At 42.2% G+C, this 144179-nt stretch overlaps 1 protein-coding gene across 3 annotated transcripts; it reads left to right on the top strand.

Annotated features, from left to right (window-relative positions):
• The first annotated feature begins 73633 nt into the window (after window positions 1–73633).
• LOC126175026 (brahma-associated protein of 60 kDa) lies at window positions 73634–140431 on the top strand. Of its 3 annotated transcripts, none has more exons than XM_049921527.1 (10): window positions 73634–73790; window positions 74874–75052; window positions 83154–83316; window positions 106967–107134; window positions 122840–122968; window positions 124764–124937; window positions 133605–133750; window positions 133928–134048; window positions 135723–135860; window positions 139594–140431. In XM_049921527.1, exons 1-10 carry the CDS (start codon window positions 73650–73652, stop codon window positions 139747–139749), a joined length of 1515 nt encoding a protein of 504 aa, XP_049777484.1. In that variant the 5' UTR covers window positions 73634–73649; the 3' UTR covers window positions 139750–140431. The 3 variants fall into 3 exon arrangements, with proteins under 3 accessions (XP_049777484.1, XP_049777485.1, XP_049777486.1); XM_049921528.1 differs by lacking the exon at window positions 73634–73790 and adding an exon at window positions 73799–73822; XM_049921529.1 differs by lacking the exon at window positions 73634–73790 and adding an exon at window positions 73898–74144.
• Window positions 140432–144179: the final 3748 nt, after the last annotated feature.

Here is a 144179-nt window from a genome sequence, read left to right as displayed (position 1 = left end):
TGCCGCGCCGGCTGCGTCTGCCTCTGGAGGCCTCGCACGAACAGGTGGAAGCGAGGACGGGCGTTAAGGCTTCAAAAGGAGGTCGTCGTAAGAGTCTACGTCTTCAGCTAGATGCGTACTCCGCAAGCCACTGTGTGGTGGACGGCGGAGGGTACCTTGTACCTCTACTAGTACTTCCGTTTCCTGTCCCACTCGCGAATGGAGCGACGGAAACGGAATATCTATGCGACTGCTTACGAGCCCTAATTTCTTTTATCTTGTCCTTTTTGTCCTTGTGCGAAATGTCCGTTGGTGACAATAGAATCGTGCTGAAGTCAGCCGCAAATGCCGATTCTTTAAGTTTTCTCAGTAGTGTTTCGCGAAAAGCGCACTGTCTTCCCTCCAGGTATCCTTCTCCAGTCAACGAGGAAAATTAGGAGAAATAATCGTGTAGTCGCAAGTTTTTGTTCAGTAGTGGGATTGAGTGCAATTTTTTACATACCAAAATTCCCTACTAGTAGGCTGTGAGACTGGGAGGGGGGGGGGGGGGGGGGGGTGGCGATAAATATATTTATCTTGAATCATTCGAAAACGTCAGCCTCTAGCGAAATTGTTTCCCAGTTAAAACTAAACTACATTAAATTTCCTACAAAGAAAGTGCTATTCTGTTCTTCTCTAGGGCTAATCGGAAATTATTAAAGGTAATTATATGAAATAAAAATTAATGTTCACTGGTAAATGAAATTCTTTAAGAACAAATGTTAAATGTACGTACCACATCTAAGTGCAATAGAGATTATTAAGGGGTAAATTGTGTAACAGGATGTAGTGGGTGGGGGGAGGCGGTAGGTGGCGGGGGATGGGGAGGGGGGAGGAAAAGATAATGGGATACAGACATCGGGGCAGAGTGCGATGAACTATGTCTTTCTGTGTTGCTTTACGGTTGTAACTGTTGTTTATACTACAGAGCCGATGTCGTAATGTAGTGCGAAAAAAATTAATGTTCAAACGTGAGTGAAATCTTATGGGACTTAACTGCTAAGGTCATCAGTCCCTTAGTGTACACACTACTTAACCTAAATTATCCTAAGGACAAACACACACACCCCTGCCCGAGGGAGAATTCGAGCCGGCCGTGGTGGCCAAGCGGTTAAAGGCGCTACAGTCTGGAACCGCGCGGCCGCTACGGTCGCAGGTTCGAATCCTGCCTTGGGCATGGATGTGTGTGATGTCCTTAGGTTAGTCAGGTTTAAGTAGTTTTAAGTTCTAGGGGACTGATGACCTTAGAAGTTAAGTCCCATAGTGCTCAGAGCCATTTGAACCATTTTTTGGAGAATTCGAACCTCCGCCGGGACCAGCTGCACAGTCCATGACTGCACCAAATTAGACCGAAATTAATGAATTGTTATATATTATGTTGGAATCACAGAGGTGTGAGTAGTAGTCGTCTGGATGCGAGTAATGGAATGATCTGTTGGCGGATTCTCAAAATTACAGGTTAATATACTAAATATTGGTTTGCTGCAGAAATCGTGAGCATATTCTAAGTTCGAACGCAACAAACTAGCTGCTGTATCCTGCTATAACACATTAAGTTCACCAATTCCTCAGACAAATGGGAAACTTCGTCTGCCCTACATTTTCGTAAACTCAAGTCTCAGTACGTCTCTGTATCTTTCATCTTGGAGAACCCTGACCTTCTAAAGCACCTCTGTCAACACGTCTCACCTTCTCTCCATTTATAAACACTCCACATTCTTTCCGAGGGTAATTTTAATCATATCCCAGACGTAAAATTGCCCGCAAGGTCAACCCTTCCGTCCCCTAATGATGACTCCAACTTGTCATTTACCTGCCTCACGAATACAGTCGTTAGCTGATCACCTAAATCAATCGAATAGAGGTTTTGGAGGTAAGCAAACAGCTACTGCCCACTTGTGTGTGAGCTACGCACATGTACAGCGTTGACATCAGCAGAAGAGCAAATGACGTGCCTGGCGCGATCTAAAGTAAGTGCGACCAACCATGTGTGTGATTAAAGCTCAGGTGACTCACTATAATCCCACTTGCTGCTCAGCAGAATATGGAACGCACGGCCTCTAAATGTATGTCACTATATACCTCCTAAACGTACGTGTCTGAATACTGCTGTAGTTATATGTACGGCTGTAATATTCAAATCTGATTCTTGTATACTGTTCTCCTGTTATGTCTAGATGGTATTTATAGATCTTCACAGATATTCAATTCTCTGTCCGCAAGTTTTTAAACGATTCTTGAAGGACACGTATAAGAACATTTTATTGCTAATTTAGTTATACAGACATAATATCGATAGACTTGAGAATATCCCAGATCTGTACCAACGGCGATTTACTATTTCTTATTGTGTTAGGATGTTTAAGCATGCTACCTCTTTGTACCCTGTGTTACATTTTCGCCTTATTTACTCCTTATTCTGTAATTTTAATACTTGCTTTATGTCGGAATCAATCTGTTGCTAAACTTATTTAACTTCGTACCAAGGTACGACTCGAACTAATGGTTACTTTGAATTGTCAGAACTAAATGTAATGCGTAATACAACATTTACAGAGTAGAGATGGCTGCATGAGCATTTTCCGAAAGCCAATAATAATCATAAACGAAAGCATGTGTGATTGATCAGTTAAGCATCCTGAGTGTGCGTCCCCTGACAACGAACCAAGTGCGGTTTCCCTCTACACAATACTGATACCGAATGTCAGGTTTGTGACGAGCCTGTCGCAAACGTATCCGGATCACAGAAGTGTGAGGTGCAGCTCCCGTCTGGCCACCTATATGTTCTTTTCACTTGAAGAAAATGTCAGTATGGATCCTTGTCCGGTTTAAGCTTGTCTGTTTTCTGTTGTTACCTCCACGACGCGTTAAACTTCATTACTGCTAACTTGCATCTTTACATATCTACGCCCATATTCCGCAAGACACCGCACAATTAGGCAGAGGAAGGATAGCCCGCACCACTACTATTTCCTCTCTTTCCTAGCCTTATCCTGTGTCTGCACAGGATCGCCATGTTAATCTGGATTTGCAATGCCAGTGGCAGAGGGTGGCCTGATCCCCTACCTACCAGCATCCCTTCCTCCTCCCTCTCCCTCCCCCCCACCACTACCACGACCAACCCCCAAGGACAGAATTTGTGTACCCTATCTGCCTGCGCCTACCTGTAGTGTTACCCAATAAGAAGGAGTGGGACATGTTAGCGAATAGTGTACCTGAGGTAGACATGGGTACCAGCCGGATGTTCTCATAGCCCAGTGATCGGCGAACCGCTGCACCGCGGCTCGCGAGCCATATGTGCCTCTTTGGTCCGTTGACTGTGGCTCTTCCACTTCGTAGCCGCTGCGCAGAACAGCACTTTCGGACTGGGCGAGTCTATTTTGAGGACGTCGCGATAGACGGGGGTACAGGTGAAGCTGCCATTCTTTCTCGGGACTCAGTGCAAGGTATATGTGTTCCGCAGAGTATGTGGAACTGTATCTCTTGAAGTGTGGAAAAACGCGCGCGATCGGGCGAAAGAAGAAGAAGATAAAACTAACGTTCGCTGTTCTTTCCTTATTTGGGACTACATATCCTTGCAAACCATCATTTTCAAGCACGAACCGTATCAAGAGTAAATTGAGAAGTCATTTTGTAGATGAGAACCTGAAATCGTGGCTAAAATTAAAAACAATAACATGAAAGCTTGAGTTACCCAAACTTTCCAAGGAGATGACGCTGTTCACGTTGGTGTTTCTCAGTCATTGTCATGTTTTAGTCATATGGATACTGCGTAATTTCATCAATAAATAATTTCGTTATTAAGTATGGTATCAAGTTTTATTCAACGTACCTACACTTAATTAAGACGTACGAGTGGAACTAAGTAAGGCACTGTCGTAGGAGCAAGTTGGTGATTGAAATTTCATGAAAAGATCTCGCCGCAGCAAGAAACTCCTTTGCTTTTATAAATAGAGATAATGGTTTTAATTTGGATAAGGCATGGAATCCAGTTCTTGGTGTAATTACACTTCAGAGAAGACGTCAAGGTGTTACCCTGAATGTTTTCACCAGAGGTGGGGTGTTTTTAAGTGTACCTCTTTGCCGCCGACCAGTATCTGTGACCCGAATGCGCAGTACCGCAGCGGTGCAGTACGTAAGTCCGCGGTAGTATTTGTGCGGCTGCATGCCCGAAAATTAATGGAATACTCTTTACGCCGGGAGAAATTAAAATGCACATTAATCAAAGTTTATTAAGTTAATTTTAGGGAGCTTTGTGGAATGAAAGAAGGTACAGTGTTGAGTATTGATATCGGTATGTTGAGATGGTTTGGACATATAGAGAGGACGAGCGAAAGGAGATAGACAAAATAAATTCCCAAGACGAGTGTGGGTGGAGGAGTTGGTAGTGGTCGACCTCAGCGAACTACCTCGATCGAATTGAGGTCTTTTTAGCAAAGGTCAGCTCAGGAGTGTAATTAAGTTGATAACAATTTACCTACCTATTTAGTTTAAGATTAAATATTTGACTCTCAAAGTAAAATTTCAAACGTTGTGCGGTTGATATTTGGCTCTGCTGACTAATGAGTTTGCCGGCTACCGTCCTAGTCCGATAGTCAGATGTGGAAAACCGTCCAAAACACGTCCAGGCTGGCCAGTACACCGGCCCTCGTCGTGAATCCGCCATCGATAAATATGGGTTCGCCTTTTTTTTTTTAAGTCTTCGAACAAGTTTGTTGTGGCTCACCGCGGATTCCTCTCCTGTGCTAATCTTTTCATCTCAAAGTAGCACTTGCAACCTACGTACTCAGAGGTAGCACTTGCAAACTACGTACTCAATTATTCCAGTCTGTCTCGCTCTGCTGTTTTTACCCTCTACAGCTGCCTTTAGTACCATGAAAGTTATTCAGTGATGTCTTAACAGCTGTCCTATCATCCTGTCCCTTCTTCTAGCCAGCCTTTCCCATACATCACTTTCCTCATTACTTAGCAATTCGCCTAACTTTAAACATTCTTATGTAGCACCACAACTCAAATGCTTCGATCCTCTTCTGTTCGGCTTTTCCCACAGTCCATATTCCATGCCATAAGGTACTGTACTCCAAACGTATTCAGAAATTTCTTCCTCAAATTAGGGCCTATGTTTGATGCTAGTAGACTTCTCTTGGCCAAGAACGCCCTTTTTGCCAGTGCTAGTCTGTTTTCTATGCCTCCTTGTTCAGCCCGTCACAGATTATTTTGCTGCTTAGGTAGCAGAATTCCTTAGCTTCATCTACTTCGTAACCTCAATCCTGATGCTAAGTTTCTCGCTGTTCTCATGTCGGCTACTTCTCATTACTTTCCCCTTTCTTCTATTTACTTTCAATCCATATTCTGTACTCATTAGACTGTTCATTCCGTTCAGCAGGTCATGTAATTCTTCTTCACTTTCAGTGAGGATAACAATCTCAGTAGCGAATCTTTTTACTGATATGATTTGACCTTGGATTTTATTCCCATTCTTGAACATTTTGTAATGTTGTTACTTTAATTTGGTATGCTGATAGCGTACTGATGGTCAATAAAAGCGGTTTAAAACTGTGAGCTGTCTGGGGACGTTAACCGTGGATTACTGGGCAACTGTTTCATCAGATATTTAGTCTAGGTTTACCAAGCAGACTAACATTAATGATAATCTTTTAATAGTCATACAAAACCGGTAATATATATAATATATATATATATAAAGGAGAATTTAAATAAAAAGAAAGAAATCAGTTTATATTTGGAAATTTATTTTAAGGTTGTTCCTTGAAATTTCAGCATATTATACGTGAGTTATAACTGAGCTGGTGCCTTATTTACGATTAAAAAAATGTGAGATTGTAATCTTACGGAACACATAAAATATGGAGCCAAGATTGGGAGACTGCACACAACACTGCATTCATAAAATAACACACAAAGAACATTGAAACATAAACAAGAAGAAATTAACCACAACCAACTGATTCAGTTTTTACCCAAAGAAATTACGTTCATACCACAATCCTGTCCGTCATGTAATTACCACACACTGGTATACTAAATTCATATTAACTCTTTGTGAAATCTTCGCAAAAAGAATAGCTGAGGGCTACTTTGATGATTACACCACATGCTTCACGTGGTCAACTTGGTTTACACAAAGCGTACAACTCCACAATAATTTTGATAATTAAAATAAATTAGATCGAAAAGCAATTGACAAAAGAAAAACCTTGAACTGGTTACTAACGTCTTACTATTAACCTGATGGGTCAAACAGTTATATAAGCACGTGGTAGTGGTCTCGCAAAGTACACCCCACGTGGGCTGAACATAAAGAAAAGTTGCTATATTGAAAATATAGTCAAGACGAGACGTTATAATCACACAAGCATTCGCATTTAAGATTGATCTTAGTTAGAGTTACTGATCAACACGTAGTTCCACTTTACTCACAAAGTAGTAACAAAGCAACTACCGGAAACTAATCTGAACTTCACACGAGAATTATACTGCGCTGCAATTTAAGATGACATCGGATATTTTAGACCTAAACCCGAAATAAAGGTGAATAAATTTTCAGTTAGGCTGAACTTAAGAAATCCATTGTCCTACGGACTTAACAGACACGCGCTTAGCCGGAGATCTTACCACTTCAGACGGTCGGCACGGCCACACCGCAACTGCCCTACTGCCGAGCGTGCTTCCTGAGGGTGGCTCACAAAGACCAACGGAAGTGGCCAGAGGGGCAGCTTCCTATACCAACATGACAACGGACGGACAGGACCATACTAAGGATGGAAACCTCTTTGCTTTTAGGAAGCGTAGCTACCTGTTCCGACGTTGGTCCTACTGTTCTCTAGCAGACAGCCTTGTCTGCTACCCTCAAGCATGCAACTAGAAATACATATGCTCATTCATCCTCTCACACAAAAGGGAAGGGGGATGACAGTATCTTATCATATACAGTATATAAAAGAAAGCGGATGTAGGTTCCGTATGAGACTGTGTGACATGAATTACATATAAGAATTACATATAAACTGTACTTTAAAGTGTAGTAGTGTGACAGATCGTTCTTGTTTATGTGTAAAAGTAACACGTTCCACTGCTCAGTCTCCTCCCAGATAGTCAGAAACGCCACAGTACATTTAGAAGAGGAATTTATTCCATAAATGGCAACAGATTTAAGAAATTAAACATGAAAGGAATCCAACAGAGACCTTTCAATTTCTTTTATTCCGTCATAGCTTCTTCTACGTACAGATTGAACAGTAGGGGCGAAAGACTATACACTCCTGCCGTGCACCCTTTTTTAATCAGAGCACTTGGTTCTGGTCTTCCACTTTTATTTTTCCGTCTTGGTTCATTCACATATTGTATATTACACGTCTTTCCCTAGAGCTTACCTGTATTTTTCTCAGAATTTCGAACATTTTACACTGTCGAACGCTTTTTCCAAGTCGACAAATACTGTGAACATGACGTGATTTTTCTTCAGCCTTGCTTCCATTATCAACCGCGACGTCAGAACAGAGTCTCTGGTGCCTTTCATTTCCTAAAGCCAAACTAGTCGTCATTTAACACAACCTCAATTTCCTATTCCATTCTTCCGCGTATTATTCGTGTCAGCAACTTGGCTGTATGAGCTGCTAACATGGTTGTGCGTTAATTATCGCTCTTATCGGCCCTTGCAATCTTCGGAATTGTGTGGATGATGTTTTTTCCGAAAGTCTTACTCTGTATCGCCAGTCTCAAAATTCTACACACCACCGTGAGTAATCGTTTTGTTGCCACTTCCCCCAATGATTTTATAAATTCCGATGGAGTGTTATCTACCACTTCCGCCTTATTTGATCTTAAGACCTCCAAAGCTCTTTTAAATTGTGATTCTAATACTGCATCCCTTATCTTTTCTCTTTTGACTCCAGTTTCTTCTTCTATCATATAATAAGACAAGTCTTGCCTCTCATGAAAGAAGCCCTCGATGTCCTGTTTCCACCTACCCGCTCTCTCCTCTGCATTTAACAGTGGAATTGCCATCGCACTCTTAATGTTACCAGCGTTGCTTTTAATTTCACCGAAGATTGTTCTGACTTTTCTGTACTGAATCAATCCTTCAGACAATAATTTCGTTCTCGATTTCTTCACATTTTTCATGCAGCCATTTTACCTTAGCTCCCCTTTGCTTCCTATTGATTTCATTCCTAAGAGTTTTGTAATTCTGTATTCCTGAATTTCCTTGAACATTTTTGTACTTCCTTCTTCTGAATTATTTCTTCTTTCACCCATGTTTTCTTCGCAGTTATCTTCCTTGTACCTGCCTACGTTATTCTTTCCAACATCTGTGACTGCCCTATTTAGAGATGTCAACTCCTCTTCAACTTAACTGCATCTAAAGTTGTTCATCATCGCAGTATCAATAGCCTCAGAAAACGTCAAGCGTATTTTTTCATCCCTTAGTACTTCCGTATCCCACTGCTTCGCACACTTATTCTTCTTAACTAACCTCATACACTTCAGCATACTATTCGTCATAACTGTGATCTGATTCCATGTCTGCTCCTGGGTACGCCTTACAATCTAGTATCTGATTTCAGAATTTCTGTCTGACAATGATGTAGTCTAAGTGAAATCTTCCCGTATCTGGCGGCCTGTTTCAGGTATACCTCCTCCCCTTGTGATTTTTTGAACAGAGTGTTCGCTATTACTAGCTGAAATTTATTGCAGAACTCAATTAGTCTTCCTCTTTCCTCATTCCTACTACAAGCTCGTCTTCTCCCGGAACCGTTTCTTCTACTCCTTCCCCTATAACCGCATTCCAATTCCCCATGACTATTTAATTTTCATCTCCCTTCGCGTGCCGGCCGGTGTGGCCGTGCTGTTCTAGGCGCTTCAGTCTGGAACCGCGTGACCGCTACGGTCGCAGGTTCGAATCCTGCCTCGGGCATGAAATGTGTGTGATGTCCTTAGGTTAGTTAGGTTTAAGTAGTTCTAAGTCTAGGGGACTGATGACCTCAGATTCAAGAAGTCCCCCAGATTCAAAAAGTTAGAGCTCATATTTCTCTAACTGTAACAGTAGACCTCTCCGTGATGTTCAACGACTCTCTCACACCGTTCAGTAAGGTGCAGCCAGAAATCGGAACAACTTTTCTTCCTGTGCGCACAATGACCCCTTCTCCGATGGTTTATAACAGCTATGTCTCATCTCAGGTGTATATGTTGAGTGTAGTGTGGAGTCATGTCTGTGTCGTTTGAAGAAGAAAGGAGAGGGTGAAACTCGATGCTGGGACACAGCCCACTCCTATCGAAAAGCAGCAAAGGGATCGCCCTACTTAGTTTCAACAAATGACGAACGGCTCCTCATTAGCAGTGTTACATGCCCCCACTCCGTGAGAACTTTCCACCATAATCTGTCTTCCCGTTAGCGGCTAAACGTTGGCCGTGAAAATTTCTTCCACCCAGAACTCAAATCGGCTGCCTACGGTTCGAGTGCCACCACGCAGATCTGCGTTAGCTATCTCGGCTACGGAGGCGAGTCTGGATCTTCTGCAGTTCCCCTGTCAGTCCCACCAGACCTATGCGATCGTTCCAATTTAGGTTATTTGTAATTATAATCCCTAAGCATTTAGCTGAATTTACAGCCTTCAGATTTGTGTCACTTATCGTGTAATCGAAATATAGCTGATTTATTTTAGTACTCATGTGAATAACTTCACACTTTTCTTTATTCAGGGTCAATTGCCACTTTTCGCACCATACAGATTCTTTATTTCTTTCTTTCGCTTACGCTATAGTCCCGCAGCGATCGCAGGGTCGGCGTGATTACAACGGATTTGGCAAGGTTTGTTTTAGGGGTGGCCGGTTGCCCTTCCTGCCGCCACCCCATACCCCCATGGATGGAATCAGTGTACCCCAGCTGTCTGCATCTAGTGTAAATCGTGAAATAGTGCGAACGTGTTTCAAATGTCTGCGACTCGTGTAACTGAGGCGGAACGGGGGGACCAGCCCGGTATTCACCTAGCGGTATGTGGAAAACCGCCTAAAAACCACATCCGCAGGGCGGATTCGATCCGGGGCTGGCGCGCCTCCCCGGGTCCAGGAAGCAGCGCGTTAGCGCTCTCGGTTACCCTGGCGTGTCATTTTTCGCACCATACATATATCTTATCTAAATCATTTTGCAAGCCATTTTCATCACCTGATGACTTTACAAGACGGTAAATGATAGCATCATCTGCAAACAATCTAAGACGGCAACTCAGATTGCCTCCTATGTCATTAATATAGATCACGAACAATAGAGGGCCTATAACACTTCCTTGGAGAGCGCCGGATATTACTTCTGTTTTACTCGATGACTTTCTGTCTATTACTACGAACTGTGATCTTTCTGACAGGAAATCACGAATCCAGACATACAACTGAGGCGATACTCCGTAGGCACGCAGTTTGGTTAGAAGACGCTTGTGAGGAACTGTGTCTAAAGCCTTCTGGAAATCTAAAAATATGGAATCAATTTAACATCCCCTTTCGATAACAGTTTCTACTTCATGAGTATAAAGTGCTAGTTGCGTTTCACAAGAACGATATTTTCTGAATCCGTGCTGACTGTGTGTCAATAAACCGTTTTCTTCGAGGTACTTCATAATGTCCGAATACAGTATATGTTCCAAAACCCTACTGCAAATCGACGTTAGTGAGATAGGCCTGTAATTCAGCGGATTACTCCTACTTCCCTTTTTGGGAAATACGGGAGATAGTGTCACAGACATAATAAGTGAACTGGAGTGACAATCATTAAAAAAAAGGGGGGTTTTTCGTTGCGACTGCTTCTGATGAAACTTAAATCACTAGTTTTCTCCTCCGATTGCGAAAACATTCTGTTGGCACTCACCTACTTAGGGGGAAATGATCATCACGATAAAATAAGAGAAATCAGGGCTCGCACAGAAAAATTTAAGTGCTCGTTTTTCCAGAGTGGAACGGTAGAGAGACAACTTGAAGGTGGTTCATTGAACCCTCTGCCAGGCAATTTATTGTGAATAGCAGAGTAATCACGTAGATGTAGATGTAGAGGATCTCAGACTCATGAGCAGTACGCTAGACTAGATCGAATTAAAGTTTTTTAAGCCAGTTCATAGTCTATAGCTTTATTTTCGTTTGTATTCTTCCAGTGAATCGGCCTGGCGTCTGCTGTTCTTACAACTGGTCGTTCCACTTTTGTTTGCTTCGGACGTACACTTCTAGATATTTTACTTTTTTTTAAGTGTTTCTAGCGGTTACTGTTATCGAACAGTAATGGATCTTTTCGCATATTCATGCATGACAAGTTACGTTTATCTACGTCTTGGGTGAATGGCCGTTTCCTGCACCAAGACTCAATCCTCTGGCTGTTGTCCTACGCCTCGCTATAATTTTCTGCCTTGCAAGTCTCCTAAATACAACATAACCTCGAAGACCCTTACGGAGCTGTCCATGTTATCCACCAAATCATTTGGCCGTATAATGAACAGTAATGGCCTACAAGACTCCCTTGGATACAGCTAATGTTACTTTTACATAAAATTATTGTACCCCATTATGATCGATGAGATGAGCTCTGTCTGCTAGATAGTCGTCGGTCCAATCACAAAACTCATCATGTACTATATTTTGTTACCAATCACAGTAGGACACTGCACCGAATACCTCCCGGTAGTCAAACAACACATCATCAACCTGGGCGTAGCCGTCTACGGCCCTGTGGATTTCATCGTCGAAAAAAGCGAGCAGAGTTCCACAAGGTTTTTCTTTTGCGGTGTCCGTATTGATTCCTGTCGAGGTGGTTTTTCAGTTAATAAAAAAGTGGTAATAACATACGATCATAAAACATATTCCACAACATACTGGATTCAGCGATATAGGTCTGTAATTGTTTACATCTGTCCCTTTTTAAAAACGGTTGTGATCTGTGTCTTTTACTAATCGCTCGCAAACCTCAATTGCTCTAGCGATCTGCGATGAACTGCAGCATGGTGGGGAGCGATTCTTTCGCATATCTGTTCAGAGCCCTGACTGAGATTTGCATTCTGCAGCGGAGTGTGCGCTGATATGAAACTTCCTGTCAGATTAAAACTGCGAACCCGCAGGAGAGCTTCTGTAAAATTTCGAAGGTAGGAGACGAGGTACTGGCGGAAGTAAAGCTGTGAGGACAGGGCGTGAGTTGTGCTTGGGTAGCTCAGTTGTGTCTGAGCGCACAGAGCACCCTCGCCCGAAAACCATCTTCCCGACAAACTTTTGCCGGTTATCTCCGCAGCGTCTTCCTTGACCCCCTCAAAGTTGGGGTATGCCATGCCTACCCGTCACATGAAGCAACGCCCTTATCCACGTTCTCATGCATCGACCAAAAAAAAAAAAAAATTGTTATATTTAATTTTTTTCAAATATTTTTGTTTAACTAACAATCATTTGTATATGTTTAAATGGTACCTTGAAGAACTGTTGCATTGTGTATATACCTGTACTGTTAGTTTGTTCAATAAATATTATTGAAAAAAAAGTCGGATAAAGCGTCTGCCACGTAAGGAAAAAAAAAGTTGTTAGAGCACTTGCCCGCGAAAGGCAAAGGTCCCGAGTTCGAGTCTCGGCCTGGCACACAGTTTTAATCTGCCAGGAAGTTTCATGTTCAGAGTCCTATTTGTATGTCATAAAGTCCCCTTGTCTTACCTTTACTGAGCGACTTTAATTGATTTTCTATTCCACAATCCCTTACCTCAACACCTGTAATTTCGTTGTTCGTGCGATGATTGAAGGGAGATGATTTTCGGCAGTGAAAAGATTTGAAAGACTGAACTCAGTGGTTTGGTCTTACCACACTGCAAACGAGTCCCGTTAGACGAGACAGTTTACCAGTCTGCGCGCCACTGCCAGTACGTCGAGCCTTTCGCTGCCGGGGACTTATTGGGATGGATGTCAGGCGACGAACTGTGGAGCAGACAATGGCTCTCGAACCTTGTGCCAGCAACCGACACACAGATCCCAGGATCGTGACTGCCATGCGGATGGCGTGTCTTATATGTCGGGCTGACTTCATATACTGAAGTCCGTCGCCAAGTTACCATTCGCACTTTTCACATCAGCTCACATCTTAGAAGACGAAAGACTGTGTTCAAATAATTTACAGGAATGCAGCCTAGTAAAGTCCTCGAAAACTGCCGATATTTCGAAATGTTGCCGGCCGGGGTGGCCGAGCGGTTCTAGGCGCTCCAGCCTGGAACCGCGCGACCGCTACGGTCGCAGGTTCGAATCCTGCCTCGGGCATGGATTTGTGTGATGTCCTTAGATTAGTTAAGTTTAATTAGTTCTAAGTTCTAGGGGACTGATGATCCCAGATGTTAAGTCCCATAGTGCTCAGAGCCATTTGAACCATTTTTTTTTTTCGAAATGTCGACAACCTGCCATTTTCAAGGCACAAATGAAATGGGAAATGGGTTTTCACGAAATTTAAACTTTCGGTGGGTGGTGTCGGACCAACCAGGAAACCAGAAGACAGCGCATGCAGGAAGACGACACACACCATAAACAATTAGCGCCACGACACAAGCAAATATGACGTTATCGACCGTGAAATATTAACCAACAACGGATGAGCAAATAGGACTAACTCTGTTTCCCTGTTATTTGACAAGGAAGAGATCAGAATTCCAGGCAGACCTTTAACTAAAACCTCCATCTCTATTTATAAGATCGCTTCCTAGCTTAATCTCAAGAGCTTCCTTAAGAGAGCTCTACGACATCGGCCACTTACCCAGCTTGCATTTATCTTGAATCCGTCGCCCAGCACAAAGTTTCAAGCGACTGGAAAGAAGCGCAGGTGACTCCAGTACATAAGAAAGGTAAAAGAACGGACCCGCAAAATTGTAGACCAATATTCCGACTTTCTGTTTGCTGTAGAATCCTTGAACACATTGTCAGTTCGGATATAATAAACTTTCTTGAGCCTAAGAAGCTTATGCCCACGAATCAGCATGGTTTTAGAAAGCATCGTTCGTGCGAAAACTCAGCTTGCCCTTTTCTCGCATGATATACTGAGAACTACGAATAATAGGCAACAGGCAGATTCCGTATTTCTAGATTTCCGGAAAGCATTTCACACGGTGCCACTTTGCAGGCTGTTAACGGAAGTACGAGCATATGGAATTGGTTCACAGATATATGAATGGTTCGAAGACTTCTTAAATAATAGAGCCCAGTACGTTGTCCTCGATGGCGGGTGTTCATTAGAGACAAGGGTATCATCAGTAGTGCCCCAGGGAAGTGTGATAGGACCGCTGTTGCTATCTACGTAAGTTGGAACTTAAATAGCAGCAACACTGCTGTGGAGACAGTAAGCAATGGAATCTACTGTTGTCGCTGAAATCACACTTTGTTGACATACCTCCGAGCAAATGCACTCGCCCGTCCCACGTCACCGGCGTGCGCGCAATCGAGGGAAACACAGTCACTTGTGGGCGAGCGGCCTAACGTAACGGTGTCGCTATGTTTTCGAAACAGGAACAACGGAACTGGATCAAGATTGAACGTGCCAGAGGTCGTACAGCACGACGGTGTCATCAAGGTCTTCAGCTTTGCAAATGAAGCGGCGACACTTACTGCGCAACCCACCCATCATTTTGCACGACTATGCGCGGGCGCATACAGCGCAAGCTGTGGCTGCTCTGTTCGGTCAGTGAGACTGGGAAGTACTGTACCATCCATCAAACTCCCCGGACTTAAGTTCTTGTGACTTTGATTTGATTCCGAAGATGAAGGAACCACTTCGTGGCATTCGCTTCAGAACTGTTCCAGAGATTCGACAGGCAGTAGACCGCTCCGTTCGCACCATTAACACAACAGGCTCTGCTAACGGTATACTACGCCTTCCACATCGCTGGCAACGGGTTCTACACAACGCCGATGACTACTTTGAAGGACAGTTATAGGTGCAAACATGTAACCCTTTTGTATCGGTTGTGAATAAATAGTTGCCACTATTTAAGTTCCAACCCTCGTATATAAATGATTTGGCGGACAGGGTAGGCAGCAGTTTGCCGTTGTCTGCTGATGATGCCATGGTAGATTGTAAGATGTCGAAGATGAGTGACTGTAGGAAGATACAAGACGACTTACACAAAATTCCCAGTTGGCGTGATGAATAGCAGCTAGCCCTTAAATGTGGAAAAATGTAAGTTAATCCGGGTAAACCTGTAATGTTCAGATACAGTATTACTAGTGTCGAGCTTGACACTGGCAAGTCGTTTAAATATCTGGGCGTAACGTTGCAAAGCGATGTGGGGTGGAACTAGCATGTGAAAACTGTGGTGGGGAAGGCAAATGGTCTACTGCGGTTTATTGGGAGAATTTTAGGAAAGAGTGGTTCACCCGTAAAGGAGATCGCATGTAGGACGCTGGTGCGATCTATTCTTATGTACTGCTCGAGTGTTTGGAATCCATAACAGGTCGAATAGAAGGAAAACATCGAAGCAATTCAGAGGACGGTTGCTAGATTTGTTACCGTTAGGTTCGAACAAAACATAAATGTTACAGAGATGCTTCAGGAACGCAAATGGGAATCCCGGGAGGGAAGGCAGCGTTCCTTTCGGGAAACACTACTGAAAAATTTTTAGAGAACCGGCATTTGAAGCTGACTGCCGAGCGATTCTACTGCCACCAACATACATTGCGCGTGAGGACCACGAAGATAAGATATGAAAAATTAGGGCTCATACGGAGGCGTACAGACAGTCGTTTTTCCCTCGCTCTATTTGCGAGTGGAACAGGGGAGGAAATGACTAGTGGTGGTACAGGGTACCCTCCGCCTCGCACAGTACGGTGGCTTGCGGGGTATTTATGTAGATGCAGATGAAAAAAACTGCCTCATTAACTGGAAGTGTAGCCAGAATCTCTGTTTTAGTGTTTGTCGAATGACCGGTAGCACAGCAGCTTCCTGCAGTTGGAGACTTGCCGCGTTGTAAGCATGTATGACGCTTATGCTCTAAAGGGTGAACCCAAATTTCACCGAGAACAGTTTGTAGATTGTTCAAGAATATTTTCCAAGTATTTTGGTGTAAGCGACGCGTGGCCTCCGGTGGTTCATTGCAGATTAATTGCGTTTCGTTTGGTTTATTTCTCCCCATTATATTTTTATCTGTGTTGCACTGAAGACATCTGTACAACTCTCAATGTCAGTGGTGTTCGCTGTGATTAATTTTGAAACAAAACACTAGCGGTACCTGCTGTTTACACTCATCGTCAATCTTACACTGAGTACTACTCGGTTTCTTTTGTTTTGATTTTCTGGCAGTACTACCTGTACATCAACAGCGATGAACAACAGTATGGATAAGTGTATGGGTTCAATGAATACGTTATGCTAAACTCTTCCAGCAGCGACGGCAACCACCACATCACAGTACTTCTGCATCTGTGTGAAGGTCGTAGCATTACTTAGATTTCTTACTGAACATTTTGTTGATTGCAAAAAAAAAAAAGGTTCAAACGGCTCTGAGCACTATGGGACTTAACTTCTGAGGTCATCAGTCCCCTAGAACTCAGAACTACTTAAACCTAACGAACCTAAGGGCATCACACACATCCATGCCCGAGGCAGGATTCGAACCTGTGACCGTAGCGGTCGCGCGGTTCCAGACTGTAGCGCCTAGAACCGCTAGGCCACCCTGGCCGGCTGTTGATTGCATATTAGTCTTTTCCACTGTTGTGATGGTATTTCCGGAAAAATATTCTCAATTGGGGTAACAAACAGAATAAACCTTAATTTCATTATTACTCCGTAACGCGCCACCGGACACGCCAAGTCCCTTATACTGCCGGTGTGCTCGCCTGTCGCAATATCGGAGGTTGTGTGAGCGTTACACGGCTGTATTCCCGCAAGTTATCTGAACTTTCGATATGCCGGGAGAAACTCTAAAATCACAACAGATTTTGGTTTAATGTCCAGTCAACTACAAGATTATTAGAGATGAAGCATGGGCAAGTATAGCGACATTGTCTTTTCCCATAGAAACATTATTACAATCGGCTTGAACAGTATATGGATACTGTAGTGTGTAATGTCACGTAGGAGTATACTCAGTTCCCACTGATAACATTTTTAAAATTCCCCGTTGACGGTGTACAATTAAGTGTGCATCATTACTTATTTATATTTATCAGTTATTTATTAGTTTGCTGGTTCCTCTCCTTCAGACACGTTAACGAATTAAGACTTCTTGTTAGAAATTTCTGTCATAATGCAGTTGTTGATTATTAAGTTGCTTAAGCAACCAGAGATTATGTTTAGCAGGGTGCTCTCCTCAGGGAGGTAAGGGGAGATGACGCAGATTTACATGCTACATATTTAACGCTGTACGTGCATTTATTTACATATACATTACGAGAGGTACTGTGGCTGTGCTCCTTTCAAAGACACACTTTGGCTGAAGCACCTGGTTAAGGCCATATTGAATTTCGTTAAGCTCATATTTTGGGTGTTTTGTGTTATAACCCCATCATAACTTATGTCCTATAAACAAATAAATAAATAAATGCAGTCCCAGTACACTAGCACGTTGAGTATCTTTCCAAAAGGTACAGTTTATTGATATTAAATGTCAGATAGTGAGTTATCGGCGTGTAGTGAACAAAGAGGTGGAATAGCAAAGGCGGTAGTTCTGATTCGCGCCATGGCATTAGCAAAAATTTTATTATTCACCATGACGTTTCTGAGAGCTTCTGGGACTCGTCATTGTTAACAATTTAAAATTAAGCATGAAACTCGGAAATGGGAGTAAATAATCAAAACATGTTGATTATCTGGTAAAAACACTGTAGGCGACTTGCCTACAACAAATAATTGCATAGCCGTCTGGTACAATGACTTAACGAAAAAATATTTATTCGCGAAAACTCACAGTGAGAAGAAACTAAAAAAAAAAAACAGAGAAGTAACAAAAAGTAGGAGACTCTATAGTCTTACGGCAAAGATAAAAAACAACACATGACAAAAAAAACTCGCGCACTTTTGATATCACTTTTCACCAGACTGCCACACAGCCCCCCCCCTCCCCCTTAAAGTGCGGAGTTCCAGGGATATCTTGATACTTGAATTTTATTTGACGTCCAGCTCTGGTATGCGTCGGGTGTCTCGGGGGCGGTGATGTTGTTTGTGGTGGTGATTCACCTGTCTCGGACGATGTACTGAGCGGTGTTTCGGTATGCTCTGCGTCCATCATGTGTTGATACACAGGCGTGGAGTCAGAGGTCGGAGAGGGTAAAACCCATGCTCGCTTGACACATTCAATCGATACCTTTGTCGGAACACCATTTTACATTATGTCCACGGTACGCTTATTTCTACTCAGCACAACTGAGTCTGTTCGCAACATTACGTGAGAGCAATTGTATAAGTCTCTGTGTACAAACACCTCACGGTTGTCATGGCGAGAAAGTGGCGGGCAACGTATATTTGTGCAGTGACGTTTTAGCTGCTGCACCCAGTGTGTGAGGCCCTCTGATCCAGGTAGTGAGGCTGGTACTAAATAATCTGCAGGAATCCGTAGCGGCTCGCCGTAAACCATCTCGGCAACTGATGCACCAATATCGGGTTTGTGAGCTGTCCGCAGGCCTAACAACACTAATGGTAATGCTTCTGTCCATCTCTCTTCATGACACATCAATGCTGCTTTGAGTGTTCTGTGCCATCGTTCGACCATACCATTACTGGGGTGATAGGTAGTCGTGTGGTGACGTTGGAAACTGCACATTTTGGATAGCATGAGGAACAACGTATATTCGAACTGACGTCCTTGGTCAGTTGTGACATGGAGGGGGCATCCAAAACGGGCAACCCACGTACACAGAAACGTCTTGGCAGTAGTTTGGGCTGAAATATCGACTATTGGAGTTGCTTCTGCCCATCTTGTGCACCTATCTATGGCTGTAAACAAATATCTGTAATCCTCTGACTGTGGGAGAGGTCCAACCAGGTCCACGTGAACGTGTGCGAATCTAGCAGAGGTACCTTGAAAATCTCCAATATCAGCACGCACATGTTGTCCTACTTTACTTTGTTGACAAGGAATGCAGGAACGTACCCAAAGGCGCGCGTCTTTTTTCATAGAAGGCCACACATAGCGGTCTGTCAGCAGCTTGATTGTAGCGTTGGCTCCTGGGTGCGATAGTGTGTGGACACTGTCGAGTGCCGTCTTGCGCAATATTTCTGAAATGAATGGTCTTGGTCTGCCTTGAGAAAAGTCGCACCACAGCTTCCGCTTGGAGTTAGGCACCAAAATTTGCTCGAACTTCAGACCTGTAGACGGGTCGTTTAACAGCTGTCGCAGCTCTGCATCCTTGGTCTGTTCCACTGCAAGTTTATCATTATAATTTTTGAAATCCCGCAAATACGTGAAAAATAGTCAGCCACTAAATTTTCTGCGCCTCTTAAATGGCGTATATCTGTTGTGAACTGACTTATGAACTCAATATAACGGAACTGTCTTGCTGAGCACTTATCACTGGTGTTTTTAAAAGCCGATGTTATGGGTTTGTGGTCTGTAAACACAGTCACTGGTCTAGCCTCTATTTGTGGGCGGAAGTATCGAATTGCTTCGTAGATCGCGAACAATTCTCTGTCGTACGCGCTCCACTTCTGTTGTGCAGTCTGTAACTTTTTAGAGGAAAACCGTAGTGGTTGCCATTGCCCTTCTACACGCTGGTGCAGCGCCGCCCCTATTGCTGACTGGCTCGCGTCAACAACAATAGCTAGCTGTGCGTAGTGAACTGGGTGAGCGAGCAACACTGCTTTGCTGAGGCTTGCTTGAAGATCATTAAATGCTTTGTCCATTTCTTGTGTCCACTTAATTATTCGTCGACCTTTGGCGTCGCGTCCCTTGAGTGCATCAGTGAGTGGTGCTTACACCGTAGCCGTTGCTGGCAGGTGACGTCTATAAAAATTTATTACTCCCATGAATCGTCGCAGCTCTTGGTAGTTCGTCGGTTTCGGAAGGGCCTGTATCGCCGCGATCTTCTCTGGCAGAGGCAATATACCTTCTGATGACACAGTATGGCCGAGGAAAGTGACTTGGTTCTTGTGCATGACGCATTTATTTTCGTTTAAAACGACTCCGTAGTCAGATAGACGCTTGCGAAGTTGACACAGATGCTGTTCATGTGTATGACTATCCGGAGAGAAAACCAAGATGTCATCAAGATAAGCAAAGCAAAATGTTAATCCCTTTATCACCTCGTCGATAAAACGCTGCCAAGTCAGTGCTGCGTTCTTAAGGCCAAAAGGCATGAATAAAAACTCGAATAATCCAAATGGTGTAATCACTGCTGTCTTCTGAACATCTCTTGGAGCCACCGGTATCTGATTGTATGCTTTCTTGCAATCGAGGACGCTAAAAATTTTCGCACCGGCCAAAGCACATGTGAAGTCCTGTATATTAGGTTCAAAATGGCTCTGAGCACTATGGGACTCAACTGCTGTGGTCATAAGTCCCCTAGATCTTAGAACTACTTAAACCTAACTAACCTAAGGACAGCACACAACACCCAGCCATCACGAGGCAGAGAAAATCCCTGACCCCGCCGGGAATCGAACCCGGGAACCCGGGCGTGGGAAGCGAGAACGCTACCGCACGACCACGAGATGCGGGCATGTATATTAGGTACTGGGTATCTAACTGGAATGGTTCTTGAGTTTAATGCTCGGTAATCACCACACGGTCCCCGTGATCCATCTTTCTTACGTACTAAGTGTAGGGGTGAAGACCACGGACTGTCTGACCGGCGAATTATTCCCGGCTGTAACATTTTCTCGAATATCGCCTTTGTTTCTGTCAATCTCTCTGGTGCGGTTCTACGTGTTCGTCGTGAAACTGGCTGTCCTGGCGTGGTACGAATATAGTGAACCGTACTATGTTTAACTTCTTTTGTCTGTCTGTCAGAACATCTCCGATTCTTCTCTTCGTCATGTAGCTCTTCGGCTACAGAGTTGTCAATCGCCTGTAGCTTCTCACAAGTTGTATGCCCTTTAGTGCTTGATACTGCACTGTTGTCTGTCAGATTTAACAAACGTTTTCCTTGTAAGTCGACCGCCAACTCGAAATGTGCCAGAAAATCAGCGCCCAAAATAGGTTCTGATATACCAGCTATCACAAAAGACCAGGTAAACTGTTTGGAAAAACCCACATCAATCTTGCACACTTTACATCTGTACGTGTTAATCACCGAGTTATTCACTGCCTTCAAACGTGGCTGTATGTCTTTTTCGTTGTGTGGCGCATGGCTGACAGGAAGCGAACTAATGTCTAACCCGGTATCCACCAAAAACCTTGTACCCGTAAGTACGTCTGAAACATACAATCTTTTCGAAGCAGGAGGCATATGTATTGACGATTTCTGTCGCTGACATGAAAACACTGCACTGTTTCTGTACATACCTTGGTTGTCTGAGTAGGCGCGTGGTGATATACGTCTTGTAGCATCTCTCCCAAAACGTTTATGGTACCAACACACCTTACGCTCGTCCTCTTGTTGACTTCGTGTTTCACGCCCAGCCTGGTCTCTCTTGCGCTTAAAGATAACTTTTGGTCGCTGTAGCGTGCGTAGCTGCGCTCGCAAATCCTTTATTGAAGTTTTTAAATCTCTAATTTCGTTTGAACTTTTTGTTGTTTGCCGCGTTGCGACCGCGGCACAGTTTACTGTTATATTGTCAGTTTGGTCTTGCTGGTAATGGTAGTTACCGTACGTGGCATATGTCGACGTCATTGCTACTGTCGCAGTAGGCTCGTGAGTCTCGTAGATTCTGTCTGCAGCGAGCAGCAGTTTGTCAACTGATATTTCGTCGTATATAGCTAGTGTAGTTCTTACTTGCGTTGGTAGCTGTTGTTGCCATACGTGGAGTAACAGTCTATCAGAGACTGTCGAACTATCTACCAGGCTGCGTAAATGACGCCAGTATTCTGACGGGGTCCTATCTCTCCGTTTCTCTTGGTACAGTACTTGTTTGACTCTGATGTCGACTGACTTCACACACCGAGAAATTAATTCTTCTTTCAGTCTACAGTATGCTCCTTCTGTAGGCGGGTTCACTATAATGTCAGATATCAAAGCCGAGATCTGATGGTCCAAATCACTTATCACCAAGGTGAACTTCTGTGATCACTGACTACTCTTTGTTGTAGAAATATATTTTTCATTACCGCGAACCATGTGTGTGGCTGAGAAGGCATGAATGGGGGCGCCCGTAATTGCAACCGTTGAGTTGGTGAAGCGTTGAAACCAGCGGGTACTTCCATTGCTGTTACTTGCTGTGGTTGTGCTGCAGTAGTCCCAGTTTCCGCTGATGTTGCCTTGCTGATGTGTGTCATGGTTGTTGAACCAACGTCATTCCTTTGGTCCGGTATATGCTTGAAGTTCATATCTTTCGAAAAATGCAACTGTAAAGTTTCTATCTCATTCTGAAGCCTATGAATTTCTTCCGTTATCGAACCGTATCGTTTGGCGTCGTCGTTCATTGCTTTTGCAGTTAATGTTCGACGTAGCTAACGAAAGATTTAAAGTTCCTTAATCGGAGGTCACCAATTATGTAGGCGACTTGCCTACAACAAATAATTGCATAGCCGTCCGGTATAATGAGTTAACGAAAAAATATTTTTTCGCGAAAACTCACAATGAGAAGAAACTAAAAAAAAAACAGAGAAGTAACAAAAAGTAGGAGACTCTATAGTCTTACGGCAAAGATAAAAAACAACATATGACAAAAAAACTCGCGCACTTTTGATATCACTTTTCACCAGACATGAAAAATATCACTGCCACAACACACTACCGCGAATTGTCAGAACAAAAATCACAAAACGGTATGACACATGTGAGAAAGAATTAAAAGCTGACTTAGTCTCACTGTCAGCCTATAAAATATCAAATAAAATTTACAAGCTAATTATTTTAGGAGACTTCTTTTCCAAACAAGAACGTCTTCAAATAAAGTATATACGTAGACGAAATACACTCCGGTACTGTTACAAGGATATTCCCACTGGTATTTTTCCTCGTTGTTTCAGTTACAAGAGCAAAGAATGGATTTGCTTTCCTGGATGTGAACTGTAATTTTTGGCACAAATTATAACATACTTCACATAACGAGCACATTTATTAGCAGTGGGGAGCTTCTTCAGTATTTTTCGTACTACATACCGCTACGTAAATAACGAGTATGGAGCGGCCAGCTTCTCGCTTTCAAAGAAAGAAAAGACAGCAATAGTTTCCAAATTTGCAGTGAACGAACCGGCTGAACATAGAACGGGCTTTTGCTTTAATTCGTCTGCTGGAATGGCTGTCCCAGCCACGACGATACCGCTATGACGATACCACAGTGAGACAATACTTTGACAATAGAGACATCTATCGATACCTTCGAGAAAGCCAACGTTTATCTTTGAAAGGAGAGAAGCCATAGTATCTCTCGTGACGTATACACACTGATCAGCCTAATCATTACGGCTACCTGCTTAATAGCTTTTTCTTCCATCTTTGGAACGAAAGAGTCACTGATTCTCAATATCAGGTACTCAACAGTTTTCTGGCAGATTTGTGGAGGTTTGTGGCATTAGATGTCTAAGTACAGGTCATGTAATTCGCGTAAATAACGGACTGCTGATTTGCGTACGCGGAGATGACGTCCTACAGCCACCCAGATGGTTTCCGGGTTTCCGTATGATTTACATCAAGTGAGTTGGTCACGTTTTTTTTTTTTTTTTTTTTTTTTCATCAGTCTACTGACTGGTTTGATGCGGCCCGCCACGAATTCCTTTCCTGTGCTAACCTCTTCATCTCAGAGTAGCACTTGCAACCTACGTCCTCAATTATTTGCTTGACGTACTCCAATCTCTGTCTTCCTCTACAGTTTTTGCCCTCTACAGCTCCATCTAGTACCATGGAAGTCATTCCCTCATGTCTTAGCAGATGTCCTATCATCCTGTCCCTTCTCCTTATCAGTGTTTTCCACATATTCCTTTCCTCTCCGATTCTGCGTAGCACCTCCTCATTCCTTACCTTATCAGTCCACCTAATTTTCAACATTCGTCTATAGCACCACATCTCAAATGCTTCGATTCTCTTCTGTTCCGGTTTTCCCACAGTCCATGTTTCACTACCATACAATGCTGCACTCCAGACGTACATCCTCAGAAATTTCTTCCTCAAATTAAGGCCGGTACTTGATATCAGTAGACTTCTCTTGGCCAGAAATGCCTTTTTTGCCATAGCGAGTCTGCTTTTGATGTCCTCCTTGCTCCGTCCGTCATTGGTTATTTTGCTGCCTAGGTAGCAGAATTCCTTAACTTTATTGACTTCGTGACCATCAATCCTGATGTTAAGTTTCTCGCTGTTCTCATTTCTACTACTTCTCATTACCTTCGTCTTTCTCCGATTTACTCTCAAACCATACTGTGTACTCATTAGACTGTTCATTCCGTTCAGCAGATCATTTAATTCTTCTTCACTTTCACTCAGGATAGCAATGTCATCAGCGAATCGTATCATTTCACCTTGTATTTTAATTCCACTCGCCGGCCACGGTGGCCGTGCGGTTCTAGGCGCTCCAGTCGGGAGCCGCGCTGTTGCTACGGTCGCAGGTTCGAATCCTGCCTCGGGCATGGATGTGTGTGATGTCCTTAGGTTAGTTAGGTTTAAGTAGTTCTAAGTTCTAGGGGACTGATGACCACAGCAGTTGAGTCCCATAGTGCTCAGAGCCATTTGAACCGTTTTTTTTTTTTTAATTCCACTCGTGAACCTTTCTTTTATTTCCATCATTGCTTCCTCGACGTACAGATTGAAGAGTAGGGGCGAAAGGCTACAGCCTTGTCAGATCATTTAATTCTTCTTCTATAATGCTCCTCAAATCATTGTAGCACTGTTCTGGCTCCGAGACACGGACAATCATACTGTTGAAAGATAACGTCGCCGTCGGGGAAGACATCAAACACGATGGGATGTAGGTGGTCCGCAGCCGTCAGCATGTCTTCGATTACTACCCCAGGTCCCATGTAAGCGCAGGAGAATGTCTCCCATAGCGTAATACTGCTCCCACCAGCCTATGTCCGAGGCACCCTGCCCGTTTCGAGCCGCCGTTCACCTCGATGACGGCGTTTGTGGAGACGACCAGCGACCTAGTGTAGAAAAAATGTGGTTCACCCGAAGAGCCGACACTTTTCCGCACTGATCGCCGGTCGAATCCCGATGGTTACGTGCCCACTGCAGTCGTAATTGACGATGTCGTTGGGTCAACAAGTGAACACGTAGAGGTGGTCTGCTACGGAGCTCCATGATCAACAATGTACGTATAAACGGTGAGCTCCAAAACACTTGTGCGTTTACCATATTGTGTTCTTTCGGCAGAGTGACCACATATCACCACCTATCCTACTTTACAGAGCATACAAGTTTCCGAACCCCAAGTGTTGTGAAGAGTCGTGGACGTCCAACCATTTAGCACCTAGTGGTAGTTTCATTGTCCTGCTTACCTCTTCACGACAGTAGCACGTGGACATTCGACCAGCTTCGCCATTTTAGAGATACTCGTTCACAATCTCTGCGTAATAATAATCTGCCCTTTGTCAAAGTCGCTTATCTCAATGGATTTTCCCACTTGCAGCCGATGTCTTCACTAGTGTGGTCCCTCGCCCGTGTCTGCTCCACTTACATAGCGCTTCAGGTGCCCGCAGCGACAGGAGGCGGCATCCAACGTAACTTTGGGCAGTGATCATAATTTTTTGGCTTATCAATGTATAAATAAAGACACATTAATGCTGTACCATAGTCTGTATTAGATTGTGGCTGAACATTGTTTTGAAGTCGGCACTGCCATGTTAGATGCCCCAAAATATTGGCAGACTATTGTTTTCATGGAGATTACTATTGCTTTTTGTTCGCAATTTCTGTCGTTTGCACACGACAGCTGTTCTAAATAGTAAATTGCTTACACTAATATCATAGATTCAGGAAGGCATTTCCAAATGTTTTTTTCTAGTCTTAAACGCATGTTTGATCCAGTACTACGACGGTTTTGCCTTCGTAAATACAACTTTCTTTCTGTTTTTACATTTCAGATAACCAAGAAGAGGAGTATATGCTATGAAAAGATTGCTTTCGTAATCAATTGATATCCTCTTTTACTGTATTTGCACCGATAGTTGATGAAACTAGAACTCCGCAAACAATACTTGTTCGTTTACTGATACTGATTCTTAGTCATTACGTTTTCAAGTTTCATACCATGTGAACAACATGTTTAATGTTAACATTTGCAAAAAAACTTACCTATGTTTCATTTGATTGTCCATAAATGTGTGCAATGAGGGAAGAAGAAAGCAACGCGTCCTGATTTGTGTCGGATAGACCGTCAGAGATAGCACCTCGTGTTCCTGCTGCTAACAAGGCGAGTACACCATTCGTTTGTCATATATTTTTACGAGCTTCCAACAGGAGCGACTTGTTTACAGGTACCTGTGTAGTTACCAGACTATTTTTGTAATTTCTTGTGTGTTCGAGTGCTTACTAGGCACAAGCTTTTATTTTAATAACAGTGTAGCTGACAGTACCGCCCTTGCTATCGACCCGTATATTGACCCTCTTGTCGTACAGACTTTTGTTTATTTTCGTCATTATAGCTCAGTGTCGGATAGAGCGTCAGAGACAGAGCACCTCGTGTTCCTGCTGCTAATAAGGCGAGTTCACAGTTCATTTGTTTATATTTTTACGAGCTTCCAACAGGAGCGACTTACTTACAGATAGCTATGTAGTTACTAGATTACTTTTGTAAATTCTTGTGTGCTCGAGTGCTTACTAGGCACAAGCTTTTATTTTAATAACAACGTAGCATACAGTACGCTGTTGTTATCGACCCTCGTATCGAATACACTTTTGTTTGTTTTGGTTTGTTTAGCTCAGTGTCGTTTAGACCGTTAGTGAGAGAGCACTTCGAATTCCTGCTGCTAATAAGCCGAGTACATCGTCCATTTGTTACGTATTTCTACGAGCTTCAGACAGGAGCGACTGCAGTAATGCATAGGATCTGTGATTGTTGTGTACAGATGCGAGCTGAGTTGGCGACTCTTCGCTCACAGCTCCAGGTTGTGTTGCTTTCCGTCACACAGCTTGAGGCTGCTGCCTAGTGGCACCACTCTGGGGGGGGGGAGGGGGAGGGGGTTGGACGCGGGGATGCGAGGGACGTCGAGCAAGTCCCATGTGTGCCCCGATTGGTTCACAGTGTGGCCGCCCTGGCTACTACCTGCACTGAGGTTGACCCCTGACCTGTGGTCAGGTGGGAGATCATTCCAAAGTCTGGCAGGCAGCGAAAAACTATCCGAGGGACCGATCGTAGGTCCTTCACAGTCCGTTTGGCGAACAGGTTTCGGGCGTTGGAAAATGGCGTTATCTATGGCTGACGATGTCTCTAAGCCGGATGCAGTCGTCCACCCTGTTCCAGAGGGTGGATTTGCTGGAAGTTGGGAGCTCCAACGTTAGGGGCGTAATGGGGCCCCTTACGAACATGGCAAGGAGGGGAAGAAAGCCAGTGTGCACTCCATGTGCATACCGGGGGGGAGTCATTATGAATGTGGAAAGGCTGCTTCCGGATGCCATGAAGAGTACAGGGTGCAGCCAACTGCAGGTGGTGGCTCATGTCGCTACCAATGACGTGTGTCGCTTCGGATCGGAGGAGATTCTCTCTGGTTTCTGGCGGCTACCAGAAATGGCAAAGACTGCCAGTCTTGCTTGCGAGATTAAGGCGGAGCTCACCATCTGCACCATCGTCGATAGAACCGACTGGGGTCCTTTGGTGCAGTGGAGGGTCTGAATCAGAAGCTCAGGCGGTTCTGTGACTGTGTAAGCTGAAGATTCCTTTACTTGCGCCACCGACCTATCGGGTGGTGGGTTTCCGGCTTCCGCTTAATAGGTCAGGAGTCCACTGCACACAGGAAGCGGCTACACGGGTAGCGGGAGCTGTGTGGAAGGGACTGGGCGGTTTTCTTTTAGGTTCGAGGGTCTCAGGGAACCACAGAAAGGGCGTCCGTCTAAAAGGGGGCACATAAAACACAGTAAGTTAGTTGTAGAAACGATCGGTATTGTAGTTGTAAATTGTCGTAGCTGTATTGGGAAAGAACCAGAGCTCCAACCCCTAATAGAAAGCACTGAAGCTCAAATAGTTACAGGTACAGAAAGCTGGCTAAAGCCGGAAAAAAGTTCAGCCGAGAATGTTTTCAGATGATCTAACTGTGTTCAGAAAGGATAGATTAAATGCAGTTTGGTGGTGGAGAATTATTGTTGTGGGAAGTAGTTTGCCTTGTGAAATTGAAGTAGATACTTCCAGCGAAATACGGGAGAATGAGTAGAGGTTATACTTGACAATCGGACTAAACTATTAATTGGATCGTTTTACCCCCCCCCCCCCCCCCCCCCGACTCAGGAGATATAGTTGCTGGAGAGTTCAAAGAAAACTTAAGTCTCATTTCAAATAGGTACCCCACTCAGACAATTACAGTCGGTGGTGACTTCAATCTAACCTCGATATGCTGGAAAAATGACACGTTTAAAGCCGACGGCAGACATAAAACGTTATCTGAAATTGTGCTGAATGCTTTCTCAGAAAATTATTTTGAACAATTAGCTCATGAGCGCACTCGAAGTGTAAATGGTTGCGAAAGCATATTTCACCTCTGAGCAACTAATAATCTTGGCCAAATAGTGGTATCGTGACTTAAAGAGAAACGGAAGTACTGTTACGTGGCAACGTTAGTTTTTTGAAAAATCGTTCAAGGTGCTCGAAAATCTGTGCTAACGTTTTTATGGACTTGAGATAAACGACCACGACCCACTCGGTGGTGAGGAAGAACAATCAGCATCCATTTTCTACTCTGAGCTCTTTTCTTCTCCTTCTTTGATTCATGTTACAATGCTGTCGTTCCAGGTTACTGGTTTTCCAACAATACTTGGAAGTTCTAACTGTTACATTGTTCACTAATAACGCAAAGACCAATATAAAATTGCGCCAAGCTGAGCATCCTATTAGCAGGCAGGAGAAGGAGTTTTTCTCGTTAAGTTGGACAGAAATACACATAAATGTCATTGTACATAAAGTTATTTCTTAAGGGAAATGGGGGCATCAGAAATGCCGGAGAATGAATTTGAACATTCCAGTCCTGTGGAGAATACAAGTACAAGGAAAATAAAACTTTTGAGGCGTATTTCTGATTCTTCAAACAGATTATAGCCTAAGGGTTACTTTACAGGTGATGACTATAAGTGCATACGACCGAGATTTTTCAGAATGTTTCATTTATGGAAAGGAATAGATTAATGAAAGGATTCAGTAAATGGCTTCCTTTGATACACAAAACTCACCTGACTGGTGCTATCAGTGTACAACCTGTGGTGCGAAGATGACAGAAGAAAGCCGGCCGCGGTGGTCTAGCGGTTCTGGCGCTGCAGTCCGGAACCGCGGGACTGCTACGGTCGCAGGTTCGAATCCTGCCTCGGGCATGGGTGTATGTGATGTCTTTAGGTTAGTTAGGTTTAAGTAGTTCTAAGTTCTAGGGGACTTACGACCTAAGATGTTGAGTCCCATAGTGCTCAGAGCCATTTGAACCATTTGACAGAAGAAAAGTCCAGATGAAGCTGCATGTCATGATTTCTCCTACGTCTATAAGGTGCATGTTAACCGATATGGACAAATACAGGGTGTTCAGGTCTGTCAATAGCATTCTTGACATTGCATCATCAACAGGCGTCTTATTACTCTTAAAATGACATTGGCTGCAATAGGAAAAGCACATGTCGAGACCAGAGGAAAACATAACACTAGACCAAACAAACTCAAAGGAAAAACCGTATCTAAATGTATCAAAATACACAGTCACTGAGATTCAGACCAAATGAAACACAAATACCACAGTGAAGGTACACAGACTGTCGCATGAATACACAGGCGACAACAGAGGCATGATACGAATGACATCCTGTAATAAATTGTCTCAAGCATCTTGCACCTTTTGTTGGAATTCGGCATTAGGTTTTGCAGTCTCTGGAGTAAGAATGAATTTCCGCCTCACCATGTCCCAGGCGTATTCACTTACCGATGGATTTGGTGGTCTTGCTGTTCAGAGGAGTTGAGCACATCGGAGAGCACGTTGCGCCACGGAAGCCGTATGTGGGCGTACGTTTTCTCCCGAAATAGTGACAGTAGCACCGTGGTAATAGCCTGTGAAGTATAGAGGGCACTGGTTACTTCAGGCTGCAGAAACCCCAAATGTGGCTGCGAGTTGCAACTGATGGCCTCCCACACTATGAAGCCTCGAGTGCAACCTGTGTATCGTGGGCGAATACTATCCGGAATAGGCTGCTCACCAGGTCTACGGTGTACGCGTTTACGTCCATCATTCGCATACAGACAGAAACTACTCTCATCACTGAAGACAGCGCCATTCACGATCTCCAGTCAACTCCTTCACGACCCCAGAGTAGCCGTGCTTGGCGATGACGTGGTGTCAGTGGTAGCTTGACGAGAATCACAGGTGATTTGAGTCCTACCGCGAGCAGATGGCTCCCAGTGGTCCGCGGTGACAAAGGAGGCACAACATGTACCCAGATTTCTTCCCCGTATGATGTTCGGTCCGTCACCGCCGCTCTCACAATGCGTCTATCTTGACGTGTGTCTGTAGTAAGCGGACGTTCGGTACCTCGTCTATAGGTGTGGAAATGTGTCACAGAACACTGCTGAAAGCAGTTGCACATCACCGATAAACTATGCCCAGCATGTGCAGCAGTCCGGCGTTAACTCGTAAAAATGAGCGAATTTGTCAAGATGTTTTGATTTAATTGTCTTTGAAGCTACCATGTAAGTCGAAAAGCTAGTTCCCTTCTGTAACATCCACAACTCTGCCCAGAGCATATTCGTCTTTTTTGGGTTATGATAGGAGTGTTTTTCATTCTGATTCCCAACTTTTACTCTACCATAATTTTGACATTAGACCGCCATAGCTTGGCAACCGATGTAAATTCTTGTTGACGAGTGATCCGGTACAGGTTTTTTTTATTGGCTTTCGAACCATGTTGCTTACATTGTGGCTACGGAAAAAGCTTTCACAACAACAGGACGACCATTAATTACTTGTATTTGTCTACCTTCTTACAAAATTTCAGTCGATTCGCACAAGTTTGAAAGCTAGAAGTGGCGCTCGTAAAAACCTCATAGAAGTGTGTTTTTGCACGTGAAATCCGAATGAAGGTAGACTTTCTAAATCAAATTTTTAATTTTATCGTAGGGATGTATTTTTTTATTTGAATCTCTTTAAACCGTTTCCGCGCGTTCAATTCACGTAAGAATGAATTTTATGTGCTACATTTAGCTCGACTTTAAACCATCGTGTTTCGACAACTGATAAAGATTACTGCATAAAAAATTTCATTTTGAGTTTATCAGTTTATATATCTTAGTGCAAAGTTTGAGCCGACTGGTACAAGTTCATAATATAGAAGTGGCGCGCTTCAAAGCCATCCCAGGACATGTTTTTGCACATTTTGGACGAAAAATTCGAACAGTGTACATACAAATGGTGCCATTAGCTGAGCATTAGTTTCAGCCCAATTGACATCTTTTGCAACAGGAATTAATCGATTCACACATTTTGCGCTGTACGATTTACGTACTCAGTATAGTCCAAAAGACACAGACGCAGCTTGAAACTCTACGTTAATTATTTCTCTACGTTCCTAGATAACTCTCGAAAGTGTACAAACAAATTCCGTTTCGATTTAGTGGACAGGCACGTACATAAAAATACAAAAGGAAATCAGATTATGGTTCAACGTCCCGCCGACGACAACATTGGAGACAGAGGACATACTTGGATTGAGGAGGACTGGAGAGGGAAATTGGCCGTCCCCTTTCAGAGGAATGAACCCTGCATTTGTCATAAGCGATGTATAGAAATCACGGAAAATTGAAATCTGTATGAGCAAACGTGGATTTGAATCTCCACCCTCCCAAAAACGGGATCAGCGTCTTACCATTACTCCACCTTGCTCGCTCATACACATGTACTTCTGCTCATTAAATGCATTTATTTTTCTCATTCACAAGTCACTTTTCAGGCCCTGTAGTTACTGCTGCTACTCCAGCTGTTGTGTAAGACCGAAAATACCACTTGTTTGATCGCAACTAATAAATAAACTGACACCATGTACAATAAGAGAGCGAGAGCCCAGACGATTGGGTAGCTAGTCAGATAACAGAGGGGACCAAGTGCGGTTCCGTTAACACTAGCAGTGGCAATAGTTTATTAAATTTTGTTCCAAGAGTTGCAAGTTTTATTCTAATGGCGGCAATAAGTGAAATATGATAATAAATGAAAATACAGTGTGTATCCTAACAGACACTGACGCAGGCGAAAATGTAATAAGATAATGGAAACAGAAACATTCCAGTAAACATAGGTCGGCAAATGAGCCCTTTACGAGATTACTGTGACGAGTGTTTAAGAGCCGCTGCTGACATAAATACGAAATATTGTACCAGTTGGTACAAAGTGTATTTTAAATGAAGACTTTTTGTTAACTTTATCTAACTGGGCTGACATTTCACACATACCCTACTGTAACAAGGTATACAACACTGCATCGGCATGTTACAAAATTACTGTACTCTCGAACCAGTTAAGGAAAGTGTTCCACGTTTTGTCCACGCACCTGGATACAATATCAAGCGCCTTAAACATTCACAAATACCTAGGGGGTGGCTCGTTCACTGGAAATGTTTTTGCTTCTCTTAATGTTGCGAGCTGCAAATCTAATTTGCGTGCTACCATCTGGGTGGCGAACTTGAATACACGACCGGAGTAATACAAACACTTATGTCCCAACAATCTTCAGGCTAGTGACTGAACGCGCACCAGTGCAAAACAGTTCCTGTTTTGTAATGTTCATATACTTCTCTGCAAAGATGTTAACTGCATCGTTAATAATTAAAGGTAACCAGCATCGAAAATGTTCAAAATAAGATGGGCGACACAAATCATTCATCTTTGAGAGCCAATTGTATGTCATTTGTAGAAATAGCTCTGAACATCAGCAGTTATTTCTATTCAGTAACATAGGTGGCAGCTAATTTCACAAGTGCTACTCAAATGTCCAGCGCAATACATTCATAAAAGTTCAGTAGCACAGTCTGCAGTGGCTATCTTCATTTTATGTGTGAGTGTTACTGAACAATGTGAAAAGATAATTTCCTATCCTTCCACATTTAGCGTTTTCTTAATCGCGATAAGAGGACCACATTCTAGACACAAAAATCACACCCATACCATAACATCACCTCTTCTGTTCTTCACCATTGGCATCACACATAAGAGGTAAAGTTCTCCATTCCGTCGGACTGACACAGGGTATAGCGTGATACATAGCTCCAAATCACTTCCAGACCACCCGTTTCCAGTCATCTATCGCCCATTGCCGTTGGTCTTTTCACCACCTCAAGTGTAGCTAGTACTGTGTGGCTTATGAGCAGCTGCTCGCCCATCGTACCCCATTCTTTTTAACTCCCTAGTACGGTACCTGTGCAAGCTGGACTGCTGGTGACACTTTATGGCTCATGGGTAATTTCTTCCTCTGATTTCATGCGATTTTTTGAACACCCCCCCCCCCCCCCTGCAATCCTCAACAGCCTCTGACCAACAGTACATGAATCCTGCCTGGTTTTGTTTTAGCTGTGGTTGATCCTTCTCGTTTTGTTCTGAATAATTAAAAAAATGTTGGAAAGTTGGAAAATTTTATTGATTGGGGAGAAATTACAAACGGAGTCCCACAGGTTTCAATTTCGGGTTCACTCTTAGTCTTCACATATGTGTGGAAGCTATTTCACTTAACATTCAGCTTTTTGCAGATGATACTAACGCTGTAATAAATCCTATTAGAGACAAAGCAACAGAAGATGTGTTGTTTCTCAAAGAATTATTAAGTAGTTCTCTGAAAACAGAGTATCCCTTGATTGTGAGAAAATAACCTATACTCTGTTCTGTACAACAAACAGAGTCATGTACTTTCTTAGACTTACCCGGCGATTTGATGACATCTCGTGGAAATCGGGTTTTCTGCCGGATATCAGCGTCTTCCAAAGAAAACCCGATTTTCACGAGATGTAAACAGAGTCATACCAAAATTTGATGTAACACGTGTACTGGAGTCAGTAAATAGGGTAGAATGCCCACATTTTTGCATGTGCATGTTGATATAAACGTGAACTGGTAGAATCATACTACTGAGCCTCTAAAACAAGTAAGTTCAGCAACTTTTGCTCTTCATATAATTTGTGGTCTTGGAAACAAACGAATCAACCTCCTAACATATTTTGCAAATTTCCACATTAATGTCTTATGGAATAACTGCCTGTGGAGCTCTTCACTTAAAAAGAAAGAACTGACTGCATAAATGCGGTCAGTAAGAATAATATGTTGTGTTCATCCACAGTCGTCATGTAGTTACCTCTTCAAGCAGCTAAGCATTTTAAGTGTCCATCACAGTACATACATTCGCTAATGGAATTGGTCATAAATAATCCATCGCAGTTTGAGAAGGATAATGAAGTCCAGACTTATAACACAGAGTACAAACTGACCTTTATTACTCAACATTAATGCTGTCAGTAGTTCAGAAAGCAGTTCATTATGCAGCAACAAATATTTTTGATGATTTGCCCACTACCATAAAATGTCTGACAGGTAGCAACGCAAGTTTTAAATCTAACCTCCTGGACAGCTCATTCCATTCCATGGACGAATTTCACAAACTGGTAGTATGTAAAAAGGAAGAAAAGTGCTAGTTTTCCAATGTAGTTGTGTAAACAGGATTAAAAAATAATGCGTTCGTCAATGTTAACACTAAACTTGAATACATATCCTGCAAACTGACCCATTCCACATCATTTCGGTAAAAGAATCTTTCAAATGATCGGTGGAACATGTAACTAACTAATCAGTACACAACCACATCAACAACTGTCCACTTGGGCAGCTTGAAAGTGGTTGGAATGTCCCTAATGGATTTGTTAGTCAAGTGACAAGCAGTGACCAGTCCACGTTCCAAGTCACTGAGATATCCCGAACTGCTCATTCTGCTGTTATTGCTTCTCTACTGGTAACAGAATACTCCTCGTATCCTTTTCCACCTCTCATAACATCTAGTGTCGGATACTTTTGATCAGATAGTGACCTCCATCCCAAATACATATAGAAACGGCTCTTTCTGTAGTCTTTCTAATAGGAACCACAAAATCTGCTTTCTAATTGTTGTGTACACAGTTCCGCGTAGTCAGCGCATACATAACTTTCCCACTAGAGCGCGCCCCGCTAAGCACAACAGCGCAGGCGCAGCGCTTGTCCGTCTCCGCACTACGAGACGGCGCTGCCATAGAGACGGACCAAATTCAGCTTCCGCCAATCCACGTATTAATATGTAACGCAGCCAATGAGATTGCTGCTAATGTAGAACCTTTTCTCCTCGTGGATCACACTCGCACAGTGATACATGAACGCGTGAGGTATTATAACGAGTGTACAGACCTCCGATTAGTCAGTCTGCATTAGTCTGTAGCAGTCTGCATTTGTCTGCACCAGTCTATAGTCAAGTTTCAGTCTGCGCCTAATAAGATTACCATACTGCTGTACATAGCCATGAAGATAAATGTATAGACACTTTTGTCAAGTAACAGAGATGTATGTGAGGATCAGATTAATGTACCAATACCAAAGGAACTTCAGATTGTCAATTGTAAATAGCATCCAGAACCAAGTTAATTGGTCACTGTCAATCTGCTACTCTAAGCGTGCAAGAGGCATTTCTATCGTCTTACCTAACGGCAGAAGATAAACACGCCACGATAAGACCACGAGACTTATCGCTGACACTCGCCTACTTCGTTAGAGCGACAAGTCAAATAATCTGATGGTGTGTGTACTGAAAAAATGGCTCTGAGCACTATGGGACTCAACTGCTGTGGTCATAAGTCCCCTAGAACTTAGAACTACTTAAACCTAACTAACCTAAGGACATCACACACATCCATGCCCGAGGCAGGATTCGAACCTGCGACCGTAGCGGTCGTGCGGGTCCAGACTGTAGCGCCTTTAACCGCTCGGCCACTCCGGCCGGCTGTGTGTACTGAAGGTCTTACAGTACGCAAACCACACTAATTCTGGCTGTGGCTCTAAAGTAATGTGCTCTCTATTGAACGTTCCTCGGTGGAATACCATAAGTTACTGAAACTCCCAGATACAGGAGACTTCTGCTCTTAATTTACATTGACATATTGTTAACTTATATGAAACAGATGCAGTTGTTTCCACTGTAATTTTTCAAAAATAGACTACTTCCACCAACGTCAGTTTCACTGTTACCGGTAATTATGATACAGATTGTATATTAAGCAGTCTAGACGGCCTCATTAGCAAAAATAAATTATGATCGCATACTCATTTAGGAAATTATTTTCTGTCTTGGCAAAGATTGGGACTGGAGTCCAGGGTAGCAGAAAATTTAGGACGTTCACTCAGTATTCAACATAATAAATAATATGATAAAGTAGTTTAAAATCCTGTTTCGAAACGGGTCGTCGTGCAGTAAGAGAGCATAAGCCAGACTGTCAGTAGACGCTTTGGTGCGCGGAGGACGCCCCTTGGTGGATATGCCCTGACATGTCGGCTGTCCTCGGAACCGCAGCGCTGCGGCCTGGCACGGCTGCCCACGCAGCTTCCTGGCCTTGCGGCCCCTCCTGCTATCCACTGCTATTTCCGTCGCCGCCAATTACACAAAAGCCCTCGCCAGCCGGCGAGAAAAGCCGTTCACCATTCACAGCGGTCGCGCCCCTACCCCTCCTCCCGCAGTGGTCCCAAAAAACACAGCAGTCCGAGAGTGCCAGAAGGCACACAGCACCATAATGGATCCCAGCTTCTGTACTGGAGTTATGAAGTGTGGCCTTCTTTCATATCAAAGTACCACGGTTTACTTGATGATCTGTAGAAACAATGAACAGCACACCTTCTGTAACTCTTCTGCATTGCCTAACAATAAGATGAAGCACCCGACAGACTTGGTCGAATATCAATGTATTATATTGGTACATAAGTGCGTAACGTTTTTGTTTTGCATGATGGTATTCCGGTTGCTCTCGGTGTATACATCGATTGTCATTTTTTATTTGTAATCCACTGTTGCTTTCTGAGTTTACATATTGCCACTTTGAAACGTCCCCTTAGAAAAATTAGTGAATTACTGTTCTGATAAACATCTTACGTTATTTGATTTTCAAACAGCTGAACAAAACTGAACGTACTCAGACATTTCTCTCTTTACTTATTCTGATCATCACTAAGCCGCCACACAATATTTTTAGCGCAACGCAATCTGACTTTTAATAATCCCTACAAAATATTTTGATAGGGAACAAACAATGTATTTACCTTAATAGTGTTCAAAAGTCATAATATATATAGCAGTTCATGACATCCAGTCTTACAAATTTACTGTCTCTGATGGACACACGTCCAGATCATCCGCTCTCAAAACTCCGCCATTTCTCTCCCTACACCCACCACTGCTGGCGGCTCACCTCCAACTGCGCAACGCTACGCGCTGTTAACATCCAACCGCCCAACACTACAATAGCGACTATTACAACAATGCCACCCAGCCACTGATTGCACACAGCACAGTCGGTGATTTTCATATAGAGCGCCGCATGGCGTTACCAACACAAAAACCTAAACAGCTTACTTACAACTTTCTTATTTGGAGATAGTGAGGGTAGCTGCGGACATTAGAAAATGGAGTGCCAAGTGGATAAATCGAAACTTATTCTTCTGTTTGAATTCAATAGAGGTATCATTTACCGAAAACTCTTGATCAATAAAAATAAAGTTTCAAAAATCAAGAATTATTCTTCCTATAGAATTGATAGGATGGTTGTTATGTTGTTTTCTATGAGTGATTATATAACAATTCATTTTGGCAGGAACCCAAGGAGTGGCGGTAAACCTCCTAAAAATAGGAGGGATAAGAATATTATAAATTTAATTTCAGTTTTCATGCTTCTGGCTGAGTAAATTTGGTTCATAAAGCACAAATTTATTTGCTTAAATATGCTAAAAGTGCAAAAAAATAAATAAATTATTATCATTAGTGTAATAACAAATGTTGGTCTATTATATAATTTTTCTAAAGATATTGTTATTTCTTGATAATTGATCATCAATATTTATAAATGGTTCCAATGGCTCTAAGCACTATGGGACTTAACGTTTGAGGTCATCAGTCCCCTAGAACTTAGAACTACTTAAAACTAACTAACCTAAGGACATCACACACATCCATGCCCGAGGCAGGAATCGAACCTGCGACCGTAGCGGCCACGCGGTTCCAAACTGTAGCGCCTAGAACCGCTCGGCCACTCGGCCGGCATAATGTTTATAGTTTCGGTATTTTTAAAGAAGTCTATTAGGATCCATAGTACATTCGTCGCCCTACATGTAAGTAAATGCAAATAAAAAATATAGATGCTCCATTTGCGTGTAAAGTTCGAATGACTCAACCATTATTTACGTCCCGGCAGATGAGTACTACACTACGGGTGACAACAGCGGAGGCAGACAGAAACATTTGCGTCGTGTATAGGGATAATGTCACCGGATAGAGCACGACAAGAAAAGGATTTTCTCATTTTAAGGAGGATCGTTTTGACATTAGTGACTCTCCACGTTCAGGAAAACCTTCGGGGTTTGAGGAAGATTGTTTAAACAATTTAATCCACAAATGGAGAAGGTTCAATAAACGGCTGTATGGGTACCGCATGCTCTAGCCCAAAATCACAAAAATCAGCGAGTGGCCATAGGTGCATCTCTGCTTGATAGTCATCAATTGGCTCGTGAACAACGCCGACCATTCCTATACTGTATCGTTGCTGGTGACAAGAAATGGTGGCTTTATGTTAACACAAGAAAAAGAAAGGAACTGTTGAGCCGCCGGCCGCTGTGGACGAGCGATTCTCGGCGCTTCAGTCCGGAACCGCGCTGCTGCTACGGTCGCAGGTTCGATTCCTGCCTCGGGCATGGATGTGTGTGATGTCCTTAGGTTAGTTAGGTTTAAGTAGTTCTAAGTCTAGGGGACTGATGACCTCAGATGTTAGGTCCCATAGTGCTTAGAGCCATTTGAACCATTTGAACTGTTGAGCCCAAACAAACCATCAAACCTGATAATGTAATGCATCCGGTGGAACAGCGACGGAGTGGTGTACCAAGAACTGCTTCCCTGAGGTGTAATCACCATTGCTGTCATTTATTGTCAACAACTGAGGCGTCTTGCAGGCGCAATCCAAGAACAACGACCAGGAAGATTATGTGAATTGACGCTGTTCGAGGATAATGCCCTCCCGTGTTCTGCTGGACTGACAAAAAATACTACATAGGAGTTGGGTTTGGAAGTCATTTCTCATCCGACTTATTCACGTGATCTTGCACCGTCAGATTTTCACCATGGCTCAAAGAGTTCTTGGCCTCAAAAGCATGTGATTCCTGAAGTCAAGGACTCGAAAAGTAACCCCCAGCTTTGGCAGTCAGTTTTAAATAGCAAAGGAGAATACATTATTGATTACTAAAGTCTCTGTTATTTGTATCTAATCTCTTTATTAAACTTATGGAAAAACGCTACGAACTTAGGCACCAACCTAATAACTTGTTACACGTACACCGTAGGTAGGTGTGTAAATGGTCAGAGTTTCAGTTCTCTCTCACAGGTAGAACGGCCACCAGGTTGCATCAGTGTTGCTCGTGTTTAGTGTTGTGACCAGAACTGGTAGGCTGTAAAGGCTAATGGGCACAAACAGCATCAGATATTGAGTGATCAGTGTGAAGGACACGGAGATGCTGGACACTCTTGTGAGACAGCAATATCAGCACCTGATAGAGTTCGAAATGGGCTCACTATGGATGTCCATTTGGCAGGCTGGTCGAATCGTGACAGTAACCTTATCTTAGACTGCGTGGGAACGTGAGGGCAGCCGTACACATTATCAAGGTTCCGGTAGAACTCTACTGACCACCAAGCACAATATTCTGTGTCATCCTGCACCATTGGTCGGAGACCACTACCAGCCAGACTAGGGCATTATCGTCGCATGTGAAGGCTGCCGTTATCACCACAACACAAGTATATATAATTATACTTCATGCCGACGTTGCAAACTGAAGAGATAGAGAAAGTACATGAGGGTATTGAACAGGTAATTCAGCACGTAAAGGGAGATGAAATCTAATGATCATGGGAGACTGCAAAGCAGTTATAGACCAAGGAGTACAAGAAAGGATTATGGAAGAATATGGGCTTGGTAGCAGAAATGAAAGAAAAGAAAGTTCCACAATAAATTTCAGCTAGTAATAGTGATACTCTGTTTAAGGACCACGAAGTGAAGAGTTATGCTTGGAAAAGGCCGGGAGATACGGGAAAATTCCAGTTAGATTACATCATCGTCAGACAGAGATTCCGGAATCGGATACTGGATAGTAAGGCGTACCCAGGAGCAGATATAGACTCAGGTCACAATTTGGTAATGATGAAGAGTAGGCTGAAGTTTAAAAGACTAGTGAGGAAGTACTAAGGAATGAAGAGATATGCTTGAAGTTTTCTAAGGTTATATATACTGCAATAAGGAATGCCTCAGCAGACAGATCAGTTGAAGAGCAATCACAGAAGTTGGAAAGAATAACATAGTTATAAAGAAGCTAACTGCGAAGAAACCATGGGTAACAGAAGAAATACTTAAGTTGATCGATGAAAGGAAGAAGTACAAAAATATTCAGGGAACTTCAGAAATACAGAAATATAAATCCCTTAGGAATGAAATAAATAGGAAGAGCAGGAAAGCTAAGGTGAAATGGCTGCATGAAAAATGTGAAGAAATCGAAAAAGAAATGATTGTCGGAAAGAGAGGCACAGTATATAGAAAAGTCAAAATAAACCTCGGTGAAATGACAAGCAATAGAGGTAACATTAAGAGCGCAACTGAATTCCACTGTTAAATGCAGAGGAGAGAGCCGATACGTGGAAAGGGTAGATTAAAGGCCTCTATGAGGTGGAAGACTTGTCTGATGTGACAGAAGAAAAAACAGCAGTCGATATAGAATAGATAGAGGATCTAGTATCTGGAGTGTAGCCGGGTATTGTATTGAAACATAGACGATAAGCAGGTCAGACAAGTGGCACAACTAAACAAAAGAAAGAAATCCGTTAATACAGTAAATTTCGAGGGGTCATGTTTGGTAACAAAGTGTAAGGGATAGAAACTATAAAGGGGTACCAAGTCTTGTGTACAGTAAGCAGTTCTGGTGATGCAGGCTGCAGCAGTTACGTAGAAATACGGGGGTTCCCCCAGAACAGACTAGTCTTAGGGCTGAAAGCTACCACGGCGCCGACGGCATCACGCACAGTGTCTAAGTAGTATGGGTCGACACTAGTTTCGCTCGCTCCTACAGATCGTAGGTCGCTGAGATATCTGAATCCCGGGACGACGCGGCCAGTCCAACAGGTGCCGATAATAGCATGCCGGCCAGGCCGTCAGGCAGCGTAGAAGTCGAGGAAGCACCGCTCGACTTTGAGCATCCGCATACATTAGTATCGCCGGTGCACGAACCAAACCAGTTCCATCGCAGCGAGCAACCGAAAATAGTATTTCAGCAGTGCTTCGCTATGGGCTCCGACACTATCTCCCAGGACAACACGCCGCTTCCTCCGTCTGAACTCTAAGGCTAATCGGCGGCGTCTTGGAATAATTTCTACTGTTTTCACTTCACCAACAGGATAGCTCCAAGACTTCACTTTGTACTAATATGCTTGCCGGACTTAGAAATTTCCCATACTGTTTGATCGTCGGAACTTCTACTGAGAACTACAACTGTAACGAATTTAGTAAATGTTTGCTTCCGCGACTTAAGCTAGAGTGCGGACTTCGTTTATTTTCAAACCCAAGAATTAAGGAACTTGTTACGTTGAACTTTAACTTTATTCAGGTTTCACGAAATTTACTCACCTTTAAAGACTATTATATTCTCACTTATCAACTGATTATTTTCACGTTTTGAGGAACTTAACAACCTTTTTTTTTTATTCAGGACCTTAACTGTTTCTCATTGAAGAATTATTGTCTATTTTTAACTTTTGTAGGAAATTTGTTTAATTTAGGGCTTGAAGGAAATTTTCTTCCACAATACGTTGAAGATTTTGTTAAAGTTGTGCTCTAGAAATAAACTTGTTACACTGTGACTACCTGTCTCTCTAGTACATATCTCCACGGAACCAGACATATCATACACACAACAAAAACAACAAGACAAATGCAGCTCTCAGTTTTAAGGAAAACGTGAAATTTCTGAAACTCATCTTATTGGTTTTTTTTTAATGAAACTGTTGGTAGCTGACACTCCTTATAGGCTTCGAATTGGGATGTGTTTAAATGTTATTCATCTTTCTTGGGGAGCAGATCGTCTGCTCTAATTCTGTAAAGCCTATCTGCAAAAAATGGTTCAAATGGCTCTGAGCACTATGGGACTTAACTTCTGAGGTCATCAGCCCCCTATAACTTAGAACTACTTAAACCTAACTAACCTAAGGACATCACACCCATCCATACCCGAGGCAGGATTCGAACTTGCGACCGTAGCGGTCGCGCGGTTCCAGACTGTAGCACCTAGAACCGTTCGGCCCCCTCGGCCGGCGCCTGTCTGCAGATCCATCTTGAATATGGATGCTAGATTTACGGGTCAGCAAGTCCTTCCTGCGTTAAAATGCTAGATGTAGTGCACTATGAGGGAATTAGGGTGTCTATGGGGCATGATCGCTCAAGCCGAATTCCTAACTTTCTGTGTATGGGATGACTCCTCCTCATGGTGCGCCATACATATCTGTTCCGAAATCGCCTCCATTCACCTCCATTGCCCGCCTATCACTGCAACGTTTGTGCAAGAGCTTCCCGCAGGTAGGACACTTAGAAAATGTAACAGACCTAGTAAGGAGACTGCCTACACTACGCTTGTCCGTCCTCTTTTAGAATACTACTGCGCGGTCTGGGATCCTTGCCAGATAGGACTGACGGAGTACATCGAAAAAGTTCAAAGAAAGGCACCACGTTGTGTATTATCCCGAAACATGGGAGAGAGCGTCACTGAAATGATACAGGATTTGGGCTGGAAATCATTAAAAGAAAGGCGTTTTCCGTTGCGACCGGATCTTCTCACGAAATTCCAATCACCAACTTTCTCCTCCGAATGCGAAAATATTTTGTTGAGGTCGACCTACATAGGTAGAAACGATCACCATGATAAAATAAGGGAAATCAGAACTCGTACAGAAAGATATAGGCGTTCGTCCTTTCTGCGCGCTGTGTGACATTGGAATAATAGAGAATTGTGAAGGTGGTTCTAAGAACCCTCTGCCGCGCTTGAATGTCATTTGCAGAGTATCCATGTAGACGTAGATGTAGATGCTGACACCCGTCGGGCGGTTCACCCTTCTCTAAGGGCATTGTGAGCCAGCAATCCCATTGAACATGAGCACAACCCTTTGGACTGCAATTCGACCACAATTTTTTTCTCTGTTGTACAGGGTGGAAGCACAAAGACCGTTCAAAACCACTCGACGAAATTTGAATGTGATCCGAAACAGCAAAGTGTGCTTATGCTTTTTCAGCTCTCCTGTTTCACACCCTCCTGTGAAGTGATCAAGAGGAGTGTAGCGTTAACGCCTGGGTGACTAAAACGGCAAAGAGTCCTTCTAAGAGCCCTTAGTTTGACAATACCCTCGGTACCAACCTCTCGCCTATGTTCAGCACTTTAAAAATGTACTTGAACAGAGACAACCTGTGGGGAAGTCCTAGGCGTTTGCAGACCGGTAACGCCTTCAGGCGTAAGAACAGTAGGATAGCGGAACAAGTGTAGCAGTGCAGCCTGCATGCAGGCCGCTGGGACTCTCGTCACGTGTTCTGTCCGTGCAGATACATGCACACGCTGGCTACTTCAATCACCTAACCGCACCTAATAATACGTTCCTAAGTAGACACCATCTACTCAAGTTATCTTCTTTGAATAAAGGAATGTTTATATGACAGTACCCTGTGCATAGTGGTCCATTTCAGGAGCAATTCAGGGCAACCCTCATTGTTTATTATCGAGCATTGAATCATAGAAAATAGCGTCGTCGTAAGCAATTTCAGAAACATTAATGCACTCTCCTCAGTCTATTACTTACGACACTGGTCAGTATAAACATAACGATTATCCACATGAACCCCATGGAAGGTATGAAAAAACAAACAGCCGCCTCAGTATACAGGGTGGTCCATTGATTGTGACCGGGCCAAATATCTCACGAAATACGCGTCAAACGAAAATACTACAAAGAACGAAACTTGTCTAGCTTGAAGGGGGGAAACAGATGGTGCTATGATTGGTCCGCTAGATGGCGCTGCCATAGGTCAAACGGATATCAACTGCCTTTTTTAAAAATAGGAACCCCCCCTTTTTATTACGTATTTGTGTAGTACGTAAAGAAATATGAATGTTTTAGTTGGACCGCTTTTTTCGCTTTGTGGTAGATGGCGCTGTAATAGTCACAAACCTATGGCTCACAATTTTAGACGAACAGTTGGTAACAGGTAGGTTTTTTAAATTAAAATACAGAACGTAGGTACGTTTGAACATTTTATTTCGGTTGTTCCAATGTGATACATGTACCATTGTGAACTTGTCATTTCTGAGAACGCATGCTGTTACAGCATGATTACCTTTAAATACCACATTAATGCAATAAATGCTCAAAATGATGTCTGACAACCTCAATGCATTTGGCAATACGTGTAACGACATTCCTCTCAACACCGACGTTTTTGAGATTCCCGATTCTCGCGCAATTTGTCTGCTACTGATGTGCGGATTAGCCGCGACAGCAGCTAAAACACCTACTTGGGCATCATCATTTGTTGCAGGTCGTGGTTGACGTTTCACATGTGGCTGAACACTTCCTGTTTCCTTAAATAACGCAACTAACCGGCGAACAGTCCGGACACATGGATGATGTCGCCCAGGATACCGAGCAGCATACTTAGCACGCGCCCGTTGAGCGATCACAGTAGCCATACATCAACACGATATCGACCTTTTCCGCAATTGGTAAACGGTCCATTTTAACACAGGTAATGTAGCACGAAGCAAATACCGTCCGCACTGGCGGAATGTTACGTGATACCACGTACTTATACGTTTGTGACTATTACAGCGCCATCTATCACAAAGCGAAAAAAGTGGTCCAACTAAAACATTCATATTTCTTTACGTACTACACGAATATGTAATAAGAAATGGGGGTTCCTATTTTTAAAAAAATGCATTTTATATCTTCTTGACCTATGGCAGCACCATCTAGCGGGCCAACCATAGCGCCATCTGGGTTTCCCCCTTCAAGCTAGATGAGTTTCGTTCTTTGTAGTTTTTTCGTTTGATGCTTATTTCGTGAGATATTTGGCACGGTCACTATCAATGGACCACCCTGTATAGCTAGTCAGCAGGGAGCTTACATTATACACAGCTAGTAATCAGCGGTATCACTAGAACAGGAAACATTTTACACACTTCCAAAATTGTAAACACATAAACATATTATATCACACTTCTCAATAACATAAAACCCTCTTACCTATCGCCATCCTGACGACATCATCCACGCCTCTTCCTTCCTTCAGACGGTAATTACTGACGCCGTGGAGGCCCATGTTCCTACTAAGACCATCCAACCACACCGTCCCACTCTCCCTCCGCGGGCTGTCCTCCTCCTCCGTGAATCCCGCCGCCTCTATCGCTCCTTCCTGCGCACTCGTGACAGGGATACACTCCAACGCCACCGGCAAATACAGCGACACGTACGGAACCTTATTACAGCAACGAAACGCCGAGACTGGCGCCAGACCTGCACACGACTCAACACCACCCTCCCTATCAACTCCTCCAAGTACTGGTCCGCCTTCCATCGTCTTACTGGTTCCCTTTCTGCTCCCAGCTACCCCCTTCTCCATAACGACCGCCCCCTTCCTGCCAACCTCAGTAAGGCCAACCACTTCACTTCCCACCTTTCCGAGGTCTTCTCCATCCCCGATGATCCCCACTTTGATTATTCTCTTTTCCCCACCGTCATGGAACGTGCCGATACCTCGGTCGCTCCACTTGCTCCTAGTCTCCAGTACTTGGGGCAGTTGCCCCCCTCCAACATCAACACTCCCATCACGGCACAAGACATTAAACTTACCCTCCGGTCCAAACGCAACACAGCCCCTGGTCACGACTGTGTCACCTACCGTCACCTTCGAGAAAGCCCCTATTCCTTCCTGACTGTCCTCGCCCATCTCTATAATGTCGTCCTCTCTACTGGCTTCTACCCTGACCTGTGGAAGACCTCCCACATCCTCTTATTCCTCAAACCCAACAAACCCCCTTCTGCCGCCTCTTCCTATCATCCCATCTGCCTCACCTCCGTCTTCAGTAAGGTCCTTGAATCCATCCTCTCCCGCCGTATCCATCAGCACCTTCCTCAACACCACCTCCTCCCCCTTACCCAGTGTGGCTTCTGACCCTCCTTCTCTGCTGACGACCAACTCCTCAACCTTGTTCACCTTCTGTCCCTCCAGCTCAACTCCCGCCGCTCCGCCATTTTTGTTTCCCTTGACCTCCAAAATGCCTATCACCGTGTATGGCATCCTGGTCTCCACTTTAAACTCCAAACCTTCGCCCTGCCTATCAATTTTGTCCATCTGGTCGCTTCCTTCCTCTCGCACCGTCCTTCCTATGTCACCCTCCACAACACCAATTCCCGTATCTTTTATCCCACGGCTGGCGTCCCCCAGGGTTCAGTCCTCTCCCCTCTACTTTATCTCTTGTATACAGCTGATATGCCCAAGCCACCCCCACCAGTCCACCTTCTCCAGTATGCTGATGACACCGCCTTCCTTGCTCTCTATCCTACCCTTCAACGGTCTCAACGTACCCTCCAAACCCACCTTAACCAGTTCACCACTTGGTGTAACCAGTGGTTCCTCCGTCTCAACCCCTCCAAAACCCAGGCAATCATCATAGGCCGCACCACTCGCTCCTTTCGCCTCCATGATTTCTACCTCACCCTTTATGGTCGTCCTATCCAACTCACCCCCACCCTGAAATACCTTGGCCTCACCCTTGACCGACACCTCACCTGGACCCCTCATCTCCTGACCATCCAGCAGAAAGCCCATTCCCGCTTCCGCCTTCTGAAACTCCTGTCTGGCCGGACCTGGGGATTGCATCCTTCTACCATCCTCCACACCTACAAATCCCTCATCCGTCCTATCCTCTGTTATGCCAGCGTTGCCTGGATTTCCGCCCCCACCCGCTTTTACACGGCCCTCCAAATCCTTGAACGCCATGCGCTCCGCCTTGCCTTCCGTATCCGCCTTCCTTCCCCCACACGGCTCCTGTATGAACTGATCCCCTTCCCCCACCTCCTCCTGTTCCTCCAACATCTCCGCATCCTGTACATTGTTCGCAGACTTGATTCCCCCCACCCTCTGGTTTCCTCCTTCCTCTCCACCCCCCACCCATTGCCGCGCCTCTATCGCTGTATCCCTCCCTCTCTCCACCTCCACACCCTCCATCTCCTTCGTCAGGGCAATTTCCAACGCCTCCCCCTCCCGGATGACGAACTTCGCCATGACATCTACCCTTCCTTCCAACTGTAACCTGGCCTTGTTCCCCCCCCCCTCCCCAGGGCCCCCTTTCCTCTTTCCTTCTTCTCCCAGAGCGGATTTCCCTCCGTCCCCCCTCCCCTGAGACACTGCACCCCATACCTGCCTCTCTCCTTCCCCCCCTACCTGGCCCTCTCCCGTGCGCCCCCTGCTCACCTCCCCCATCTCTTCCACCCCCTCCCTTCTTCAGGTCTCCCTCATCTCCTAGCGCCTGGCGGATCCTCTGTATTACTCATCATCAGTGTGCCACATCAGTGTTGTGTTTAGTGCTGTTACTCGTGTGTGTCAAGAGATGTGATTTTTTTTGTGTCCTGCCTTGAGGTTCGCCGTCAGTGTTACGTTATGTGCTATGCCATCCGTCGCTACTTTTATGCTCCGGTCATCCTGTGCCTTGTGTTCTTTTAACTGTCGCCGTGTGTGGCTTTTTATATGTGCTACTTTTAAACAGTTTTTTTTTTTGTTATCTCCATTTTACAGTCACCCCGTTTTGTTTTGTTTTGTCTTCCATGCTGTTCCCCCCTTTTTTATATCTATGTTCACCTTATTCTCTCCTATGCTGTTTTTTAATGTCTTCTATTGTTTTGTACTGTCTTTCGGCTGAAGAGCAGCGCCTAAGCTGCTGCCAGCCCGCCCTGATGGGGAATTGAAACACAATAAAGGAAAAAAAAAATAACATAAACACAAGACCACCTGCCACCACCACATCCATCACAACTTTTCTTGAAACTGATTCACTATTCCGAGGAGATGTATTGTTCCGCATCTAAAACCGAGAGCAGAAACATTCTTGAACAAAGACACAGACAGCATAGATGGTAAACCTGTTAACAGATTAAAAAGTGTTCAGCAGTAAACGATGAACTACTATTTCTGCAAGCTTATATATACTGAGGTGACAAAATCCATGGGATACCTCCTAATATCATGTCGGCCCTCCATCTCCCCAGTGTAGTGCAGCAGCTCGGCGAGGACTCAAGAAGTCCTTGGAAGTACCCTGCGGAAATAATGAGCCATTCTGCCCCTCTGACCATTCATAACTGTGAAAGTGTTGCTGATGCAAGATTTTGTGCGAGAACTGACTTCTCGATTATGTCCCATAAATGTTCGTTGAGATTCACATTGGGCGCTCAGGATACCTAGATCATTCGCTCGAATTGTCCAGAATGTTCTTGAAACCAGTTGCAAACAGTTGTTTGCGAGTGACATGGCGCAATGTCATCCATAATAATTCCATTGTTGTTTGGCACGTGAAACGCATGAAAGGCTGGAAATGGTCTCCAAGTAGTCATTGATCTGTTCAGTTGAACCAGAGGATCCACTCCAACATTGTCCACACCATTATGGAGCCAGCTTGCACAACGACGTGTTGAAAACTGGGTCCATGGCTTCGTGGGGTCTGCGACACACTCGAACCTTACCATCAGCTCTTACCAGCTGAAGTCGGGACTCATCTGACCAGGCCACAGTTTTCCAGTCGTCTTGGGTCCAACCGATATGGTCACGAGCCCAGAAGAGGCGCTGCAGGCAACGTCGTGCTGTTAGCAAAGGCATTCGCGTCGGTCGTCTGCTGTCATAGCCCATTAAAGCCAAATTTGGCCTCACTGTTCCAGCGGATACGTTCGTTGCACACCCCACATTGATTTCTGCGTTTATTCCACGCAGAGTTGCTTGTCTGCTAGCACTGACTATGCGAAGGCAGCTGCTCTCAGTTGTTAAGTGAAGGGCCTCGGCCACTGTGTTGTCCGTGGTGAAACGTAATGCCTGAAATTTGGTTTTCTCAGCACACTCTTGAGGCTATTGATCTCGGAATATTGAATTCCTTAACAATTTCCGAAACGGAATGTCCCATGCGTATAGCTCCAATTACCATTGCGCGTACAAATTCTGTTAATTCCCGTCGTGCGGCCATAATCCCGTCGCAAACCTTTTCACATGAATCACCTGAGTAGAAATGACAGCACCGCACTTTTATACTATGCGTGCGCGACAATAACGCCATCTCTATCAGTGCATAATGCTGTCCCATGACTTCTGTCACCTTATTGTAGTCACTTAACTCTAGAAACACTTCTGAACAATAAATGTTTTTAACTCTGCTCTAAAAGCTGTTCCGTTATCCAGCTGCTTTATATATGTTGGCATTACATTATAAAGAATGACACCAAAGTGGCTACCATGTCTTTGAGTATGAGCTGTTGTAATTTTTTCAGCGTGGAGAAACCCACAGTTCCATCATTTGTTATAACTATGGTAATCACTACTAATTTGCATGTCTATAAGATTAGCTCTTGTCACTAACACATATTTGTATATATATAGGGAGCGTGCAAAAGCACACGCAAGTTTTTAAACAGGGACTTGTTGTGAGTCCTTGTAGAACTAAGTGACACGATTCGAGTAGCCCTTTCCTGTAATGTCAAAATTTCATTTGATCGACTGTTACTTTCACCCCGGAAAACTATTGGTTGGTTCAAATGGCTCTGAGCACCATAGGACTCAACATCTTAGGTCATAAGTCCCCTAGAACTTAGAACTACTTAAACCTAACCAACCTAAGGACATCACACACACCCATGCCCGAGGCAGGATTCGAACCTGCGACCGTAGCAGTCCCGCGGTTCCGGACTGCAGCGCCAGAACCGCACGGCCACCGCGGCCGGCCGGAAAACTATTCCATAAGCTGCAATCCACTGGAAGCAAATCAAAGTAAGCTGTTATAACTCTTACTGAGGAGTGTGTAACGTGTGCGTGGGGCACACAATACTCGTTAAAGCCTGTGCTATGCTAAGTGAGCGGGGTTCACCTTATGAAAAAGGATTTTTGTATAGATATCGACCGCGTGTACCTGAATGGTGGCAAATCAGACTTACACCCACTCTGTAATAACAATGATCCGTCAAGTAAGTTCAAAATGCAATTACACGTCAAGATGGACCAAAAGCAACACTGAAGATGCTACCAATTTGATAATAATACGGTCGCCAGCCTAATTAGGCATTAACTGAGTTTCTTCCCTGTACAAGTTGGTGTATATTCATGCTAAACAACACGTAATAACACTGCATAATATAGTAAAATTTTAGAACCAGAAAATCTATTGAACTGATAGTTTCACGTTCTGTACTGATATGGAAAAACCATGAATACATAACACTACACTATAATGTATACTACAAAACTTCGTACTGTCTACTGATCTGATTAAAATCGGGCATAAGTCACCCTAGAAATAGTACTTTCGAGCCACACACAAAATGTCAATTTTGATAAAGATAAAACACTGATAAATTTTGGCTTTTATATTGACTTTAACTTTTGCTGGTCAAACCAATTTATAACACTTCAGAATTCAAATAAATAAAAAAAAGGGGGGACCCTGAAACTGTTATGATCACTGTATTAAAAAAATTGATTACTGAAATTATTATGCGTTCAAGATTTCCAGTATATGAGTTACTACTCTTTTTATCTTATTTACTGCTCATTTAAATACCTTTATATCTATCTCGAAATAATTAAACTTCATTACTATATCAATTTTAAAGTTATCTTTCAACTTCGTTAGACCTTCGTTATTCATTTACTGGTTCATTAACAAAACAGTTCTTTAAACATCATTCTAACATAGCTAGGTCTGCAAGTAATTATTATCAACACAAAATTTAATTTTCATTTCAGGACACTCGGACTGCACAACATTTGGAAAGGACCCTGTCTAGGTTAGTTGTGAGGATAATTAAATGAGGGGAAAGTTCTGGTAAAATTTAGGTTATTATTGAAAAGTTCACTCTATGGTCCATACGAATACAGTACTAAAAGTTTCAACCTGCTTGTATCGATGCGGCGGTTGGCGGGCGGCGAGATGGCGAGGCACAGAGCACACATGCAACCACAGCTATTGCTCTTGATGTATCGGCACTTTAATTCTTTCCATTTAGTGCCTATGGAATTTTGTCATGCTGTGTGGGCGTTGGAACGGCATACCCGAGGCTCAATGAAGCTACGTCTTCCAGGAGAGCCTCCTCGCTCCAGAAGGTGTTGCTCAAACCAGTGCCAAACTCCAACTAACTACTGCTGAGCCCGTTGTGCCGTGCAGTACCCGTGCGCATTTTCCCGCGCTCGCCTGCCATCCACCTTTTACCGCTCCCTTACCGACAGGGTATTCACCCGAGGCTCAATGAAGCTACGTCTTCCAGGAGAGCCTCTACATATCCTAACACATTGCCTACGTATGGACCAGACGCACAGTTACAATTTTAAACACCTTACAACAGTCTCAACATTTGTTACATTTCAATTCTATTACAATATTGCTTGTCATTTGACATAAACATTAATATTCACATTGAAACTTGTTTACAGTTTTCTTAACACAATGACATGAAACAAAAAAGAAATGAAATCAGAACATCAATTACACTAGTTTATCGAAAAATCAGATGGAAAAAAAATTACTTATATGTACAATAGTACAGCGTCGTTGTTGTTACAAGTGTACTTTCCAAAATGAATCTCGGAGTTGATGTCTTCATCAACGTACATTCCTAGAAGTTTTGTACATCGAACTCTTTCTGATCCATTTTCACCCTGTACCAGATGGTGATCTTAATTTTGATTCATTTTTTCCTTGTCTAGCAAAGAGACAATTTTCTGTTTGGTATCAGGGCGCATGGGAATGCAGGAGAATGAACTCGCTGACACAGCGGCCAAAGAGGGCTGCTTTCTTTAGCGCTCTTCTCCTGCAGGGCCGGTTCGAGAATATTTTTCCACACAAGCGACTTATTATTTGGCCGTTTCTCCCTCCCTTATTTTCCCCTGTACACTTTCAGCCGTGCCTGTTTTCGCTACTAATTGTGAAACATACTGTACACGAATCTCGCACTTGCGCGCCCTTTTCACCTTGGTGTTCCAAGCGGCCACTACTAACCGTTTTTCTATGTCCGTCCTTGCGATTGGTGGTCTGCAAAACTTTTCATAATAAAATGTAACACCTGCAGTCGTCGTTACGATGTCACTTTATTGCACTGCAACCAGTTTCGGTGACCAGGTGAAGATGGTGTACTGAGTTACCGAAACTGATTGCAACGTAATAAAATAACGTCAATATGACGGCTGCAGCTGTTTCATTTTATTACGCTACTAACTGTTCTGTATATAAGGTGTTCGGAAATTTCAGTTACGAACTTCTAGGACTCGTAGAAGGGAGTGAGTAAGCAATATTTTGAATAGGAGCACGACGTTTTCAGTTCAGATGTTTAACTCATCCACTTTTGATTGAGGAACTGAATTAGGTGTGACGCCGTACTGTTATTAGGTAACAAGTCGAAAGAAAATATAAAGATACATCGAATTTTCACTTAAGCAGATTTGTTTGTATTAACGCTTAAACATTACAAGTTTTAATTACTGCTAAACAAAAAAGAAACATATTGTACGTACAGATCAGTACTGATTCATTACACTAGCGGCTCGATGCGGCGACCACCAACATCGTTATAGACACTGTATCTACAAAGCATGTTCTGATACACACTCTCCATCCCACCTAGTCTCTCTTTAGTTTCTAGTGCAGCGGCCAGATGTCGTAGCAACAGATCGTCCACTGTCTCTGTAGGAGAAACGTAAATTAAACTTTGGTTACGACTCCACAAGAATTAGTCCACAGAAGCAAAATCCGCCGATCGCGGCGGCCACGAGGTTGGACCACTTCGGCGTATCCATCTTTCACCATATCGTGTGTTGAGATGTCTCCGAACCGCACGTGAAAAGTGGTGTGGTGCACCGACATGCTGAAACCATATTTCCTGACGGGCATACAGTGGTCTGCCCAGACACGGCTGTTTCGCAAATTCAGAAAATAGTCTCTAGTGGACTTACATTCATCTGTGAACAGAACACGGCGTGGAAACAGGGGTGTGTCGATGCAACGGTGGAGGAACCGCGTGCAGTAGGCAACGCGTTGTGGAAAAGTGGCCGAACACATTGCGTGTACCCTTCGTAAGTGGTACGTATGTAATTGTTGCTCACGCTGAACGTCCCAGACAATACTGCGACTAACACCCACTGCACGCGCAATGTTCGAGCACTCGTTGACGAGTTCTCTTCAACGCGAAGCAGTACATCTGGCGTGCGGCGTTGCCGTGGAGCGGCACAGTCCTCCCTCCTCGCGGCGAAGGTACCTGTTCTTCGGTGTCACTGCATAACTTGGGTAAAAGGTTTGTGTGATGGCATGTTAGGTTGCGTTAAAAGTCCGTGGTACAACCGACTAGCAGCTCTTCTGTTACCTCGAGCTTCACCATACACAAGGAGCACATCTGTCTATTCCGAAAACCTGTACCTAACCATGTTACTGTATCGGAGACGCACAGGCAATGAATAGGTCTCCCAGCAAGGCAGACGTTAAGTGGTATCAGGTGACCCTCTGACGTAGTACACGTCATCCTGTCTGCCGTACTGCATACCAGGACAAACAACTCTGAGAGTTTTCACTTTCCCTAAGCAGACGAATGGAAAAACTGGTAAAAGCCGACCTCGGGGAAGATCAGCTTGGATTCCGTAGAAATATTGGAACACGTGAGGCAATACTGACCCTACGACTTCTCTTAGAAAATAGATTATGGAAAGGCAAACCCATGTTTCTAGCATTTGTAGACTTGGAGAAAGCTTTTGACAATGTTGACTGGAATACGCTCTTTCAAATTCTGAAGGTGGCAGGGGTAAAATACAGGGAGCGAAAGGCTATTTACAATTATATGGCAGTTATAAGAGTTGAGGGACATCAAAGGGAAGCAGTGGTTGGGAAGGGAGTGAGACAGGGTTGTAGCGTCTCCCTGATGTTATTCAATCTGTATATTGAGCAAGCAGTGAAGGAAACAAAAGAAAAATTCGGAGTATAAATTAAAATCCATGGAGAAGAAATAAAAACTTTGAGGTTCGCCGATGACATTGTAATTCTGTCAGAGACAGCAAAGGATTTGGAAGAGCAGTTGAACGGACTGGACAGTGTCTTGAAAGTAGGATATAAGATGAACATCAACAAAAGCAAAACAAGGATAATGGAATGTAGTGGAATTAAGTCGTATGATGCTGAGGGAATTAGATTAGGAAATGAGGCACTTAAAGTGGTAAAGGAGTTTTGCTATTTGGGGAGCAAAATAATTGATGATGGTCTAAGTAGAGACGGTATAAAATGTAGACTGGCAATGGCAAGGAAAGCGTTTCTGAAGAAGAGAAATTTGTTAACATCGAGTATAGGTTAAAGTGTCAGGAAGTCGTTCCTGAAAGTATTTGTATGGAGTGTAACCATGTACGAAAGTGAAACATGGACAATTGGACAAGAAGAGAATAGAAGCTTTCGAAATGTGGTGCTACAGAAGAATGCTGAAGATTAGATGGATAGATCACATAACTAATGAGGAGGTATTGAACAGAATTGGGCAGAAGAAGAGTTTGTGGCACAACTTGACTAGAAGAAGGGATCGGTTGCTAGGACATGTTCTGAGGCATCAAGGGATCATCAATTTAGTATTGGAGGGCAGCGTGGAGGGTAAAAATCGTAGAGGGAGACCAAGAGATGACTACACTAAGCAGATTCAGAAGGATGTAGGTTGCAGTAGGTACTGGGAGATGAAGAAGTTGGCACAGGATAGAGCAGCGCGGAGAGCTGCATAAAACCAGTCTCAGGACTGAAGACCACAACAACAACAACAAGCAGACATGGAAGCGTTACACATCTGGATTGAAACCGTCGTAGAATGGAAACAATAAGTCTCTGGTCATGGGTTCCTATTCAAAATATTATGTACTCAATCCTCTCTGCAATTCCTAGAAGTTTGTAACGGGAATATCCGAACACCCTGTAGAAGTCTTATAGTTGTTGCGGCTCTGGGGCCCGTCTCAACTCGGCGCCCTAACCAGCGGCTTGTGTCACTTGTGCGTTAGGGTGGCTCTGCCTCCTCGTTAATCGCCTTGCGATCAGTCACCACATACATGACAAGGAAGACCGTGGCTTGTTGGGAGATTCAGTTGCTGGAAATGAGGGGCAATAAACCAGAGCGATCATGGCTCATGAGGTGGGAGCTCAGCTCAGAGGCGGATACAGAAAAGGCTCAAGGAGGGAACGCTAAAAATATCTTGAGCTAACCTTACGCATCAATAGTTTCCCATACATAACTCGTATTACAAGATACACATGGGGAACTATTGTTAAGCTATTAGTAAAAATATTGTTACGAGTCTGGTAACAATATTTTTACTGAAAAATTACTACGAATTACTATAATTAATACTTCACAATCAACTGTTCGCTCTCACTCTTGACTCATCTTGACACCTGCACTTGCTACAACTAGGACTTTTTACTTATTCATTCTTCAGTGTTAATATTTCTGCTTCTGAACGTAAACTAGCTTCGTATTCACCGAATAGTCTGTATTTATAAAGCTACGTATCGAAGGTTCTCTGTACAAGAAAATAATAGAATATTCGAGACTTTTATGGAACAAATGCCAGACAGAATAACGTATCGAGATCACTAGAATGGCCCTGAATTTTCTCGTAGGTATGTGTTAGCTATCTATGTAACACAGGGCTTAACAACTGGCCGGTTTTGAGCGCGAGTACTCGCGTCTGCTCAGGCACGGGCTCGCGAGCAGGTGCAAGGGCGCGGAGTAGGGAGGGAGGGAGGGGAAATGCGCGCGCACTTTTGAATAGGGCCGCAGCGTGCCTATTGAATTCGCGCCGACTGTGTAACGTTTAAAGTACTACGATCAGCTCTAACAGTCACTTCGCTGGTTAAGAATCATGTGAAGTCGCCGTTGTGTAACCCCAACCATGCTTTCGCAGTTCAACCCCCATTGGGAGGAATTGTATCTGTTTACAGAAAAATATGGTGTTGCAGAATGTTTAGTATGTCAGAAAACGCTGAATTCTAAAGGAAATTTAATTTGCAGCGACATTATATGTCGTATCACGCGAAAGACTACAGAAGTGGAAAATGTGATGGACCAGACCGTACACAGGGAGTTATTAAACTTAAAAGGAAGCTATCCGAAGAAGATCTGGACGACGAAGAAAAATCAACTGAGGCAGCTCTCAGAGTGAGTTACAAAATTGCTTTGCTTTTAGCAAAATCCTTGCGCCCCTTCACTGATGGCGATTTAATAAAAGAATGTTTGCTAGTTGCAGCGGAACATTTGTGTCCATCTCATGTCGAACAGTTTCGGATTGTGCCATTTCTAACATGACCATTATGCGTCGCTTACAGGACATGGCAGACGACGTCCAGAGCCAGCTTGCAAATATCTGTAAAGATTTTATGGCGTATTCTCTAGCTCTGGACTAAAGTGTTGTTATCACTGGAACAGCGCAGCTTGCCATATTTGTTAGAGGTGTTAATAGAGATCTTCAGGTGAGGGAGGAGGTCCTCGATGTAGTAGCCATGAAGAACACTACAACCAGAGGTGATATTTTAAGTAGTGTTGAAGAAAGTGTTGAAAATATAGGATTGTCGTGGAATTCTTTAGTTTCAGTGTCTACAGACGGTGCACCAGCGATGACAGGGAAAAAATCAGGTTTCGTTGCGATGTTGAAGGAGAAAATGCAAAAACTGACCGTGCCGAATGAAATAAGGGGCGTTCACTGTGTGATCGACCAGGAAAACTTATGTGCAAAGAGTATCACTCTAAAAAATGTGATGAGTGTTGTTGTTCGTACAATCAATTATATAAGGAAGCATGGGCTACAACACAGGCAATTTAAAAGCTTTCTTGAGGATGTAGAAAGCCAGTATGGTAGCCAACCTTATTACAGCGAGGTCCGCTGGCTTAGTCGTGGCGAATTATTAAATCGATTTTTTTGCCTATTAGTTGATATAAATATGTTCATGGAAATAAATAACACGTGTGTTCCTGAATTGAAAGAGCCTTCATGGAAATGTGATCTCGCGTTCTTAGCAGATTTAACTAGCCATCTGAATGCTTCGAACATTTCACTACAAGGTAAGGATCTGCTAATTACTCATTTCATAGATCGAATACGAGCTTTTAAAATGAAATTGACATTTTTGGTGAGTCAGCTGGAAACAGGAAAGCTCATTTTCCTAAATTATCATCCATGCAAGATGTTCACAAAGACTGTGAACGTTATTCACATAGTTTAGCTGCCCTTAAGGAAGAATTTGATCAACGCTTTCAAGATCTGACAGCAATAGACAGTGATTTTGATCTGTTCTCCTCCCCATATTCAGCGAATATTGAAGAGATTCGTCCTGAGCTGCAACTAGAAATTATTGACCTGCAGTGTGACAGAGAATACAGAGACAAATTTCAGAACAAGAAAAACATTTTGGAATTCTACAGACACTTTCCTCGTTTGCACAAACTGGCGGCTACAATAATATCAGTGATCGGTTCCACGTATTTTTGTGAACAACTGTTCTCTGCAATGAAATGTAACAAGACGCGCCTGAGAAACGCATTGTCTGATCGAAATTTAAACTGCACGCTGCGCCTACGATGCACAAGAACAATTACTCCGAACATAGACGCAATTGTAAAGGGCAAAAAGTACAAGATAACCGAGAATCCCACACTTCAGTGACACCTTTTATTGTGTAACAGTTCATAAATTAATACGAATGTAGAGGCATACACTAAGCTAATAAAATTATGTGGCACGTGTACAATCTCCTTTATTTGTTTCATTTGTCGCAGTAATAATTCGTGAGTGATATCCCTGCAGGTGGCCGCGGATTTACATTGACTGGCGGCAGCTGTTGTGTGCCCCACGTCACTCTCCCCACTCTCCGCTCTGGTCCGGTAGTGGGGGTAGCGTGCTCGCGCTGCTCCGTGCTCGCGCCTTCCTGCTCACAGCTTGCTCCGCGAGCACGTATGTTGTGAAGCCCTGATGTAACAGATAGAAACGTATAACATGCGATGACGCGTACGCGCGTGCTACGTAGCAAAATACAACTACTCGATAACCCGACTCAGTCGCGTCGACTGACGCAAGAAACGAACGAATAGCGTGTGGGCTGACTGGCGTTGGCGGCACAGGTGAAATGCGGGCGGCCCCGCCATTTGTGTCCACCACTGGCTCAGATCACTATTTGTGACATCGTATCCAGAGTGATCCAGAGTGGTCTGGTTTGGTGTGTAGTGTAGGGTCTAAACCAGAGTCTCAGACGATTCTGCGACGATATCGGATAAGAATATGTCGGCCTCCGCAATCGAGTGGAAAAATAATAGTCGGGCCCTCTCAATAAGTCAGGCGATCAGTGATGAACTGAAGGGCTTATTTCAATAGTGGTACAAGTTCATTACCTCCACTTTTCTTACTATAGTGCTTATGACATTAATGATCCAAACAAACAGAAAGAAAGGTTCATCTCTAGCAAGAAGCCGTATGCTTGAATATTTCTGGTATCTCAACTGCAGATTTTTCAGCGCTCATTTAACTTTAGGACTCTGTATCTTAAAATGAACAAAAATGGACTTTTACCCACTATTGAAATAAGCCCTTCAGTTGCCTACTGTAATCGAAGATAGGTCAGCCACATTACTCTCAGAGAAAGTTCTTCCTCATAGATCGAAAACAGGAAATGTTATTGTGATATTAGTAAACTGTAGTAGCATCAACTGTTAGGTCCCAGAATTAGTATCACTTGTCTATATAAATAAAAATCAGTTGCCACATGTACGAAGCATCATTACCTCAGCTTGATTTGAACAATTTGTTTGGTTTTTTTTATGTTCGTTATTGTCAGGACAAGATTTGTATGAAAGAAAACCTTGGAAAATCCAACGGAGAAGTCGGAAATTAGCACCAACTGCCGTATGTATGAAATATCATCAATTAAGAATGGCTCAACAGTTTTGGTTGTTTTGACTTTGTTGTGTTCATAGTTGTCAGGACAAGGTTTGTAAGGAAAAAAAAAAAGTTGGAAGATCAATCAGAAAAGCCGGAAATTAAAATCAGTTTTGAAAGATCAAAATGGTTCATATGGCTCTGAGCACTATGGGACTTAACATATGAGATCATCAGTTCCTAGAACGTAGAACTACTTAAACCTATTGGACCTAACGACATCAACACATCCATGCCCGAGGCAGGATTTGAACCTGCGACCGTAGCAGGAGCGCGGTTCCGGACTGAAGCGCCTAGAACCGCTCGGCCCCAGCGGCCGGCTTTGAAAGATCATCACGAGAACGGCATGATCTTATTTTCCTTTTTTTTCGTACTTGCGGATGGTAATGGTATTTTTGGTATGAAATAGAAAAAAAATTGCATTCAGTTTGACAGTTCTGCTGTCACATGTTTACATAGCAAAAATATCGGTCGGGGAACGATAGTTACTGAAAATCTCGAGACCGATTTACTACAGATTTTTACATGACACTCTAATGAATGTATGGGCGGACATAGGCTTAGGCTATGTAGTTTCCGCAAACTTTTATCTGATACTCTAACATTCGGACAGACAAAGGCAGATAGGTGATATATTTTTGTAATGTATTTAATATATACATATGTACCTAATACATAAAGGAGGAAATGTTGTTACCAAAACCTCAAAAAGTCCTTGCCCGATACAAATTTTTACACGACACTTTAATGAATGTTCGGGTGGGCACGGGAAGTGTAGTTACCACATATCACGAAAAGTTCTTGACCGATTTCAAACTTTTACTTGATATTGTAACTAACATTCAGACAGACATAGGCAGATACGCGATATATTTTTATAACGTATTATATGCATACGTATGTAATACATAAAAGGAGAAATATTGTTACAACAAATCTCGAAAAGTTCTTGAACGATTTACTTCCAAGTTTCTACATGATACTCTAATGAACATTCAGACGAACATAGGCTATAAATATTTGTAATATACGTAGGTTGGAACTTAAATAGTGGCAACACTGCTGTGGAGACACAATGCAATGGAATCTACTATTGTCGCTGATAGCACACGTTTTGACATACCTACCTTACCTCAGAGCAAATGGACTCACCCGTCCCACGTCACCGGCGTGCGCACAATCGAGGGAAAAACAGTCGCTTGTGAGCGAGCGGTCTAACGTAACGGTGTCACTATGTTTTCGAAACAGGAACAACGGAGATAGATAAAGATTGAATGTGCCAGAGGTCGTACAGCACGACAGTGTCATCAAGGTCTTCAAGAGGCGTGCGGGGAATCGGCATTGCCGCACAGAACAGTGGCATGTTGGGTTAAAGTCTTCAACTAAGGTCGGCAAACTGTGGCAGGCATGCATCGAACAGGTCGTCATAACACCTCTGAGGAAGAAATGCACGCTGTTGCCGCGTTAGTGACCAGTGATCGACGCCATACGATTCGTGAGCTCGCCCACGAAACCGGATTAGCGCATACGACTGTGCTTTGCATCCTGAAGGAACGCCTGGGCATGCGAAAAATTGCACCACGATGGGTTCCGCCTGACTTGACGCAAATGCAGAAATGGATACGTTACGACGCTGCTCAGACGCACATGGTGCGCTATGAGCGTGAAGGAGAGGCTTTCTTACGCCGTATCGTAACACTGGATGAGACATGGGCCACATCGTACGAGCCGAAACTGAAACGCCAGTCCAGTGAATGGAGTCATTATGGGTCGCCGTGAAAGTCGAAAGTGCATCAGAGCCCCAGTGTGGCGTTCTCATGTACAACTGTGATGGTGTTATCCTAACGCAGTATGTTCCTCCACGGCAGGACGTCAGTGCACAGTATTACTGTTCGTTTTAGGAGCATCACCTGCGACCAGCTTTGCGAAAGAAGCGGCGACCCTTTCTGCGCAACCCATCCATAATTTTGCACCAAGATCTTGATGGATTTACTTCAAATTTTTACACGATACTCTACTAAACATTCAGACGGAAATGGACATAAAGAGGAGGGAGGAGGAGCTAGACAGAGAGAGAGGGCGTAGGTTGTTCATAGAGAGATGGGGGAAGGAGGGGATGTAGGGAGCTGCTGAACACTTAGATGCAAATCGATATAGAGAGGGGGAGGAGCCGATGCACAGAGAAAAGGGGGAGGAGCTTCTGCACAGAGAGATGGGGTAGGAGGAGATATACGGAGAGAAAAGGAGAAATGGGAAGATGGACAGAGAGAGGGGGTGCAAGAACCTTAGATGTATAGGCAATTGTCATACATATTTAACAATTACCAAGCACTGATGGGTTCGCTAATTAAAGATAATAATGCTAGGACAGTATTAGGCACAGAAATTTGACTGCAGTCGGAAGTGAACAGCAAAGAAATCTTAATTACGGATTAGAATATACACACATCAAAAAAAAGTTTTTCATCACCCCGGTTCCCAGAACGCCTGAAGATAGACGTTGACTGTGAATATTGTATCACGACACAGTCCTTTTGACTGTTCAGAGACGTCACTAAACCCGCCCAAAGATGTAAACAACCATGTATGAGCAGCGCCTATTAGACGGAGGGGGTCCGACAGCCGATCAGTCCCAGTCATTCCATCAGGAATGAGGTACAAAGCTCGTGTTGTCTGTAGTTCAACCATGCCTAGGCGGTCAATACCGCGGTTCGATCGCGCCCGCATTGTTACTTTGTGCCAGGAAGGACTCTCAATAAGGGAAGTGTCCAGGCGTCTCGGAGTGAACCAAAGCGATGTTGTTCAGACATGGAGCAGATACAGAGAGACAGGAACTGTCGATGGATGACATGTCTCGGTCAGGCCGCCCAAGAGTTACTACTGCAGTGGATAACCGCTACCTACGGATTATGGCTCGGAGGAAGCCTGACAGAAACGCCACCATGTTGAATAACGCTTTTCGTGCAGCCACAGGACGTCGTGTTACGACTCAAACTGTGAGCAATAGGCTGCGTGATGCGCAACTTCTCTCCCGACGTCCATGGCGAGGTCCATCTTTGCAACCACGACACCGTGCAGCCCGGTACAGATGGGCCCAACAACATGCCGAATGGACCGCTCAGAATTGGCATCACTTTCTCTTCACCGATGAGTGTCGTATATGCCTTCAAAAATGGTTCAAATGGCTCTGAGCACTATGGGACTTAACATATATGATCATCAGTCCCGTAGAACTTAGAACTACTTAAACCTAACTAACCTAAGGACGGCACACACATCCATGCCCGAGGCAGGATTCGAACCTGCGACCGTAGCAGTCGCGCGGTTCCGGACTGAGCGCCTAGAACCGCTAGACCACCGCGGCCGACCGTATATGCCTTCAACCAGACAATCGTCGGAGACGTGTTTGGAGGCAACCGAGTCAGGCTGAACGCCTTAGACACACCGTTCAGCGAGTGCAGCAAGGTAGAGGTTCCCTGCTGTTTTGGGGTGGCGTTATGTGGGGCCGACGTACGCCGTTGGTGGTCATGGAAGGCGCCGTAACGGCTGTACGATACGTGAATGCCATCGTACGACCGATAGTGTAATCATATAGGCAGCATATTAGCGAGGCATTCGTCTTCATGGACGACAATTCGGGCTCCCATCGTCCACATCTTGTGAGTCACTCCCTTCAGGATAACGATATCGCTCTACTAGAGTGGCCAGCATGTTCTCCAGGCATGAACCCTGTCGAACGTGCCTGGGATAGATTGAAAAGGGCTGTTCATGGATGATGTGACCCACCAACCACTCTGAGGGATCTAAGCCGAATCGCCGTTGAGGAGTGGGACAATCTGGACCAACAGTGCCTTGATGAACTTGTGGGTAGTATGCCACGACGAATATAGAGGCGTGCATCAATGCAAGAGGACGTGCTTCAGGGTATTAGAGGTACCGGTGTGTACAACAATCTGGAACACTACCTTTGAAGGTCTCGCTGTATGGTGGTGCAACATGTAATGTGTGGTTTTCATGGGTTATAGAAAGGGTGGAAATTATTTTTATGTTGATCTCTATTCCAAATTTCTGTACACGTTCCGGAACTCTCGGAACCTAGGTGAACCAAAACTTTTTTGATGTGTGTATATCAGAAGGGTATGTTAGACGACAATGCTGGCGGCATACACTACCTGATCAAATGTCTAAAAACACCTTTCAGAGTGTGTTAATATGGTGTGTGTCCTCTCTTTACCTCTCCTGCGGCTTGAACTCTGCTGGGGACACCATCAGTGAGATTTCTGAATCACTGTAAAGGAATGGCTGCTCATTTATCCTCAAGAGCCGAAACCAGAGAAGGTAGTGATGTTGGACACTAGGGTCTGAAGCGAATTCGATATTCTGGCTCTTCCCAAAGGTGGTCCATTGGCCAGAGTATTCCAGGAATGTTGTTGTCCACGAACAGTGGACTCATAGATGATGCTTTATAGCAGGTGCATTGTCGTGTTGAAACAAACAATCATCATCTCCGAACTGTTCCTTTATTGTACACAGTATTCAATGCTGTAAAATGTCTTCATATCCTTCTGCATTTAGAGCTTTCTTAAGCACAATAAGAGGACCACACACTAACTACGATAAACACCGCCATTCTGTAACACCACGTCCTCCAAACTTCGCTGTTAGCATTACATGTGATGACACATAACGTTTTCCAATGATCCAATCAGCACGCCTTTGATGAAATATTGTGTGTACAATAGTAAGATTTCGTTAATAGCTGGTGAGGTTATTGTGAAGAATATCAAATAATATGCCTGAAGTTAAGCATTAAATGTGTGTTAAACTCGGCAGTCACTAATCATATGCTTTAATAGACTGCCTGCGTCATTAGCTGTAGCGGCGTGATGTTTTAGGAGAACTTGCGGAATATTGTGAAAAAATTTCCTCATCACGCTATTGTAATAAGGGGAGACCCCGATTTTCCAACTATGGAATGGGAGAGAAACGCGATCAAAACTGGTGCAGGAACAAGGATTCTTGTGACTTATTCTGAATGCCCTGCCCGAGAATTACTTCGTACACATAGTTAGATAACCAGCGCATGAGGGTAACATCTTACACGTCCTAGCAACAAACAGACCTGAACGTTTCGAATCAGTTAACGGAGAGAGGCATCAGTAGTCATCAGGCTGTGATAGAGTCAGTGACCATCGGTGTTATAAGGAATCTAAAGAAGCATAGAAAATTATTTTCTCTTTGCAAGAGTGATAGGATACAAATTGAAGGATATCTGAGTAGTCAACACTCAATATTCCGTTCTGAGGATGATTACCTGGAATGCATAAAATTCAGAAGCATCGTTTAACACCCTTTAGACAAGTACATTCTGAGCAAGATTTCAAGGGATGAGAAAGACCCGCTGTAATTTAATAGCCATGTTAGAAAGTTATTATGAATGTAAAGAGAGATTCATCGCGGATTTAAGAGAAGTAAAAACCCTTGCTGACAAACAAAAACCGAACGAAGCGAAAATGAGAGTAAGGAGAGCAAGGACAGAAGAGTTCTATTAATTTGAGAGTAAAATTTTTCCACCCAACCTACTAAAAATCTAAGAAATTTTGGTATTGTGTAAAACCAGTAAAAGGATCGAAATCATCTATACGTTTGCTCAGTGACCGTACTGGCACCAAAATGGAAGACGACAGAGAAAAGGCCTATTTCAGTCTTCGGAAACTGCTTCACTACAGAAGATCGTAATTCAGTCCCTCTCTTCAACAACCACACAAATGCCAAAGCGTCATACATTAAGATAAGTGACGGCTGAAAATAAAAGCAACTACAGTCGCTTATGAAAAGGCATCAGGATCAGATGAGATCCTGTAAGATTCTACAAAGATTATGCAAAATAGCTTGCTCCTTTTCTAGCAGTAGTCTGTCGTTGGTGGCTGGAGCAACAAATCGTACCTAGCGACTTGACCAAAACACTGGTCTTTCTTACTCTTAAGAAGGGTCTTTGTACAGATACACATAGTAATGTAGGCTTATATCACTGGCGTCAGTCTGCTGTAGATTTATGGAACATTCTGTTCTAACATATTATGACGTTTTTGGAGAACGAAAATCTCTTCTACAAAAATTCTTCAGACAGAGATCTTTTGAAGCTCAACTCGCTCTCTTTTTCCATGGCATCCAGAGGGCCGCAAACATCGGCGCTCAGGTTGATGGAGTGTTCCTTGACTTCAGGTAGTTGACCCCAAACGTTAGTAAATGTATCGTATTTCACATGCGTAAAAGAAGAAATCAGCTACTGTAGGAACCTCACCGTTAGAAAAAGATGTTTCAAATATCTGTAACGAAGTACTGTCTGCAAAGGCAGCACACATATTCAGTCAGATCTTGATAACATTTAAAAGTGGTGCAAAAACTGGTATTGTGCTTTAAATGTTTAAAATGTAAAGCTGTGGGCTTCACAAATGGAAAAAGCATAGTGTATTACGACTATCAACCTATCATGAGTTACAGTGGGAATCAGTTAACTCATACAAATACCTGAGTGTAACACCTTGTAAGGATACGAAATGCAATGATGACATACATTTACTCATGGTAAAACAAGTGGCAGGCTTTTGTTAATTGGTGGGATACTAGGGAAATGCAGTCTGTCTAGAAAGGAGATTGCTTACAATACATTCAAGCAATCCATCTTGTAATATTGTTCAAAGGTTTGAGAAACATACTAAATAGGACTGATGTGGGATATTGAATGTATGTACAAGTTTTTCTGACCCATGGGAGAGTGTCATAGAGATGCTGAAGAAACTGAAGTGGCAGACACTTGAAGATAGATGCACACTATCTTAAGGAAGCGTACTTACAAAAATTTTAATTACCAATTTTAAATGATGGCTATACAAATGTACCACAGCTCCCTGTGTCTTGCTCCTGTAGGGACCCAGAGGACAAGATTAGACTAGTATGTTGCTTCAAGCAAACAGCGAAAGAAAATGTTTCATGAATTTCTCTTATTCTTAATAAATACTTTTATATTTTAGAAAAACTGAATTAAAACTTTGAAAAATTCAACTGCAATCAGAGCTGTATCATATAGCATTACGTTCATATTAAAATAAGTAAGTGTTATGGAGATGCTTTGGGAACTAAAATGGGAATCCCTGGAGGGAAGGGGGCCTTCTTTTCGGGAAACACTATTAGAGAACCAGCATTTGAAGTTGACTGTCAAATGATTCTACTCTCGCTAACATACATCTCGCATAAGAACCATGAAGATAAGATACAAGAAATTAGGGCTCATACAGAGGGCTACAGGCAGTCGTTCCTCTCTCCCTCTATTTGCGAGTGGAACAGAAAGGGAAATGACAAGTAGTGGTACAGGGTGTCCTCCACTATGCACCTTACGTTGGCTTGCAGAGTATCTTTGTTGATGCAGATGTAGATATTTATTAAAATAAATAACTGTATCCTAACAGTCAGTTGTGTGAATCATAAACTTCTTTAAATACTTCTTTTGAGGGCAATCTCTGCATGCCTTACCTCTTATAAAAAGTTGATTCAGTATAGGAATAAATGCACATTTGATACTTATGACATTACTATCATCTGTTCAGTACAAGGACCATCTCTACAGCCCACATTACAAATAGTGTCTAGCAGATTTCCATGCATGATTTAAAGATTTTAAAATAAACTCGACTAAAACATGTGTATTGAAGCATGGAAGGTCCACAGAGTTCATTAGTATTTGGTTTGAGTTGAAATAATGCAATAGTGACTGATACATATAATTTATTTTGTTGTAAAGCAATAAGCAATCTGCAAATAAAATTTTGTGACTACACCTTGTGGCTTTGAAATATAGTACATTCTGAAAGCTGTCATTTGCTTCATTCACATGTTGTCTACCAAAACTTCGAAATAGAACACAGTTTTGATTTATGTATCTTTGTAAAATGTTTCTCTAATTGGTGAAAATTTTTGTTGTAACATAACATAAAAATGATCAAACTCCACTGTTAACACATTAAGAGGTAAGAATGAGTTAGGCATCCAAAGTGCCAAAATGTTAACAATGCAAGAAAGCCTAGAACCAGCATAAACCTGCCATCATATGTAACTTTTCATCAAGGATACTCTCAGCCTAGTCAAGTAAACCATTTTCTTTGAAATTTTTGGTTTTTGAGACCCTTTTATGTAAATAAGCTGTGTCTAAGCTGTACCAAAACAAATTACCAGTACCTAGCAACAACACTGTATGACTCCTATAACACACTTTGTATTCCCAAAAGCAACAGCTTAATTTTCAATGTTTGTTTGTAAATGAGATAACTGAAAAAATTGTAGATCATGCATTCAGGAGTTATTAATGCAGAAGAATAATACAAAAAATGGAAAATACCAAGGAAACAGTGCCACATACTTAAAGGACATAACAGAGTATCAGGTTTCTACTTAATATAAAATGGTCATTGACTGTTGTCCTGCAACAGTTTATACTATGTGGACATTTTCCAGTTATATGTATAAGTTACAGGTAAAAAATTACAACATGAAAAACTAGTGTGTGAATTTCAGTATGTTCCATATTCACATTAAATAAACAAATACAAATGAAGTTTGATTGGTTTGATGGATCACATATGAATCTTTGTCAATGCAGTTATATAAGACAGACACAAACAGTACCTAGAACTAAATAATTTTAGACATCACAGAAGCAGGTATACTTTTATCACTATCATTAGTCCCCAGAATGAGCTCTGGAGCCTGAAAACATAAATACATTTCTAACACATGTGAGACTGGTTCTGATCTATGTTCTTACCACAGTTGCACAAGGATGCTTTGTGAGTGTGTTAGGAATTTGGTGTTGTACCTACGGTCTGCAAGGTAGGAAGATACCATTGCACACATGTAGTCAATGATCTCAATGTCGGTTCCACTACACTCCCTGTAAAGGAAACATTATCGCTAACAGAAATTAGTGTATGGGTTCAGACCTAACTATGTGTTAGTAAAAAGTTGAAAATCTTATATTTTCACTATTAAGGTTTTTTTTTACTCTGAGTATGACTTCATGACATAGCAATGTTAGCAAAATTACGTACAGGATTGTGAAATATTGATACTGGGATTTCACAATTGTGAAGCGAAATTCCTAACTATTATAAGGTTCTTTAATGGTAAGGTAGTTGATGATCATGCCTGGGCATCGATAAAAATGCAAACAAATTAAATGCAGTTGGGGCCAGAGATATCAATTACGCTAAAATGCACAATGGAAATACACAAAATTGAATGGGGGTCGGTAAAGAGGAATCAGAAAGAAGTACACAATTAAAACAATGCATAACTCTACAGTGGCTGATCAGTCCTTTTCGTTAGATCGGATATCTCGCGTTTCTGCTTCAATTAGGTCGAACAGTCGTGAACTAGTTTAACTACAGGTCATGGTTGAATGTACAAAAAAAGTAGGAGAGATGGACACGACTGCAGTTCTGATTGTCAATTGAATATCACTTGCTGGCGTGGCACGAGCACGCATGTGTTTACCTTGAGTCGATGGTGGCAGTGGCGGCTGTTGGCGCGAGCTGTGAACTTGAGAATCTATTCGAAATCTCTCTGAAGTGTTGAACACCAGTCGGATACATTTCCCAGTTCTTTGGTGAACTCAAGACTCCTAGTTATTCTCTAGCTAAGTTAATTGGTATGGTACACACTATTTGGCTGGAATAGCGAATATGTCATTACCCTCAAATCCCTTGCAAGCATTAACTGTCAGTGCTTGGTGCGATTCTCCGAACTAGGAGACTATGCAGTTTAACTCCTAATGAGTTAAGACAAGCATATGAACAAGTGTTAAGATGATGCCTCTCACAACCATCTCAGTGCAGTGCGAGTCACCTTGCTCAAACACTTGACGATTTTCTGCAAGAGAAGAGGCAGTTACTCTGACTTCAATTTACCTGTATCAAAGCTGGTGGCCACACGTTTTCTTTCAGGCCAATCAGAGCGTTCATACTTGTTATAACTCCACTCACTAGAGTTTTTGTAGCTATCACAGGCGCCGTTTCTTTCGTAGGGCAGAGTTTAAATTCTGCTACGTAATACAGAGATAAACAGCTTTTTCTCTCATGCAAGTTTTTAACACAGGTGGCTATAGTGAGTCACCAATGTTTTGAGTTGGATTTCTCTGGACGTTTTATCTGGGCTCCCCTGCCATGTTCCTGTAGAATGGCTTTCCGGAGGGTTGTTGTTAAAAGCAGGGACAAGTTTGAGCTTTTGCCGATAGCCTACGCAATGGCCCAGTCATCTCATTGCGTCTTCTAGGTGCCCAGTGGCGAAAGGTGTCGGCCTACATGGGACGAGCATCGCCATCGTAAAATTCTCTTTCCCTCAGAACTGTGTCTTGTAGCTCAGATCAGGGAAATTACATCGGTGCAATTACTAGTGTGAGTATTACTGGTTTATATTCACGAAATGCTGGCTTGTTTATTACATCTGCATATTAAAAAAAATCGTTACATTTCATGTAATAGTGTCATGTGACTAACGAGTTAATCGGAATTGTTTCAGGAATTGAGTGTAAGGTGTGTTATTTGTCTGACACCTTACACAATATTATCCTGTTTTGTGTACAATCTTGTAAAATAAAAGTCGTAAAAAGAAATTATCTCAAAAACACAGATGCACATCAGTATAAATAGAGTTTTACTCTTTTTTGGGGCTGTGGGGGTGGGGTGTGTCATCACTCTTCTGACTGGTTTGATACGGCCCACCACGAATTTCTCTCCTACGCCAACCTCTTATATGAGAGCAGCACTTCTAACCTCCATCCTCAATTATTTGCTGGATGTATTCCAATCTCTGTCTTTCTCTGCAGTTTTTGCCCTCTACAATTCCCTCTAGTATCATGGAGGTAATTTCCTGATGCCTTAACAGATGTCCTATCATCCTGTCCCTTCTGCTTGTCAGTATTTCTCACACATTCGTTTCCTCTCCAATTCTGTGCAGAACCTCCTCATTCCTTAGCTTATCAGTCCACCTAATTTTCAACATTCACCTGTAGCACCACATCTCAGATGCTTCCATTCTCTTCTGTTCCGATTTTCCCACAATCCATGTTTCACTATCATACACTTTTGTGCTCCAGATGTACATTCTCAGAAATTTCTTCCTCGAATTAAGGCCTGTGTTAGATACTAGTATACTTCTCCTGGCCGGGGATGCCGTTTTGCCAACGCTTGTCTGCTTTTGATATCCTTATTGCTCCATCACTGGTTATTTTGCTGCTTAGATAGCAGAATTTCTTAACAACATCTACTTCAATCCTGATGTTAAGTTTCTCGCTGTTCTCATTTCTGCTACTTATTACTTTCATCTTTTTATCAATTTACGCTCAATCCATGTTCTGTACTCATTAGATTGTTCATTCCATTCAGCATATCATGTAGTTCTTCTTCACTTTCACTCAGGACAGCAATGTTATCACCAAATTGTATCACTGATATCCCTTCACCTTGAATTTTAGTTCCACTCCTCAACCTTTCTGTTGTGAAAGACTACATCCCTGTGCATTCTTATTATTCCCTCTTTGCTTTTGTACATATAATATATTACCCATCTATCCCTACAGCTTGCCCCTATTTTTCTCATAATTCTGAACATCTTGCACCATGTTACATTGTCGTATGCTTTTTCCAGGTCGACAAACCATATGAATGTCTTGTTTAGTCTTTAGTCTTGCTTCCATTATCAGCCGCAACATCAGAATTGCCTCTCTGGTGCCTTTACTTTTTCTAAAGCCACACTTATCATCATCTAACATATCCTCAGTTTTTTTCCATTCTTCTGTAGCTTATTCTTGTCAGCAACTTGGATGCATAAGCTGTTAAGCTAATTGCACAATAATTCTTGCACTTGTCAGCTCTTGCACTCTTCAGAATTATGTGCATGATATTTTTCCAAAAATCAGAAGGTATGTCGCCAGAGTCATAAATTCTACACAGCAATGTGAATAGTCATTTGTCACCACTTCCACCAACGACTTACTCCCACTCATTCGGAAACTGATGACTGATAACAGTGAAACTAACGAAGTTTTGAGATTAGCATGTAGTAAATGTCATAAGTGGTCACTTTTTTGATGTTGATATGACACAAATTCTTAAAACTCTCTTTCAATAGCTGAGTAACCACAAAGTGCGAAGATGGTTTGATTGTAATATTTAATGCCAGTTCACACACGATGTCAAGAGACTAGATGGCGATATCACAGTCAGATGAAGACATTTTCATACTAGATGGAATGTCAGCAGGACATATATTTGCTTATCCCAGTACTGGATGGCGACAGTGACGTTAGGAGTTACCAGTTATGTCCCAAATCGTCAGAATTAAAGAACAAGCAGTGATTAAGTTTGTTACTTGTGAAAGCAAACTTCATAATGGTTGTCCATGACAAGTTTGCTTGGTAAACTGAACAAGTGAAACAATGTCGTCCAAACATTTCAGAACATCGACTTATTTTGCTAGAGAAACTATGTTCATGGAAATACATCAAACTATATTTAAAAGACAACACACAGGACCCTTTTTTTATCCAGTGTACATATTTTTTTCTATTTACCAAGTAACGTAACAAAAGATAGTATTTTTTCCTTCTGTAGAGCTGACAGTTTCACAGGTGAAACAGTTTTCTTTAAAGAGATGTTTTATCAATTTATGTTCTTATTTGTGCGCAGTGTACGACTTTTCTTTGTCTTTTTCGCTTTCAGATATGTGCCCTCTTTTGTAAAAGAACATTCATAAAAAATGGCTAAGTTCTTATGGAATCTTCGCAAGAAAACAAAGCAATCGATAGAATAAAACCAAGAAGACAGAAAAGTGCAAAATCCACTGCGGTGACGTGGATGGACGTGGCGAGAATAGCTCAACTTTCGACGTTAACAGACGATGCCTTGCTGCCACCTCCCCCCTCTCCCCCACTACCGACGTCAAGGTCAGAACTTTCTTCCAGAGAAACCTTAACGTTGAGGGATGGTCTACTTGACAACCATCAATTAATGTGCATTGTGGGATATTTTAACATTTCGTTTTGTTCCTTTCTTTAAACATTTTTGAATTGCAATTTCAGGCTTTACTGTGTATTATATTATTACACAAAAAACTTGTACATTGCATTTCTCCTTCTCAGTCAGCTGCAGGTATAGAAGCCGAGATAATGAATAATTCATTTACTCTGAACGCCACGCAGCATATTTTAGGGCCATTGTATAGTAAACATGTAGTTCCATACCAAAGGTGACCCAAATGGTTACACGTTTGCTTACGAAAATAATGCCTTAAAAATGGATATTTGGAGGTAGACAATCTCCGAAATATATTTATCGTGTTCCATTTATCTGACTACAGTGTTTGTATACCAGTAAGACATGCAATGACGTTTTCGTTAATGAACTACAATGCAGTAAACAGTAAATATGTAGTTACTGGTCTCTGATAACTCTACCATAAAAATTTACAATATTATTATCTTTATTTATTCTCGTTCTTCGTCTTTAATGTGCTTGGACAGGCATACAGTTCTCGGAAAAAAATTTCAGATGCAGCATGTTATAATTCTCCTCGTTGCTCATTTGTCGATACGTTTCAGTTTTGTAAGTAATTGAACAACGCTGTCGTACAGACCTGTTCCAGTTACACTTGCGAGTTCAGTTAACGGTTTCAAAGCAGTTGTTGTCCTGAGAGCTTTTTGTTCCGTGGGTTGCCTAACATTAGCTACGATTTAACGATCTTTGATGACGCTACTTGGGTCACTTCTTATCGATAGTTTAATATTTGAATTTCTTTGACAGTTTTATATATAATCTTTGAATATTAACTGGTTAATATCTTTGATTTGTTGTAAAATATGCAAACTTATGCGGAAGACGCGAAAATGGCGCAGCGATTTACAGGTCCACCTGCAGCCGGACCTGGTGTGCCTCCTCAGCAGAGGTATCCTCCACCGCCAGTGCCACCTTTGAGGCAGTATGCGGGTCCCAGCTTTCCGGTACTTAGCGCTGAACTCGCGAAATGCGTTTTGTGCGTTGTAGCTTGTGATGTAATCTTAAGTTGTTTACAGTGGTTTAGTTATGTTCTGTAGTTGTACACAACTTTCGACGGTGTTTTCAATTTGTATAAATACATCAGTGAAACTTTTTAAAAAACACACACTTCGCGGCTTCGTGTTGAAATATGATTCTGCCTGTTGCTGTAATGATTATCAGTGCAGCGAAAAAAAAGCACCGTTGTAGAAGTACTCCGTGAAAACGTTCGTTTCAAATAAGGTTTCGTGAAATATTCAGCGATTTTTAGGTTATGTCAAGTTCAGAGCGAAGTTACTAATGTCAGAACATAAACAAAGGTACGGGTTGACGTAAAGAAGAGTTCGCATGAAGAGAGTGTATGACAGTTGTGTTCACTGCCTTTGTGTACTGTCACGTGTTATAAATAGGCTATATGAATCTCTTTCGAAAAGATTTCATTCGTCTCATTGACATTCCATGTCGAAGACTCCTTACAAGTGATGTTAACATATTTTCTGAGTTGGAATTGTGTGAACTGTGATTCATCTTGCCCCAGTATTGCCTTAAGAAAGTTATTTCCATTGTTTTATCCGTAGTGATCTTCGCAGACGATTAGACAACTAGGCTTATCTTGTGCTTACTTTCTTCGGAAGTCAGCATGAAAGCATCAGATAAATTGTTTTGGTTATAAATCATAAATACATGTCGTTCTATTACCGACTTCGTATTAAGATAATTTTTCCTTATTGTGTATCATAACCTTGTTATCAAGATTGATAATTTCTGACAGGTTTTTATAGAGTGGTGTTGCACTTTAACACTTTCGTTATTGTAAATAATAGCTGTTCCAAATGTATGAGAAATAACGAGTTTTAAAAAATGTTTTTGTCAGTCAGCTATAAATTATTTTTATTTTAGCGAATATCAGTTACCTTGATTTATGTGTATGGTTACACCTTGCATATTATTGCAAAGATGTCAATATTAATATAAGTTTATTTGTAAAATTTTGTTATGAACTACTGAGCAATGAGCTAATCCCTGTGAATGGCATTTTTCTTTCCTAGCTTCAGCCACGTCCAGCATTTAATCCGCCTCCTACTATGGGCTCTTCTGCTGGACCAAACATGATGCCCAGACCTCAGCAGCCAACCTCTTATCCACCAATGCGACAGGGACCTATGACACAGCAATCAACATCTAAACGACCGTCTGACAACAGACCACCTGCACCTCAACCAAAAGCGTGAGTTTGAATCATTTACCGTACCATATGAAACTCGCAAAATACTCACTTATTTTGCTTTAGCAATAGGCTATATTTGTTTCATATTTTCTGAATATTGGATAAATTTCTTGTCAAAAGTACTACCCAAGAGAATTTATATGAAGAAAACAAAATCTGCTGCAAGAGTGTTGTAGGCTAATTGCCATTATTGATGTGATTTGTGTATTACCTAGCACAGCTCTAAAACTGATACAGTATTTATCATACTTTGAGGGAAGTCAGTGGCCACAATTCAGTAATGCAAATATGTATCTTAAGTGAATATTCTCATGGGTTGTACTTTAAAAGTTCCAATTATAGAGATAGCTGTGGCTATGACACAATTGTCGGTACCTACACACATCTGTTCCTTCTATTTCACTGCCAATTTTATATTTCTGCAGTAGATGTTCATGTACAGGTTCAGTTCCACAGTATATCTACACTTCTTGTTCTGCTACCATAGTGTGTTTTCACTCTCTTGACCTCCCATAGCAGATCTGTTATTATCAAAGCCATCAATACTAACCTAGAATTCATTTAGAATCCAAATATAAAAGCTGATAACATCAGTAATTGCACCACATTCAACGGAAAAAATTTTTACTTATTGCATACTATTTCCCTGAAGACGTTGGATCCCATTAAGTTCCTATTGCGAATCTTTCTTGTACAGAAGTTCGTAAACATGGGAAAAATAGCTAAATGCACTGGTATTGCCAAACAGTGACAAGAATTTCATGTAACCAATCTCATTTTGCAATGTATGGAAGGAATGCTGATGCTAAACATTTTAGTTTCAGATTAGAAATGTTAGCAGAGTTATTGGCACATCCTTCTGAAGTGATGGATGTTTGTAGTATTTGCAGGTCACATTAAAAGTATTGTAGAATTTCAGTGCAACTAATATAATGGATTGTACCATGGAAAAGTCAGTTTCTAGGCACTACGGAGCCTAAGGGAAATATATATGCAAGTAATTGAGAAAATAACAGCCATTTGGCTTTGTAAGTTAAAGAATTTTCACCAAGGAGAAATAAATTACGTACAAAATTGAAGCTTTACTTCCTTTATATAATCATTTGTTATTTAAGCACATGTCATACCTGTCAAACAGGTTTAGGATTCCTGTGTCATAGTTGGTAATTACCTTTTATTTACTGCTTTCTTCACCTCAGCATTACTTCGAAAATGTTTCCCAGTCAGAAATTCTTTAAATTTCATGAAAAGCTGTCTTGCATGGTATTGTTGTTCACTTGGCTATAAACCATTGGTGATGAGCGACTGGTGCCTTGGTCGAGTTTCAGCATGAATATTTTATTGTCCAGTGTCGAACTTTTCAACAAACTTCCTCACATTTCTATCATTTGTTACTGTATCTTTACATGTATTGAACCCCCCTGCTCCCTTGTATTTTTCAATGTGGCATGGATGTAAACATTACACTGTGCTTTGATCAATTTGTTACCACAACCTTTATTTGGCTGTCAGATTTGTTGGCTTTGCCAACTCTCAGCCTCATTGTCACCTTTCAGCCTTACCTAGACCTTGGGCTGTGCTACAGATCAATCTTTCGCCACAGCCAAGATAACAGGGTGAGGTCCAATACCACATTTTAACACACTTTCTGTAATTCACTGTACATTTCTACTGGTTTTAACTTACAGGCATTCAAAAGTTGAATTACACATCTGAAATCGCTATTGGTGCTGCTTAGAGTGCCAGTCGAAACAACTTGTCAATGTGCATTCTACGGCAGTTTAAAATGAGATGTGTGATGCAGAAAATACATTGGAATAAGCACAATCAGTATGTATTAAGGGTGTCATATTGGTATGAAGGTATGAGCATCTTTTCGTCCACCGAAAAAAATTTTACACTCAGTTAGGGGCTTCTGATTCGTGAGTGTTTAATGTATAACAGCAAGTGTCAAAATTCTGCCAAATTAAAAGCTGATGAGAATTGTGTTCCATATTCATGGTACAAGGTTGAGGTTACAGATATGAAAGTAGCTAGGATGATTGCAGGTACTAGTAGATGGGAACAATGGCAGGAGGGTGTCCACAATGAGGAAATCAAAGAAAAACTGGGAATGAACTCTATAGATGTAGCAGCCAGGACGAACAGGCTTAGATGGTGAGGTCATGTTATACGCATGGGAGAAGCAAGGTTACCCAAGAGACTCATGGGTTCAGCAGTAGAGGGTAGGAGGAGTTGGGGCAGACCAAGGAGAAGGTACCTGGATTCGGTTAAGAATGATTTTGAAGTAATAGGTTTAACATCAGAAGAGGCACTAATGTTAGCACTGAATAGGGGATCATGGAGGAATTTTATAAGGGGGCTATGCTCCAGACTGAACGCTGAAAGGCATAATCAGTCTTAAATGATGATGATGATTCATGGTACATTGTATGCGTTGGCTTGCTCACTGTGACCGCTCCCTTGTGAGGCAAACAGTGAGCATGACCCATTGGCTGGTTCAAAACTTTTATACCCGTTTTTCTTGGCATTATTATGCTGATAGTTGCAGTGAGGGTAGACAGTAGTTAGGAGGAGGCAGTCATATTTCCTAGTTCATAGCATTAAATTACCTCATTGGCACACAGTATAGGTCTTCTCCATTCTTGGCTGAACCTCTGGTTGCCAGATCTGTGTTTAAGAATTGTTATCTTTGTCTATGAACTACAATAGAACACAGATATAACCGCCAGACCACTTCTGCAGTGGTTTGACCTGATGCCAATCTACCAGTGCCACTGATAGATTGGCATCAGGTCAAACCACTGCAGACACCCTCTGTCAGAATTTACATGATAAATGATCCCCCTATACCATTAGATTAAATTGATTCTTCGGTATACCTTCATTCATGTTAATAGTACACCTACTGCCCCACATTCTAACCACTGCCTGATATGATATGTGATGAAGGTGAGTTTGTTGCTATGCCACTGGTAAGTATGTGATAACTCTATTGTGAGTAAGTACATTAACATTAAAATATAAATACTAAACATAACAGGAGCAACTCACTTTTCACAGAGTACTTTCATCACTGACCGGTATGATTTTTATCCTGTAGCTGATATAGCATCCACAGCTATGCTTGTGGGAGCATATGTTAATTAAGGTACGAAGAGATTGACAGGAAACAATTGCATATCATCTGAGCAGTTAACATCAAACATTCAAGTGAAGCTATGTAATGCAAATAGAAAACATTCAATAGCATTGTACTGTACTCTTTACTTGTGCTGAACTGGGACACAGGCCTGACCCTGCCCTTACAGCATCACTTCTGACAGTATCTCTCCTACTTGCTAAACTTCACAAAGTTCTTGTGCAAATATCTCAGTTTTACTATTCTAGGACTAAAGGGTGTTGTATATCTGTGGAATCCAAAATGGGCTTAAGGAGAGTAATGTGAGAAATGTAGTTGAAAGGAAATTTTTGTGCCAGTCTGATGGAAAAATCCTAGAAAGTTTTTATCTCGTATAAAATTAGTGAATGAATCGGTCACCTATTTGATCACAAAATGATTCTGATACTGAAATAAAGGGCAAGACAGAGAAAATTGAAGTACAAAATTCTGTCTTCCAAAATGGGTTCACTGAGGAAGGTCAGTCGTGATATTAATGCTAAAATGGCAGCTGTCAGGATAAGTGATTGAGAAATAACAGAATTTGCTAAAATCGTTCAACAAATGAGACAACTGGGTGTGGTGAGATTTGTGTTTAATTTTGTACAAATTATATGAAAGAACTTTCTCTCATTCTAGCAGAAGTATATTGTAAATGATTGGAGCAATGAAGACATTTGCATAATTGGAAAAGGGTTCAGATTTTTCCCGTATTCAAAGTGGGTTATCGGACGGATGCACTTATAGGCCTATGTCAGCCTGTTTCAGCATTATGCAACACATTTTATACTGACAAACTGCCTATTGGCTTCTGTCTCGGGTTCTTCGGCCGACATTCATCTAATGATTTTTCTGACATTTCTCCAGCACGAGTGGCTGGCATTGTCAAAGCTTCACCCTCCATTGCTGGTGGTGAACTGGAGCCAAGCTCGCGGCCGAAGACTATATGTACCTGGTGCGCCAACGTCCGAGGGCTTCTCCGCGGTCATTTCCGGCGCGGTTCTCCTCTTGCTACCTGCGACGGTCGTTCGCTGCAGTGCGGGAAGCCAGGATCCCGTTTACCTTTAGGCTTTCCTCTTTCTTGTTCAAACTGTTTGCGTGTTTTTGTATTTCTACAGCTTCTCTGAACAAGCGAGTGTGATAGTGCTTCTCTACAGCCAGAACTTCCGTGTCGGCGAATTTTATTACGTGGTCGGTCTCATTCAGAGTGTGCTCTGCCACGGCCGATTTCTCCACCTGCCCCAACCTGCAATGTCGCTTATGCTCTCGGCTCCAGTTCACCACCGGCAATGGAGGGTGAAGCTTTGACAATGCCAGCCACTCGTGCTGGCGAAACGTCAGAAAAATCATTAGATGAACGTCGGCCGAAGAACCCGAGACAGAAGCCAATGGGCAGTTTGTCAACAAGTGGCCATGAAAGCCTTAACAACATTTTATACTTTTTGTAAGAAACATTCTGGTAGAATGTAAATACTTAGTGAGTAAAAGAGACCACTAACTGAAAAGTAGAAGTGTTGATTCTTTGACAAGTGCGCACACACAAGAAAAGACGACTTGTTAGCTTTTGTAGTAATCATTTATTGAGCTAGGGTACAAATACACACACACACACACACACACACACACACACACACACACACACACACACGCGCGCGCGCTTGTTCTCATTTACTTCTGAAGTATTTACACTTTATATTATGACTTATTTGAAGGGGAAAACAGGCCACTTGAAGAATGAACTTGGATTATGCAAACAGAATCTCACGAAACTTGGCTTGGTTTGTTGGTCTGAGAGATCCTGAGGGCTGTAGATACCACCATCCAGGTTGATACCACATTCTTTGACTTCCTGAAGGCACTCAATGGAGTTCCACACTGTCTGGTAGTGGAAAAAAAATGCAAGTTTACTGAATATTGGGCCAGCTTTGTGGATATATTCAGGACTTCCCAGCAAATAGAACATCAACATTTTGTTAATGAGACTAAATTGTAGGTATAAAACCCTAGCTTGTGAAAGTACCTTAAGAGAGTATTATAGTGTCATTAATGTTCATCATATATTAAAATGACCTGGCGAATGATATTGTAAATCCCTTCACTAAGTAAAGTGGTGTACTGGTAAGATACTGGACTCATATTTTGAAGGAGAGCAGGTGAAATTCCCATACAGCCATCTAGATTTAAATTGATTAAGGCAAATGCCTTTGTGTTTCCCTTAAAAAGGACAAAACAATCATGTTCTTATTCAAATGATCTTGTCATCAGCAGGATGTTAAATCGTAAGGTTTCACCTTTCCTCCATTTCAGAGCTCTGTTGTGTTATTTATGGAGTATGCAGTTGTAAATAGGACAGTTGTTAAACCAAAAGGTTGTAGCAAAATGCAGGATGAACAATTGGTTTAGGGGACTGGCTGTTGACCTGAAAATTAATAAACATAACATATTGCTCTTAACCAGGTAGATATATCCATTACTGTTCATTTATGCATTTGGTTATAAATCACTGGAATCAGTACGACTGTAAGGTATATAGGAGTAATTGTCCGGAGTGGCCTAAAGTGGTAGTGCCACATGAAATCACTTGTAAGAAAGCAAAAGTGTCAGGATGAATTTTATTGGAAGAACCCAAAGTAAATGTAACTGTTGCTTGAGAGAGATGACTACAGAATACTTGTTCAACTGGTTCTTGGCATATTTTGACAGTCTGGAACCATTATCGGCATAGCTTGGCACAAGACTGCTAATTGTTAATTAACAAAGTCAACTTTTCGAGTAATGGATTAACTTTTAAGTTACTTTCAAAAAACATTAACACACTCTGTAACTTCCATTAACTTTCTCTGACTGCGTTTATCATTATTCAGGTATCTGCTACTTATGACTAAAACGATGTCATGCTGCCTGCGGGAATTGTGTTCCGACAAGTTTGTCTTGTAGGTGTGTGGCTACATCAGGGTGCACATGACTGTTGTAAACAGTCAAGTGCAGGCTAGAATAACTAGCTGCTTATTGTTGCTTGTTTACTGAGTTCACATCAAGTACTGCTTTTAGTTAATGCATTGACTGCAACATTTCGTCCAAAGTTTCGGTATGGCTGGAAATGTGCGACAACAGTCAAGTGGAAGTAGTAAGAAAACAAAGGGAAAAAGTTGTAGAAGAGACTTTAAGGCATGGAACCACTAAAAGTTCAAAAGACAGATATACTGTAAACAGCAGTGGCAGAAGCAGCAACAACGAAGAGGAATAGTTTTTAACGTCTGTTACTCAATCTAAAGAGAAGCCTAGTACCAACACATCAGTAAAAAGTAAAGTCCAAAACGTAGTCAGAATGTGGCTGAATATGAAATCAGAAGAATCATTAAACAGTGCAATATTTCTAGGGAAACAGGTTTCAGTGAATTTATTTATGAAATATAATACCCCTACATCCTTGAGTGCTGCAGTCGAATGACTTTTTATTTCTGTGGGCAAAGACATTCTCCTAAATGAGCCTCAATCTCGGATGAAAATTTTAAGATATTGATGTTCATGAAGGAAAATAAGCATTTTATATCAGATAGTGCCCAGTTTCCTTGTATGTTGATTCTCTTGCAATTTAGCATTGATAACTAAATGATTATAAAACTAAATCATCAAGCTGTTTTCTATTTATTTTCAATGTCCTACCTAAACTTCTGCAACCAAAACGCTTTCATTTATGCATTGGTAACGCGTTTGATTCACTTACTCATTTAAGAACACCCATGACAAGAAGTTTACTATTACGATTAATGATTAACTTCCAATAAATCTCCTATAAAGTGGTGCTGTAATGTTTAACGAAGTTAACTTTTTTAGTAACAGATTAATGATTATCAAAGTTAACTTTTTGATTAATGTTGCCCAGCTGTACTTATCAGATAGGATTAATAGAAGAGATAGAAAGGATCCAAAGAAGAGAGATGCATTTTATCACTATTAGTAAGTGCAACAGTGTTACTTAGATGCTCATCAAACTCCAGGATGGTGGCATTTTTCATCTCGAGTAGAGATTTACTGTTAAAATACCAAGAACAGGCTTTACAAGAAGAGGGAGGCAGTAGTTTTCTTCTTACCACTCACCTCATGAAATGGCCACAATAGGAAAAGTAACAGAAATTGAAGCCTATACAGAGACTTACTGAGAGTCATTCTTCCCACACACGATTGACAAATGGGTCAGGAAAGGGAGAAATGATAGTGGTGCCATAAATACACCCTGCTACATGCTGGATGGTGGTGCAGTAATACAAAACAAACTAAATAGAACATGTACACCTCACAACTGAAAAAGCAAATTGCCTTGTAGGGAGTAATTTTTAACATAAAATAAGATTGTTTAATAGGAATCGAAGAACTCAAAATTAATGGAGTAAAATAAGAACAGTCTGGAACTCGTAGAATTTGTGCTTTGTCTGTTTTACATTGATGGGATAGTACACAGTCACACACTGAGAATAGGCTTCAGTAGTTTTATTAATTCGAAAACAGAACAGAAAAAAAATCAGTTGATACAGGCGACTTGTCGAGACACAAACAGAAGAACACAAAATAAACATGAAGTCAGAGTTAAAACTCTAAGCAGTATGTAGTTAACATTAGCACAGAGCTCCAAGTGGTGGACACAAGTGTAGTGGCTGACACCATTCATTTGTCACCACAAAGTCGCTCAACTCACACCACAAATGCATCTCTGGATGGCGCAAACACAACTAATGCGCATGATCACAGCAGTATGTGTAGAGGTTGGTACAACATTATGATTAATTCAGTGTTTTTGCTATTAAGAACAGTGGTTGTTTGGTTGGTCCATTATATTACCACTAATATTTAGAGCTAAAATTCTGTATTTAGTGGTCTAAATAAAACTTTGTTTCTTGTAACTTATTAGTGTTCTCTTATGGTGTTTCAATTGCTTTTCAGAGACTTTCCCCACACAACAGGCAAGAAAAAGAAGAAACTTGCCGATAAGATTCTTCCACAGAAAGTTAGAGATCTTGTCCCTGAATCTCAAGCCTATATGGATCTGTTGGCTTTTGAACGAAAATTGGATTCGACAATAATGAGAAAGAGATTAGACATCCAGGTATGTTTATTTTGGCCAAAACTAGTAATACGAAGAGGATGCAGTTTCAAGTATGGTCAACATTAAGTTGTGCATGATAATTACATGAAATATGTAATATATATGTTATGGTTTCATTTTTAAAAGGTTGGAAAGAAATGACATAAATTTTTGATTGCTGAATGTAGAGGATAAATTTGAACTTCACCATAAAAAAATGACTGTCCAAGGAAGTTTTCTGAGTGTGTCCCTTGGCTTTCAGTGGCTTGGTACAAAATAATAATGCAGTTATGATTTATTCAGTTTGTCACCCCAGTTACCTTTGAGTCTTTGAAAATCCCCCCACAACTGTGAAAAAGTCTGTATTAAGCAACAACCGAAACATTCAAGGACCCATACATACGGATGCAAAAGTACTGTGATGTGGTTGCTGTCACTGCACAAACAATTCAGCATAACACTTTGGTACCAATCTTCATCAGTGCACATGTTACCATTGAAAAGCAAATACCAATACTGGAAAAACAAACTCGGGACAAAACTGAGCAGTACTAATCATAATCCTGATAGCAAAGAGCAAAGTGGGAATTACTGTTGTCAACAGTGCCTACAATGAATGACTAGAACCAGAACCTTGAGCCATGAAGTGGATTAGTTAGTTAGTAATAAAGACTGGAAGGAGTCAATAAGGAGGATTGCTGGCAAAGACAAATCAACATGCGTTATTGTTACACTGAAAAGACAGGTAAATTTTGCCAAATAGCATCTACCAAAGCAAAACATCCAATTTTTCAGAGTAACAAACATAATATTTTAAAGATCATAGTTCTTATTATAGAAAAAGGTGACCTACAATTATTATAAATAACTGGAAAGTCTTGATTGCATTAATTTTTTTAATGTGGTGACCGGTTTCGATCTTATAATAAGACCATCTAACTAGTACACAAGCAGTCACAGGCAACAGGGTTGCCATGTGCCACTGCCTCCGGCAGACATCTATGGTCTGAAGATGATCTTCTAATAAGATAGAAATCGGCCACCACATTAAAAAATTTATGTGATCAAGACTGCTTCCAGTTTATTTATAACAAACAGAAGAGGACATGTGAAGAGTGAGGTTTCAGTTCCACCAACCAGGAATCGTAAAGTTGTCTTACCTCCATGTCATAATTACTGTCTGCTGTATCAGTGGTTAATAGTGTAGTAAAAAAGCTGAATATATTCATAAATACTGTATTTACCAGACTATAAGAGGAGGTTTTCCCACCAGGTTCATCAATTGAAAAATATAGGGTCATCTTACATTAACAGACCCGATGTCAGTGTTTTCACGGTGTAAGAGCTTAATATAGGAGTCATCTTACAGCCACAGATGAATCTTTGGTATGCTCAGATTAAAATTCCTTTGTGATTGTCAGATGGCAGAGGTGGGGAGTGGTGTTGGCAGCTCATACACGAAATGCGATGTGCTCATGTGACCAATAGTTTTTGGGCACTAAAGAAGAAACAGGTAGTAAACTTACTGACTGTTGCCACTGTCTTTGTTGGTGGACGGAATGTTGTTGGTGGCCTTAGTTGTTGTAGGACAACTGCAGTGTTGGTCCCCTGTCAATCAGCACAAATGGTCTGGTGTGGAATTTTAAATAGTTCCTTGATAGGACCGTATTTTTTTGACCGAAATGTTACTGGGGAATTTTATTTACAACTTCTCCCCGATGATTTGTTGGAGCTAATCGAAGATGTTGATTTAGAAACTAGGCAACGAATGTGGTTCCAACAGGACGGAGCAGCTCCCCATTATGCTAAAAATGTGCAGAACTGTTTTAAATTTACAGTACCCTGGTCAGTGGATAGGACGCGGCGGACCAATTCAGTGGCCGCACTCACCAGACCAAACATCTTCTGATTTTTTTTTTTTTTTTTTTTTATTGTGGTGTTATTTAAAAAATATTCTTTATGAAAGACACCCCACAACACATGTGCAGCCATACCATGGGATGTGCTGCTCAAAACTGTGGACAACTTTCGCAGGCAATTGACTTTTATGCATTGAAGCAAATGGGGATAATTTTGAACAATTACTTCATGGCTAATTTCATTAATTAAGCACCCCAAATTGTGAGAGGCAAGGGGACTCACACTAATGAAGCACCCCATGGGCACATCATTCTACTACGTCCATGTCGTCGTTCCTGGGTAGTGCTAAAAGTACGATACAGTACATTTTGTACAGAAATAGCTTTATTTGGCATAACAAAAGAATTGGTGCATGTTTTTTATTGATTTGATGAGTCTTTCTCGGATAATTCTAAATAAATCTGAGTTCTTCGATTTCAGTGCCATCTGTCAATGGTTTAAAAAAATGTTTCAGACAAAACTTGATTACTTTTTTATGGAGAATCCGAATCTACAATAAAAAATAGGTGTTTCCATTTAAGATTTAAAAGTTGCCCCCACCCCACCCAAGGGGGCGGGGGCTGGAGGTCACGTGTAGTATCATTTGATGTCCCTCTTTGAGCTTACGAACTAGTCTTACCCACTATTTTTACCCGATGTATAGTTTTTGAGATAATCTCATCCGAAACTTCATTTGGACCACCCTGTAGATCAAAGCTGAGTTCATAGTCGCAAGTCTCTCTCTCTCTCTTTCTCTCTCTCTTTCTCTCTCTCTCTCTCTCTAGGTTGCAGGGTCTTGAAGGTGAACAGATGAGAGGAAGTGCGGTTTCCAAGAGGATTCCCATCTCCCAACCTTGTATGTCCAAAAACAGGGCTATAAAGCAGCAAGTATTAGTTCTGGCAAACGTGGAGTATCGCTCTTGCCTTCCTGCAATTGCATCACCTTCCTATAAAATATGCTCAACTCAGCAGGCTCTTACTGCAGTAATCATTTGTGTAACCATGGCATCATCTCTGTGGCCATAATAATCTGCGCCTAATAGATTCTTAAAGTGCTGCTTCTCCCCCTGTTTCAGAATTAGTCTGTCAGCACATTTGCTCTGAAAGTTTGAATTTTTAGGCAGCTGATTTAATTTAGCAGCATAAATACATTGTATTAAATTCTTGTTAATAATACATACCTGCGTACGGATGACTTAGTGCCTAGGAACCATTTTATATTATTGATGTTATCCTAATATTAAATGTATTTTCCTTTGATTTCAGCAAGAACTACAGGATTAGTCAGATTCCAGTTTTGTATGCTTTCAGGCAAGATAAGTCCCTGTTGCATTTTACAACATAATCAACTGATACCAAGGCATAATTACATTAATTCTCAGTTTTTTTTATATTTGTACATGTAGAAATAAAAGTACAAAACATGTAGCATGTTAAATCTGTGAAAGAAGCTGCCTGTCGTAAGAAGTGACTAAAAGGAGTCCACATGTTTCAGACTTTATGTGATGGTCCCCTGAAGGATTTGACCTCCATTTTTCAAAATTTTCCTGAAGAGCGAGCCAATTGTGCATGCCTTACATGGTGCATCGTGTCCATTGTGCATTGAGAGCTTTAGCAGACTTTCTCATCGTCGCATTACAGTGCCGCCCATTCTCCATCTCTTGGGCAAGAACACCGTCCTGGGTGTCTTTTCCACCATGCACTACGCAGTGTCACCTTTCTGTGCCGGTGATGGCCGTGGACTTCTTTGCACCTCACATCCAGAACGGGGTGTGGTGGGGCCGCCATGTACCCTGTTGGTTGTAGCCCCCTGACAACACAAGGATTACTCTGCTGATGCCTGCACTGTTAACTCCTCACGTATGCCAAGGAGTAGATGCCTATCTCCATGGGGCATCGGGACTCCCGACGATAGCCATTCTGCCAGGTGGCCTTTGCTGCGGCTGGTTGGTGTCTGTCGGGAGGGCCTCTGGTCGGAGTGGGTGGCATCAGGGTGGATGACACACCATGAAGCATAGTACGTCATTTCTTGCTGATGGTCCACCACCAGCAGTCTCTAAGCAGTCAGTCTAACTTAAATGCTACGAAATACCCCCCCCCCCCCCTCCCCGAGAAGGTCAAGGTGATGGTCTACCGCTGTGATGTCAAGCTGTATATCCCTCCCCCGATGCAGTGCTTTAAGTGCTGGAAGTTCAGCCATATGTCTTTCTGCTGTACTTCTAGCCCCACCTGTCAAGATTGTGGATGTCCATCGCATCCCAATACTCCATGTGCCCCGCCTCCCATCCGTGTCGGGAGATCATCATTCACCTTGCTTGCCAGACTGTAGGATTTTACAGAAAGAGAGGAAAATCATGGAATATAAGACCCTGGACCGACTGACCTACACTGAGGCTAAGAGAAAATATGAGCTCCTGCATCCTGTGGCTATGACCTCACACGCTGCCGCTACAAGAACAGTTGTCATCCCATCAGTTCCTCGAATTCCTGTCACCTCTCAGAACCGGGAGACTACACCTGCCCCCTTGATGGTAGGGGGGCACTTCCCTCCCTGTTGCTTCCGCACAGCCTACTTCGGGAGCAACATCCCTCTCCCCCCCCCCCCCTCCCTCCCCCCCACAACCATCAGGGATTTCAGTTCCCACTTCTGAGCCAGAGAAGCGCAAGGCTTCTTCAACTCCTGTCACAAGGAAGGGTCCCTAGGGTCACTCCCTTCCCAGTTTTCTGCTAATGGGACAGATGACACCAACCATTGGCTGAAGAGCCCAAAAGCAGCTGGTCGTAGGGCTTCACGCTCATCCTCAGTCCTGGAGACTGAAACAGTGAAGTCCTCCTAGCCAGGGAACCCAAGGAACAGTGCAAGAAATCGAAAAAGAAGACCCCCAAGAACAAGAAACTTGCGGTGGCACTGCTACCTACAGGCTCCGCATCTTGGGATAAGGTGGAGATTCTGGCATTCGCTGAGGACCTAGATCTCGCCAGACCCTCAGACACAATGGATATACACTGCTCAGGCAATAAGTCGGTGGCAGCAGGTGACCCTGAGGCATAAACTACCTCATTGAATGTTCCATGCCTTCCCAACCTCACGATGACTTCATCCTCCAGTTGAATTGCGGCAGTTTTTCCCCCCGCCTGGCTGAGCTATGGCAACTGTTAAGCATTACACCTGCTTTCTGCATTGCCCTCCATGAAACTAGGTTCCAGGCAATGCAGACCCCTGCCTTCTGTGGCTATAAGGGATATTACAGGAACCGTAGCGACTGTAATTGAGTGTTCGGTGGAGTTTGCGTTTGTCCTAAACTGTGTCTGTAGTGAAACTGTGCCCCTTCAAACCCCTCTTGAAGCTGTGGCTGTCAGAATAAGGATGACACTGGAAATAACTGTCTGCAATGTATATCTTCCTCCAGATGGTGCAGTACCCCTGCACTGATTGATCAACTCCCTAAACCTTTTCCTACTTTTGGGAGATTTTAACACCCATAACCCCTTGTGGGGTGACACCGTGCTTACGGGCCAAGACAAAGATGTCGATACTTCAACTTCTGCCTCTTAAATACTGGGGCTGCCACACAATTCATTGTGGCTTGAGGTAGTTACTCGGCTATTGATTTATCGGTTTGCAGCCAAGGACTTCTCCCGTCTCATCTATCCACTGGAGAGCACATTACGACCTGTGTGGTAGTGACCACTTCCCCATCTTCCCGTCGCTGCCCCAGCGTCAGGCCCGCAGACACCTGTACAGATGGGCTTTAAACAAGGTGAACTGGGAAACTTTCACCTCTGATGTCACCGTTGACTCTCCCCCACATGGTAACATCGATGTGATGGTTGAGCAGGTGGCTACCACAATTGTTTCTGGCAGAAAATGCGATCCCCCAGCGAAAGACAGTCCTTTGGTGGTCGCCAGAAGTCACTGAGACAATTACAGAGCGTCGTTGAGCTCTACGGAGACATAAGCGGTACACTTCCCTAGAGCATCTGATAGCCTTTAAGCAGCTCTGTGCCCGTGTACACCAATTTATAAATCAAACGGAAACAGTAGTGTTGGGAGAGGTATGTGTCAACCATTTGGTGCCATATGTCACCTTCCCAAGTCTGGACGAAGATCAGACATCTTTTTGGGTACCAGACCCCAAAATATGTCTGTGGCGTTAACATCAATGGCGTGCTATGTACCGACGCAAACGTGATTGCCGAGCACTATGCTTGAGCCTCTGAGTCGGAGAAGTACCCCCAAGCCTTTCGCACCCTTAAACGGTGGATGGAAAGAAAAGTCCTCTCGTTCAGTACACGCCACAGTGAACTCTATAATGCCCCATTTACAGAGTGGGAGCTTCTCAGCGCTCTTGCACATTGCCCTGACACAGCTCCTGGGCTGGATTGGATCCACTGTCAGATGATTAAACATCTCTCATCTGACTAGAAGCACCATCTCCTCGTCATCTTCAACCAGATCTGGTGCAATGGCATCTTTCCACCACAATGGTGGGAGGGCACCATCATTCTGGTGCTCAAACCCTCTAAAAACCCGCTTGATGTGGATAGCTATCGGCCCATCAGCCTCACCAACATTCTTTGTAAGCTGCTAGAACATAAGGTGTGTCAGCAGTTGGGTTGGATCCTGGAGTCATGTGGCCTACTGGCTCCATGTCTGGGCGGTTTCCGCCAGGAGCACTCTACCACTGATAATCTTGTGTCCCTCGAGTCTGCCATCCGAACAGCCTTTTGCAGACGCCAACACCTTGTTGCTGTCTCTTTTTTATCTACACAAAGGGTATGACATCACCCGGTGACATCATATCCTCGCCACATTATAAGGTCTCCGAGGCCCACTCCCAATTTTTATCCAGAATTCCCTGTCGCTATGTACTTTCCGCATCCAAGTTCATGCCTCCCATAGTTCTCCCCTGCCCCCCCCCCCTTCCCCCACCACCAAAATCCAGGAGAATGGGGGTCCCGCAGGGCTCTGTATTGAGTGATCACTATTTTTAGTGGCCATTAACAGTCTAGCAGCAGCTATAGGGCAGTCAGTCTCACGTTTTTCTTCTTCTTCTTCTTCTTCTTCTTCTTCTTCTTCTTCTTGTATTACGACCTCTGTAGGACCACGGGTAGCCCCTTCGTGGACTGCATTTTCCTTTTCTTTTCCCAGAACCGCTTCATTCTTTCTCATCTTCTCTCCCACCCTTCTTCCTAGATCTTCAGTGTTCTTTTCTCCTGTCGGCTCTAATGATGACACTGTAATCTTTTCCTGTGTTCTTCTCTGTCATTGATCTCCAGCATATTCCTCCAATTTTCCTTTCCTTCGACCTTGGTCCCAAATTCCAACCAGTCCTTCTGAAGTTCAACAACCCACTTGGTTCCTGTCTTTCCCCTTGTCCTCCCTGTTGTTTCCCACACTCTCTTCATCATTCTCTCCATACTCATCTGAACTACATGTCCAGCAAACATTGCCCTTTTGAGTCTGATTTCCCCAAATATTATTCTAATGTTCCAGTACAATTCTTCCATAGCTCTTCACATCCACCTGTTTTGGGGCCTAGTATTTTTTTCAGTATTTGTCTTTCTTCTTTCTCTAGTTGTTCTGCCCCATTGACAGTGCTCCTCTGAATCTCACCCTTGGTTTTGTGTCTGTCAGAATTTCTTTTATGAGTTCATGTGTAGTTCCATAAAATCCTCTGTTCGTCAGGATCATAACAAGTCTGTCTGTCGATGGAGTCATATGCCTTTGTGAAGTCCACGAAGGTCATCAGTGTCTTTTTGTTTTTTAAGGCCCTATGTTCTATCAGTTGCTTCAGGATGAATATCTGTTCTATACAACCTCTTCCCTTCCTGAGTCCTGCTTGGTAGTCGCTAACTGTACTTTCTACCTGTTCTTCTACTCTCTTGAGCAATAGTTCGGACAGCACCTTGTATACGACCTCTAGCAGTGATATTCCTCTGTAGTTGTTTGCATCTCACGTGTCCCCCTTCTTGCGTATTGGTACTACAATTGCATTCTTCCATCCTTCTGGCAACTTCTTTGTCCTCCAGATCTGGTGGATTATGTTGGTCATGTTGTCTGTTGCTTTGTTTCCTCCACACTTAATCATCTCGGCTGCTATACCATCTTCTCCAGTTGCCTTATTATTCTTTAGCTCGCTTATGGCACGTGTGACTTCATCCCTGGTTGGAGGGCATGGCTCTCTCTCTGTTCTGTGTCAGTCCCCAGTTCCAGCTCGTCTTCAGGTGGTTCACTGTTCAGCAGGTCGTGAAAGTACTTTGCAAAAATCTGACAGTTCTCCTTCGCACTAACAGCCAGCTCCCCTTTCTTATCTCTGATAAACAGTTCTCTACCCTTGTACTCAATCAGACTCTCTTTGAATTTCCCGAAAAAGTGTCTGCTGTTGTTTTTCCTGAAGTTGGTCTCAATCTCCTCCAGTTCCTGCTTAATCTTCTGTCTTCTGGTCCATCTTATTGTTCGGGCCGCTTCCTTTCTTGCTCCTAAGAAAGCTTTCCATTTTTCCGGGTCCTTCTTGCTGCTCCAGTCTCTTCAGGCTTTCCTGTGAGTCTCTACTGCTTCCTCACACTCCCAGTTCCACCACCAGTGCTTCTGTTTCTTTTCTTCCTTTCCCCATAGTTCAGCCTGTTTTGCCATATTTCACTTCATGTCATCCCATTCATTGAATGATTCAGTTCCTTCCTCATATCTGGATTGATTGTCTCTTAATTTGTCTCTGTCTGCCTTTGTTTTCTGTTCTATTCGTCTGTGGCAGTCTGCCCCTGTTTGTAATCCAAAGGCACTTCACTTCTGTAATACAGTGATCCGATTCTATTCTTGTGTTCTTCCTGATCTTTGTGTTCATGATCTCTTTAGTGTTTGTCCTGCTGATTGCTATGTGGTCAATTTGGAATTCCCCAAGGCGGGTACATGGGTTTGCCCATGTCTTTTTCTTACGCGGTTCGGCCCTGAAGTGTGTTGTCACCAATCTCATTTTGTTTTCTCAACGCAGTTCAGTTAGTCTTTCTCCGTTTTTGTTTGTCAGCTGGTGTGCAGGGTACTCACCCACTACTCCTTTATGTTGCTTCTCTCTTCCAATCTCTGCATTATAATCTTCCTTTACATGTCTATATGGTATGTTTTTCAGTGTATCATCTAGCTCCTCCGAGAAACTGTCTGCCACTTTCTGGTCTTTCGTGTTCTTGTCATTTGTAGGTGCATGTCCATTTATTATTGTATACTTTTTGTTCCCTGCTTGAATTGTCAGTGTTGATATCCTTTCTGACCTGCTCTTCATTTCAGTTATGCCATCTTCTTATCTCTTGTCTACTATGAACCCTATACCAATGCATCTAGGTGCATGTCTTTCCGTTCCCACTCTAACTCCTGATTTCCCTTTCAGTATTATGAAGCCTTCTGACTCCACTGTATCTTCGTCATTGTATCTTGTTTCTTGCATCACTAATAATCCAGTGCTTCTCTCTTTCATTTCATCTATTACGTGTTTAGGTTTACCAGTCTGTCATTGTCTGTACACTTACGGTTCCAAGTCTGAAAGTCTTTTTAGTTTCTATCTTCTTTGAGGTTCTTCCCTTATTCACTTTTTTGGCAGCTCCCCCAGAATCCAAATGCCTGCTTGCATTGACCTTGGTCAACGGGGGATTGTCTCCCTGGGGTAATCTCGGTTCCATAGTGCGATCCAAGCCATGAGCTATTTATTATCATAATCTTTGCTTTCGCAGACCTTAGGTCTGGTTAAAAATGGAAAGTGACGCGGACCGTGATCAAGCGTGACTTCCTTTTAACTGTACAGTATATGTTACATTGCATTTAGGAACTTTCGGGTGATTGAACATGTATCAGTAATTACGGATTTCTGTAGTTGTATATATAAGTTTGGATGTAGCTGTATTGCATTGATGTACTGGTGGATATTGTGTAGTATGACTCCTGTAGTTGATAGTATAATTGGTATAATGTCAACTTTATCCTGATGCCACATGTCCTTGACTTCCTCAACCAGTTGGATTTATTTTTCAATTTTTTCTCCTGTTTTCTTTTGTATATTTGTTGTATTGGGTATGGATATTTCGATTAGTTGTGTTACTTTCTTCTTTTTATTGGTGAGTATGATGTCAGGTTTGTTATGTGGTGTTGTTTTATCTGTTATAATGGTTCTGTTCCAGTATAATTTGTATTCATCATTCTCCAGTACAGTTTGTGGTGCATACTTGTATGTGGGAACGTGTTGTTTTATAAGTGTATGTTGTAAGGCAAGCTGTTGATGTATTATTTTTGCTACATTGTCATGTCTTCTGGGGTATTCTGTATTTGCTAGTATTGTACATCCGCTTGTGATGTGATGTACTATTTCTATTTGTTGTTCGCAAAGTCTGCATTTATCTGTTGTGGTATTGGGATCTTTAATAATATGCTTGCTGTAATATCTGGTGTTTATTGTTTGATCCTGTATTGCAATCATGAATCATTCCGTCTCACTGTATATATTGCCTTTTCTTAGCCATGTGTTGGATGCGTCTTGATCGATGTGTGGCTGTGTTAGATGATACGGGTGCTTGCCATGTAGTGTTTTCTTTTTCCAATTTACTTTCTTCGTATCTGTTGATGTTATGTAATCTAAAGGGTTGTAGAAGTGGTTATGAAATTGCAGTGGTGTAGCCGATGTATTTATATGAGTGACTGCTTTGTGTATTTTGCTAGTTTCTGCTCGTTCTAGAAAGAATTTTCTTAGATTGTCTACCTGTCCATAATGTAGGTTTTTTATGTCGATAAATCCCCTTCCTCCTTCTATTCTGCTTAATGTGAATCTTTCAGTTGCTGAATGTATGTGACGTATTCTACATTTGTGGCATTGTGATCGTGTAAGTGTATTGAGTGCTTCTAGGTCTGTGTTACTCCATTTCACTACTCCAAATGAGTAGGTCAATATTGGTATAGCATCAGTATTTATAGCTTTTGTCTTGTTTCTTGCTGTCAATTCTTTTTTCAGTATTTTTGTTAGTCTTTGTCTATATTTTTTCTTTTAGTTCTTCTTTAATATTTGTATTATCTATTCCTATATTTTGTCTGTATCCTAGATATTTATAGGCATCTGTTTTTTCCATCGCTTCTATGCAGTCGCTGTGGTTATCCAATATGTAATCTTCTTGTTTAGTGTGTTTTCCCTTGACTATGCTATTTTTCTTACATTTGTCTGTTCCAAAAGCCATATTTATATCATTACTGAATACTTCTGTTATCTTTAGTAATTGGTTGAGTTGTTGCTGCCAGTAGTTTTAGATCATCCATGTATAGCAAATGTGTGATTTTGTGTGGGTATGTTCCAGTAATATTGTATCCATAATTTGTATTATTTGGCATGTTGGATAGTGGGTACAGAGCAAGGCAGAACCAGAAAGGACTTAATGAGTCTCCTTGGTATATTCCACACTTAATCTGTATTGGCTGTGATGTGATATTATTTGAATTTGTTTGGATATTAAGTGTGGTTTTCCAATTTTTCATTACTATGTTTAGGAACTGTATCAATTTAGGATCTACTTTGTATATTTCCAATATTTGTAGTAACCATTAGTGGGGTACACTATCAAAAGCTTTTCGGTAATCAATATATGCGTAGTGTAGCGACCTTTGTTTAGTTTTAGCTTGATATGTCACCTCTGCATCTATTATCAGTTGCTCTTTACATCCTCATGATCCTTTGCAACAGCCTTTTTGTTCTTCATTTATAATTTTGTTCTGTGTTGTATGTGTCATTAATTTCTGTGTAATTACTGAAGTTTATTTATTTATTTATTGTTCTGTGGGACCAAATTAAGGAGAAGTCTCCATGGTCAGGGAACAAGTCAATACATGAAATTATAACACGATATTAGAAACAGATAAAATGAAATATAAAAAAACATATTCAGGTGACAAGTCGTAAATTTAAATAAAGAAAATCAACAATGTAGCCCTAGAATTTGCTTGATTTTTTAGCTCTTCCAGGAGCTCCTCGACAGAATAGGAGTGAGCCATGAGGAAACTCTTCAGTTTAGACTTAAAAGTGTTTGGGGTACTGCTAAGATTTTTGAGTTCTTGTGGTAGCTTATTGAAAATGGATGCAGCAGAATACTGCACTCCTTTCTGCACAAGAGTCAAGGAAGTGCATTCCACATGCAGATTGGATTTCTGCCTAGTATTAACTGAGTGAAAGCTGCTAACTCTTGGGAATAGGCTACTATTGCTAACAACAAACGACATTAAAGAAAATATATACTGTGAGGGCAATGTCAGAATTCCCAGACTATTGAATAGGGGTCGACAAGAGGTTCTTGAACTTACACCACATATAGCTCGAACAGCCCATTTTTGAGCTAAAAATACCCTTTTTGAATCAGAAGAATTACCCCAAAAAATAATACCATACGACATAAGCGTATGGAAATATGTGAAGTAGACTACTTTTCGTTTTGAAGTGTCACTTATTTCAGATACTGTTCTAATGGTAAATAGCAGCATTTAGTTTCTGAACAAGATCCTGAACATGGGCTTACCACAATAGCTTACTATCTATCCGAACTCCTAGGAACTTGAACTGTTCCGTCTCGCTTATAATATGCCCATTCTGTCTGATCAAAATATCGGTTCTTGTTGAATTGTGTGTTAGAAACTGTAAAAACTGAGTCTTACTGTGATTTAGCATCAAATTATTTTCCACAAGCCATGAACTTATTTCATGAACTACGTTATTTGATACTGTTTCAAAATTACACACAAGGTCCTTCACTATCAAGCTGGTGTCATCAGCAAACAGAAATATTTTTGAATCACCTGTAATACTAGAAGGCATATCATATATATAAATAAGAAACAGCAGTGGCCCCAGCACCGACCCTTGGGGAACGCCCCACTTAACAGTGCCCCATTGGGACTGAACATCACTACCACTCTCAATATTGCGGAGAATTATCTTCTGCTTTCTGTTCTTAAGGTAAGAGGCGAACCAATTGTAAGCTACTCCCCTTACTCCATAATGGTCCAACTTCTGCAGTAACATTTTGTGGTCAACACAGTCAAAAGCCTTTGTTAAATCAAAGAAAACACCTAGCGTTCGCAACCTTTTATTTAATCTGTCCAAAACCTCACAGATAAAAGAGAATATAGCATTTTCAGTTGTTACACCATTTCTAAAACCAAACTGAACATTTGACAGCAAATTATGTGAATTTAAATGCTCCAGTAACCTTGTATATACAACTTTCTCGATAACTTTAGCAAACACCGATGGCATAGAAATAGGTCTAAAATTGTCAACATTATCAGTGTCTCCCTCTTTATAAAGTGGCTTCACTACCGAGTACTTTAATCTGTCAGGAAACCGACCACTCCTAAAGGAAAAGTTACAGATATGGCTAAGTACTGGGCTAACATACATAGAACAATACTTCAGTATGCTGCTAGATACCCCGTCATATCCATGAGAGTTCTTGGTCTTTAGTGATTTAATTATTAACTCAATCTCCCTCTTGTCTGTATCATGGAGGAGCATTTCACGTAACAGTCTCGGAACACTTTTCTAAGAGCGCTATATGATTCCCTGTTGGGACTAGGTTTCTATTTAGTTCACTTGCTATATTCAGAAAGTGATTATTAAATACTGTACATATATGCGACTTATCATTAACACGGACATTCCCACTACGCACTGATTCTATATCCTCGACCTGTCTCTGCAGACCAGCCACTTCCTTTACGACTGACCATACGGTTTTAATTTTATCCTGAGACTTAGCTATTCTATCTGCATACCACATACTTTTTGCCTTCCTAATAAAATTTTTAAGCACCTTACAATACTGTTTGTAATGGGCTGCTGCATTTAGATTTTGACTGTTTCTAAAGTTTTGATATAATTGTCACTTTGTTCTACAAGATATTCTTATCCCTCTAGTCAGCCACCCAGGTTGCCTGTTTGTGCTAGTACCATGTTTCGAACGTTCTAACGGAAGGCAACTTTCAAAGAGCACGAGAAAAGTCTTGAGAAAAGCATTATATTTATCGTCTACTGTATCAGCGCTATAAACATCTTGCCACTCTTGTTCCTTGATAAGGTTTACAAAGGTCTCTACAGCAACTGGATCAGCTTTCCTAAACAGCTGATGACTATATTTAACACGTGTTGCAGCACAAAAATCTTTTAAAGTTAAAATTTGTGCATCATGATCTGAAAGGCCATTCACCTTTTTGCTAACAGAATGCTCTTCTAGTAATGAGGAATGAACAAAAATGTTGTCTATGGTTGTTCTACTGTTCCCTTCCACTCTCGTTGAAAAGAATATGGTTTGCATAAGATTATATGCATTAAGGAGGTCTACCAGCATCCTCTTCCTTGCACAATCATTATTAATATTGAAGTCACCACATATAACTAACTTTTTGTATTTCCTATAAAGTGAACCAAGAACCTCCTCTAGCTTTAGCAAAAATGTTGTGAAATTGGAGTCTGGGGATCTATAAATAACAACAGTTAGAAGTTTAGCTCCGTTAAATTTTACCGCACCTGAACAACATGCAAACACCTTTTCAGTGCAGTTCTTTGAAACATCAATTGACTCAAATGGGACTCAATATTTTGTATATTGTTGGTAGGCATGTTATGGGGCGATACTTAGCTGGGTTTGCTGTGTCTGCTTGATCTTTAGGTTTCAGATAAGTTATTCCATGTGTAAGTGTATCAGGGAATGTGTATGGGTCTGCAATGTAACTGTTAAATAATTTAGTTAGATGTGAATGTGTTGAGGTGAACTTCTTTAGCCGGAAATTTGCTATTTTATCTTTTCCAGGGGCTTTCCAATTGTGAATAGAATTAATTGCTTGGGTGACTTCATGTTGCAAAATTATCACTTCAGGCATTTGTGGTATCGTCTTGTATGTGTCTGTTTCTGCTTGTATCCACCGTGCATGCCAGTTATGTTGTACCGGGTTTGACCATATGTTGCTCCAGAAGTGTTCCATGTCTGTTATGTTTGGTGGATTGTCTATTTGAATGTGTGTGTTATCTATTGTCTGGTAAAATTTCTTTTGGTTTGTGTTGAATGTTTGGTTTTGTTTCCTTCTATTTTCACTTCTTTTTTTTTTGTATCTTCTAAGTCGTTTGGCCAATGCCTGTAATTTCTGCTTATTTTCATCTAATTGCTCTATCATTTCTTGTTGTGAGATTTTACCTAACCTTCTTCGTTTTTTGTCTGATATTTCATTTCTTATAAATTGTGTTAGCTGTCCGATATCTTTTCTCAGTATTTCTATTCTGATCTGTAGCCTGTGTTGCCATGCTGGTTTTGTGGGTTTCTTCTGTGTGTTGGTTGGTTCTGATCTCTGCCTAGTGTGTATATTTAGTGTAGTGAGTGCTCCTTTATAAACCAGTAGTTGTAACTCTTCCATAGTTGTGTTTTCATTTATTTTGTTGTGTATGATTGTGTTGATAGTTTTTATTGTTGTTTCACCTTGTGGGTTATTTGGCGGTCTATGCAAGAATGGTCTAATGTCTGTATTTGTGTCTTTGTATTCTATATATGTCAGCTGAAATTTCTCTTCTATACCTTACATGTATGTCACTTCGTGTTCTATTTGTGCTTGTTCTGGTGGCTATCTTAAGATTTCGTTTTCCTCTGATTGTTTAATTGATGTGTGTTGGTCTTTGTTTGTTTGCTCTGGAATGTTTGAGTCCATTACTGTATTGTCTTCTTCTGATTGCACATTATTTTGTTCCAGTATTTGTTGTACTTGTTGTTTGATGTGTTCTAATTCTGACAGGGGTATCCTGTTATTTTTTATTATTATGATCTGATCAGCTAGTCGTTGTTCTGTTAAAAATTTTAATTCTGGGTATCTGTAATAAAAGTTGCGTATACTTGTGATCTGTATCCAGTTGTGTTGGTTCCTAGGTTTGTTGCTTGGTAATAACAGAACATGAGGTGTCGATTAACTTCATCTGACCATCTCATCCTCTGTCTTTGTTTTCCTTCTAGGGTGGTTGCAGGAAGCATATCCTGCAAAACACCTCTATTCGGATTTAAATCCTTTTCCAGTTGGCTAGCAGTGTCGTTACCATTGTGGGCGGGCATAGGGTTCAAGCGTCGTCCCCGACCATGACGGCACTTGTCCGAGGCTTCTTTAGTTCTGTCCTGAACCAACTAATCAGACTAAAAGGGGGGTTAGCACTATTAGTGGTTTGTTGTTTTCGTTGCCTTTTACGACTGGCAAAACATACCAGAGGCCTATTCTTTTCCAGGGCCTCCACAGGGTATTATTGTTGTTGTTGTTGTTGTTGTTGTTGTTGTTGTTGTTGTTATGAGGCAGCTTGTGTCCGTCCAGTTATATGACTGAAGTTGTTAGCCCCAGAAGATGTGTTCAGGCCGCCCCAGACATGGGGACACAGATGCCTTTGGTAGCCGCCCCTAACATGGAGTACAGCCACTATCTGATATGTTTCAGTGGCTCTTCCACTCTATCTGCTGTTGGGAAGTGATATTCCTCTTCCACCTTCCCGACCATTGGCCGGGCTTCGCCTGTAACCCTAGGTAGGAGCCCTAAATGGATGCTACCATCCGGAGCCAGATGGACCCAGGGGTTTTACTCCTCCCCTTCCTCCTTCCCCATGACTTGCGAGATGGGGCCCCGGGCTTGGGATCGGCAGTGGTGGAGTTTCCATCTCACCCTCTCTGTACGCAGAAGACTTCTGCATTTTGTACTGCTCCACCGGTACTGGTGTTGCTGAGTGGCGCCTACAGGGAGCCATCCATAAGGCACAGTCATGGGCTCTAGCCCATGGCTTCCAGTTTTCGGCCTCTAAGTCGTGTGTCATGCACATCTGTCGGCATCGTACCATTCATCGGAACCAGAACTTTACCTTCATGATGATCCACTCACTGTAGTGGAGACATATTGAGTCTTAGGACTGGTTTTCGACGCCCGATTGACTTGGCTACCTCACCTTCGTTAGCTTAAGTGGAAGTGCTGCCAGCACCTCAATGCCCTCCACTGCCTGAGCAACACCAACTGGGGTGCAGGCCACTCTACTCTGCTGCAGCTGTACAAAGTCTTTGTTCAATCCTGCCTTGACTATGGGAGTCTGGTTTATGGTTCGGCGGCACCCTCAGCGTTGGGTGGTTGCCTAGCGACGGGAGCTTTTAGAATGAGTCTGGTGACCAGTGTCCTGATGGAGGCCAGAGTCACTCCATTGCAGATCCACTGTGCACAACTGCTCGCCAGTTACATTGCACACATTCATAGTTCTCCTGAGCATCCGAATTATCGTCTCCTTTTTCCACCCACGGCAGTTCATCTCTCGCATTAGCAGCTTGGGTCAGGACTAACAATTGTGGTTCATGTGCGATCCCTTCTGTCTGATGTGAAGGTCTATCCGCTTACACCTCCATGGTGTACACCTAGGCCGCCGATTCGTCTGGACCTCTGGACCTTTCGCGTGACCCTAAGGACTCAGTTACTCATGCCCCTCTCCTCTGTCACTTCCTCTCGATTCTTGACATGTTCCGGGCCTCTGAAGTGCTTTACACCGATGGCTCGATGGCTGATGGTCATGTTGGTTTCACCTACATCCACAGAGGTCATTTTGAACAGCATTCCTTGCCAAATGGCTACAGTGTATTCACTGCAGAGCTGGGGGCCATCTCTCTTGCACTTCAGTATATCTGTTCAAGACCCGGGGAATCGTTTATTCTGTGTACTGACTGCTTGAGCAGCCTACAAGCTATCGCCCAGTGCTAACCTTGCCATCCTTTGGTAGCGTCCATCCAGGAGTCCCATCTATGCCCTGGACTGGTCCCGTCGTTCAGTGGTGTTTGTATGGATCCCAGGACATGTCGGCATCCCAGGCAATGAACTTGCCCACAGGTTGGCCAAGCAGGCAATGCAGAAACCTCTTCTGGAGATGGGCATCTCTGAACCTGACCTGCATTCTGACTTATGCTGTAGGGTTTTTCGACTTTGGGATATGGAATGGCATAACAGTACATACGACAAACTGCGTGACATTAAGGAGACTACGAATGTGTGGAAGACTTCCATGCAGGCCTCTCGCAGGGAATCAGTTGTCCTCTCCTGGCTCCACATTGGCTACACTTGGGTGACCCACAGTTACCTCCTCCACTGTGAAGACCCGCCAGAGTGTCAGTGCGTTGCCCGATTGACACTGGCCCACATTGTGGCACACTCTCCCACTTTGACTGTCCAACAAAAAAATGAGTTACTGGACTCATTGCTGCTAATTTTATCTGACAACGCCTCATCGGCTGATTTAGTTTTATTTGTGAGGGTGGGTTTTATCATTTGATCTAAGTTTCAGTGTGTGTCCTTTGTCCCTCTGCGTCCTCCATCCTAGTCCTTCTAGGGTGGAGGTTTTAATGTGTTGCAGAGTGGCTTCCTTTTTTATTCTCATGGTCAGCCAGCCTTGGTAATCTGCTTTGTGGTTTTAATCTCTTCATCCTATTTCTTGCGTTTCTGTGGTTTTCTTGTCCCCTTTTCTCCATTTACATGTATGTTGCCCTTCATCGTTCTTATAAGTTTTCCTTTCATTCCGTTTTGAGTTGTCAGTCTTGTTTGTTTTATTCTGTGGCATTGTTTTATTTGGAACAAGGGACTGATGACCTCGTAGTTTGGTCCCTTTCCCCCTCTTTTAATCCAACCAGCCAACGAAAGAAGCTGTGATGCCAGGTTGAGAGTCATGCTTGGAGAGTTGTCGGTAGAGCACTTGCCTCCGCAAGGCAGAAGTCCCATGTTAGAGTCCCAGTCTGGCACACAGTTTTAATCTGCCAGGAAGTTTCAAAATTTCTCCTCCTGCCAATGCACATGCAGACATCATAGCTGTTTAAGCACATTTTCAGGAGATAAAAATTTAATATGGGTTGTGTATTTATTGCTGTTTAAGCAGTAGGAGATGCTCAATCATTATTCATTGGTACACTTTACTGTTCACTGCAAATACTTTGAGTTTCCAGATCTTGCTCTCAGCTAAGTGGCTATTGAATGTCTTTGAACTTTATCAAATTGATTAATAATAGTCCGCATAATTTCTATGTGAGGGCTTATCATCCCCTCCCATTACTTTAATCATCAATATTTCCATTAACCTAACTTTACAGACTGAAAAAGTGTTCCGATGTGTAGCAGTGTGGGAGTGTTAACAACTTCTTTCCAGAATCAGATTTTCACTCTGCAGCAGAGTGAGGAGGGGGCGTGTGTCGTGCTTGGGTAGCTCAGTTGGTAGAGCACTTGTCAGCAAAAGGCAAAGGTCCCAAGTTAGAGTCTCGGACCGGCACACAGTTTTAAACTGCCATAGTGTCCAATGGGCACAATATTTCGGCGATCAGACATGTCACCATCGTCAGGTGTGCTTAAGAACTGATTGAGGGAGTAAATGTAATCTGATTCCCTGGGTGTTCCACAAAATATTTCACTCATGTATACAGCAGACAAAATTATCCAGTACTTTCAGGTCATCCTTCTCCTTTGACAACTCTTTGGGAAGAGTCCTACTCTGTATCAGGGCATGAAGAGTTAAAGAGGAATGAAGTAGCTGACATTGTGACCATGGTGATCTGTCAAGCAGGACTGTGGCAAAGTGGAATCACCTCACTTTTTAGAAAAAATCCTGTTATTCAATAGGAAACAGTTCTGGGAAGTAAAAAAAGGAGGAGGAAGCATCACATGGAATGCTTGGCCCTGACGAACATTCTACCAATGACTCTGACCAAATGAAGTCACGCTAACTAGATTGAGAATAGGGCTTCTTCCCCTATGGTGTGACTACCTTCTACCACTAGTTTACATGGGCGTGGGTGCTAAAGTTTCAGTATGCCACACTTCAGCAAACTGCATTTTGTTTATAAGGGTGTCCATAGGTATGGTGAGTCAGTGCTTTTTTAACTAACAGTTGTTGGAGTCAAGTGTTTTTAAATTCTGTGAAATGTGAAGAGACCTTCCTAAACTGATTAGAATGAGATTTTAATGTATCACGAGTTGTTGGGACACCCTATTTTTGTTAGTGATCAGTCTGTTGCATGTTTTGCTTTCGAGGTGCCATTTGTTCCCTATTCTCCTTCTTAAAGAATTAATTTTAGTCAAAAACTATTAAGTGTTGTTCATGCAGTGCATGACTTTACTTGAAATGTCAGTTGAGAAATTAGCACACTCTGCTGTTTCCTTATTTTAGTATAACATAAGCATCAAAATTTGTAATGTTCTTTTATTCCATTCTTACCAGTACGATTATACTGCATTGTAGAAACATAGTTCTACAATCCCATGGATGGAAAATCATGTTTTGATGTTAAAATCAAACAGTGGAAAATCCAGCATGTAAAGTAACAGTGTAATGTAAAAGGTAGTTGCTATACTCAGTATGCTGAGTCGCAGAAAACACACCAAAAAGACTGTCACACAATTAGCTTTCAGCCAACAAGGATTTTGTCAAAATTAGATAACATACACACATGCACACCCCATGCAAACACAACTCGCACACCCATGACCACAGTCTCTGACAGCTGGAGCAGTAGGGCATTATGAGAGAGGCAACCAAGTGGGGGTAAGGAGGAGGCTGGGGCGGGGAGGAGGAGGGATAGCAGGGTTGGGTTAGGGGATGGTAAAGTGCTGCTTGGAGTGTGCAGGGACAGGGTGGAGAGTAGGGCAGCTAGATGCAGTCAGGAGATTAGATAGAGGGAGGGGAGAGAGGAGGGACTTAAAAAGTAGAAAAGGAGAAAAGTAAAAAGACAGGATGTGTTGGTGGAATAGAGGGCTGTGTAGTGCTGGAATGGGAACAGGGAAGGGGCTAGATGGGTAAGGACAATGACTAGCAAAGGATGCGACCAGGAGGGTTATGGGAATGTAGGATACATTACAGGGATAGTTCCCACCTGTGCAATTCAAAAAAGCTGGTGTTGGTGGGAAGGATAGAGATTGCACAGGCTGTAAAGCAGTCATTGAAATGAAGGACATCTTGTTGGGCAGCATGCTCAGCAACAAGATGGTCCAGTTGCCTCTTGGCCACAGTTTTTTGGTGGCCATTCATGCAGACTTGCAGCTTGTTGGTTGTCATCCCCCACGTAGAATGCTACACAGTGGTTGCAGCTTAACTTCTAGATCTCTGGTCTGGTTTCACAGGTAGCTCTGCCTTTTATGGGATAGGTGATGTTTGTGACAGGACTGGAGTAGGTGGTGATGTGTGGATGTATGGGGCAGGTCTTGCATCTAGGTCTTTTACAGGGATATGAGCAATGAGGTAAAGGTTTGGGTGCAGGGGTTGTGTAGAGATGGACAAGGATATTGTGTACCTTTATTGGGAAGTGGAATACGACTGTGGAAGGTATTTTAAACTGCAAGGACAACGATACCTGGCCGAAGGATTCTGCCAGCTGTCAGATTCATCCACCTACAAACCCTGCCACTGTGACACCATTCCAGAAATCCATTAGCATCTCCAGTCTCTACTGAAATCCTTAGGCTCACCCCAGAACCTCTCCCCTGAGTCCAACTCTCTCCTCACTGCTACCATCACCCTCCCCTCCCCCCTCTTATTTTCTGCATGCTTCCTGAAGTCCACAAAGCCAAACATCCAGGCCGATTACTTTGCTGCCACTGAGAAAATCTCTGCTCTCGTACACCAACACCTGCAGCAAATTACCCGCAACCTATTCTCCTATATAAAAGAATCAACCATTTTCTTCACCGACTCTCCATAGTTCCTGCCCTTTACTATACAGTGTAGATGCCACCTCCGTTTACACTAACATCCCTAATGCCCATGGCCTTACCACTATTGAACACTACCTTACCCAGCACCGACAGATTCCAAACCAACCACCTCCTTCCTATTTGCCCTGACCAACTATATCCTCACCACCATTACTTCTGCTTTGAAGGCATTACCTACAAACAAATCCGGGGTACGGCTATGGACACCTGCATGGCACCGTCCTGTGCCAACCTATTTATGGACCATCGATATGAATCCTTCCTAAACACCCAGAATCCCAAGCCCCTCACCTGGTTCAGATTCATTGATGACACCTCCATGATCTGGATCGAGGGTGAGGACACACTATCCACATTCCATCAGAACCTCGACACAGTCTCCCCCAGTCCCTTCACCTGATCCTACTCAATCCATCAAGCCACCTTCCTCAGTGTTTCCCTCCACCTCAGAGATAGCTATATCAGTAGCTATATCCATTTCAAACCTACCAACCACCAGCAATACCTCCACTTCGATAGCTGCCACACATTCCATACAAAGAAGTCGCTTCCATACAGCTAAGCCATCTGTGGCCGTTGCATCTGTAGTGACAAGCAGTCCCTCTCGAAATATAGTGTCTCACTGAGGCCTTTACAGATGGTAATTACCCTTCAACCTTGTACAGAAACAGATCTCCCGTGCGTTATCTTTCCAGTCACCCAACACCTCCCAAAGCCCCAACATCCGTCCACCAAGGATCGTTCCCCTCATGACACAGTACCACCCAGGACTGGAGTAACTGAATTAATTCTTCGCCAGTGTTTAGACTACCTCTCGTTGTGCCCTGAAACGAGAAGTCCTGCCCTCTATCCTTCCTATTTCTCCCACAGTGGTATTCTGCTGCCCATCGAATCTACACTACATCCTCGTCCATCCCTACACAGCCCCTGCTCCCAACATCTTGCCTCATTGCTCATATCCCTGTAATAGACCTACATGCCAGATCTGTCACATACATCCACCACTGCTGACTCCAGTCCACTCCCAAACATCACCTATCCCATCAAAGGCAGGGCTACCTGTGAAACCAGTCATGTGATTTACAAGCTTAGCTGCAACCACTGCACTGCATTCTAAGTGGGAATGACAACCAATAAGCTGACTGCATGAATGGCCACCGACAAACTGTGGCCAAGAAGCAACTGGACCACACTGGTGCTGAGCACGCCGCCCAACACGACATCCTTCATTTCAGTGACCGCTTTGCAGCTTGTGCAATCTGGATCCTTTCCACCATCACCAGCTTTTCTGAATTGCACCAGTGGGAACTCTACCTGCAATGTGTCCTACATTCCCAAAACCCTCCACACAATCTTCGTTAGTCATTGTCCTTAACCATCTAGCCCCTTCCCTGTTCCCATTCCAGCACTACACAGCCCTCTGTTCCACAAACACACCCATTCTTTTTATTTCTCTCCTTTTCCACTAACTTCCCGTCTCTCCCCCACCCACTGTGTAATCTCCTGACTACACCTAGCTGTCCCACTCTCCACCTCATCTCTGTATGCTCCCAGTGGCATTTAACCATCCCAACCCTTACCCTGCTAACCCCTCCCCCTGTCCTAGCCTCCTCTTTACCCCCACCTAGTTGTCTCTCTCATGATGGCCTGCTGCTCAGTCTGGCTCCAGCTGCCAGAGACTGTGGTCATGTGTGTGTGAGTTGTGTTTGCACAAGTGTCTGCATGTGTGTGTGTGTGTGTGTGTGTGTGTGTGTGTGTGTGTGTTGTCTAATTTTGACAAAGGCCTTGTTGGCTGAAAGCTAATTGTGTGACAGTCTTGTTGGTGTGCTTTCTGCAACAGCATCTCTGCTATATGGTGAGTAGCAACTATCCTTTTCATTATATTGTGATTTGATGTTAAGTAGTCAGGTTCAAGGTTCAGTAAAAGCTTTCCAAAAAGTCTCTAGAAATAGTGAGTGTTTTTTTGCCATGGTCTGTGCCTACTACATACCTAATCTTTTGCCAATTTTATTTGTACAGGAAGCATTGAAGAGACCAATGAAGCAGAAACGGAAACTTAGAATCTTCATATCCAATACTTTCTACCCTGCCAAGGACCCATCGGAGGGAGAAGAAGGAAGTGTAGCTTCGTGGGAACTTCGTGTTGAAGGAAGGCTTCTTGAAGATAGCAAGAATGATCCAAATAAGGTGGTTTCTATAATAATTGTACTGTATATCATTCATGACAAACAGTGCATGCTAAAAAGAGTAGAGATTGGTGCCTTTCTGCAACTAGCCCTATTAATAAAAAAAAAATTCTCCTGTACCTTCATTCATAAAACTTGGAGATAACTGGATAATACATTGCCTAGTAGTATGTGCAGATGAGAATATATGTAAGCCTTAGCAGTCACAAAGTTAGTGTCAGTTTAATTGGTCACAGTTTTATAGTGTATTATTTCCTTATTGACAAATTTAAATTAGAGCACACTAATTCATTGCCACTCCCCACACATTTTGATTAAAAGCTTATGATATCCTCCCAGGATGTTCATTAGAAATAGCTCTGCTAAATACAAATATGGGGAATGAATTCAGATACTGCCTTGTTAAAGTAACCTCTTTGGCATTTATTGAAGCAAGTTTCTGAAATCCTTTGATACCTTAATCTAAATAGCCATATAAGTGTTTGAACTCTGTTCCTCCTAAATGGATGTGCAGTATTCTGGCCAGTTCACCATCTCATTGAGTAACAACTTTAATATCAGTACTTCATATGAAATTACACTTGTGAGAGTTCTATCTTCACTGAGACTGGTATATGTTAATAGTCTGAAAGCATTTATTTTCTGCACGTCTATTAATTGAGCTTGACAGACATGTTATCAAACTTTGTTGAACCATTTACAATTCTCTCTCTCTCTCTCTCTCTCTCTCTCTCTCTCTCTCTCTCTCTCTCTCGTGTGTGCACACACAGCTTCTTCTCACGTAAAGCATTTTACATCATCATACCTGTTGCGCCTCACGTATCTCTGCAATTTTCACCTCTTGCACATGTTACTGATTGGTTTCATAGAATCCAGTTGTTTGTGTCTGCTATGAGATCACTTCTCAGCTGTGGAACAGAAACAGTTTAGTTTGAAGCTTGTTGTGACTTCCACCATTTTTTGAAATTTTTGTTTATCAACCTTGGTCAGAATAACACTTGCAATACATGAAATGTGTGTTCATTTGTCCTTATTGTCTTCTTTTCCTAAACTTTTTTATATTTTCTTCAGTTTGATCAATTGAAATATCTTTCGTTACCTACTTTTCTTAAACCTGTGTTTGTCATTCTTGCTTTTGTGGTACATTCTGCATCCCCTTCCCTTTCCTTTCCTGAGGGGCTTAAAACACTTATGCCAATATACGACATGCACTGGAGCTCTTGGTTCCTCTCGCCTATTGTGAGAAATGACCAAACTTAGTCCAACTTTGGAGTTTTTTTTTCCCTCTCTCCTTCAGTGTTTGACCCTCCACCTCATTTTCTAAATTTTGTAGGTGTACATGCTGTCGGGTGAAGAACACCTACTGTGGCACTCAAGAGTCCACAAAGCACGAGGATCTTAAGCACATCTTAGTCATGCAGACTTTGCATACACACCAAAAATCCAGTGTGGTAATCAGTTAAACAGGGAAGGGTTGTCACATACCGTTTTGACTGTAACTCTCTGACAATGTGGGTTTCATACTACTGATGTCCAAGCTGCAAGTTCCCCACGCGGCCATGGAGTGAGTGCCCATGTTTTGCGGGGCACACGGATTCTGTGCAACGATCAGTTGGCAGTTGCTGTGGCTAGTTGATGACAATGGAGAGAGCCCTTGATTGAATAGTGTCATCAAGGCAGATAATCCACAAGGAAGCAGTCAAACTTATTAAAACAAATAGCCATCTCAATAGCAGTTATAAAGCTGTTGGCTAAAACACTTTTATCATTTCCATATCTGGCCACGCCGAAGAGATGAGGGACAAACACAAAGAAGTGGAGTCATGTCTACAGCAACAAATTGTCATTCTTTGTGGAACATAATGAGGAAGCATTTTGAGAAATACCTGCATTAGAAAAGGCTAAAAATGGATCTCTGTTGATGAGAATGACAAATGCTACTAAATCTCGAGCACTGAAAAAATCCAGTTGTAAAAAGCTACAACATAGCCCAGAACCATTACTGAGGCTCAGTAGCTGTACAAAGACCTGCCTGATCAGCAGTAGCGAGAAATTTCTGTGCTTAACTTCCACAGATCAGTGGCCTGGGACCCTGACCAGCCTTCGGGGAGGTTCTGTGGTTCATCCCACTACTGTATGGCAACAGCTGTATGTTGATCCCTGAACTGTGTTAGAGATCAGAATGAGATTTTCACTCTACAGTGGAGTGTGCACAGATATGTTAGAGATGCTTCCCCATGACCCAGATACTCCACAGTCAGTACCGGACAGTTGCATTTAAACTCGTGGCCCAGCTGAGTAGATGATTGGCTTGGCATTGCACCTGCCAAGTACCACTTGTCGCCCCAAGTTCTACTGACGTGGCATCAGTATCTGTTGTAACTATGATGTTGCCACTGGAATCCTCCAGCTGCCCACTGCAGCTCTCTAGCCATTGGTCCAGTTTTACTCTAGACAATGCTGCAACCTGCTGCAAAGCCAGAAGACACCACTGGTTGCCTCCTCCCTGCAACAGAGCCGTCTTCAGTGCACCAGATACCACTACAGAGTCAGAAAACACCAAGTTGGCGTTCCTCAGTAAGCCTTCCACTCTGTGCAAATGTCACTGGCCAATTGCTGCAACAGCTACAACTCAAGATGTCATATTCCAAAGACAATTTACCCTGCAAGCTTATGACATTTTGTGGCAACTTATATCCAAGCTGGTGAAACTTTGTACTTCATTTATGCATTTAAAGTTTTCAGCATAACAGTTTAACAAGTGAAGAACAGGAGCCACTGGCTATGAGGCTCAAACAAGTCACAGCGTCCCCAGGGGGTCCACAACTCTTTCGTGGATACGTGCGTAGCGAGCACGGGACCCCGAGCTAATGTGGCTTTCCTTCCTTTCCGGGCTGCATACCTTCCCTTTCCGCATCCTTCCCCATCCCTATCTTCGCCCCTCCTCCCCTCACCTCTGGCTCTTTCCTTCCCTTTCTCCCTATCTGGGAGTATGGTTTGTGCCTACGTCCGGAGACGGACGCTCGTAAATGTACTGCATTCTTCGCCTTCCTTGCTTTTGTCTTCTTCCTTCCTTTGTCCTTCTCTGTCTTTTTCCTTCCTTTGTCCTTCTCTTTTCCTTACCTCTTCTTTCTCTTTTCTCCGCTGCGGCGTTTGAGACCTCTCTTCCTTCCCTTCCCTTTCTCTTTCTTCCTCCCTGTGCGTGTCTGAAGGCCGACCCACGCCCTTCGTGCGTAGCCGGTGACGGGGTAACGCGTAATTCCCCGCCCCGGGTAGACAGGTAGGACACGTACGTACCCCCTGGTAACGGCCAGGCCCAGGGAGGGGTGATTACCCGAGCTGATACCTTCCGAAAATGCCGATTGGTCCCTCCGTCCGTTTGTCGGGAGGTGTGACCTGAGGTGTGAACAATCACCTAAGGCGGGAGTGCCCTCAGAGAGGGCCCCCACAAGGGAGGAGCGCGCCATCGGAGACGCCGGTAATCATGGGGGATTCTTCCGCAATGGTTTCCTCACCTTCCACTAAGTCTAGTCACAAACGTAAGCATACTGAGTCTCAGCCACAGACGATTCTTCCATCGTTGCCACAGTTCCTTGTTGTTTCTCGGTCTGATGAAGGTCACGACTTCTCCACGGTCAACCCTTTCATTATTCAGAAAGGAGTCGACGCAATAGCAGGTCCTGTAAAGTCTTGTTCCAGATTACGGAATGGCACCCTGTTGTTAGAAACACACAGTGCCCTCCAGTCACAAAAATTGCTGCGTACTTCTCTGCTCCACACCTTCCCTGTCCGGGTGGAACCGCACCGTACCTTGAATTCCTCGCGTGGAGTCGTTTATACACGCTCCCTCGATGGATTGTCTGACGAAGAAATTCAGCACTATCTGTCTGACCAGGGTGTAACGGCAGTTCATAGAGTAATGAAACGGGTTGACACGAACATCATTCCAACCCGTACTGTCTTCTTGACATTTGACACAGTTCAACTCCCATCGAAAATCAAAGCAGGCTATGAGATAATTTCCGTTCGCCCTTACGTCCCAAACCCTACGCGTTGCTATCGATGTCAGCGGTTCAATCACACCAGCCAGTCCTGTTCCAATCCAGCCAAATGTGTTACGTGTGGCACGGATGCCCATGAGGGTGCTTGTCCACCTCCATCCCCTCGCTGCATCAACTGTATGGGTGACCACGCTGCTTCCTCTCGAGATTGCCCCGTTTTTAAGGATGAGAAGCTCATCCAGGAAATAAGGGTGAAGGAAAAGGTGTCGACCTTTGCTGCTCGAAAATTATTCGCCAGTCGCAAGCCCACCGTGCCACAGACAGGAAAATACAGCACTGTCCTTGCTTCTCCTCGGCCAACAAAGGAGGCGGCCACGCAGACTTGCGACCTCACCTTTAGTACCACGGTCGTCAGATCGGCCAGCGCAAAGATCGCTCGTTCAACCTCACCACTTTCGCCTGCCCACTCCATGGCTCACCCTTCGTCGGGTTCTGCTACATCTCGAGCCCAAAAGTCGGACGCCAAGTCTTCGAAAAAAGAGCATACTCGTGAAGAGTTTTTACGGACCGCAGCTTCACAACCATCGGTTCCTCCTTCCTCTAAACAACATTCTTCCAAGAAGGCTACAAAGAAACCCAGTTCCTCTCCTTCTCCGCCAAGGCGTGCGCCCTCTACAGCACCACCTGGCGGAAATCGCCCTCGGCCATCTTCTGTGTCGCCGAGGCGCACTGCTGGTGGCCGGTCAACCGGCCGATCGCTGGTGGCAGGGACTGCTCCTGACCAACTTATGGATCAGGATCTTCTGCCTTCGGCCGAATGCCATTCCATGCTGTCGGTTGCTAGCTCCGAGCAGTCTTTGAGTTGACAGCAACTTTGGTCCCATTCCTCCATTCTCTTTTCACCCCATGTCCATTATCCACTGGAATATCCGCGGCATTCGAGCCAATCGGGATGAATTGTCGGTCCTCTTACGCTCCTACTCGCCGGTCATCTTCTGTCTTCAGGAAACAAAGCTGCGTCCCCATGACCGCTTTGTTCTCCCTCATTTTCAGTCTGTCCGATATGATCTCCCCTCTGTTGAAGGCTCTCCAGCCCATGGAGGACTCATGATTCTTCTCCGTGATACTCTCCATTATCACCCAATCCCCTTAAACACTTCCTTCCAAGCTGTCGCCGTCCGTCTTTCACTTTCCGGATACACGTTCTCTCTTTGTACTGTATACATTCCATCGTCCACACCAATGGCACGAGCTGATCTCCTTCATCTTCTTGGTCAGCTTCCACCCCCCTATTTGCTGGTTGGGGACTTCAATGCCCACCACCCGCTTTGGGGATCTCCACACCCTTGTCCACGTGGCTCCGTATTGCTAGACGTCTTCCACCAAGCGGATCTAGTTTGCCTCAACACTGGGGTCCCCACATTTTTGTCTGCCTCCACGACAACCTTATCTCATTTGGACCTTGCGGTCGGTACTGTTCCGCTAGCTCGGCGCTTCGAATGGTTCGCCCTTGATGATACACACTCGAGTGACCACTTTCCATGTGTCCTCAGACTGCAGCCTCAACTGCCATATATGCGCCCGCGACGCTGGAAGTTTGCCCAAGCTGATTGGACACTTTTTTCGTTTCTCGCGACATTCGATGACCGTCGCTTTCGCAGCGTCGACGATGAGGTCACACACATTACCGACGTTATCCTTACAGCTGCGGAACGTTCAATACCACGCACCTCCGAATTGCCCCGGCGCCCCCCAGTTCCTTGGTGGAACGAGGCATGCCGTGACGCAATACGTGAGCGGCGACGTGCTCTTCGCATTTTCCGTCACCATCCTACTTTGGCCAACTGTATCCGCTATAAGCAGTTCCGAGCGCGATGCCGTCGTGTCATCCGCGATAGCAAGAAGGCAAGCTGGAAATTCTTTATTAGCTCATTTAACACCTTCACTCCCTCCTCGGAAGTTTGGAGTCGGCTTCGATGGTTCTCAGGCGCGCCTAGTTTCTCCCCGGTTTCTGGGCTCACTGTCGCGCATGATACCTTAGTGGACCCCGTCGCAATTTCTAACTCGTTGGGTCAGCACTTTGCTGAGATTTCGAGCTCTTCAAATTACCCGCCAGCGTTTCTCCCGAAGAAACGTGCAGCGGAAGTGCGACCTCTTGCTTTCTCCTCCCAAAATCACGAAAGCTACAATACTGTTTTCTCCATGCGGGAACTCCAACATGCCCTCTCATCTTCTCGCTCCTCCGCCCCAGGACCGGATGGTATCCATGTCCAAATGTTGCTGCATTTATCAACCCATAGTCTGCGTTACCTCCTTCGCCTTTATAATCGAATTTGGACCGACAGTACCTTTCCCAAACGGTGGCGCGAAGCTATTGTCGTTCCCGTTCCGAAACCTGGAAAGGACAAACATCTCCCCTCTAGCTATCGCCCCATTTCTCTCACGAGTAGTGTCTGTAAGGTTTTGGAGCGTATGGTGAATTACCGTTTAGCTTGGTGGCTAGAATCCCGCAGTCTTTTAACACCAGCCCAATGCGGATTTCGGAAGCATCGTTCTGCCGTTGACCATCTTGTTGCTCTCTCCACTTATATCATGAACAATTTTCTCCGGCAACGCCAAACGGTAGCAATATTTTTTGATCTGGAGAGAGCATACGATACCTGTTGGAGGACAGGCATCCTCCGCACACTGTTCTCTTGGGGCTTTCGAGGCCGGCTGCCCCTTTTTCTTCGCGAATTTATGGCAGAGCGCACTTTTAGGGTGCGGGTGAACACTACTCTCTCCCGTACTTTCTCCCAAGAAAACGGGGTACCCCAGGGATCCGTGCTGAGTGTTGTACTGTTTGCCATCGCCATAAATCCAATTATGGATTGTCTCCCTCCTGATGTCTCGGGCTCCCTCTTTGTGGACGATTTTGCGATCTACTACAGCGCTCAACGGACCAGCCTTCTTGAACGACGTCTTCAAGGATGTCTCGATCGCCTCCACTCGTGGAGCATCGAAACTGGCTTCCGTTTTTCACCCAGTAAGACCGTTTGTGTCAATTTTTGGCGACGTACGGAGTTTCTTCCGCCCTCCTTACATCTAGGTCCTGTCAACCTTCCGTTTTCAGACGTCGCTCAATTCTTGGGTCTTATGTTTGACAGAAAACTATGCTGGTCCTCCCACGTTTCCTATCTTTCGGCTCGCTGTCTGCGATCACTTAACACCCTCCGTGTCCTCAATGGTACCTCCTGGGGAGCGGACCGAGTGGTCCTTCTCCGCCTCTATCGCGCCTTAGTGCGCTCGAAATTGGATTATGGAAGCATAGTCTACTCCTCTGCTCGGCCGTCTATTCTTCGGCGTCTCGACTCTATCCACCACCGTGGATTACGTTTAGTGTCTGGAGCCTTTTACACTAGCCCTGTGGAAAGCCTTTATGCTGAGACTGCTGAACCTCCGCTGTCCAATCGGCGAGCAGTCCTCCTGAGTCGTTATGCTAGCCGTCTGTCTTCCATGCCTGCTAATCCAGCCCACGACCTTTTTTTCGACGCCTCCTTTGATGTAGGGTATGCAGGCCGCCCCTCCTCCCTACTACCCCCGGGAGTCCGCTTCCGTCAACTGCTCCATTCTCTTTCCTTCCGCTTTCCTAAAACCTTCCTGACAACTTGGGGTACAGCACCGCCTTGGCTCCGTCCCCGGATCTGCCTGCTCCGTGACCTTTGTCAATTTCCCAAAGATGGTACCCCTACACTTGTTTATCGTCGGGCATTTGCTGCTCTATGTGCAGAAATGACGGACGCCACATTTATTTACACCGACGGCTCGAAAACATCGTTAGGTGTAGGGAGTGCCTATATTGTTGGCGACACCCCAAATCGCTTTCGGCTTCCCGACCAGTGTTCGGTTTATACTGCGGAGCTTTACGCTGTTCTCCAGGCTGTCCACTACATCCGCCGCCATCAGCGGATACAGTACGTTATCTGCTCAGATTCTCTCAGCTCTCTCCTCAGTCTCCAAGCTCTTTACCCTGTGCACCCTCTGGTCCACCGGATTCAGGACTGTCTGCGCTTGCTTCACCTGAGGGGCGTCTCGGTGGCGTTCCTCTGGCTCCCGGGACACGCTGGTATCTGTGGGAATGAGGCGGCCGATATAGCGGCCAAGGCCGCGGTCTCTCTTCCTCGGCCAGCTATTCAGTCGCTTCCCTTCACCGATCTTCGGAACGATTTATGTCGCCATGTTGCTCAATTATGGCATGCCCATTGGTCGGCACTTCCCTGTAATAAATTGCGGGAAGTGAAAGCCCTTCCTTGCACTTGGACTTCTTCCTCCCGAACGCGTCGTCGGGAGGAGGTCATTTTAGCTAGACTCCGGATAGGGCATTGTCGTTTTAGCCATCGACATCTTTTAAGCGGCGATCCTCCCCCACTCTGTCCCCACTGCTCTCAGCTGTGGACGGTGAGACACCTTTTAATTGAATGCCCCTATTTTAATCCGTTACGCTCCCGTCTACAGCTATCGCCTGATCTATCGTCGATTTTAGCAGATGACACGCGCTCCGCCGACCGCGTTCTACAGTTTATTAGTGACAGTGAAATGACGTCAGTCATTTGAAGCTCTTTTTGGGGACAATCACCCCCTTTCTGTAGTGGATTTTTAAGCAGTCTTCTATTTTTAGTTTCTCCAATTTTCTGACTTTGTTCCCATTGCTGCTGGTTTTAAATTTCGGTTTTTTACTGTCTTAAGTCACGGGCTGGGCGCTAATGACCATAGAAGTTTTGCGCCCTAAAACCACAACAAAAAAAAAAAAAAAAAAAAAAAAAAAAAAAGTCACAGCGTAGTAATCACTGCCAGTCGTCACGTTGAAGCTACCGTGTTGCTGTCTTTGTTTTGTGTGAATATAAACAATGTGCATTGTACATGGTTTCTACCATGTGCTTGCATTTCACTGTGCTTTGTTTCACTGTGATTTAGAAAATCCTAATATTTCGAAAATCCCACCAAAATGATTTCATGCATGTTGAGATGTCACTGAATGGCCAGACACTGGAGTTACTATGGAGAACTTCTGAGTTTTATGGGCAGGAGAAACAGTACTACCATCAATTCCCCTCTATAAAGTTTTGAAACAAACCTCAAAAACCCTCTGAATCAGTGCAAGAACAAGAGTTATTGCAAAAGTTGAACTATGTAGCTATCAGCCATAACTATTCTGAGGCCTCTGAATCAGATATTGTATTTTTAGCGACCCCTGGAAAGAAGAAAAATCAGCCCCATTCTGTCACCAACTTAGGTTCTTTCCAGACTTCTGCTCCCCACACCTAACAAATTGTTTTATCCATTTCAATAAATGGAAGCTCACCAGTGCTTCAGCTTTATGGCAGGATAATTCCTGAGAGCAGTGTACACAGTCAAATGCTAAAACACCTCAGCCAAACAAATAAAAATAATATCATTGAGATTTTATTTGCTTGTGCAAGGAAAAAAATTTTCCTCTCCATGGCAGAAAAGCATCATAGGTTATTGAGAATGGGAAGAGATACAGAAAACATATATAATTAGAGACCAGTTTGTCTGAATAACCATCTTGAAGCCTTGTCCAAGGGTACTAAACCTAGAATCTGCAATCCCTGATGACTTTACACAATGCTGACACTTGATAACTGTGTTCCTTGACTTTCAAAATGTGTATGATACAACTTCGTGTCAGCACATGTTATCCACGTTACATAAAAGGGGGTTCCAGGACTGTATAGAAGTTCATATGTGTGGTTGTTGTTGTTGTTGTTGTTGTTGTTGTTGTGGTCTTCAGTCCTGAGACTGGTTTGATGCAGCTCTCCATGCTACCCTATCCTGTGCAAGTTTCTTCATCTCCCAGTACCTACTGCAACCTACATCCTTCTGAATCTGCTTAGTGTATTCATCTCTTGGTCTCCCTCTACGATTTTTACCCTCCACGCTGCCCTCCAATGCTAAATTTGTGATCCCTTGATGCCTCAGAACATGTCCTACCAACCGATCTCTTCTTCTCGTCAAGTTCTGCTACAGACTCCTCTTCTCCCCAATTCTATTCAATACTTCCTCATTAGTTATGTGGTCTACCCATCTAATCTTCAGCATTCTTCTGTAGCACCACATTTTGAAAGCTTCTATTCTCTTCCTGTCCAAACTATTTATCGTCCATGTTTCACTTCCATACATGGCTACACTCCATACAAATACTTTCAGAAACAGACTTCCTGACACTTAAATCTGTACTCGATGTTAACAAATTTCTCTTCTGCAGAAACGCTTTCCTTTCCATTGCCAGTCTACATTTTATATCTTCTCTACTTCGACCATCATCAGTTATTTTGCTCCCCCAATAGCAAAACTCCTTTACTACTTTAAGTGTCTCATTTCCTAATCTAATTCCCTCAGCATCACCCGACTTAATTCAACTACATTTCATTATCCTCGTTTTGCTTTTGTTGATGTTCATCTTATACCCTCCTTTCAAGACACTGTCCATTCCGTTCAATTGCTCTTCAAAGTCCTTTACTGTCTCTGACAGAATTACAATGTCATCGGCGAACCTCAATGTTTTTATTTCTTCTCCATGGACTATAGTACCTACTCTGAATTTTTCTTTTGTTTCCTTCACTGTTTGCTCAATATACAGATTGAATAACATCGGGGATAGGCTACAACCCTGTCTCATTCCCTTCCGAACGACTGCTTCCCTTTCATGCCCCTCGATTCTTATAACTGCCATCTGGTATCTGTACAAATTGTAAATAGCCTTTCGCTCCCTGTATTTTACCCCTGCCACCTTTAGAATTTGAAAGAGAGTATTCCAGTCAACATTGTCAAAAGCTTTCTCTAAGTCTACAAATGCTAGAAATGTAGGTTTGCCTTTCCTTAATCTTTCTTCTAAGATAAGTCGTAAGGTCAGTATTGCCTCACGTGTTCCAATATTTCTACGGAATCCAAACTGATCATACCCGATGTCAGCTTCTACCAGTTTTTCCATTCGCCTGTAAAGAATTCGTGTTAGTATTTTGCAGCTGTGACTTATCAAACTGATGGTTCAGTAATTTTCACATCTGTCAACACCTGCTTTCTTTGGGATTGGAATTATATTCTTCTTGAAGTCTGAGGGTACTTCACCTGTCTCGTACATCTTGCTCACCAGATGGTAGAGTTTTGTCAGGACTGGCTCTCCCGAGGCCATCAGTAGTTCTAATGGAATGTTGTCTACTCCCGGGGCCTTGTTTCGACTCAGGTCTTTCAGTGCTCTGTCAAACTCTTCACGCAGTATCGTATCTCCCATTTCCTCTTCGTCTACGTTCTCTTCCATTTCTATAATATTTTCCTCAAGTACATCGCCCTTGTATAGACCCTCTATATACTCCTTCCATCTTTCTGCTTTCCCTTCTTTGGTTAGAACTGGGTTTCCATCTGAGCTCTTGATATTCATACAAGTGGTTCTCTTTTCTCCAAAGGTCTCTTTAATTTTCCTGTAGGCAGTATTTATCTTACCCCTAGTGAGATAAGCCTCTACAGCCTTACATTTGTCCTCTAGCCATGCCTGCTTAGCCATTTTCCACGTCCTGTCGATCTCATTTTTGAGTAAACCTCTGGTTTAGTCAGTTTATCCAGGTCCCATCTCCTTAAATTCCCACCTTTTTGCAGTTTCTTCAATTTTAATCTGCAGTTCATAACCAATAGATTGTGGTCAGAGTCCACATATGCCCCTGGAAATGTCTTACAATTTAAAACCTGGTTCCTAAATCTCTGTCTTACCATTATATAATCTATCTGATACCTTTTAGTATCTCCGGGATTCTTCCATGTATACAACCTTCTTTTATGATTCTTGAACCAAGTGTTAGCTATGATTAAGTTATGCTCTGTGCAAAATCTACCAGACGGCTTCCTCTTTCGTTTCTTACCCCCAATCCATATACCTACTATGTTTCCTTCTCTCCCTTTTCCTACGCTCGAATTCCAGTCGCCCATGACTATTAAATTTTCGTCTCCCTTCACTGTCTGAACAATTTCTTTTATCTCATCATACATTTCATCAATTTCTTCATCCTTTACAGAGCTAGTTGGCGTATAAACTTGTACTACTGTAGTAGGCGTGGGCTTCGTGTCTATCTTGGCCACAATAATGCGTTCACTATGCTGTTTGTAGTAGCTTGCCCGCACGCCTATTTTTTTATTCATTATTAAACCTACTCCTGCAGTACTTCTATTTGATTTTGTATTTATAACCCTGTATTCACCTGACCAGAAGTCTTGTTCCTCCTGCCACCGAACTTCACTAATTCCCACTATGTCTAACTTTAACCTATCCATTTCCCTTTTTAAATTTTCTAACCTACCTGCTCGATTAAGGGATCTGACATTCCACCCTCCGATCCGTAGAACACCAGTTTTCTTTCTCCTGATAACGACATCCTCTTGAGTAGTCCCCACCCGGAGATCCGAATGGGGGACTATTTTACCTCCGGAATATTTTACTCAAGAGGACGCCGTCATCATTTAACCATACAGTAAAGCTGCATGCCCTCGGGAAAAATTACGGCTGTAGTTTCCCCTTGCTTTCAGCCGTTCGCAGTACCAGCACAGCAAGGCCGTTTTGGTTATTGTTACAAGGCCAGATCAGTCAATCACCCAGACTGTTGCCCCTGCAACTACTGAAAAGGCTGCTGCTCCTCTTCAGGAACCACACATTTGTCTGACCTCTCAACAGATACCCCTCCGTTGTGGTTGCACCTACGGTAGAACTTTTTATCACTTACACTGTTTTAGATCAGAGTAGGCACAGTTCTTAGTAGTTAACATGTTCAGGAGAAGAGGATTCCACAGGGATTAGTACTGAGTACTAATCTCTTGTGAAAGCAATAAATAATATTGGAACTGCAGTGGGACCTATAATCTCATTGTCATTGTACAAAGATAATTTCCACTTTCATAGCCGCTCTACATCCATTGCGTAAGATAGAACGTCAACTTCAGAGACCTATAGGGAAGGCACATGACTGGGCGTAAAATCAGGGGTATTATTTCTGACCTTTGTCATACATTTCTATAGACTCAGGTCCGTACTAGATTTATTTATGAGATCAGATGTTACAGGTAGTTGAACAATTCTACTTCTTAGACTTACTATTAAACAACAGATCTGTGTGGCTACCTCACATTCATTAACTAATGGGATCTAATGCAAATTGATAATAAAAAATTTACTCACCAAGCGGTGGCAGGAGCACACACACAAGACTCTAACTTTTACAATGTTTTGGAGCCAGTGACTCCTCATTCTTGCTGAATAGTTGAAGGTGAAGGAAGAGGGGTGAAGGAAAAGGGCTACAGTTCAGAAAAGTCACCCAGAACCTTGGGTCAGGGGAGACTTGTCGGATGAAATGCGAAGGAAAGACTGACTGTTGAGGACTGGACTGCATGAGATTTGAAAACCTGAAAGCTTAATGTTCGAAGACAGGATAGTATGTGAGGCAGAGACTACTACTAAAACATTGTGCTCGAGTTATTAAGAGTGAAAAACTAAGTGCATTGTATGTAACAGAGATGGGATGGAGGAGAGCAAAAAAATAGACAGGTCAGGATATCACAGAGGTAGAAAACTAAAATGGAGTGAAGAAAGGAGTAGTTACTATGAATAAATGTCAAAACAGAAGGAATTAATGTAAACTGCTCTGCACCAGGATATTGTATTTTGCCAGTTTACAGCCTCTGCCTATGCCCATTCATCCTGACTGATAACTGGGTGGTAGTCTACAACATGACAGTAGGCTCTACAACATGACAATTCTGACCTCAGTGCTGTTTACCACACATGCCATCCGGATTCTTCCCCCAGACACCAGTTTCTCAGAACTCCACAGGTGGGAACTAGCACAACAACATTTCCTTGGTTCTCGCAACCCACGTACCAATAATTTACATTAATTCCTCTTGTCTCAGCATTTATTCAAAATAACTACTCCTTTCTTCACTCAATTTTAGTTTTCTGCCTCTGTGATTTCCTGATCTATTTTTTGCCATTCCCGCTCCCTTTCTCTGTTACATACAATGCTCTTAGCTTTTCACTCTTGTTAACTCGTGCATAATGTTTCAGTAGTAATCTGTCTTGCACACTACCTTGTCTTCCTCTGTTAGCTCCTGAACTGTACCCCTTTTCCTAAACCTCTCCAGTCCTTTCCCTTCAACCCACTTCCTCACCTCCAACTCTTCTGCTGGAAGAAGGAGCCACTGGCTCTGAAAGCTTGTAAAAGTTGAACCTTTTTGTGTGTATGCTCTCTGTTTCCTTAGTTACATCTGCGAAATAGAGGAGACATTTCACTAAAATTTTGTAAAACAATAATTTTGTCTCTGCTAGTTTATAGATATGTCTCGTATGAATCGCAAGCACCATCGAACTAAAGTTATTAGACCCTGTACATGGTAGTGGTGTAAGACTGGAAACTAGAGCCTTCTGAATAAGTCTAATCAACAATCTTGCAGAAGTGGTTGTTTCACCTTTGAGAGTCAAACACCGGCAACTCCTTCTCATAAGCAATTGCAAAGTGAAATGAAATGTCATGTGGTGAGGGCCTCCTGTCAGACTGGTCACCTGGTGCAAGTCTTTTTAGGTGACGCCACTTCAGTGACTTGCATGTTGATGGGAGGCGGGGGGGGGGGGGGGGGGGCAATATTATTATGATGATGAAGATGATGATGATGAGGATGGCGACGGCGACGACGACACGCAGTCCCTGAGCAGAGAAAATCTCTGACCCAGCTGGGGATCGAACCCGGGCCCATTTGCTCAGTATTCCACTGTACTGACCACTCAGCTATTGAGGCGCACAAATAGTCACAATCAACCAGAGAGCTTGTTACCCCACCATGTACCAAAACCAAAACCCAACTGCTCATGAATAGACTCTGAAGAGGAAGAGCAGCCAAGGATCAGCACACTAAACTCAAATGTCCCCTGCTTTCATGTAGACGCAGAATCTCATATCGGACTCCTCAGACTGATCCCACCATTCAGCAATAATGTCAGTGTTTCAGAAGTAGGGACATGACAATGTAGCATCTTTTTTAGGAAAAATTGTCATCTGTCCGTTCTTTTATTTTTATTTTTTTAGTTTAATCATGTATAAATTTAAAAGATTGTCATGCCGTGTGCCTGTAGATGAAGAGTGGGTTCTTACCGCTACACACCCCTTTCCTTTCACCCCCCTCCCTCAAATACCATCCCAGTACCCCCACCCCAGGATTCTCGAGTACAGAGATTTTATCCATATATCGAATGGATAACTGTCAATTCTCTAATATATAGGAAGTATTTCTTTCCACCTATAAAATTAGTTACCATGACATCACGTGTGTTGAAACTGACCAACTCAGTTATAACAAAAAAAAAAAAAAAAAAAAAAAAGTGCAATTTTAGAGTCTTGCCCACCTCTCTGCAAATGCCCACAGTAACATCTTGTAACTATAGAACTGACTGCTGCACAGGTGTTGCAGACACAGTCAAAGACAAGTTTTAGTGCCTGCATTACTGTATTTTAAATTTAGTTTGTGAGTTATCTCCCTTTATTCCTCTAAAGTATTTGCTACAGCATTAATCATAAGAGTGTATTGCAGAAATTACTCCACATGCTTGTAATTTGTATTTATGTCTATAATATCAGGGTACCCAAGCATTCATAATTTTGTTTTTCTTGTAGGTGAAGAGGAAATTTTCATCATTCTTCAAGAGTCTAGTCATAGAACTTGACAAGGATCTCTATGGGCCAGATAATCATCTAGTTGAATGGCATAGAACGCCAACAACACAGGAAACAGATGGTTTTCAGGTAATTAAAGAAAGGTATTTTGTGTGCGCGTTTGAGTGTGTATGTGAAATAGTCTTTAACATAAAGATAGCAGCTATCTTCATGTTAGACTTATTTACAGTACATAGGATGATGACTTTGCCCAAGAAGCTGCTTTCAGATACGCTGCAGGTAACACAAAACTAAGCATGCCACATATCCCCACTAATACTCTACTTTAAGCTATAGCATTAAACACAATGCTCAAAACTCTGTTGAAAGAATGAAGCCAGATTATGAATATTCACAGCATTTTTTGACATTTTATTATTGTGGTTGAGAAACCAGAATTTGGGAGACGTGCAGTGGTAATAGCTTACTTCAGATGTTCTACAGTAGAGCAGCACTCACTTTGGTGGTAACAGCTTGAGATAATGAGCAGAGATGGCACCTCTCCATGGCAGTGAAATAGTTAGACTGATTCAGTAGGATCCTGGGGAACAATTTCTTTGTGTGTCATGCCTTGCACTTTAAAAAAAATGCGGTGTGCAATCTTTGCATTGAATTGAATCTTTCATCAGTGATGCCTAATGTTTTTAAAAGCTTTTTGAAAGCCTTTAATTTGTTGTAAGTAATAAATTTTTTAAGGAAGGAAAATATAACCTAATTTCTGACATTTTTAAAATTTACAAAACATTTCTGCAAGCTACACAACTTGTTTCAGCTGGTTATTCTTAAGAGATCGTTGTTTCGAATGGTCTTTACTTTCCTGTCATCTTGAAAGTAATTAAAGATGATGGGGAACATTTGTACGATACAAATTTCATGTGAAAGCATGGTAAACAGTGTTTAGCAAGATTACAAGAGCATTTGATGACTACTTTGATGCGCGCGCGCGCGCACACACACACACACACACACACACACACACACACACACACACACACACACACACACACATATTATCACTATACAGAGTAGAATGGTAGTGGTCATGTGTGTCTGTGTAGGTGATGGCCACCACCAAATGAATCTGTGTTCCTGACAGATGACACAATTTTTATATTAGAAAAAGGATTGTCATGCCCATTTTTGGGCAGGTGTGTCCAGATGCTGTACTTATTTTTTTCCCATATTCTTTTAACACTTGTACATATAGGTGTCATTAGAGAGACAGACTTCTCATTAGTTATGAATGACAATCTAATAAGTCATTTTCTGGGAAAATGGTAAGTCTGCTAGAACTAGACATTATAGTGCCAACCATCTGTCATCCAAGTGTTCCACTGTATACTGTACTACTTCATCTCCCATTCAAATAAGAAATGGCACATTTTAGATTAATTTTATTATTTGCAGTTCTAGCTAAAGTAATTACTCTGAAGTATTCACGTGATGAAGTATTCCAGTATCATAGAGACCTTAAAACTATTTGCTATTGAAGTAGAGCAAGTAAACTTCGCCAGATGATGTACACTACCAGTGACTGAAAATTACCTGCATTTTTGATATTTATGTACAGAAAATAGTTATTTCAAACTACCTCTGATAAAATAGTTAATCCGGATAAAGTTCACTAGGAAATAGGGAACTAATTTTATGTTTTCGCATTTTGAGGCAGAATTTGCTTCTGTTTCACATGTATGCAAGTTTTTCCAGTCCCTAACTGTAAGTAACAAAATAGTGACTATGAAAATGTGTGCATAGTCAAACCTTTTTTTACCTTCCCAAAATATAAAAAAACTGCAAACAATAAAATGTGATATTGTTTGGCATATCCAACAATACCTCATTAGTTATTTGTGTAGTTGAAACAAATAATGAATGTTTTCAATAGGTTAAACGACCAGGAGATAAAAATGTACGCTGCACAATTCTCCTTTTGCTGGATTACCAACCACTGCAGTTCAAATTGGATCCTAGACTTGCAAGACTTCTTGGTGTGCACACACAGACACGACCCGTTATCATCAGTGCTCTCTGGCAGTACATAAAAACTCACAAACTACAAGTAAGTAAATAAAACTTAAGAAAACTTCCTTCATATCGTACGAATAGTGAACCACTTTCATAACAGGCACAGTCACTTCAGAAACTTTCAGGGAATTTGTGTGTCAAGTTTCATGTTTCATAAATGAGAAAAGATTACTACCTTCTTTCCTCAGTGGTATTTCATAAAATCAATCTTTTTTCTGTCCACTGTCATTGGTGCACATACTGAGAAATAAGGGTCACAGTAGTCTGAAAGCAATGTTTGATATGATGAAATTAAAATGAATGTTTGCTAAAATAATACATTCTCTCAGTTGAGGAAATTTGAGATTAGATGTTTTCTATATACCATGAGGCAACAGTCAGTCAGTCAAGAAAGAAATGTAATTTTATTATTTGTAGTTGGCCGTGCTTTGCATTTTACCATTTGGTAAGACTAGTAGATCTCTGTACTAACAAATCCACTTTTAATTAACTGTCTCTGGCTGTCCAAGTGAAACTTCCATAAGAATGAAATCACTACAACTAATTATTAATGAACACTATTTTCAGAAAAAATTACTTTCAAGGAATAAATATAAAACAAGTTTCCAAATTAACATGACTTCAGTGAACTGCCACTTAAGTTGACTACTTTTGATACAAACATTTGTTTATTGGCTAGCTGTAGAGGAATATGAGAGCCATTTGTTTCCTTAACTGTTGTCACAGTCCCTCACACATTATCAATTGCTCCAAAAGCAACAGACAGTCTGAGTGCATAGTAAGTGACTTCAGTGTCTGTTCAATGGCAGTGTACATGTTCCAATATTCTTTTTACATTATACATTATACTCCTAGTTGAAAAGGAAGGACACTACTGTGTCATTATTCAGAGACTTAGGTCTTATCTGAAATAGATTCCGTAGAAAGGAAGGAACAGGGTTCCAGGTCAGACAAACATGAGATAATTGAACAAAATCAAATAGGTGTGGTAATAACTTAATAGGAATGTTGGTTAAATACTATGAACAGCATAGAGAATATATAATTGTAGTCCCAAATCAATGTAAAGACCAGCTAGAATAAGGTAAGTATTTATGCCTCATAGCCCTGCAGGTGGTGGTGGTGGTGGTGGTGAAGAAATAAGAGAAGTTATCCAGTTAAAGGAGATGAAAACTTAAAACTGAGGAATTCAATAGTAGGAAAAGGAGGAGAGGAAAAATAATTGAACATGGACCAGAAAAAGGAATGAAAGGGAAAGCTGCCTGGTAGGATATTGCACAGTGAACATTGTAACTGTTGCTATCACTTAGTTGAAGAATCTTTAAACAAGGTCATATATGTGAAAGAGATCTGCATTATCATGTTGGGATTTGTAAGATTCTCCTTGATAGGTCAGGGGTGCCTTTCTGAACATAGCACTTTTTGTCAGGCACTATCAACGATGATGAGATGGGAGGTGTGATGTTAAGAGAATAATTTAACAGAGCTCTGAAGAATTTAAGTAGAAACAATTTCTATAGAGTAAATGACATTCCTGCAGATTTATTGAGATCTTTGGCAAAACTGACCATGATAAAACTATTTCACCTGATAAGCAAGATATGAGATAGGTGAAGTACACCAGTTTAATAAGTTGTCATGGCAGAATACTAATGTTAATTATTTACTGAAGAATGAAAAGACTGGTAGAATCTGACATCAGTAATATAAACTTTGGGTTTCAGAAAAATGTTGGAAATGATAGGCAATACAGACCTTTCAACTTATCTTACAATATAGATCATTAAGAAAAGGCAAATCTATGTAAATAACATTTGTTGATTTAGAGAAAGCTTTTGATAGTGGTTTCCTTTAATACATTTTTTGAAATCCTCAGGCCAGCAGCTAGAATGTGCAGGGAGCAAAAGGATATGTACAACATCTATAGAAACCAGACTCTTCAACTATAAGAATAAAGGCACATAAAAGGAGAATCAGTAGTAGAGAAGGGATGGGACATATTTATAGTTTATACCCAAAGTTATTTAATGCATAAAATGATCAAGCTGTGAAGAAAGCAATGAAAAATTTTGAAAGGTCAGGAAGAAAAAATGAAAACTTTGTGGTTTACTGATGACACTGAAATTCTGTCAGGGGCAAAGACATGAAAAAGCAGTTCAACAGAATGGATAATGCCTTGAAAAAGAGGTTATAGATAGCAACTAAAGTAGTAGAATTAAATCAGGCGGTGTTCAGAGAATTGGATTCCGAAATGATTTGCTGGAATTAGGAAATGTGCTTTACTATTTTTTCAGCAAAATAAGTGATATTTGTTGAAGTAGAGAGGATATAAAATACCAATAGGCAATTGCAGTTTGTACTGATAGCTCAGTAGTGTCTTCCCATTCCTTAGTGACCACAGTTGTGCCTGCTAGCTGATGACAGACAGTGCTTAAGCAAAATCAAACAATGGAACATCCAGGGTGGAATATAACAATATTATGAAAAGGGTAGTTGCTACTCACTGTATAGTGGAGATACTGAGTCACAGATAGGCACAACAAAAAGACGATCAGAAAGTTAGCTTTCAGCCAGTGACGAACTTATGACGGAGGCCTTGTTGGCTGAAAGCTCACTTTCTGATAGTCTTTTCATTGTGCCGATCTGCAACTCGGCATCTCCTCTATATTGTGAGGAGCAGCTATCCTTTTGATAATATTGTCACAGTGCTTAAGAAGGTAGCTACAAAATGGATGCTTACATTTGTGAAATGTAACAGCGAGTTCTTGCATATAGCTGGTGCTGTTATTTCTCTTTGTTCAGCTAGAAGTCTTGTTCACAAATTTTCTTTCTTTTTTTTTCCAAGAATAATCAATTTTTGGAAATGTAATATAATTGGATTGATAAAAAATCTACTCAAAAGCAGCAGCATAAGGAAACACATACAGTAGTCAAGGAAATTGGCAAGCTGTTGGAGCCACTGGCTCCTCCTCCTGGCAGAAGGAGAAGGAAGACGGATGAAGGATAAGGACTGACAAGGTTTAGAAAATGGGGAAAATTACAGAAAATTTGCTCAGAATCCTGGGTCAGGGGAGACTTATCAGACAGGATGAAAAAGAAAGACTTATTGTTGGGGACTGCACCAGATCAGATTGGAAACCTGGGAGCTTAGAGGTGGAAGACAGGGTAATAAGCAAGACAGAGATTACTGACCAAACATCTTGAAACAGTTAATAAGAGTGGGGAGCTGACTAAATACATTATGGGTGGTAGAGGTAGGAGTTGGAGAAAAATACAGGTCAGAAAATAAGATATACAGTAGACAAAAAGGGAGTGAAGAAAAGAGTAGTTACTGAGAGGTAATGCTGAGACTGATAACTTAATGGTAGTCATACCAATGGAAAAGACTGAACAGTGCTTGCATAGCAGTTGGTCTATGACATTTCATAGTGTGTGTTTTTCCAATTACAGGGCTTGTATATGTGATGGTAGGAGGGTGCATAGAGCAAGTCTTAGTTACAGGTAGGAGCAGCAGGGTGAGGAAATGGGTGCAGTAGGAGCTTAAGGTGTAAACAGCATATTACATCGGGGGGGGGGGGGGGGGGAGGTGGTAAGGAGCTATTCTAGGTGCAGTGGACAACATGAACAGGTCAGACAGAATGGACTTCATTTCAGGGCATGATTTTTAGGCAATCGAAACTTTGAAACTTAGTCAAAGTAGCTGATCAATACATTTAAGACCAGTATAGTAATGAGTGACAGGTAGTGCAGTCCCATGTTTTTTGAGGGATCAGTAGTACCAGGATTGGACATGGTGGCCCAGGAGATCTATTTTTGACTATGCTGGTGTGTTAATTACGTCCAGTTAAGGCTGACGTGAGAATGGTGGTGTATTGCTGGAAGGAATCTGTATCTGAACAAATACGTTTACCTTGAATGCCAAGGGTTTATGGGAGGGCATGTTTGACGTGGAAAGGATGGCAGCTGTCAAAATGTAAGTGCAATTGTTTGTTTGAAGGTTTTATGCCAATAAAACAGTGTAGCTGATCCTCAGTGATGATGTCAACATCAAGGGAAGTGGCAAAGGATTCACAATAGTACCATGTGAAATTTAATTGGATGTCTGTAGGTAGAGATTCCAAAAATTTTAACAGGTCAATCTCACAGTGAGTCAGTATGTCAAATATGTCATAAATATATCTGTACCAAATGAGGGGCTGAAGGCTTACAGATACTAGGAAAGGCTCCTCCAAGAGACACATTCAGAGGTTGGCATAAGAATGAGCCATCCTGATTCTCATGGCCGTACCCTTGATTTGTCTGTTTATCTGCAACTGAAAGGTAATGTAGTTGCTGATAAGTATAAAGTTGAAACTTCCTGGCAGATTAAAACTGTGTGCAGGACCAAGACTTGGTCCGGCACACAGTTTTAATCTGCTACTAAGTTTCAGATTAGCGCACACACACACACACACACACACACACACACTACTGCAGAGTGAAAATTTCATTCTGGACGTATAAAGTTGTTTAAGGTGACCAGGAGGGACGTCATAGGTTTGGAATCGGGTGGGTGCTGGCTGAGGTAATGTTCAGTGGCAGACAATGCACGTGGTGATATTGGTATAGAGAAAGCATATATACCATATTTACCAAATTGTGAAATGAGGTTTTTCCACAGATTTATTGTTCAAAAAGCACCAGGTCTTCTTATATTTGCAGATTAGAATATTTCTGCTGAGGTTAACATTCTTATGCGGTTTAGTAGAGCATGTAAAAGTATAGTCTTACATTTGTAGGTGTAGCTTCTCATTTACAGATGAAGCTTTGAATATTTAGGTCATTTGCAGATTTATATTGCAAAATTTTGAAGGGCAGGTCTGGTCAGACGATACTTGCAATAAAAAAGGTTAAAGATTTCCCAATATGCCAAAGCGCTCGGTAAAGTATCGACATGCTCGAACAATCACATGACAGTTGGCTTGCTAATACAATAGATACGTGAGAAACTAGCAACTAGCCACTATAACAGTCAATTACTCTGCTTAAAATTTGACAATTTTGGGAAACACAATTCCATCATCTTGCAAACTGTTGTTTTATTTGAACAGGTTTGCAATAAAGTTCTAATACATGTGAGGATACCATATGCAAGCATTACTGCTGCTTTTTAAGTAAAGGTAACATTCAAAAAGGGCAATGTTGTCCTTCAAAAAAAACATTGCTTGATTCAGAACCCAGATCAATATTTTATTTGATTATGAGAGACAGCAATAATTTAATAAGTGGGCTGAAAATGAGAAATTGGGTCACTCTTCGCGAATTAGAATATCGGATGAAAATGTTGCCAGCTTTTAAACAGCTTTAGACTATGATGGTGACATCAAAGTGAAACAAGAAGGAAAATTAATCCAGAATGCAATATCTAATAATCAAAATTATTCCTATTAAACTGACTGTGATGGTTGTGAGAGTAAATTTCGGCAGCAAGACCTATCGTGAAGCTAGTACCATCAAATCTGTAGAGGGCAGGGTGAGCACAAGTTCAAGAACTGGACTGAATCATGACTGTGACATTTAATTTATGTATTAGATGCTGTTGTTACATATGACTCGCACCCCAGAAGATATTGCAATCCTTTTTTCGCAGTTGCTCAAGCACAGCACTATGGCAGGGTTGGAGGGGGAACAATGATACAAGTGTGTCTCAGAACTATAGGAGTGCAGGAAGGGGAGTAGTGAGTGGGCGGCAAATTGCATTGTGTTGCCGAACACTGGAATCTATACTGCATCCTTTGGCATTTAAGGAACCACATTTAAACTGTGTTTTGCCTGAATTCATTCATAGTGTGAATTGAATTGACTTTAAAATTGCTTAAATACTCAACAATAGTATTCATTTCTGCAGGACATGGTAAAAGTCCAGGTAGGCGGCAGTGGCATACTTAAGTTACGTGCTACAATCTCGTCGACATTCACTGTGATGTATGACGGAGTGAATGAGGGTGTTTCAGCTCCTAGAGCACACGCAAAATAACGTGGCCAGTAAATGCACAGTTGACAGGGCACGTGTGGGGAGAACAGTAGTGCTAGGGGTTGTGGGCAGGCGCTATAGGGGAAATGCCAAGCACTGGAGGAGAAGTACCATATTAAACTGAAGCCTACACTTACATTTTTGTGAATATTATCTGGAGCTCCTCCATGCCCACCCTTGCATGGTAACCATTCAAAAAGATGTACTGTCATCCCTGCTTTGATTAGTATCTAGAAAGAATTTCACTGAAAATAAAACAAAAGCAATGATGTATTTTGCCTTGCTTGTTAACTATTTGTAACTTTCAGAGAAGAGTCATGAGTGGCGAATTTTGAGTAAAACCTACATTTCTGTTGTTACCATTTTAAAATTTGCTTCTTTTGCCAAAACATAAGAGTTAACACAATGTTACCTCCCTAACGTGTTGTACTGACACAATTGCAAGAGAATCCCAAAACAGTGGTTTATTAAGTGAGGAACTGAGGAAAAGTAAGGCCAATTGTTTTTGAAAAAGTGCCCCCTCGGTACAAAAATAAATGTGCAATGTCTTCATTTATGTTGTTCCTAAACCCAGAGTATTTCTCATTTCACCAGCTGTTGATGGCCCTTAAAAATTACATTCTTTCACCAGAAATGTCTGTAGTTAGTGGACTAGCGTGATAGGTAATGAAGTTGGCATAATAGCTATATGGAAAGCTATTCTTCTCTTTGCATGCTGTTGTTTGCAAAAATCTCATTTTGATATCTCAAAGTTTGTATGAAATACGAGGAATATTGTGGATATTTCTTTCTGGCTTTATCATTAGTGTGCATGATCGCATGTGATTGTACCACATATGATCAATTTTCTCGAGATAGGTGCCAGATAAAGACCTCCACACATGTTTAAGAAAAATTAAATATGTTAGCTAAATGTCACATGCACATTATGTAATATGCACCAAATGCAAAATCATAGCAACCCCTATTTTTTCTTGCAAACTTTTTGAGCTTTGCATATTATCTTACTTAGAGCAAATATCGCATTAACTATGATCGTTAATGAAATGATGGGCATGTCATCACGAAGCTGACTTACAAATCTCTTAGTTCTGCAAAAATGAATTTTTTTCATGAATAGTTTCTGTAAAATCATTTACAAAGGATTGCAGAGCATGCACCTCCATTCAGTCATCACAGCACATAGTCAACTAACTAAAGGTAGGCAATCATAGTTGGCCTATCCTCTTGAACAAACAAATAAACTTACCAGTGCTTTGTACGAAAATTGATCACTGCACATTGGTCAACATATCCAGAGCAGACCCTAGTTTCACACAGCCATTGAGAGATCAGTGGGCAGGCAATATGTTGGAAGTAAATGTCATTAACATTCTCATGTCAGTATAGAAGCAAAATCTAGTATGTATTTAGATAAAAACAGCTGTGTTCTCAGGTCCCACATTAACCATTGCCTCCGAAATTGCAACATATTCAGAAGAAACACCCAAATATAAATTTCACAGCTGTGCCATTAGGATGATGATGACGATGATGATGTGCACAGGTGGCACCATGTAACTGCGGGTATGGTGGCACAATCTATTGGTGATGTGTGTGCGCAGTTTGATGATGTTGCATAGTGCAGGTGTGGTTTCACACTGGAGAGGAGGTGGTCACACAACTTATCATCCACTACCAAACATGCAGGCGAGTAAGCAGAACGACGAGGAGTGATTCGATTTTTGGCAGCAGTGGGAGTTGGAGGCCGTGAAATGTATTGACAGATGAAAGCTGTGTACAGTCAGATAAGCATGAGAACTGTCACACAGTCAGCTTCTCAGCTCATTCATATAAGTTGCTGACAAGTAGCAGAAATCAGATTAGTGAAAATCTTAACTTGAAAATCAGGAAGTAGACAAAGTGAAGGACTTTTGCAAACTTGAAAGCTAAATATTACATGACAGACGAAGCAAAGACGACAAAAACCACAAAGAAAAATTCCACTAAAATCTTCAAAGCATAAATGAATTAGTCTTACTTAATTATTATAAAGACTTAAGCTCAGATACACAGTGAGACAAAATTTAAAAAAATAAATAAATAAATAGACCACTCAACATTACTGTTCAGAATACCACTGTTCTTTTATTATGTCCTGACACAGTCTTTCTCAAGTAGAAGTGAAATTAAAATTCAGACAACCATACTCTGCTTACTGTAAATAGTTCGCAATTTGAAAAGAGTCCCACAGTGAGAGTTGTACTTACAAAATGAGAATACAAAGCTAGATATACTTACCCCATGTTATCATAGGACGAGTAGTTAACAACATATGCATTAAGTAAACTTTTACTGTATATGACAATTATTATACAAAAGATACAAAATTTAAAACTGCTCTATCATTATTAACCACCCTTTCATGGTTTTCTCATGATACATGTGAAATTGCAAAAAGAAATGGGGCATAGTTAACAAAAATTGCCTAATTATCATAATATTTCAAATATCAATGACTAATTGAATGAACACTTGGAATATAATGGTTTGTTTGTGTTATGAAGTAAACGTATCATGCTATGCAGCATTATTACAAGCAACTTTATGAATTAGGGTTTTATTATTTTGTGAATTTTTTCCTGTTCTGTACAGCTTGTGGAACAGTTATCAAGACAGTTACGTGAATAATATTATTTGTTTTTTCAGGATGCACATGAAAGGGAGTACATTAACTGTGACAAGTATTTGGAACAAATATTTGCTTGCCAGAGAATGAAATTTGCAGAAATTCCTCAGCGTCTGAATCCTTTACTTCATCCTCCTGATCCAATTGTAATCAATCACACTATCAGGTAATAAACTCTAAATCTTAGATATTGACAGAAAAAGAAGTCAGTGTTTTGTAAAAGTGAGGATTACATTTGTTTTAACCAGCTGATATGTATCCATTTAATGACTTTAAACTTTGTTTGTGCATTTAATGATATGCTTTTATTGTTTTGTGACTTTCATATGTTATAACATTACAGTGTGGAAGGTGCAGAACAGAAACAGACCGCATGTTATGACATTGACGTAGAAGTAGATGATACCCTGAAAACACAGATGAACAACTTCCTGCTCTCAACAGCGAGTCAACAAGAAATTCAGGTAGATCAGCATGGCCAATCATATGAATTTCCTTTTTCTTTCAATTCGACTCTACTTTCTTCCTGCCCCCTTCACCTTCGTGTTGTGTATTTAGACATGCACAGTTGAAGAATCATTCAATGAGTAAACAGTCAACTGCAAGTCAATGAACTAACTACATTCAGACTTCCAGTGTCAATTCATTTACAGAGTAGCAGGCCCTATTTTACTAGACGTATGTACTCAGAAAGCCACTGTACAGCATATGGTAGAGGATTATTCATGCTGTTGTTGATGATTTGTTCCATTTGCAGATAGAGTGAAAGAAACTGACTGCCTGTCCTGCCTCTGTACTCATCCTTGTCTGTAACCTTACACTTGTGACACTTTTTTGAGGTGTAGACAGCAGAATTCTCTCTCTCTCTCTCTCTCTCTCTCTCTCTCTCTCACACACACACACACACACACACACACACACACACACACACACACACACACCAGTTCTCTAAAATTTATTAAATTGGTTTTTAAAGTGCTATTTCACCCTTCTTCCAAAAATTCCCCTTAAAGTTCCCTGAGCTTCTCTGTTACACTTTAGCAGAACCTGTTCGCCTTTTATGGTCATAGTAGCTCGTGTCTGAATTTGTTCAGTTTATGCTTCCGTTATTACTACATGAGGACTCCAAATTCTAGAACTAAATCTAGAATTGATTGCTCTAGTATTTTATGAGAGACTCCCTTCATAGATGTCTACATAATGTGACATAGTCTATACATTCACTGCTAATCACGTACTTATGGGTTCTTTCCATTTGGTACAAACATTATCTTGCATTTATCCATATTCAGGCATAGCTGCCATTCCTTGCACTAAGAGGAAATTGTTTTATCTTTCTTCATATTTGTAAGATCATCAAATTATAAAACTTAATTGGAAAAACTACGATTTGTGACTGTGCACTGTGGTGAAACATTATTATGAAAGTATTCTAATTTGAATATAGATTTTTAAATGCGGAGTACTTTCTGCCTGCTGTCTTTAATTTCAACATCAGCTTGATCTAAAAGAACTAGGGATAGGAAATTTGGTAGCTCTGAAAAACTGATAAATCTAATGGTGTGATATTTTTACTACATAAAGATAAGAAAAGCCTTTCATCCACATAATTCAGAGGCCCTCATTACACTGGAGGGTTGAGATAGCACTGGTTGTGAAAGTAACCATGCCTTTGATGCTGAGCATTTTGAGCTCAGCAACCTGTTCTGCCTCTGGGTGGTCAACTGTGCCCTTGGTTACAGTGTGGCAATAGCCATCCATTTGGGTGGACAGCTGGTTGGTGTTCAGGTGTCACACTTGGGTCTCTTTGTGGAAGAAGATAGGTTACAAGAAAATGAAGAAGTTGCCAAATTATTATTATTATTTTTTAAATTCAGTTATTTCATTTTCTGGCTATGTTGGAAATCATTACTAAATTTGTGTCTAACCTGGGAGCAAAGTGGGGAAGGGAAAGAGTATTAGTCAAATGTTGTATGTAATCTTTTGGTATATCTAGATATTCGATGTAGGAACCTGAAAGAGTTTTTCAAATCCTTACTCTCTCTGCTGTTTTCCCCTATTTTAGTGCTCCACATACCAAAATATTTTAATTGCTCAGTAAATTGCTATTATAATTTATCTTCATCTCATGTTTTCAGAGTTTGGATAACAAGATCCATGAAACTGTTGAGACAATTAATCAGCTAAAGACTAACAGGGAGTTCTTTCTCAGCTTTGCTAAAGATCCTCAGCAATTCATCAATAAGTGGATAATTTCACAGACAAGAGATCTAAAGGTATGTATATCATATAAAGTTAGTGGAACTAAGATAAGTACTGCCCCAACAATTCCTAAATGCTATTTATTTTTTATAAGTGAATAAATGCTAGTGGAAACATTCTTCTGTGGCAACATCTCTCAACATGATGAAACTGTTTCTTTTTAAAAATTAATAAATAAAAATACTTAGTTTTTTAGTGTGAAGAAAACATAAAATGTGATAAGAGTAACTGTCTCAGATTGTAATTGCATAAGGCTGATGTTTCAAAAAGAAAAAATTATAATGGTAAGAATAAAGATAACATTTCACCATTTGGTTGAGATATTGAATGGTAAACAGGCCTTAAACTAGACTGAAATTACAATTACGCTTTCAGCAGTGTTGTTCTTACAACAGAGTGGATGTTGTTTGCTTGCTTGTTTGTTGGCTTAGAGGGACACTGTCAGTCCTGGGCATGTGTGTATCTGCCATTTTAGCTTTCAGCTGTATGGTGAATGATTGGCTTGACTTTCCCGTTGTTTGTATCCCACCCAGGACATTCCTGTATTATTTAAAAACTTCTCTGCTGTAAAAATTGAAGTAAAATGTTCAATTTTACAGTTGTAAAAATTCAGTATTGCATTGGCACAGAAAGTGTAGGAATCTATTACACACAGACAGAAGCGCGCGCACACACACACACACACACACACACACACACACACACACACACACACGACCCTTGCTGCTCAGAGTTGATTGTTCATCCTTATCCACCCAACAGCCTAATTCTCATACTTTCGGACTTCTGTCTGTTTAGCCCAATGAAAGGTGCATTCCATGGGGCAGTACATGGATGATTGGGAGCTTATTGATGGAGCAGGACATAGAGTGGTACCATGCGAGCATGCAGGTCCTTCCAGTAAGATGGCATAAGCCCATCCCATTGACCAGAGATTATGTTGAAAAATAGGATTTTGTACACAAAAGAGTGGGAAATAATGCAGTGCCTTGAAATCCTGAATAAAACCAACCTGTTTTCAGAAAAACTTATTGCGTGACGTATTGAATGCCATGCATAGTACCTACCTCAGAATTCCTTTCTAATAACTGTCCCATATTGTCCTTAAAGTCACAAAGACCTCATAAAATTGTAAAAATTATCTTCAATTTCTCATGTTAATATTGGCATACAATTAAAACAGTAACAAGTTTTACAGCTATCCTTCAATTGATAACTGTCAAAGTGTGAGTGACTCTACTAAAAAAATCTATTAAAATAACATCCACTTTGACTACACTGAATACACAATCAGCAGACAAGCATTGAAAAAAATTAATTTTGGGTTCAGTAAAGCTCACCAAACTTAGTTCAGCAGCATGCTGCATCATGATGATTAACGGAGCATCACTGCACTCAATGAGGCTGTGGTTTGTATGTTGTGGAGTAGCTGTGTTTGATACTGCATAGTTGTTGGACACCCGTTGGAACACAGTCCTCATCCTTAGTAACTGTCAGCCACCATTCTTCTGTCTCATTGACTTATTATTTTTCTGCAACCTATATTTCGCCAGTAACTGTATTTATCAGCAAAAATATCCCTTAGTGAATGTTTGGTTTTCAGTGCAAATATTCAGCTATGGACTACTTCGTGATGTACCTTTGTTTACTCAGTTGTCTTGAACAATCCCAGTATTTTCCAATAAGGCACAAAGAAGTTACAGACATTGACAGTGAGTGTTCACTGATTTCAAATCAACAGGGAAAGTTGGAAATTAGTGCCCGGCCAGGATTCAAACCCAGATTTCCTGCTTACTAGACAAGTGCTCTGACTGCTAACCCATTCAGACGCAATGGTGCAACTGCATGGACTACCTTAGCACGACCCCCCCCCCCCCTGCCCCCCTCCTGTCAGACCCAAATTCTCAACCTTCCACACCACCCATTGCCCCCCTGTGCACTATCCTCATTACTCGTGACATTTCGCTGATTTCCATAAGAGTTCAAACCTGGTGTGCATTTGTACTGAAGAGATCATTGTCCATCTTCCCTTAATTTTATATAAATACTTACCAAGGACTTGTTTATCATATCATAAAGGTATTATGTAGTAAAAACCACTGGTGTAACTGGAATTGGTAACTTGTAGGAAGTAGAAACATTTGACTTAATTCCATACGTCATAATCAATGTTTTTGGAAAGCCTGCGGCTATCATTCATTATTTGAATAATGAAACACTGCACCAAGTACATATTTTTTCATATTTAGTGTGACGTGTTTTGAGAATTTTTTTTCTCATTGTCAGGTGCAAATATTTACTTATATTTTGTGTGGTGTTTGCATATGTGTTGTGCATCTCTTTCCCTGTAGTTGTCTTTTTGAGATTATCAAGTACTGTGCCTCCTCAGTTATGTGGAAAACCACACATATGCAAACTATGACTCATATTGTTTATATGTCAAACATTACAAAAAAAACCTAGTTGTTGCTGTGTTTAAACCAAAAACATTGAGTAACTCAGTCAGTGAAGGTGTCTACTAGCACTAGAAGCGGCCAAGTGACGAAATATGCTGAATATGGTTCGACAAAGGTGTCGTCATGATCACGACGATCACGAAGCTATGCATGCACAGTAGAGGCATCTTGGAAACTGTGATTGTTCACAATATCTTTATTCAAATGAACCTAGTTACTCCCATCAGCCACCATGCTAAGTAGGTTCGGCGGCAGCAGCAGCAGCAGCACATACGGCACAAATTTTTCCAACCTTTACCCATACACTGGTTTATATCCGCTGAGTAGAATTCCCTGGTGTCAAGAAATTTAATGACGAAATGTTTGTAAACACTGAAATGTCCTGGTAGATTAAAACTGTGTGCCAGACTGAGACTAGAACTCAGGACCTTTGCCTGTCGCAGGCAAATGCTCGCACGACTCGTGCCCCGTCCAGTTGGGTGCATGACAATAGAATGACCATCTCTGCTTGAAAACATGAGTCATCCCTTGTGATGACTCACCACATGCAAAATATGTAACAAAATCACATGATAGTTGCACTCTCATCTTTATTAAATCCATATTTTTTTTTTTTTTTTTTTTTTTTTTTTTTTTTTTGCAAGTGTCAGTCGTCGGAAAGGTAGACATCGGTTCGCACATCACTCTTCCTGAGTGCTGTGTGACACCGAAGTACAAAAATACATTTATCACGTACAAGTTTTTCTCACTTAGCTTAACATAGGCTCTGAATATAAATTATTGATGCATATAATCTCTTATACAAAAATAAAGAATGAACACATGCACTTATTGCACATTTTAAATAATTTCTTTGCCTTGTAGTTGTCCTGACGTCCTATCATCTGACTGATTCACACACAATATGTTTAATAAGATATGTTTGGTTCAAATCCTCAACACTTCTTCCTGAGTTGAGATCCCTGTTTACTTTTTTAAAAAAAGTAACCGCTATTCTGTACTATTCATGCAGTCAATGTGGCTCCTATCAAGCTGTGAGAGAAACATTTTCATCGCATAGTTCCAATTTCGATTTTTTTTAAAAAGTCAGTGCAATGTCCTGATAGCTTGAAGAATCAGACTTGCCATATAATGCGAAACCATTTTGATTACTAATGAAATGTGGCACAGTTTTCAGTGTGGCACACTTTGTTTTAGAGACTGTATTATATTACTTTGTTTGATATGTTATAAGCATTTAAATTTTAATGTAATGGAAATTACAGTGTATTACATTGCATTTGTTTTACAGACAATGACCGATGTTGTGGGTAATCCAGAAGAGGAAAGGAGAGCAGAATATTTCTACCAGCCTTGGACACAAGAAGCAGTCTGTCGCTATTTCTATACGAAAGTACAGCAGAAACGAGCAGAACTTGAACAAGCATTGGGTATCCGTAATGCTTAGTCAGAACTGTCATGCTCACAGAGGAATAATACATGTTAATTCGACACTATTTGTGGTTGTGAATGCTTTGCTGTTTTGCTCATTTTCTTTTAGTGGCTTCTGGAAAGTGCTTTTGGAAAGCTGCTTGTTTGTAATTCTGATAAAGACTGTTATTGCAAAAACTTTCTTGTGATACCTTGGTAAACCATCAACAAATTCATATTTCATCTGACTGAATTTTATAAGTGAGAGACATTTTAGATAGTTGTACAATACTAAATAGATTTGGTTACTTATAATTTTACTGTATTTATCTTTCCTGCTGTGAAAAGCAATTGTTTACTAGAATTTATTGCATTCCACTCCATTGAAACCTTCAGTTTAATAAGATTGAACACTTGTTATGTACAATAGTTTCCTCAGTGTATAGTGTATGTGAATTTACAGTACTTGCAGATTTAATTAGAATATTTCATGCAAAAGATACTAGTGTTACCCTCGACTCCTTTTATTCATTGTACTTGTTTGAAGTACATATTGATGTAATTCATTCTAAGTGTATGTTATGTGTCTACTATCAGTAAAAACATGAGTCATGGAGATTAAATAAACTCGGTGGCTATAGTTGTAAACTCATCTTTTGAATGTTGAGATGTCACTCCAGTAAGAGGTAATAAAGAGCTTAATTTGCAGTTCTACTTCACACAGCAGATGTTATACTGACTTCCGCTATCAGTCGCTTCTAATATCTGAAAGTAATGTATGAAAAAGTCCTATATTAACTCAGGTAGTAGCAGAAAATCCCGTCAAGAAACAGAGCAATAGTAGACCTTCCTATAGTTGTTTTTCTAATATCTTATAAAGATATAATCCAGTTGACTGATACAAAGAAAGATGAATAACCTATGAAATAATACGGGGTGCGACAAACAAAAGTGGCCTGGACATTTTGAAACCATCTACGGCAGCATTAACAGAGGAGAAAAAGGCCTACATTCACTTCCAACAGGTTGGAGCGACTGCCCATACAGCTGGTCGATCCTTGGAGCACATTTACACAATGTTCATGCCTGACAGAGTTGTCAGCAGAGGTCAGTCTGGTCACGGCCCTAGCTGGCCATCCAGGTCAGAAGCTCTGTCAGTGTGTGACCACTTTGTGTGGGGAGCCCACGAGTCTAAGGTGTATTGCAACAATTATCACAGTCTTCAAGAACTGCAGAAGGTCTTTTCGGATCAGCTTGAAGCAGTCAAGCTTCAATCCGCCTTCAGCACCTTGCTGACGAGGGCTTAAAAGTGAAAAGTGCCAAGAAATGAATGTTGGGCACTTTCAACATCTTCTGTAGTCAGGTTAGTACTGTATTTCCTTTTCTCTGCTATGTTTCTTTGCACTCTGAAACTCATTTCTCTGGGCCTCTTTTATTTGCCCCCACCCTGTAGTATTTTTGTTGCTGTGGTACTACCAATGTATACAGTATTTATGAAAAGAAATGAAAACATATTAGAAACTGTGAAATGTGTCCAGAATTTGTAATTGTTTACTTTCATTGTCAGTCAGGTGGTATATATTTGCTAGACCTAATTTCTCAGAAGGCAAATAGTGTAAGTCACATATTGATTGCAGAAACTCTCATACCTGTTTACAGTTAAATGTATTGTATTGGCACTGTAGAAGTATACCTACATAATGATTATTAAATTGTATTCACTAAAATAGCCTCCAACTTTCTTGGTTGAGGTATTTTTGTAGTCAGCAGATTGCTCAAATAAATGTGCCAATACAATGCTGCACATTTACCTACTGTATACTTTGAAATGAGCTCCAAGATAATCAGGACATTGGCAAATTGTTCATATAAAAAAGCAGCGTTTGAACTAATGGAAAACTTTGCATGGCTTCAGAAAATAATACTTAGTACGTGACTAACAGATTAGGGCAGGGCCATGTATGAAAGCTGCCACGTTACATATCAGATATGCTGCAATTACTGTACAGCATTCTGTGTGGACATGACAAGTAATCAACCATCTACTCACATAAATGGCTACTGCCAAACTGTGACAAACCACTAACTTGGCCATCCAATTACTGGACATGCTGCACACCCCAACACTAGCGAGCACGGGACCCCGAGCTAATGTGGCCTTCTTTCCTTTCCGGGCTGCATACCTTCCCTTTCTGCATCCTTCCCTATCCCCCATCTTCGCCCCCCTCCCCTCACCTCTGGCTCTTTCCTTCCCTTTCTCCCCCTCCGGGAGTATGGTTTGTGCCTACATCCGGAGACGGACGCTCGTAAATGTAACGCATTCTTCGCCTTCTCTGCTTGTATGTCTTCATCCTTCCTTTGTCCTTCTCTTTTCCTTACCTCTTCTCTTTACCCTTTTCTCCGCTGCAGCGTTTGAGACCTCTCTTCTTTCCTTTCCCTGTCTTTGTTTTTCCCTTTCTCTTTCTTCCTCCTTGTGCGTGTCTGAAGGCCGACCCACGCATTTTTTTGCGTATCCGGTGACGGGGTAACGCGTAATTCCCCACCCCAGGTAGACAGGTAGGACACGTACGTACCCCCTGGTAACGGCAAGGCCCAGGGAGGGGTGATTACCCGAGCTGATACCTTCCGAGAGTGCCGATTGGTCCCTCCGTCTGTTTGTCGGGAGGTGTGACCTGAGGTGTGAACAATCACCTAAGGTGGGAGTGCCCTCAGAGAGGGCCCCCACAAGGGAGGAGCGTGCCATCGGAGACGCCGGTAATCATGGGGATTCTTCCGCAATGGTTTCCTCACCTTCCACTATGTCTGCTCACAAGCGTACGTTCACTGAGTCTCAGCCACAGACAGTTCTTCCATCGTTGCCACAGTTCCTTGTTGTTTCTCAGTCTGATGAAGGTCACGACTTCTCCACGGTCAACCCTTTCATTATTCAGAAAGGTGTCGACGCAATTGCAGGTCCTGTAAAGCCTTGTTCCAGATTATGGAATGGCACCTTGTTGTTAGAAACAGTCAGTGCCCTCCAGGCACAAAAATTGCTGCGTACTTCACTGCTCCACACCTTCCCTGTCCGGGTTGAAGCGCACCGCACTTTAAATTCCTCGCGTGAAGTCGTTTATACACGCTCCCTCGATGGATTGTCTGACTAAGAAATTCAGCACTACCTGTCTGACCAGTGCGTAACGGCTGTTCATGGAGTTATGAAAAGGGTTGACACGAACATCATTCCAACCCGTACTGTCTTCTTGACATTTGACAAAGTTCAACTCCCATCGAAAATCAAAGCAGGCTATGAGAGAATTTCCATTCGCCCTTACATCCCAAACCCTATGCGTTGCTATCGGTGTCAACGGTTCAATCACACCAGCCAGTCCTGTTCCAATCTGGCCAAATGTGTTACGTGTGGCAAGGATGCCCATGAGGGTGCTTGTCCTCCTCCATCCCCTCGCTGCATCAACTGTATGGGTGACCACGCTGCTTCCTCTCGAGATTGCCCCATTTTTAAAGACAAAAAGCTCATCCAGGAAATCAGAGTGAAGGAAAAGGTGTCGATCTTTGCTGCTCGAAAATTATTCGCCAGTCGACAGCCCACCGTGCCTCAGACAGGGAAATACAGCACTGTCCTTGCCTCTCCTCGGCCAACAAAGGAGCCGGCCATGCAGACTTGCGACCTCACCTTTAGTGCCACGGTCGTCAGATCGGCCAGCGCAAAGATCGCCCGTTCAACCTCACCACTTTCGCCTGCCCAAGACTTCGAAAAAAGAGCATACTGGTGAAGATTTTTTACGTACCCCAACTTCACAACCATCGGTTCCTCCTTCATCTAAATATCATATTTCCAGAAGGCTACTAAGAAACCCAGTTCATCTCCTCCTCCGCCAAGGCGTGTCCCATCTACAGCACCACCTGGCGGAAATCGCCCTCGGCCGTCTTCTGTGTCGCCGAGGCGCATTGCTGGCGGCCGATCAACCGGCCGATCGCTGGTGGCAGGAGCTGCTCCTGAACAACCTATGGATCAGGATCTTCTGCCTTCAGCTGAATGCCATTCCATACTGTCGGTCGCAAGCTCTGAGCAGTCGTTAAGTTGAGGGCAACCTTGGTCACATTCCTCCACTTTCTGTTCACCCATGTCCATTATCCACTGGAATATCCGCGGCACTCGAGCCAATCGGGATGAATTGTCGATCCTCTTACGATCCTACTCGCCGGTCATCTTCTGTCTTCAGGAAACAAAGCTGCGTCCTCATGACCGCTTTGTTCTCGCCCATTTTCAGTCCATCCGATTTGATCTCCCCTCTGTTGAAGGCACTCCAGCCCATGGAGGACTCATGATTCTTCTCCATGATACTCTCCACTATCACCCAATCCCCTTAAACACTTCCTTCCAAGCTGTCGCTGTCCGTCTTTCCCTTTCTGGATATACCTTTTCTCTTTGTACCGTATACATTCCATCGTCCACACCAATGGCACGAG

The sequence above is a fragment of the Schistocerca cancellata genome, chromosome 3 (genome assembly GCF_023864275.1).
Source record: "Schistocerca cancellata isolate TAMUIC-IGC-003103 chromosome 3, iqSchCanc2.1, whole genome shotgun sequence".
Taxonomy (NCBI): domain Eukaryota; kingdom Metazoa; phylum Arthropoda; class Insecta; order Orthoptera; family Acrididae; genus Schistocerca; species Schistocerca cancellata.
Note: the sequence above shows the minus strand (reverse complement) of the source record. Positions and strands in the feature narration are given on the sequence as shown.

Bases quoted from the DNA above. Each gene is read 5' to 3' on its own strand.
- LOC126175026 (XM_049921527.1), top strand. From the start codon at position 73,650: ATGCAAACTTATGCGGAAGACGCGAAAATGGCGCAGCGATTTACAGGT. The intron at 73,791-74,873 runs GTACTTAGCGCT...TTTCTTTCCTAG, and splicing joins ATGCGGGTCCCAGCTTTCCG to CTTCAGCCACGTCCAGCATT. The intron at 107,135-122,839 runs GTGGTTTCTATA...TTTTTCTTGTAG, and splicing joins GCAAGAATGATCCAAATAAG to GTGAAGAGGAAATTTTCATC.